This window comes from Alosa sapidissima, chromosome 11 (genome assembly GCF_018492685.1).
Source record: "Alosa sapidissima isolate fAloSap1 chromosome 11, fAloSap1.pri, whole genome shotgun sequence".
In the NCBI taxonomy this organism is placed as follows: Eukaryota; Metazoa; Chordata; class Actinopteri; order Clupeiformes; family Clupeidae; genus Alosa; species Alosa sapidissima.
The window spans coordinates 18,838,358-18,978,736 of NC_055967.1; the positions used below are offsets into that span (position 1 = coordinate 18,838,358).

The 140,379-nt window shown below is 44.1% G+C and overlaps 9 protein-coding genes and 1 long non-coding RNA gene across 22 annotated transcripts in view; 6 read left to right on the forward strand and 4 right to left on the reverse strand.

Annotated features, from left to right (window-relative positions):
* Positions 1 to 4,783: 4,783 nt before the first annotated feature.
* gtf2h1 (general transcription factor IIH, polypeptide 1) lies at positions 4,784 to 13,334 on the forward strand. The gene is made up of 15 exons (XM_042110909.1): positions 4,784 to 5,201; positions 6,002 to 6,157; positions 6,543 to 6,735; positions 6,861 to 7,023; positions 7,353 to 7,446; positions 7,795 to 7,944; positions 8,986 to 9,065; positions 9,161 to 9,291; positions 9,749 to 9,836; positions 10,158 to 10,246; positions 11,062 to 11,179; positions 11,835 to 11,925; positions 12,365 to 12,480; positions 12,627 to 12,719; positions 13,050 to 13,334. The coding sequence occupies exons 2-15, from the start codon at positions 6,004 to 6,006 to the stop codon at positions 13,134 to 13,136; spliced, it is 1,647 nt and encodes a 548-aa protein (XP_041966843.1). The 5' UTR covers positions 4,784 to 5,201; positions 6,002 to 6,003; the 3' UTR covers positions 13,137 to 13,334.
* A 1,335-nt stretch (positions 13,335 to 14,669) lies between these two features.
* Positions 14,670 to 35,793, forward strand: hps5 (HPS5 biogenesis of lysosomal organelles complex 2 subunit 2). 2 transcript variants are annotated; one of them, XM_042110720.1, is made up of 23 exons: positions 14,670 to 14,827; positions 16,064 to 16,174; positions 17,849 to 17,959; positions 18,565 to 18,629; positions 19,106 to 19,298; positions 19,682 to 19,812; positions 20,102 to 20,320; positions 20,942 to 21,013; positions 21,215 to 21,303; positions 22,882 to 23,060; positions 23,329 to 23,487; positions 24,282 to 24,441; positions 25,326 to 25,443; positions 27,421 to 27,567; positions 28,818 to 28,886; positions 29,970 to 30,589; positions 30,759 to 30,879; positions 31,471 to 31,620; positions 32,184 to 32,303; positions 32,513 to 32,626; positions 32,851 to 32,957; positions 33,954 to 34,476; positions 34,761 to 35,793. In XM_042110720.1, exons 2-23 carry the CDS (start codon positions 16,073 to 16,075, stop codon positions 34,819 to 34,821), a joined length of 3,630 nt encoding a protein of 1,209 aa, XP_041966654.1. In that variant the 5' UTR covers positions 14,670 to 14,827; positions 16,064 to 16,072; the 3' UTR covers positions 34,822 to 35,793. The 2 variants fall into 2 exon arrangements, with proteins under 2 accessions (XP_041966654.1, XP_041966655.1); XM_042110721.1 differs by lacking the exons at positions 14,670 to 14,827; positions 16,064 to 16,174; positions 17,849 to 17,959; positions 19,106 to 19,298 and having other exon boundaries at positions 19,712 to 19,812.
* Positions 35,794 to 37,361: 1,568 nt separating this feature from the next.
* On the forward strand, positions 37,362 to 47,677 carry epx (eosinophil peroxidase). Its single transcript, XM_042110458.1, has 17 exons — positions 37,362 to 37,536; positions 37,673 to 37,757; positions 38,613 to 38,703; positions 39,188 to 39,375; positions 39,493 to 39,625; positions 40,013 to 40,142; positions 40,474 to 40,680; positions 40,862 to 41,231; positions 41,514 to 41,674; positions 43,438 to 43,696; positions 44,123 to 44,293; positions 44,752 to 44,989; positions 45,455 to 45,666; positions 46,197 to 46,361; positions 46,666 to 46,749; positions 47,016 to 47,118; positions 47,390 to 47,677. Exons 1-17 carry the CDS (start codon positions 37,519 to 37,521, stop codon positions 47,445 to 47,447), a joined length of 2,673 nt encoding a protein of 890 aa, XP_041966392.1. The 5' UTR covers positions 37,362 to 37,518; the 3' UTR covers positions 47,448 to 47,677.
* Positions 47,678 to 48,476: 799 nt separating this feature from the next.
* rab3il1 (RAB3A interacting protein (rabin3)-like 1) lies at positions 48,477 to 58,910 on the reverse strand. Of its 3 annotated transcripts, none has more exons than XM_042110461.1 (11): positions 58,658 to 58,910; positions 55,739 to 55,925; positions 55,528 to 55,623; positions 55,123 to 55,200; positions 54,650 to 54,877; positions 53,062 to 53,190; positions 52,265 to 52,377; positions 51,286 to 51,309; positions 50,499 to 50,598; positions 50,099 to 50,165; positions 48,477 to 49,998 (listed from the first exon to the last, which is right to left on the reverse strand). In XM_042110461.1, the coding sequence occupies exons 1-11, from the start codon at positions 58,864 to 58,866 to the stop codon at positions 49,913 to 49,915; spliced, it is 1,317 nt and encodes a 438-aa protein (XP_041966395.1). In that variant the 5' UTR covers positions 58,867 to 58,910; the 3' UTR covers positions 48,477 to 49,912. The 3 variants fall into 3 exon arrangements, with proteins under 3 accessions (XP_041966395.1, XP_041966397.1, XP_041966396.1); XM_042110463.1 differs by lacking the exon at positions 58,658 to 58,910 and adding an exon at positions 56,521 to 56,649; XM_042110462.1 differs by lacking the exon at positions 51,286 to 51,309.
* Positions 58,911 to 59,037: 127 nt separating this feature from the next.
* best1 (bestrophin 1) lies at positions 59,038 to 67,587 on the forward strand. Its single transcript, XM_042110459.1, has 11 exons — positions 59,038 to 59,213; positions 59,859 to 59,978; positions 60,204 to 60,682; positions 60,860 to 60,954; positions 62,308 to 62,541; positions 63,605 to 63,759; positions 64,005 to 64,082; positions 64,312 to 64,464; positions 64,671 to 64,751; positions 65,086 to 65,237; positions 65,705 to 67,587. The coding sequence occupies exons 3-11, from the start codon at positions 60,531 to 60,533 to the stop codon at positions 66,786 to 66,788; spliced, it is 2,184 nt and encodes a 727-aa protein (XP_041966393.1). The 5' UTR covers positions 59,038 to 59,213; positions 59,859 to 59,978; positions 60,204 to 60,530; the 3' UTR covers positions 66,789 to 67,587.
* A 386-nt stretch (positions 67,588 to 67,973) lies between these two features.
* On the reverse strand, positions 67,974 to 71,402 carry fth1b (ferritin, heavy polypeptide 1b). Of its 2 annotated transcripts, none has more exons than XM_042110376.1 (5): positions 71,293 to 71,402; positions 70,243 to 70,348; positions 70,000 to 70,146; positions 68,891 to 69,016; positions 67,974 to 68,657 (listed from the first exon to the last, which is right to left on the reverse strand). In XM_042110376.1, exons 1-5 carry the CDS (start codon positions 71,385 to 71,387, stop codon positions 68,499 to 68,501), a joined length of 633 nt encoding a protein of 210 aa, XP_041966310.1. In that variant the 5' UTR covers positions 71,388 to 71,402; the 3' UTR covers positions 67,974 to 68,498. The 2 variants fall into 2 exon arrangements, with proteins under 2 accessions (XP_041966310.1, XP_041966311.1); XM_042110377.1 differs by having other exon boundaries at positions 71,228 to 71,310.
* A 227-nt stretch (positions 71,403 to 71,629) lies between these two features.
* On the reverse strand, positions 71,630 to 86,387 carry LOC121724051 (inner centromere protein). 7 transcript variants are annotated; one of them, XM_042110370.1, is made up of 22 exons: positions 86,214 to 86,387; positions 85,131 to 85,280; positions 84,935 to 85,042; positions 84,144 to 84,718; positions 83,419 to 83,485; positions 82,937 to 83,021; positions 81,954 to 82,098; positions 81,598 to 81,631; positions 81,395 to 81,485; positions 80,612 to 80,749; positions 80,442 to 80,459; positions 79,802 to 79,911; positions 78,911 to 79,028; positions 78,499 to 78,588; positions 78,119 to 78,267; positions 77,691 to 77,820; positions 76,053 to 76,136; positions 74,844 to 74,927; positions 74,210 to 74,299; positions 73,626 to 73,712; positions 72,322 to 72,469; positions 71,630 to 72,204 (listed from the first exon to the last, which is right to left on the reverse strand). In XM_042110370.1, exons 2-22 carry the CDS (start codon positions 85,268 to 85,270, stop codon positions 72,020 to 72,022), a joined length of 2,676 nt encoding a protein of 891 aa, XP_041966304.1. In that variant the 5' UTR covers positions 85,271 to 85,280; positions 86,214 to 86,387; the 3' UTR covers positions 71,630 to 72,019. The 7 variants fall into 7 exon arrangements, with proteins under 7 accessions (XP_041966304.1, XP_041966305.1, XP_041966302.1 ...); XM_042110371.1 differs by having other exon boundaries at positions 77,691 to 77,805; positions 81,954 to 82,101; XM_042110368.1 differs by having other exon boundaries at positions 81,954 to 82,101.
* Positions 86,388 to 92,573: 6,186 nt separating this feature from the next.
* LOC121724608 lies at positions 92,574 to 106,502 on the forward strand. Its single transcript, XR_006035243.1, has 3 exons — positions 92,574 to 92,985; positions 104,277 to 104,673; positions 105,196 to 106,502. It is a non-coding gene; the product is annotated as an uncharacterized LOC121724608 (long non-coding RNA).
* A 28-nt stretch (positions 106,503 to 106,530) lies between these two features.
* Positions 106,531 to 118,804, forward strand: st3gal2 (ST3 beta-galactoside alpha-2,3-sialyltransferase 2). The gene is made up of 6 exons (XM_042110508.1): positions 106,531 to 107,046; positions 109,630 to 109,823; positions 112,622 to 112,801; positions 114,376 to 114,421; positions 114,791 to 114,910; positions 115,019 to 118,804. Exons 1-6 carry the CDS (start codon positions 106,531 to 106,533, stop codon positions 115,190 to 115,192), a joined length of 1,230 nt encoding a protein of 409 aa, XP_041966442.1. The 3' UTR covers positions 115,193 to 118,804.
* Positions 118,805 to 120,159: 1,355 nt separating this feature from the next.
* LOC121724323 (alanine--tRNA ligase, cytoplasmic-like) overlaps positions 120,160 to 140,379 on the reverse strand; it is a 21,804-nt gene continuing 1,584 nt past the window's right edge. For all 3 annotated transcript variants that reach the window (XM_042110790.1, XM_042110789.1, XM_042110788.1), the window contains 20 exons: positions 139,049 to 139,270; positions 137,887 to 138,075; positions 137,384 to 137,529; positions 133,656 to 133,847; positions 133,007 to 133,151; positions 132,301 to 132,446; positions 130,642 to 130,750; positions 130,239 to 130,389; positions 129,656 to 129,780; positions 128,811 to 128,955; positions 126,681 to 126,859; positions 126,364 to 126,477; positions 125,981 to 126,187; positions 124,352 to 124,536; positions 123,741 to 123,849; positions 123,298 to 123,411; positions 122,825 to 122,944; positions 122,558 to 122,644; positions 122,073 to 122,186; positions 120,160 to 121,251 (listed from right to left, as the gene is read on the reverse strand). In XM_042110790.1, the coding sequence (XP_041966724.1) occupies positions 121,072 to 121,251; positions 122,073 to 122,186; positions 122,558 to 122,644; positions 122,825 to 122,944; positions 123,298 to 123,411; positions 123,741 to 123,849; positions 124,352 to 124,536; positions 125,981 to 126,187; positions 126,364 to 126,477; positions 126,681 to 126,859; positions 128,811 to 128,955; positions 129,656 to 129,780; positions 130,239 to 130,389; positions 130,642 to 130,750; positions 132,301 to 132,446; positions 133,007 to 133,151; positions 133,656 to 133,847; positions 137,384 to 137,529; positions 137,887 to 138,075; positions 139,049 to 139,192 (2,901 nt within the window). In that variant the 5' untranslated portion in view covers positions 139,193 to 139,270 and the 3' untranslated portion in view covers positions 120,160 to 121,071. The remainder of the gene's footprint in view (positions 121,252 to 122,072; positions 122,187 to 122,557; positions 122,645 to 122,824; positions 122,945 to 123,297; positions 123,412 to 123,740; positions 123,850 to 124,351; positions 124,537 to 125,980; positions 126,188 to 126,363; positions 126,478 to 126,680; positions 126,860 to 128,810; positions 128,956 to 129,655; positions 129,781 to 130,238; positions 130,390 to 130,641; positions 130,751 to 132,300; positions 132,447 to 133,006; positions 133,152 to 133,655; positions 133,848 to 137,383; positions 137,530 to 137,886; positions 138,076 to 139,048; positions 139,271 to 140,379) is intronic.

Consider the following 140,379-nt stretch of genomic DNA (forward strand, 5'->3'; position numbering starts at 1 on the left):
GCTCCACGGGTGGGTCGAGGTCTGGAGGGTGGTGCTGTGGCTGGTCGGCGGCCATGCTCCCTCGAGGGTGGGTCCATATGGCGGTCCTGGAGCTGGAGACTCCAGAAGTCGTCCAACAGAGTCTTACTTAAAGCTGACAATTGTTCTTTCAGCTCCTGTTGGAGTTCTACTTTCAGGGACTCCTTCCACTGCAGCCAGTTCGGGTCAACACTGGCCGCAGCTGCGGTTGCCTCTGGGGCCTGGGCTCGACAGACGTGCACCCCACCTTGAGCCGCCTCTTTCTCAAGGGCCTTTGCTTCAGCACAGGTAGCAGCGAAAGACATGTCGGGCCGACGCCGCAGCTGGCGCTGTAGTTCCTGCTGCACTGACCCGGGTCGAAGGCCCATAGCAAATTGGGCCCTCAGCATCTCGTCGTCCCCATCTGCTGGCCCCTGGTCCACGGCACGCCACCTGTGGTGTAAGTCACGGAGACGAAGAGTGAAAGCACCCACCCCTTCTTCGACCCCCTGTCGGCACTGAAAGAACTGGGCCCTTAGCTGAGCTACGGATGTGGTTCCCCCATATAATGTCTTTAACAGGGTGAATAGGTTAACATCTGTATCTCTACTGGTGGGCTCAGCGAGTAAGACCTCTTGTTTTGCCTCGCCCTCTAAGGCACTCAAGACAAAATCCACCCTTTGCTGCCCACTAAGGCCCTGTGCCCGTAGGAAAGCCTCCATCTGAGTTTTCCATTCTTCAAATGCTGTTGCCCCTCCCTTCCCACTAAACTTCGGGATCCATGGGCCCCCCATAAACCATGGCATCATTACGGCATTAACTGTACTTGCCTCTGGTCTAGACGGTGGCGTGGTCGCATCGCTTGTACTGGCCTCAGTCCGCTGGTGTGACATGTTGTGGGCGGTGCTGGGATCCTGCCGACTACGCCAAAAATGGGTGTCGCCTAGTGCTGACAACAACCCCTGAACAGGCTCAGAATCCCAGGACACACACCACAACACAGACAGATGTTTAAGAAAATGTACAAATCTTTATTACATGCAGGTCAAAAGCATTCCACCCACACCGGTTTCGAGCAAGGGTTAATAGGTCAGCATTGGTCACACAGCACAGCTAGGATCTTGGAAACAAGTGAGTAGAATCACACCATAAGCTACCATAGGTTTCAGAACCCTAGTCACGTCAAGACATCAAGCAGAGTACCACAGCAAATCTTGTTCACGGCACACAACCATTTGCACACGTGCACACTACGGATCCCCAGACCATTACCAGCAACTTAGCCTCCCAACCCCCCAAGCCAGAACCCATTCATGCAGGCAGAGACATCACACAAACAAACAAGTACAATCACAATAACTTCATTCACACGGTAGTCTTAACGATCATACGATCTCCAGTCCTCTCTCGTAGCCTCTTCCCTCTGCTAGACGCGGCCGGCAAGCTTCATCTGTGACATGGATTGCAGGGCCGCGCAGGAACAGCGGCACCGTCTTAACCCTCCTGTTGTGTTCGTTTTATGTTCACTAGTTTTGTGTTTCCGGTCAAAATTTACCACGGCAATATGACTTGTTATAAATCCATAGTAACATATATTATTGTCTAATGTTGTGATAGACCTTTGTATCATCTTATGTTCTATTGGATATTACCAGTTTTGAACTTCCATTTGCTATTTATGGCCTGCCGGCCTCATTGGCCTGAGCTCATGCAAGTCAGAAAGGAGAAGATTATATTAGGGAAAGGTTCCAGTGGGGGCTGGCATAGAAGCAAAGAGGGGGAGTCAGGGTGTGTTTGTGTGTGTGTGTGTGTGAATGTACAGAAGCACAGATACAGTCCATCTGATCAACAGGTTCCTGGACTCAATTTTATACACTGACCATTTTCTCACCTATTTATTTCTAATGGTCGGCCATTTTTGACCGGGAACACTATGGGTGTTCTAGCGTTAAATACAGTAAAACACCCAAATTGTTATGAAAATGATCAAAATTTGCTTTGTGTGTTCCGATGCCCTGTGTTAAGTCATGGAGCCTTGTGATAGTCAGAATAAATTAACAACTTTTTTGAGTGAAAAGAATTGCCGATCGGACAAAGTTTACCACGAACACAACAGGAGGGTTAATGGCTGGATCAGTGATCCGTCGTCCGTCGTCCGTCGTCCGTGCCCCGCTTGTCGCTCCCTCTCCCCCAGACTCCTGAATCACATACTGGTGAGCCCTTTTATTTCCCAGTCCATTACGAGCTCCACCAATCTGCATCGCAGCCATCCAATCTTCCGAGTGCCTACACCTGTATGTCCTCCACCCCGTGGGCGGCGATCGTCCATACTGGCCACCGATCACATAAACAAAACAGCGGCAGACACAGACCAAAGACTGGCCATTACAGTACATCCCCCCTCCCTCTACAACACAATATGTCCAGTGTTCTTGTTTGCAATCTGTATTGCCCCAATAAAACATTCATAATTATCACACGTGTCTGTCCCCCCTCTGTATAGTCCCCGATGGTCAGCAAACACACAGGTAAACAGATATGTAAACACATTCTATGCAACATTTGGGAGACACACAGGGCCCACACGACACATTTATTTAACATGACTAGGCTACTAAGATAACATTAGGCCTATGTGTATTTGTAGGTATGTGATATAATACTTTCCCATCGATAACATTTCCATGAAGCATCTAGTTTGCACTAGAAAGACTTATGTGATCGGTTGATTACAACTTGCCGAGAACCTAGCGAACTGTTTGACTCGTGTGGCAGCCACGATTACGAGGCCCGGAGAACCTAGCGAACTGTTTGACTCGTTTGACAGCCACGGTTATGAGGCCCAGAGCCATACAGGCTCATCATAGTTTGACTGATTATACTACCACTCCAGTAGAGGCGCTAATACGCGATACATGAAAGAGTAGCGACGAGAACACACGAGCACAGCCAATCAAGCCAGTGTTGCTCTAAGCGCTTTCAGATATAACCTCCGGAGTACATGCAGAGGTTTGTCAAACGGAGGTCCTACCCTTCGGATGATTCAGATATGATGCTAACCTGCGGACCTAATACTGACCTTACACAGACGTATGTGTGAACGACATACACGCACATTACAGAATCTCCGTATGGTTGTCGAGTGAGGGGTGGGGGCTTGTAGAGTTCACAAGATGCGAGATATGACGCAGAATATATGCGGCCGCTGCCTGTCACAGCTGCTTTTTGTTTACAACATGTAGCCTATGCATTATGTAGGCTAAAGAAGACAAATCTATTGTGCGTAGGCTAATACTTGAATTAGGCTAGTCAAGTAAGCAAACAGTATTTGTATGTGTGCTTCGAATAAACACATTTATCTGTTTTCAACGTTATGTAGAGAGCATGCACAAACTTTATGGTAGGCTACCAGCCAATTCAGTAGGCTAACTCAAGACTGCAAGGCTATCATACAACGTTTTTAAGCAATAAACAAAATACTAACATAACAGTGAAGTTGTTCGTTTTTTCATGGTTTATTTTTTCCCAAAGCATCCTCTCCCCATGTGTCTATTGCTTTTACGTAAGGAGCTTGTAACAAAGTTGGCTTTTCTTCATTTTCATTTTCTCTAGGCATATATGCTCAACAAATATCAGCGAGCTCAGCGAGGTATCAATGAACAGAAAACCGTGTTGGCTAACAATTTATTAAATACTCCTGTTATTGTCGTCAACGACGTCGCTGTAGGCTACTGCCTTTTCAGCGCCTTCTGCTCATGGTGATTCAGTCTTTTGAATTCGTTTGGCCTTGCCATGCAATTGTAGGCTACAACGTCTCTTGCCATTCCCTTAATGTGTTCTATCAAAATGTTGTATGCCCTCATGGACAGTAGCTCCGTGATGTCTGCATCTTTCCAGGTCGGAGATTTTCTGGACAGCATTATGCCACTCCATCATAACACTGGCATTTAAGTCAGATCTAACCACATGGACGCACGAAAGAAACGTCACCAACACGCCCTCTCACTAGGTGTGAATCTTAACCGCATGTTCTATGCTTCATTCAGACACAGCACATTTACATAATGTCCGGAGGAAACACTAGGGGGGGAGTAGTATAAACACCGGGTGAATTCGGACCTCCACATGACCGGTTATGTCGTTCAGATATACGGCCCCACCGTTTAACATCGGCAGAATGGAATGGCATGTTTGAACGGGCACTGCACTAGTTGTATAAACTTGCGATGTGTGCCGATCGAGTTGTTGGCGAAAACTTTAGCGTCAGCAAAACAACTGTGCACCGATGTGTGTATTCCATTTGTTTTATTCTACGGAAACAAGCAAGAGAACACATCAAGTTGCCTAATGTTATAGAGAAGCGCCAGAGATTGCTGAGATTCTCTGAAGGTTACGTCATATGATGCGAATAAACCGTTTCCATCAAATTTATTCGCATTATACCTTATGCGCATTGAGAGTTAATCCACCCCCTCTAGCGAATCAAATATAGATGCGCATTAGGATTTTTGATGCGCATTTCACGTGTTTCCAACCAGGATTTCTTATTCGAATAGATTTAATGCGCATTAGGAAGTTGGATGGAAACACGCTAATTGACACGCCTTACAAATCGTGTCTACGATATGAAAACTTCGGAACATACCAATGTATAAAATGTAGACATGCTACAGTTGTGTGCACGTTCTGGTAGCCCCATGGCCCCACGCCTCAAGTGGAACTAATGTAAAGCACTGGTTGCTCTCTACTTGTTCATCCCGAACTGTTTTTAACATAACAATCCGTTCACACTCAGGGGTGAAAGCGCGTAGTTATTAAACCTTCTGACAGCATTGTAAGGTTAGATGCAGGAATGTATATGTGTTTGATGGATACCTGCAAAGATCCTGAGTTGCTTAGAAGCCATAGTTTTGATATATGGCGCATATTACGAGAATCCGGCGTCCAGGAAGACTAAAATTAAGCGAAATATATGGCTTTTGTTATGTTCCCATCGGATACATTTATATGTGACACAGTTCTTCAGTTGTGCCGATCATAGAGTGCCGATGGAGGACTCGATGGAGGTGGCGTATGACACGTTTGTTGATACTTTTCACCGTTTGGGATATGTATTCAAATTACTGAAGGCACTCTAACCATTTTCTTCGTCGTGCCCTCCATCTAAACACCATTCTGACTGAGGGAGAGGTTCCTTGGGCCAGGTATTGTACGTTGTCTTTAACGAGTTGTGTAAATGTCAAGAGGAAAACGGTAACGTTATCATAGCTAGGAAAGGCTAGTAACTAGGCTAGCTAACTTGTTGGTAGACCATTTGACATGCTAAGAATATAACCATATAACGTTAAGGTAACCACTTAACTTAGTCAGCTAGCTAAGTAGTTGGCTACGAAAAGTGAGGGTCTGCGTGGCCTTATTTAGGTAACTTTGCTCAATTAACTGTACATTTTACAGATTAAACCTATCATGCGTGCCAGTAACGTTATTGTTCCCCAAAGAGGTAACGTTAACGTTACAGTACTTTAGCTAATATTATCATGCCAGGGCAACCTGTCTGGCAAGCGAAGTAAGTTACTCGTTAGCTTGGACAAGTTCGTTATCGATCATGTTTTAGCCTGTCAGTTCTTTTGGCTGTCAAAGTTTGTTATATATGTTGGAAAACTTAATAACCCTTTGTCGTCCTAAACACCCCGGTGTCACTGAATTATACGGGGTTGTAACGGTAAATGCTAACTGAACCATACAACTTTGGCCAACTAATAAGGTGGATAGCGCGGCTAACGTTAACGTTACTGTGCCGTGAAAAAGGCGTCAAGAAGTGCCATTCTGTACTGTGGTGGCTATATGTTGACATTCTTTGCATATTAGGAAATGTTATTAGTTGCACCTGTGATAAAGCCACTCTACGTTCACATAACTAAAAAAGTTTTCTGCACAGTTGATGCTGGTATTGTGTTTTGGATTTTATCCATTAATATCCATGTGTATTTATCTGTTGAAACAGCCATGGCAGCACTGTCGGAGGAAGTGTTGCTTGTGGTAAAGAGGGTTCGGCAAAGGAAGCAAGATGGAACCTTGTATTTGATGGCAGAGCGCATCGCTTGGGGTCCTGAGGGCAAGGATCGCTTCACCGTCAGCCACCTCTATGCTGATATCCGATGTAAGTTCTGTATTGGTGCTCACATCTACTGTGAACTAAAGTGTAATTGTCAACATTCTTAAATGTGAATAACATTAATTTTGACAGTTCACTCAGTATTGGCTGAAGGATGGGCTGGTGATCAGGTGAAAACTCTGGTGGATCACCCTTTTCTTTTATACTCCCATTTGTTAGTGGAAACTGGTCTGTTTAATCATAACCTGGCTATTTTCTCTTCTGTATAGTTGTTATCAAATATTGCATGGTGTATTTGATTGTGTAAAATGAAACGATAACCTGGCACCAGATTGTGGGAAAGTCGGAACAATGGCAGGTGCAATATACAATTAATAAATAATTCAAGTTAAAATTAAACCGTAATGACGGCAAATCTTTTGTGTTATAGGTCAGAAAATCAGCCCTGATGGGAAAGCCAAGATCCAGCTACAACTGGTTCTGCATACTGGAGAGAGCACCACTTTTCACTTTGCCAATGAGAGCAGCGCTCTTAAGGACCGTGAGGCCACAAAAGAACTGCTCCAGCAGTTGCTACCTAAGTTCAAAAAGAAAGCCAACAAGGAGCTCGAAGAGAAGAACAGGTGATTTTTGTGACATCATTGTTGTTTTTATGCCTTTACGGCACACACAGCATCCCCCCCCCCTTGTCCAATGCTCATAAGCTACATAACATTTGGTGTCTCTGTGATCGAACTCCAATTCCCAGGATGCTGCAGGAAGACCCTGTTCTGTTCCAACTCTACAAGGACTTGGTTGTGAGTCAGGTGATCAGTGCAGAGGAGTTCTGGGCGAATCGGCTGAGCATGCTTTCAGTGGAGGGTTCCGTTGCCAACAATAAGCAGGACGTGGGGATATCGGCTGCTTTCCTGGTGAGCAGATGTGGCCACTGAACGTGTCCTAGACTTAAAGCTTTTTTCAATGGAAGTTTTCTTTCGCTTCTCTCGTTCTCTTTTAGTCTATGACGTTTAATCCATTTTTGGGAAACTGACCTATACTGTTGTTGTAATTCTGTTCAAGAAATTACATTAAATTACTATTTGTGTCTTATTTACTTTCCTTTTCTGTGCTGCTTTGGCTCATCAATAAACTGCCTGCTTTGTATGGTGTGATGTCTCTGGTGTGGTGTGATGCCTGTTGAATCTAGACACTCATATGTGTACATTTCAGCGCTGGTGTCTCATGTTTCCCTGACTTGCAGGCAGACATTCGGCCACAGACCGATGGCTGCAACGGTTTAAGATACAACCTCACTGCCGACATCATTGAGTCTATCTTCAGAACCTACCCTGCAGGTGAGCTTTCATATTAAGCTGAAGAGAAGCCATCTCATCAGATTATGTGCACCTCACTGGTATGTTTCTACAAATTGGTGCATAAACTACACTCTGGATATATAAAAGCTTTGCTCTCTCTAGGTCTGTTTTGTACCTTTTCCTCAGTTTACTTATTTGAGTAGATATATCATCTGTAGCACAGCTTTTGCTTTTCCTTATTGTCAGTATATTTTTGCACACGTACAGTATCTCACTGCCATTGTCTGCGCTTCTCTGCCTGTATCTCCCATCATCCTTACTAACTCGTATGTACACTTCACCCCCCTCTCACTCACACACACACACACTCTCTCTCTTTGTCTGCAGTGAAACAGAAATATGCCGAGAATGTGCCTCATAACCTAACAGAGAAAGAATTCTGGACGCGCTTCTTCCAGTCCCATTACTTTCACAGAGATCGCATCAACACTGGCATGCAGGACATCTTCTCCGAGTGTGCCAAGCAGGACGAGAAGGGTGAGTGCCCTCACTCGACTGACCTAGACGTGTCATGCAGGCAACGTGACAAACAGGGTTGTGTGTGTGTGTGTTTGTCTGTGTGTGTGTGTGTGTGTGTGTGTGTGAAACATTAGTAAAAAGTTGGATGCAGTGTTTTCTCTTAGACCCTGACAAATTCAACCTCTTGCTGGCTAGTGCATCTGTGTTCTCTTGTATTAGTTGTTTAGTACTGCGGTTCCTAAGGAGCCCATTTGGGTCCTCTACAAATGAATGAGAATGAGCTATCTAACAGTCCTCTTTATGAAAGCAGGGGCCCATATTACAGTACTCAAAACATATCTGAGAAGTTTGATTGACCAGCAAAACACCAACATTTTTACTATGAACAAGTTTGTGTAATGTTTGTAGACAGGTTCGTTAACACTGTACCATGTAAAGCAGAAGCTTCTGAATCCCCCAGGCTTCAGAAGAGTTGGCTATCTAACTCTTCAATGCCACGCATAATAGGAGGGAAGAAATGGACTTTTCAGCATGAGCATCTTTCAGCCCCTTCTATTATATTACTTGGTCTGCTGTACGCTTGACACTTGACTGTCTACACTACACAATCTGGACTGTGGTCATAACATCTACATTTTATAACTTATTTCCTGTTATATATTATTGTTCTTAAAGTATATTATTTTGTTCTTGTTTGTCAAGCAGTTCTATGTTTACATTCTTGTCTTTTCATAGTCATAGTTAGTATTTAATAATAAGCAAAGCTATTGCACTGTTCAATCCTTGCACTGTTCACTTTTGTAAATTGTACTACCACCATTGCACACACTCTGACTCTACCATAGCACAGTATCATGGTCATTGCATCACATAGTCAGTCCATACCTTTGTAATCACTTCACAAATGTTTAACTCTTTAGATTTAAACATTTCTGTGAGTGATTTGAATGTATGTGAGATATACTGTATGTGTGTTTGTTGTGTTATGGTTGTATACGCTACTGGATGCCTAAAATTTCCCTCTGGATGAATAAAGTATCTATCTATCTATCTATCTAGGCTTAAAATCTATGGTGGTTCAAGGTGTCAAGAACCCAATGGTAGACCTTTTGTCCTTGGAGGATAAGAGCTTAGATGAAGTAAGACCTGACACAGATATTTTTGATATAGAAATATATTGTAATATGTATTCAAATCTTTACTGAGCCCGTCTCCTATGTGTTCCTCTTTACAGGGGTATGGTTCCAAAGTGGCTCCCTCCACCTCGAACAGTAAACCCACAGTGAAGGAGAACAGCAACTCAGCCATCATCAAGCGCTTCAATCACCACAGCTCCATGGTCCTCGCTGCTGGGCTGAAGAAAGGGTGTGTGTGTGTCTGTCTCTGTCTGTCTGTCTGTCTGTCTGCATTAGAGCACATGCATTTTGGGTAGATGTGTCTTGCCAGCTAATCACTCGTGGATCACAGTTGCTGTTAATATACTGTAGGTCTCTAAAGGATGTAAGTGTGTGTGTGTGCCTGTGAGTGATAGAGAGCACACATATTTCAATTCTGTTCTCGGTCTGATCTGGATGTACCTTCCCATATGGCACATTAATTATAAATGTAGTTTTCTAAGTTGTGCACACATGTATAAGTGTGACCATGTGTGTATGTGTTTGCATGCATCTGTCTGACAAAGTCCTGCTCTGTCTCATCCATGAGTGGAGGTCACCCCATTTGGAAGGGAAGCTATGTTTACCCTTAGGATATGTTGTTGAGCCATGCCCAGGCTATTTTGAATTGTGTGTACTGAATTGAGGAAGTAAAATGTGTGTTTTAGGGATGGTGCTAATGACCAGGCCAGTGAAACTAGCAGCACAGACGGGAACTCCAGAGACTCAGACTTCTTCCAGCCGCCCATTAAAAAGGTATGGACGCACTGAGTGGCTGGAAGACCACCTGAGTGAACAGGTGGAAGGTGAAGGTGCAGTCCGCAATTCTAACCCAGTATACTTTTGTTAGCTAGTTGCTCTTCATGGTTCTCTCAACTTTTGTTCAGTGTGTGCACTCAAAACAAAAATAAAAAATCTGGTGTGTTTTGCTTCAGGTTTGAGAAGTAGTTCAGATTGCTCTGGCCTTTTACACATAATGTTATTCTGACAGATTTTGCCTGGTTAGTCAAAGGCCACTATGGGAAAGAGGGACAGGCTCTGGCTTGTTGTAACTGAAATTATCTTTTGTATGTGTAGGTGAAACTGCAAGAGGCTATTGAGTATGAGGACCTGCAGAGTGGTTCAGGACCCAGAATGGTTGCCCTAAACCTGAAAAAGTCTGACAGGTAAAGGCTCATTTATGCACTACATTAATAATAGATACGAACGAAGCTTTCTGTTTGCACTTTGCGTTCATTATTTTCCTTTATTTGTCCATTTACCTCAAGTTCCTGAGTACATACGAAACTGTTCAACGTATAAAATGTGGGCATATTGCAAACACCAACCTGTTTATGGTCTAGTGCAGTGATTCTCAACCTTTTTTGAGTGACCACTCCTCAGAATAAAGTCAAACATACCTGGGTGAATCCTTTACATTTATGATTTTATTATTCTGTTTGGTTAAGTATTATAATCATATGATCTAGTTGTGAAGACCACCAAGAACGATAACTATAACCATAACGATAAAAGCGTTCACACTGAACAACGATAAACAAAGTCTCTCCTTGTGTTAATGAATGTGACGGTTAAAATTCTATGTGTTCTGATTGGCTATTAGCTTTTTATCGTTCTGAAAATCGCTCTGAAAGTGATTTCCAACGATATCGTTCTTCATGGCGTTATTGTTATAGTTTATGTGTGAACGTCGCCATTCATATTAACGAGAATGATATTCATTTATAATTATCGTTATTGTTATCTTTCTTGGTGTGAATGCTCCCTTAAATGTTTGAGTTTGATTCTTTATGGTCAGACACACACCCCAGTGAGCAATGAAATCCACCACCAAGCTTTTGATGCACCGTCTGCGTTTGATCTGTCATATACTTGGGAGCAGTTAGGAATAAGGCACATTGCTCACATTGGTGGAGAAAGTTTGTGTGATCAGGCTTTCATGAAGCTCACTGTCCATTTTGTGTGTGTGTTTGTGTGTCAGGTACGCTCACGGTCCAGTGCCACTCCAATCCCACCAGTACTCCACCACCCAGGATATAATCACGGCGGTCAACTGCATCCAGCATGAGATGGCCGGCTACAAACCTTGCCTTACACAGGTGCCCAGTTTATCTTAGACATTTCTATGACATTCTGTGAATTCTATATTTTCGGTGTACAAAGAAAATATACCATGTAAATAATGAAGTTAGTAAAGTATATTGAAAAGCTTTATAAAGGGAACAAGCTTTGCCACAGCATAGCTTTGTAATCAGCAATGTCTCCATATTTTCAAAAGGCTCTTAGATGGGGATCACACCAGAAGTAACAAAGCAGCAAAGCATAACGCAACTCTTACTCAGAACACAATAATTCTAGTAATTCAAACAAAACTCTTTCTCATTGTTAAGTGGTGTTGAGTACAATGGAAAAAAAACATCTCACCCCTATAAAGATAAATTGCCTTGATTGGTCTGAATGCTTGAAATGTTCCTTGAACAAACTGATATTTGATGAGCCTTTTATTACACTCTTATGATGTTGATGCAAGTTCAACACTCAGCTCCTTTGTCAGTAGCTCAAGACTGGTGCTGTCAGTGTGATCCCCACCTTAAAGTCCTAAATGCTCTCAAAGATGTTTGAAATAGGGATGCCATTCACATAACAATATGTACGCATTCCATGTTTAACATGTATATAGAATTAGTAGATTTTGTTGTTTTGTTTGTTTGTTTTTGTAGCACACCAAAACTCATTTAATGTGCGCCGTAACAGGTGATGTCCAGTAATGCTGTTAGCTCTGCCATTGCTGCCCTGTCACCAGGAGGAGTCCTTATGCAAACCTCTACTCAGCAGACCATGAATCGTGAGCAAACCTGCAAACCTACACACACACACACACACACACACACACACACACACACACACACACACACACACACACAAACACAAACGCTCAGCCTTTCTTCCTATCCTCCTTTCCCATATCTCTTCCTCATAAGCCAGCTCCCTAAAAAACATTTAACGGTCTAACTGGTTGAACAAGACAATATGATTTCTGGCTGGCTTTCTATTCTCCTAAAATCTTAAATTGTTGTTGGTTATGGTATTTGATAGATGTTTTTGTCCAAAGCCAATGAGTTACACGGTTCACATTGTAACACACATTGTAACACACATTAACACTCATACCTGATTACAGTGATATTTTCACAGTTGCCCACAGTGATTATCAGTGTGCCAGTACACAGTGTTTTATACTTAAATGCTGTGTTTGATATATAGTTGCTGCGTGTGTCTTTCAGAGCTGGTGCCCAGTGATGTGCAGGGTGAGTTGAAACAGTTGTACACAGCTGCAGGAGAGCTTCTGAGGCACTTCTGGACCTGTTTCCCTGTCAACACACCCTTCTTAGAAGAAAAAGTAAGACCAACCCACCAGCCAGTAGAGCTACATTCAGTGTGAATATAATATAGCATAATAATAGAATATAGAAAATTATCATAAGAAACATTCACTAATCTAAACAACCAGGAAATTAGTAAATTAGTTTTGTTTGTCCTTCACAGGTGGTGAAGATGAGATCAAACTTGGAAAGATTTCAGATGGCGAAGCTCCGTCCTTTTCAGGAAAAAATCCAACGGCAGTACTTGAGCACTAACGTAAGGCCCAACTCTGTTCATGCTGTATGATAAAAAGCCTTGTAAATGTTAAAACTAAAACTCTGCAGGTGGTCATCAATATGGTATTTTTCACTTGCATTCCTGAGACATTCTGTCTATATTCACCAATAGTGATGACCCAGAGATATAGCTTCAGACATCCCGAGAATAGTTTTTTCAAAAATATACATTCCCAGCTTCAAAAAAAAAGCTTCTCTGAAAATAAGTGAAAAAACGACAGGGAGTAAAACCTCATGCCAGTTCCTTTGCTTACCTGTGCCCTACCTGCTTACCTGTGCCCTACATGCTTACCTGTGTCTACCCCTCTAGATCACTGGGCACCTGGAGGACATGCTGCAGGCTGCCTACAACAAGTTCCATGCTTGGCAGACTCGGCGGATGATGCGAAAAACCTGAAGGACTCGTGGCACGTGGGCTGTGTTATGTAAACACCACGGGACGACTTAGAATGATGGAGACGGATGGTGGACAGAGAAGTAGTAGAGGAAGAAAAGAGAGGATGGGAGAGAATGGGAAGGAGGGGGGTGAAGACAGAACTCTCCTGAGGCTTTCTAGCCTGCTGGGATGAGGCTTCCGACGTTGACCTCTCCTGAAGGGAGGGTTGGGGGGTGGGGTGGGGTGGGCGGGCGGTTGTGGGTATGTGGACATGGATGGCGGTTTGTTACCTCCCTGTTGACCCAGAAGATGGCAACTGTGGTGACCATCCACAACTGTACTTCTGTTATGTTTGTTCCCTTTTTTTTCCCTCCACTTTTTTGTTGAGGAGGTTGTTTGGCACCTGGTCAAACCTGTGATGTGACGTGACGTCACCAGGCCTGCCGCAAGACAGTGTTGTATCACGACCAAACTGCTGGGTTTTCTGAAATAATTGGGTGGATTCTCAGGAAATACGGACATGCAATGCAAAAGGACAAATGACTGGGTTATAGAGCACAACATTGTGGTGCCCCATGATGGAGGACTAATTAAAAAAAAAATGTGACAAGTTAAATGCAAAACAGTGTAGTCCTCTCTAATAGTATTTCCTGGGTTGTTGAAACCCGCTCCCAAGGCCTTGGGCTACAGAGGGAGTTGATGAAAGCAATACCAAATGTACTACATGACAGTATGTGTGTGTATGTGTGGCGTGGCTGAAACACACTGCCCACTGCCAATGCACTGTTTTTTTTTTTCTAAACATCTGCACATTTTAGCTGCACTGAGGAAGTTCTGGATGTTGCTGAAAAATGCTAAATAAAATAATACAAATGATACATACGTGTGTGTATTTGAAGTAAGTGTTCTGTACTGAAACAAGACTGATGCCAGTATTTTCTTAACTTTGACGTAACAAGCTAACGATTACAGGATTGTGAGTACAGTTGTATTCCTTGTTGTACATGATGAGCTATTTTTCTCATCACTGTGTATAAATGAGCCAAAATCCTGCCTTTGTATAGTGAATCTATGCACTGGTTGGCGTAGACTAGAGCATACTATTATGATTTTAGGGGTGGTTTGTACAGCATTTCCCTCTAGATTAATCTGTACAGCCAAGGATTTTCATGATCATGATGAAAATGGTTGCACTGCAGTCCTTTGCACTGACATTGTCTGGTAGGTAATTTTGTTGACCACTGCAGACCATGCCTGGGTCCCTAGAGCTTCTCAAGTTTCAATCAATACAAGAGCCCTAATGGATGCTGTAAGTGCATGGATATAGCGCTCTGAAAATGCGCCTGAATCTTAGATGAACAACACCCATTAGTTTATTTTCTTTTCATGAAAGCTACTCTCACAAGCACTGTTAGGATCAGTCGAAATGTATGAGTCTTTGTATATGACTGGACCAGAACTACAAACTACTATCATGTACACTGGGCAAAACGTTCCTGCGCACTATAAATTAGTGCGCAGTTCCCTTCAAAAAGTAGTACCGGTTGAAGCGAAGCAATGCGCGAGGCGAAGTATCCCATTTCAACTTTCGCTATCGCTACTGTCAAATATTGACAGCCCGACCGACCTACCATGGACAGTATGTCTGTGCAGCCCCTGTAAACCTGGACCTTGAGATGACACAAATCCAACATCGTGGACAGTAACACCAGGTTTGTTTACAACAAACTGTGAATCGATTTAAAGCTTTAGTTACTAATTTCTTGCATGCTAGCCTCGAAGTGACTACGAACGTGAGGCTACTGTGAGGAACCAAGTTAAGTACCGAGCTGAGATGTGGAAATAAATTGGAGCACAGTAGAAGCTAGCTAATAAACCAACTAACTTTTATAAGCACATGTTAATGGACTACTTTAGTAGGTAACTTGTCAGAGTAACATTCAGTATTTTGAGTAAGTTATTGAAGTTACTGTAATCTCAGTACGGCACTAACGTTACTTCTAGCGAACGCACTCTGGCAGAAGTATGAGTCCCGTGACGCTGGGTCATGCTGTTTCATGCTAAGTAGTCAACACTCAGCAACCGGTAGAACCATACGAACTTGTACAAAACTTGTTACCGTTTATTTTGTTCATGTACGGATTTCTCATTGACATTGAGTCGACAACTTGATTTTACAATAAAAACAAGTTGCTTCATCTTGGTAGCTAACCAGCATGTCGATGATGGCTGAGCAGCAGCCGTGCCCTGGAATGTGTGGGTTTGCTGTCAGTTTTGCATATTGTTGTGAGTTGACATAATCTTTACATTGTCACTTTGTTACTTAATACGTAATGAAGTTAGTTAGTTTCTAACATTGTTACCTTTCCACTGTATTGTGTATGCACCATTCGAGACGAGTATGGCCCACTCGTCATAAACGACTGAATTAGTAGATGAGTTTACATTAATCTTGTCAGAAGGGGTGCTTTACATATGGCAATATAGCTTAACTTCTGTCACTGTTGTGTGTGTGTGTGTGTGTGTGTGTGTGTGTGTGTGTACCGGTATATACTAAGTTGGTGCCTTGTCCTTTAAAAAAGCTATTGTTCAGCAGCTGAGAGGAGAAATCAAGGGTGGTCATGCGTTTGCAATTGAATTGAGGATGCTTTGGATCATATGACGGTAGGCAGCTGGTGATGGTCTGAGGACAAAGGTAGTCTCATGTTCTGAATGAAAGACAGAGATATCAGATAGAGGGGCTGTGGGCTCCTGTGCTTTCTCTTTTCTTCTTTGCCGTGACTCAGACCGAGTCACTCAGTTTTCAAAACAAGATGCCCTAAGCTCTGCAAGACTCATTTATGCATTTGACATATCCTAACAAGGTAAAAGTGCAGGGAATTCAATGTAAATAGATTCAGAGGAGACTCTTTCTCCAACATTCACTTAAATATTTTTGTTTTTCTCAGCTCTGCAGGATGATTCCTGTTCTTCCAGAGTCCTGCACTCATGTCCTTGCCGAGTTTGACTGCCTGGACCCCTTACTCTCTGCCCTGCGCCTGGACTCAGGCAGACTTAAGGTACCATCTTCACCTTGTCCGTTTATCCATCGTACCGACTCTGTCAACCTCTACAGTCTGTAAACCATTTTTCTGTCGGCTGTATTTACTCTAATTGTTTATTTGGTGATGGGTATCCCTCTCTTTGACATTCAGAAACTATCATCCATGTTTTCCTATTCATTTAGTCTACCTGTACATTGCTCTGAGCTGTGTATATGATATTTAGAAGGGGCTTCAATCACCTCTGTTTGTTTACTCCACCGCAGCCTATTGAAAAAGGTCAATCATAAAGGTAATCATACAAACACAAGCATGATGTGATTGGTTTGTTTGTACTGTTAATGGATAGAGTAGCATGGTTGACAGGTCCCTTAACACCTTAGGCCTCTGATATTTTACTCCTTTCAAGTGAAAATGTGTTAATATGAGTCTCATCAATAGGGATGTAACGGTATGAAAATTTAGCCTCACGGTTATAGTGACCAAAATTATCACGGTTTTCGGTATTATCACAGTATTTCTAAAAGTGTGTTCAATATGTTCAGAAAACACTGATAGGCTTACACAAGCTGAAATAGTTTCAAAAAGTGTCCCATACACTTTTTTATTCATGTTTAATTGGCTATGTGCTTATAGCTTAACTTATCCTACCATAACATGAAGTTTGCTAATTCTGTTATTTGGATGCAATGAGTGAAACCAAAGTTAGCGTTCAAAATAAAACTTTAGGCTACTGTATTCTCCTGATAACGTGAGTGGAATGGATTTAATGTGGACGCGAACATAAAAACACGCAGAGTGGCTACATGATACAGTGCACATTTTGCGGTGGAAAAGTTCCGCCTTTTAAAATCAGGTGTAGCCTAATCCGAATCGCAGTTAAAACCATCAATTAAACAACAGAATCAGTAGGGTACCAGTTTTGTTTCATTGTACCAGGCCTACTGTATGTCAAAAACAGGCTCGGATGAAGCTGGGAAGGATTAAACACACGGTTTCCACACCGCAGTAATCAACCGTGATAATCATGATATTTGAAATGAAAACGGTAATTGTTATCGTCAACATTTTTATTGCGGTTTACCATTATACCGGTAATCGTTACATCCCTACTCATCAACCTTAATGAATAGCCTAGAATTTACTGATTGCTTATCCATGTCAAGGTGTTAGCATTGTCTTTGATGTGTATGTGTTCTTCAGTAGCAAAGCTCCACTCCAATTGTTGTGTCATGAAAATTCAATTTAATCCCTCTACGTTCATCATTTGTTGATGAAATTACACAAATAGGGACAACTACTTTAAGCTTTGATTGTGCCTTATGGGAAAATATACAGCAAACAAAGCTGAATGCATATCTGGCCCCTCAAGACTAGCAGCCCTTGTAGAAATTACTTCCAACGAGTGGTGTTGCTATATACTTTTATGCTGGATAGTTTGAGGTATATTTAGAGAAATTTTGCCTAGTGAATTCCTAGGCTGTGTTGGCTCTTGTTTACCTTCTGATGAATCTGGGTTACTTGGTTAATGTTTAGCCGAAGCCTGGGCCACATTGTGGATCTTGTGTGTGTGTGTGTGTGTGTGTGTGTGTGTGTGTGTCTCTCTGAGCATGTCCCTTTCCATTTTGTTTTTGGGTTTATGTGCATGTGTACACGTGTTTATATGTGTGTCTGTGCGTTTGTGTGTTGCAGTGCACATGTCTGGCAGTGTCCAGGAAGTGGCTTGCTCTGGGGACTTCTGCAGGGGGTCTGCATCTCATTCAGAGAGAAGGCTGGAAGCAGAGACTCATCCTCACACACAAGGTGATTCTAGTAGATATTAGTGTATTTGTATGTGTTGTTAGTATTTACAAAAACTTCCTCCTAACCAATTATATGCCATCTTATCACTGAATAATTTCACAGACTTGTGTACACAAGTATACTTGGCCTAGAAACCTGATTCAGTGGCAGCCGTAGCCTACTTGGTTAGGGCTTCGGGCTTGGAACCGAAGGGTTCCCGGTTTGATCCCCGACCAGTGGGAACGGCTGAAGTGCCCTTGAGCAAGGCACCTAACCCCTCACTGCTCCCCGAGCGCTGCTGTAGCAAGGCAGCTCACTGCTCCGGGTTAGTGTGTGCTTCACCTCACTGTGTGTTCACTGCACAGCACCATGTCAGATGTCAGCACTCTGTGTGTTCACTATTTCATGGATGAGATAAATGCAGAGACCAAATGCCTTGTATACGCAAGTATACTTGGCCTAGAAATCAGATTTACATTTACAGATAAATAAATCAGATTCTGCATCATGCATTCTGTCCATTTGGCAATCTGGAGTATATATTTAGGCCTATGTATTTTTAAAATTTGACTATGCATTTCTGTTAATGAGTCGTCATCTCATAAGCCTATTTGCTGCGTTATCAGGAAGGATCCATCACTCAGGTAGCATGCTGCCCTCACGATGAAGACTTTATCGCTGTTGCGACAAGGTAGTTATTTTCACACCACTGTGCCTCCTCCTTTCTCCTCCTCCCTGGGTGATGTTTGTCTATGATGTTTCTATATTGCATTGCAATGAGTACTGCGTACATCTGTGTGCATCACTGATAATGTAGTTCACGTCTTTTAGTGTTATTGTAGCGGTTCTGGCATGTGTTCATGTTGGTTGTGCATGTTGGTGTTTCCATGTGCGTATTTGGGCTGCTTCTTTTGATCTGGTGTGTGAGTGTGTGCGTGTGCGTGTGTGCGTGCGTGCGTGCGTGCGTGCGTGCGTGCGTGCGTGCATGCGTGCGTGCATGTGTGTGTGTGTGTGATAGTCAGGGGGTGGTTGGTGGTGAATTCACTAACTGGCCCTGCTGGATGCAACAGCATGATATATGTGCATTGACTGTGACAGTCAGGATGTGTTTGTGCATGTATTAATTGCTTGTGTGTGTGTGTGTGTGTGTGTGTGTGTGTGTGACAGTCAGGGGGTGGTGGTTGTGTGGGAGCTGCAGCTAGAGCGGCGGGGTCGGCCCGAGCGAGCGTGCGTGTCCTGGGAGCATCGTGGCCAGGCCGTCACTGCCCTGTGCTGGGATACCGCCGCCCTGCGCGTCTTTGCCGGGGACGCCGGGGGGAAGGTGTCTTTCATCCGCGCCGCCTCCTCCAAACTTGGAAAGGTAACGGGAGTGAGTGCTCATTGAAGGTCTTGAATGGTTGTGACTGAATAATTACTTTACTCCTACAGTGCTATGGGCAGTTGTTTGCTATGGTGTTTTATATTACAGTGTGTGCTTATAATTGTGCTATATTTGGGAGCATGTTTATACTTGTGTTTGTCCGAAATATTGAAATGATGCTGAAATTAGATTTTGCGGACTTGTGTAAGGAGTGTTTATTAATCTTCTCATACTAATACATTTGTGTGTGCTTTGATGTGTGTGTGTGTGCGTGTATGTGCGCGTGCGTGCGCGCCTGCGTGCGTGTGTGTGTGTGTGCGTGTATGTGCACGTGCGTGCGTGTGTGTGCGTGCATGTATGTGTGCGCACGCATGTGCCTACAGGGCTCTGCGTTTGTGATCTTCCCTGTGCAGACAGTCACCACAGTGGACTCCAAGGTGGTACAGATGGGCTACCAGGAGGGCCGGCTGCTCGTGTCCTCCCTGAGTCGCTGCTACCTGTGCGACACAGACAGGTGTGTGTGTGTGTGTGTGTCTGTTACTAGTATTACATTAGCCAATAATTATGTTGATATCTTTCTACCTCTGCCCCTCGAAACACTCTTTCTCTCTTTCTCTCTCTTTCCAACAACCTCACTCTGTTTGGCAGGAAGTGGTGTGTGTCAGAGGCAGCACACTTTATTTGACTCTGGAAGACATTTGACTTGGGTTGTGTAATCATTGTAACTACTTTAAATGTAACGTTTTAAAAGTACAAAGTCTCTCTATGTCTCTCTTTTTGGGTTCTGTCTTTCATTCGTCCAGAGAGAAGTTCTGGCGAGTAGGTAATAAGGAACGTGACGGGGAGTACGGCGCGTGTTTCCTGTCTCAGGCGCGGGGTGCTGGGGGAAGTCCTCCCCCCCTTCTGTACTGTGCCCGGCCTGGATCACGTGTGTGGGAGGCCAGCTTTGGTGGGGAAGTACAGAGCACACACCAGTTCAAACAGCTGCTCGCCTGCCCAGCCGTGCCCCTCATCACCTACAAGTACGCAGCTCTGTGTGTGTGTGTCTGTGTGTCTGTGTGTGAGTGTGCGTGTGTGCGCACGTGTGTGTGTGTGTGTGTGTGTGTGTGTGTGTGCGCGCGTGTGCGTGTGTGTGCACATGTGTGTGTGTGTGTGTGCGCGCGCGTGTGCGTGCGCGTGTGCGTGTGTGTGCACATGTGTGTGTGTGTGTGTGTGCACGTGTGTGTGTGTGCACATGTGTGTGTGTGCGCGCGTGTGTGTGTGTGTGGTGCCAGCTTGGGTGGGAAGATGAAAAGAACTCACCTACATCACAAGTGTGTGTGTGTGTGTGTGTGTGCGTGCGTGTGCATGCGTGTGTGCTTGCCTCAGCACCATGTCAGATGTACGTAGGTGTAGACTTGACTAGACGTAGACTTGTTTGCTGTGGTAGATCCATCCCAGTGCAGTGTAATAGTGTAGCAGTGCATCTGTGTTTCTGTGAACGCTTGTTGGAGTGAGCAGATGTGCATGTTTACCCTGCTTTGTCTCGAGGGCAAAACAGTGTCTGTTTGCATTCCTTTTCAAAAATATTCCTACCAGGAAATGGATGTCATCTCAACTGACCACACCTGAAATAATCAAGGTGTTTTTGTTGTTTTTCACAGGCATGAGTCACACTATAACCCCAACCAGAAAAGCCCTCAATCTCTGGCCTTCCCAAAGCTGATACAACTCGGGTAAAAACACCAAATCATTCATCTAAACTACTGGATGCAGTATAGTGTAAAAATGCATTGAATGGTTAGATCAGATCACAAAAAGTGGAGAATCATTAGACAGTCACAGGTCTAATCTTGTTTATGGAGGATTTTGAGAAAGTGTGGGACCTCTTCTGATTGTGATTGTGTGTGTGTGTGTGTGTGTGCGCGCATGCGCAGGGATCAACACCTTCTGACCTGGACTGAATCTGCCATCTATATCTTTACACCTCAGAGTGACCAAGTGCTCTTATGGACCGAAGTCAAAGGTCAGATTCTCCCTGATTCTGTGTTATATTTAACAACGCTTTAACAACACTAGGGATGTAACGATTACCGGTATATTGGTAAACCGCGATACAAATGTTGACGATAAAAATTATCGTTTTCTTTTGAAATATCATAATTAGATAGATAGATAATTTCTTGAATTTCCCCTGGGGATCAATAAAGTATCACGGTGGATTACCGCAGTGTTGAAACCGTGTGTTTAATCCTTCCCACCTTCATCCGAGCCTGCTTTTGACATACAGTAGGCCTAGTGCAATGTAACAAAACTGGTACCCAATGATTCTGTTGTCTAATTGAAGGTTTTAACTGCGATTCGGATTAGGCTACACCTGATTTTAAAAGGTGGAACATTTTCACCGCAAAACGTGCACTGTATCATTTAGCCACTCTGCGTCTTTTTATGTTCACGTCCACATTAAATCCATTCCACTCACGTTATCAGGAGAATGCCGTAGCCTAAAGTTTTATTTTGAACACTTACTTTGGTCTCACTCATTGGATCCAAATAACAGAAATAGTAAACTCCAAGTCATGGTAGGGTAAGTTAAGCTATAAACACATAGCCAATTTAATATGAAAAAGTGAACGGGACATATTTTGAAACTATTTCAGCTTTTGTAGGCTTATCAGTGCTTTCTGAACATATTGAACACACTTTTAAAAACACCGTGATGATACCGAAAACCGTGATCATTTTGGTCACTATAACCGTGAGGTTAAATTTTCATACCGTTACACCCCTCAACACTTTACTGCTCTGATTTTGTGTTATATTTAACAACGCTTTAGCAACGCTTTAACAATGCCTTAATGCTCTGATTCTGTGTTATATTTAACAACGCTTTAACAACGCTTTAATGCTCTGATTCTGTGTTTATATTTAACAATGCTTTAATTCTCTGTCAGGATCTCCCTGATTCTGTGTTATATTTAACAACGCTTTAACAACGCTTTAACAACGCTTTAATGCTCTGATTCTGTGTTATATTTAACTACGCTTTAACAATGCTTTAACAGCGCTTTAACAATGCTTTAATGCTCTGATTCTGTGTTATATTTAACAATGCTTTAACAACGCTTTAATGCTCAGTCAGGGTCTCCCTGATTCTGTGTTATATTTAACAACCCTTTAGCAACGCTTTAACAACGCTTTAATGCTCTGTCAAGCCGCTTGGTATAGAAGGCCTTGTACTACTAAATCTAAATTTAAAAAAATAATAATAACTTCACCCAATTGATCTGTCTGTGCCAGTTGGTTGAAGTATGTATGGTATATAGAAGAACATGCTGTATGGCAGTGTTATTATTGTCTCAAGAAATTAATGCACAAGATTATTTCCTCTTTGTTTTGTTTTCTTGGCATGGCCATTAAATGGTTAAAGGTACATTTTACCAGGATCTACACCTTTACTACACCTTAAAAACACATTTTCAACAGATTGGAGTGTCTGATATACATGGCCTTATTTTTTTAGTATTGACCATTGGTAGTGTATGTTGCTACTTCTTGTTCTTCCTGTGGTCATTGTGTAAGTGAGTTTGTTTTGTGTCTGTAGGCATCGTGGACGTGGCAGTGTTCCGCAGCGAGCTCTTCTGTCTTTATGGCGATGGACGCTTGTCCCACTTCTCGGTGCTGTCAGCCGAGCGTTGCGTGGAGCGGTTGCTACGGCGTGAGGCTTGGACCCTGGCAGCCACTGTCTGCTGCATGTTCCAGCACGCTGTTGCATCCGGAAGGGTTAGTTAGCAAACACACACACACACACTCACACACACACACACACACGCCGCCATGTCCAAACATGACATTACCTGTGGGCCTGCACATACACACAGAAACAGAGATGTTTCACTCAGGCACACACATGCATTAGCAATATAGCATATATCATTTGCATTGTACTGTAAGTATAATGTAAACTTACATTTGAATTCCTATACATTTTTGAATTTGATAGTAATTTGATAATAATAATCTCTCACTGCTGCACTGCCCCACTCAACAGGCCAGGAAGTCTGTTCCCATGGACCGTCTGGAGAACCTCAAGGCTCAGCTCAGCTCCGCCTCACACCTGGAGCTGATTGGTCAGCTGGAGGAAGTCATCTCCAAGCTGGAGCCTTTAGACTCCGCCTGCAGTAGTCGCCGGAGCAGTATCTCCTCCCATGTGAGTGGTGTTTGTTCATTGGTCAGATAAGCCACTCTGTTGTATCTTGAAAATCTGGACTGAGTTTTGCTTGTCAATTGGCCCAAAGCTTGTGAAGTCATGTGCGATGTGTACACTTCACTTCGTAGCACCTCAAGAGGAGAAGAGGTATTATAATGGCTATGCTTTCCCCTCTTGTGTTAGTGGAGCATCTTTCACCCTGTTTACACGACAACGCTTATGGGTGAAAACTACAAAATATTTGATCAGATGTGCCTTTCGTTAGACGGTGATGGCATTTTGGGGCTTAAAAACGTAAAAAAGTGAAACCACCCTCCAGAGTGGAAATCTTAAAAAACGCTCCACTGCCGTGTTCCCGTCTAAAGGGTAAAAACGCAAAAGTCTGCTCTGATCTGCTCACAGTGGCTCTCATCGCATACGCGTTTACACTGCCACCTAGCCACCTGGCGTGCATACTACATCAAATATCACACACTTTTGCGCCACCGTATGCACGCAGATTTCCCCCAAAAAACCCTTGTCTAAACGCGGAATAAAAAGTCAGAACACAACGCCACTTTTGCGTCTTCTCTTCAGATTGTTTCCGTCTAAACATAGCCTTTGATTGCGAATTTCAGCTTCAGATGGTGCGTAGTGCTTGTTACGTTAGATTTGGGTTGCAACGACAAACTGCACTGTGGTAAATGCACAGAAGAAAGGGAGGGAGGCCTATGTAAAATATGCCATACATTAAATCACTTTTTATATTATGGATGTACATTTGAGTTAAAATGTGTTGTTTATATGTCCTTCAGGAGAGCTTCAATGTTTTGGACTGTGGCATCTACCGGGTCATCAGCCGCAGAGGAAGCCAGTCAGACGAGGACACCAGCTCCCTGGTTAGCCAATCGATGCTTGAGGAGGAGCGGCTGAAGGAGTTTAGTTTTACTCAGGAGGAGGAGCCAGGGGAGCAGGGTAAGGGCGGGGCCTCTGACAGAGCCGCCTCTTAAAGGGACACACACCCTTTTAAACCCCTACCCCCACCATTGTCTCAGGAGCTAGAGTTCTGACCTGATAAATTTGAGAGATTGCAGTAAGGTCTTAATGCCTTAAAATATTTTTAAAAGGCTACAAAAAAGCTTTTTATATTTTTGTTACAAAATAGTTTAATATACTTTCTGACATTATATCAGTGAGCCATTTACATGAGCCAATGTCCTGGTGCATAACTGTTAAAAAGTAATTTGGGAAAATTGTTGCATATGAGATTAAATTTCGAAGGCAGCTGAAATAAAAAGACATAAACCAAAGGCCAGTGAGGTTTTCATTATACACGTATTCCACTGTTGTCACCTGTGCCTCCTCATTCTTTTGTTGGTTTGGATTGCTCCTTGTCTTGCATCCACAGCACATGCATGTTTGCAGTAGACCTGCTCAAATCCTCAAAACCAAAAGTGTGAGGTAAAGCTTCACTGGCATTGCTACAACTGCTTGTCTCATCTCATCTCACTCTTATTTTGCCTTCCATGTTTTCCCCTTTTCCCTTCCCCTCATCACCGCTCCTCCTGTCGGTCTTTTATTTCTCTTTTGCTTCCGCTCTTCTCTTCTTTCCTCTCTCCTCCCTTTTCTTCTTTTCTTTCTGCTCTCTGTCCTCTCTTCTCTTCCCCTCTCCTCTCTTATCTTCTCTCTTCCCATTTCTCCTGTCTTCTCCTATCTTTACTTCTCTCTTTCCCTCTCTTCCCATTTCTCCTCTCTTCTCCACTCTTTTCTTCTTCTTTTCCCCTCCTTTCTTCACTCTTTCGCTCCTCTCCCTTCTCCTCTCATACCCCATGATTTTCCCATCATGCCCTGGGGCTCAGAGGGCCATCAAGGAGAACGGGTGGAGGCGGAGCGCGTGGAGCCTGGGCTGCAGTTTCACCTCCCTCTGTCATTCCGCCCCAAACCACCACGCATTGCCCTGCAGGCCGTCCGAGACAGGTGATACACACACGCACATGCGCACACACACCACACACACTCTCACACGCTTTCACAAGCACACAAACATAAACCACCACAAACTCTGATACACACACGCACATGCGCACACACACTCTCACACACTTTCACAAGCACACAGACATAAACCACCACAAACTCTGATACACACACGCACATGCGCACACACACCACACACACTCTCATACACTTTCACAAGCACACAGACATAAACCACCACAAACTCTGATACACACACGCACGTGCGCACACACACCACACACACTCTTACACACTTTCACAAGCACACAGACATAAACCACCACAAACTGATACACACACGCACATGCGCACACACACCACACACACTCTTACACACTTTCACAAGCACACAGACATAAACCACCATAAACTCTGATACACATGCGCACACACACACTCTTACAAACACAAAGACGTCAACCACCAAAAACTCTGACAGGTAGCATATACAAATACTGTATATAGGCCCTAATTTAATTTATGGCATTCAAACATAAAAGATCTAAAGCTAATTTAATAACTTAAATCGTTTTGCTAATTTAATGCCATTAACAAGATTTTAAGTGCAGATATGGGGGAGTTGGTGTAAGCCTCCACACACCACATGACACACCACAGCTTTAGTTTACGCAATAGACATTTTGCTTATTGGCCGTCGCTCGTCATTGAAATCACGGCCCTTAATCACACACAAACAGAAAACACACAAAACTAAAAAATCTATTAACATATTCGCACCCACATTCTCAAAGGGAGGCAAGACTCAGAATGTCACACTCACACACACACATCCACAGCTTTCTATAGCCTCAAACATTACACTGCAGACCCCTGAAGAAAGGTAACTCACGCACACATTAATTTCACCACATATATAAAGCATAAAAACGCAAGTGCACTCGTGATATGCTTACTACATACACACACCCACATACATAAATAATGGATGATTGATTCTCAGCTTTGAAACAGACCCCTCTAGACCCATACACAACCCATACCCAAAATTCTGAATCTGTTTAGCCTTTTCAAATTTCTAAAGAGTCTGGTAAGGGAAATGTTTCAGCAGTATGTGCCCTCTTGGGATAAAGACTAATTTATAGTCTAACTTATATGTGGATTATTTTGCATATATTTACACACACACAGTGCCATATTGGTACACAGGGCAAAAACACAGCAAAACATCCAAGGAAAAATATAGACAAAAATAAAAATACGTAAAACAAGAGTCTTTATTTCCAGTACCTGCTCAGTACTAGGCAGAGGAAAGGGAAATTATATACGGCACTTCTCTACTTTTGTGTCTTTGTCAAACATCTGGCAGTGAGAGGCTTAGTGGTGAGGTCTAACAAAGAGAGATAGAGAGAGAAACAGAGAAGTGAAACTGATTCGCCTTGAGCCTACTGGTGACTGACCCTCAGAATAGCGCAGAATAGTGTTTGGGCTTCCTCTTTCACGCCATGCACATGGCACCTATATAAATGCATCATTTTCCATTCACCAAGGTCTACTCACTCACAGGGCTTTCACCCTCGCATGATATGGTATGTACACAAGATAGTTGGCTTGGTTGGTCATTTGTCATGTTCGATTGATCCTAGATGGATGACTGAGAAGTTTTTTTGACCTCATAACATTTTCTGGTTCTCTATACTTGATTTGTTGATATTTGAAACTTGAATTTCCAGTTCTGACTTTTCAATGATCTCAAGTTTCCTCATTTTATTATTTCGCATTTTAATGTGTCCTGTCATGAGGCAATAACTATAGGTCAAACATTTTTCTGGTCCATCGTGACTGTCATTAAAAGGTTTATTCTAGAAAAAGCAGAACTTTAGAAATTGCATGTGATTCGGCGGGTATCATTACTCAGACCAGGTTTTACTGAACAGTGTGTGTGTGTGTGTGTGTGTGTGTGTGCGTGTGCTGCAGTGTGTCTAGCTTTGTGAAAAAGACCACAGAGAAGATCAACACCCTTCAGATGAACACTGAACTTTGGCCTCGGCCTGACCTCAGAGAGGGGTCACAGGGTGAGGTCATCAGCTCTACTGCCCCATTTCCAGAGGTGGTGGACAACGAGTGAGTTCCCGGCTTATCTTACATGCTCATGTGTTATTACAAAAAGTGGTAAATGTACTGTAACACTAACAAAGTATAATGGATAATTTAGTATTTTTGAATGTATCAGTTTAAGTAAGCAAATATACCCACACATTGAAAACACTGAGGAAGGCTAATATAAATACTGTTTACAGACTATCTTGAACCTCTGTTTTTCTTGTGTACATTTTGATGAGATGTACTTAAAGGTATACTATGCAAGATTTTCACGTTAATATAACCTTTATGAAGCCAATTTGATGGTAAACGAACTTGTAATAGGGGAATTGTTCACCTAGCATAGCCATATATTCTGTATGGCTATGCTAGGTGAACAATTCCCCTATTACAAGTTCGTTTACCATCAAATTGGCTTCATAAAGGTTATATAGTATAGATCAGTGTTTCTCAAACTTTTTCAGACCAAGGACCACTTAACCAGTAAAAAAAACCTCATGGACCACCTAGCTAATAATAGACACAATAGGCCTACTCACTGAACCACCTTGCTAATTGTCTTTGCACCTTGCTTATTGTTTTAGAGGATTCATATGATTTAAATTGGCATAGCTTACATAGGCAGTGTTGCAGAACTGTTTGGAAGTTGGTTCAATATTGCAAACAACTCATCTATATTGTTTTTTACCACGTCTGCTCGCGGACCACTTGGGATAGCTTGCGGACCACCAGTGGTCCCCGGACCACACTTTGAGAAACACTGGTATAGATAGTAGCCGTAGCGAGTCGCTAACAAGAGAACCAGCCATGCAACTTCAAGAAAAGTCGACCCGAAGACATCTCGCAAGAATCGTGAAACATTACCTTGTCAGTAAATATAGCTCTTTGGAGATAGTTTTATTCTGTTGTTAGTCTTTCGCCTCCACAACAAAAGCATTTTTATTGTGTACAGGGGGTACAAGCCAGGAGAAGTAGGCTATTTACAATAGCAGACTAAAATATAAATATCTGTTGACTCTAGGGGGAGCTCTTCAGTCACCAAAAATACCTGAAACTGCATGGTATACCTTTAAATAACTCTCAAAAGTAGTTTACTTCATGGATGGACAATGGGTTATGAAAATTAAACTAAAAGCGATACTCTATTAGATATGTAAACTCTGCAATAATCACAGGGGGTGATGCACTATGCACTAAGATGATGCCCTATAGTAACAGTGGTACTTATTTTATGGTTATTGATATATTAAGTGACCATTTCTCTTCCCCAGGCCGTCTGGTGAGCAGTCCAGTGCTGAGAGTGGCCTGCAAGAGCTCAGAGCAGCCACCGAGAAAGCCATGTGAGTATCTTAACACACACGCACACATACACACATCTGACACATACACACACACACATACGTCTAAAACTCACACACACACACACACAAATACGCACACACACATGCACACACACATTTTTCTGTTCAGAAATATCATTATCATACACAGAGAGAGAGAGTCACACACACATATATACCCCATCCCAGCATTCCCCATCACAGCATGGTTGTGTGGTGTAGTCATTCAACAGATGCTCAGGAGCTGCCCCATATTCCCATGCGTGGGGGGACATACACACTGATGGTGTGTTTTCATACACTGCTACTGTGTCCCAGCGTACCGTTATTAGTTTGTGTTGATGAGGTGGATATGAGGAAATCACTGCGCTGTGGGACATGCCTAAGGACATGCATTAAGCATGTGATCATGTATGTCACTCATAGATCACATGTTGATAACAGGATAGACCCTCACAATCATGTTACTTTGGGCTGAAACCCGTGACCTTATCAGGCATGAGAAGGACAGCACTGCAACAGAGTTACAGCAACATGATTAGGGGCAGCCACCACATTTACTCATCGTAAGTAGTCTAATGGGTCCCGAGACACTAGCACTGTGACTGATTTGGAGCATTAACTCCACTGGTCAGTTCAGTGTGAAGTGTGCAAATGGCCACCCTTAGTTATGCACTGGATAGTGTCTGCTATCAGGGTTGGTTGCCATGCTACATGAGATGAAGGGGGATGAGTGTTTTATCATATGTGGGCAGTCGTGGCCTACTGGTTAGCGTTTCGGGCTTGGAACCGGAGGGTTGCCAAATTCCTTGTGTACGCAAGTATGCTTTGGCCAAGAAACCTGATTTACATTTACATTTACATTTACATGTGTTTAGTTATGCAAAGGAATCCAGGTGGTGTGTCACAATCACAAGTTCAAAATATTAAATTCTGATTTTATTTGTTCTCTATGATTAACTTTTTTCAATATTACCTGTGCGGTTTGTTTTAATGAAGGCATGTAAAAAGTGCTAGTAAATGAAAGTATGTATTTAGATAAGTTTTATATTCTGCAAGTGCCTTGTGTGTTGTCCTGAACAGAGCCCAGGTCCAGGATCTGCAGGTTCTGTTGGATCCAGCCAGCCTGGAGGAGGCTCTGCTGGAGTGGCTGCCGGTGCTGGAGCGGGTTTTGGGCCCAGAGGACCTCACAGAACCGGACCAGGAGCAGCAGGAGGAAGATGGCGAGGAGGAGGGGGAGGAGGAGGAAGTAATAGTGGAGAGAGAGCTGGAGGTTCTGTCCTGTTCTGCCGCTCAGCATTCCGAAGGGGTCACGGGGTCAATGAAGAGGGGATCTGAGGACCCTAAACTACTCGCGGCCGAGGAGGACCTACGGGAGACCGGTATCTCCAAGCAGCAGCACAGAGACGGCGAGCTGATCCGACTGCTCGCATCGCGACCCTTGCCCTCTGACCTGCATGCTGACATCACCCAGCTGACCTCTCTTTGCCTGGACGTGGGCTGCGTGAGCCGTCAAGCCAAAGCGACGGGAGAGAGAGAAGAGGGAGGAGGAGGAGGAGGCGAGAGTGTGTGTGTGGAGAGTGTGTGTGTTTTTCTGAGACGTTATTTTTTCCTGCTGGATCAGGAGCATACGCGCAGGGTGTGTTTGCAAAGATACAGACAGCATCCCGAGGTCCTAGAGGATTTCATCGCAGGGATGTTAGGTAAGGATTCAAAGTCTCTTTTTGTGTATTTTCAAATGTGCACACAGGTAGAACATTTTTGATTTTGTTTTTCTTTAGGTTATTCACAAGTTACAATACAAATGACCACTACAATAGCAAATTGGTAAAAGGTGTGTGTATGTGTGTGTGTCTGTGTGTGTTTTGACAGAATATACTCAGTCCAGTAAGGTGGTGGAGGTGATCCAGAAGGGGGATCTGCTAAAGTCCCTGAGGAGTCTGAGAGAACTCCAGCCCTGGAACACCCCCCTGCTCCTGTCCCACCTCTACAGGTGTGTGTGTGCGCTACCAATACACTCACCTGCTTCTGTTCCCTCATATTCTATATATAGATATAAGTATAAGTATAAGTATATATACTCTTATGATCCCGTGTTTCCCATCCCAAATTTGGTCTCTGCATTTATCCCAATCCGTGAATTAGTGAAACACACACAGCACACAGTGTACACACAGTGAGATGAAGCACACAATAATCCCGGCGCAGTGAGCTGCCTGCATCAACAGCGACGCTCGGGGAGCAGTGAGGGGTTAGGTGCCTTGCTCAAGGGCACTTCAGCCGTGCCTACTGGTCAGGGTTCGAACCGGCAACCCTCCGGTTACAGGGCCGAAGTGCTAACCAGTAGGCCACGGCTGCCCATTTATATATAATATATATAAAATACATCCATACATAAACATTACATGAAAGACATAGCTGTATGAAGGACGGTTGGGATGGTAGTTGAGAACTAAATGTGAGTGTGTGTTAATTAATGACTGCAATGGAGTAATTGTAGACATACAAAAGGGGCATAGTATGTGTTAGCTGGCTGTTTCTGTTTTGTCTGTTATTTCACACATCTCCTCCTCCTCTTCTCCAGACTGTATGAGAAGCATGGGGAGCTGGCCGTTCGCTCCTTCTCCCAGTTCTATCCCACAATCCTCCCTTCTGACGTGCTGGCCATGGCCCAGCGCAGCCACTTCCTGCCTTATCTGGACAACCTGGTGCAGTCCCGCACGGAGGAGCAAAGGTGAGAGTGCTCATAGCTCACCTGCAAGAGCTCAGAGTGGAGCTGTATTCAAAATAGCCAAAAAAAGGCAAACATTTGCAAATGGTTGCGTTTGCTTTGACTTCACATGGAAGTTCACACACAAGTGTAAGGAGGTAGTTATTGGCAAGCAATCATGGCTGCTACACTAAGGGTTATCTTTTTAATAGAGAAATTTGGAATCTAAAGCTGAAAGAAAATGCATTTGCTGTGAAAGTTTGCCTCTTTTTGCCATTTGTTTAGTGCATATCAGGGTGAAGGGTACAGACTTGGCTTTGGTGCAAAGTTACTGTAGATACATGAAACATGCTGTTTCCCATAGAGAGTGTCAGTGAGTCCCCAGCTCAAGTTACATATAGTTTTGTAAGACCAGGAATGTTATGGTGACTGCCTTTGGATGTGTGTTGGCTAATGTGGCTTAAATGTGGTTATGAATGATTAAAGGGGTAACTGAGTGAACATTTTCAGAGCAGACCAGTGCCGTGTGACATAACGGTACAACTGGCCATGGGTGACCACTGAATTGCTCCAATTCTATTCCACAGACTGGCTTTCCTTGGGTCCCTGCTACAGCCTGAAACCCTGCGACAGGATTGGCTGGAGCTGGCCCTTTCGCACGATGCACCTCAAAGGAGTGATACTTTAACAGCTGATGGACAACCACGGTACACTCTCCAAAAACTCCACATTCCATGATTCAGGATAAATTGACAGCACACTGCTGATTTTTCCTTATTTTTTATTTTATTATGATCACATGTTCATTAGTTCTTGCACTAGCATTTGCATTTTCCCCCCTAATTTAGTGTGTTATTCCAATGTTGCACTTACTCCCAGTTCATATTGTCAGGCACTGTGTCTTTCTGTCCTCTAGGTGGCACTCTCATTATTTCAGCTGGGGGTATGGGCGCCTCCTCTCCCTCCTGATCCGTCAGCCGAGTGACCTGGCTTCCAAACAGAAGATGCTGGAGACATGCAGAAACCATGGGTGAGAGAACATCTGATGTTGGTGTTAAGTGCAAGGGTTTGTATGCCTTTTAGGTGTTTCATTTGCTAGTTTTAGACCAAAGCTCTGGCAATCTGCATCATGACTATCAGGACAAAAGTGTGCAGTATGCAAATGTGTGAGTAACATTAAAAAGTAACCTGAAATACAGCTGTTTGAGTGTCAGCTCTGAAAGCCCAACTTGTGGATTCTCCTGCTTTTCTCAGCTACTGGACAGGCTACCTGCAGCTGTGCAGTGAGCTACAGCGCCGCCCAGAGGCCTTTGCTGCTATCTGCAGCTTGGACGACATGAGTCTGTTGGAGGAGCCCAATGGTAAAACCTGTACACAACTCTACCAGCACACTAGTAGTGTCGAAGGTTATACATAGGGAGAGCAAGATACTTCATCAGCCACTTCTGGGAACCCGGATCACACGGGGGGGGGCACTGTTATTTATTCTGCTGCTGTTGGCTGTTTGCTACAGTACGTACGCTCATCTTTATATTATGCAGACAGGAATCGATCCCCATTTCGCACCCATAGACTAGGACGAAGTATCTTGCTCCACCTATGTATAATCTTTGGTAGTGTTCACTGGCTTTTAGTCAGAAATTATGTAAATAGTCAAAATTGTGTATTACAATTTGGAGTTATGGTGAATTAATGTAATAGGTTGTATTGTATTGAATTTGAAAACAATGTCTTATATTATATTATAATTAGGGTTCTAAATTAACACCCGCCAACCCGCCAAATGCGGGTTAAAATTTATTTTGGCGGGTGTTAATAAAAACTTACTAGCCAGTTTGGCCGGTGATGCATGAGGTTTCAAGGCTCTGTTACTTCCTACATTTCCCATGACCACTGTGCCGTAATGCAACGTGATGACGTTTCATACGCCCATTGGCTGCGCGCAGTTTGCAGTGATACCAGCGCGAGACAAGTAATCTGCAAGCTGCAGCCAGGGGCTTCTCGCGCGAGAACCCTTGGAAACGAACCATAGACTGTAGGATAGATAGATAGATAGAGATCCCGAACATGAAATGAAGTGTTTGCACTTTCTGTGTATATTTTGTGGTATTTATTCATGCCAACAATGTTAATAAAATGATCAAATGCATTCAGTGACACTCATCTCATAAACTCATAATTCTCTTATTTTCACCGGAAAATAATGGCTAGTAGAAATTCTGATTGGCTGGTGATCAAAAAAGTTAATTTAGAACCCTGATTATATTGTGCATTATATATTATTTTTTTTCTCCATAGTCTATAACTGAACTTGTTTTCTCTGCACATCTCTCTCATCACTTTCTTGTTGTGTGCAGGTATTGTGCCTCAAACTCTAGAGGAGTGGAAGCTGCTTATCCAGCTCTCCCAGCAGAACTGCAGTGGGAGTTTGGAGGCAGCCAGCCTTCTCCAGGCTCGTAATGGCACAAGTGGAGCCACTAGCACCTGCACTAACAGTAGTAGCACCACTAATGGTAGCAACACAGCTAATGGTACCGCTAATGGTAATGTTAGTAACAGTGCTAATGGAACTGTCTGTGTTGTTGGTACTAGCGATACTAATGGTGCTAGTGCAACTGTTCCCAGCAGTGCAAATGGAACCAGCTGTGCTAGCAGTAGCAGCTCTAGCAGCTGCCCCAGCAGTGCTAATGGTAGTTTAGCTAATGGCTCTGCAGACTGGAGCAGCCAGATCACCCCGGAGACCCTGACTCTCCGTCTGGCTCGCGTGGTGGGGCCAGATCGGGCCCTGGCGGCTCTGCAGGAGTGTGGCGTCCAACTGGAGCTTGGGCTCCAGTCCACCCGCATGTGTGACCTGCTGAGGGTGGCAGAGAAGAGGCAGAGGTGAGCCAGAGGGCCCCCTACTGGTGGGCCAGTAGCACTGACAGATAGATTCAGATAAATATTTTACTGATCCAAAGGGAAATGTAGGCATCCTGTCAGTAGCTTACACACACAGAACTAGAGAGCACACAAAGAGAACAAGAGAACACTCCAAAAAAATGTTGTCATGCTTTTGAAGTAAGGACGTCATACATACTGTATGTTTTAAAACTGCATCTCCTCACTTAATCGTTTTAACATCCTTCTTTGTCCTTCTCCTTTTCTCCCCTCTGTCTTCTCTGTAGGGCTCTGATCCACACCATGCTGGAGCGATGCGATCGTTTCCTGTGGTCCCAGCATGCCTAGAGTAGAGGGCTGCCTGCCTGCTGCAATGCTGGTCAGGGTACCCCAGTCAGATAGCTCAACTGTGCCCTGATCCCCAGCCCCATACCCAGCCTCATACCCCAGCCCCATACCCAGCCTCATACCCCAGCCTCATGCCCCATACCCCAGCCTTATACCCCAGCCTCATACCCCAGCCTCATACCCCAGCCTCATACCCCAGCCCCATACCCAGCCTCATATCCCAGCCTCATACCCCAGCCCCATACCGCAGCCTCATACCCCATACCCCTGCCTCATACCCCATACCCCTGCCTCATACCCCAGCCAGCCCCATACCCCAGCCTCATACCCCAGCCTCAGCCTTATACCCCAGCCCCATACCCCAGCCTCATACCCCAGCCTCAGCCTTATACCCCAGCCCCATACCCAGCCTCATACCCCAGCCTCAGCCTTATACCCCAGCCCCATACCCAGCCTCATACCCCAGCCTCAGCCTTATACCCCAGCCCCATACCCCAGCCTCAGCCTTATACCCCAGCCCCATACCCCAGCCTCATACCCAAGCCTCCCACAGGACCCCCCGGCGCGTCTTCTCTGCCATACAGTATTTCTCTTCCAAGTACAAATATTGTATGGAAAGTAAAAAATCGACAGTATTAACATTTTTTAAAATGATAATATATATAAATGCTTATAATTATTTATCTATTTATCAACATCAGAGGATAATATTTGTATTTGAATCATGGGCCTTAAAACAAATCTTGTTCTTGTGTGAATGTACCTTTACTTTTGCTGGCCAACTGTATTAATCTAACTTGACTAGGAGAGTGGCATCTCACCGTAACACACTGACGTTTCTAATGCCTCACTCGGCCCCTACCCAAAGAGGCGCCTCTGGTTAACTAACGAGGTGTTGCAGGCGTGTAATGTTTTCTAAGATTGTCATTGAAAACATTTATTCTATCTATAAATATCAGGTCTGTGAAAGTTTTTATGTGTGTCTTGGTGTTTTTATTTGGTTGTTTGATACTGCCAGTATTAATTTTCAGGTATATAAAAAATGCTTAAAGGTGCAATGATCTTAATGAGTTTTATGTTCATGTTGACTATCAAGCCAACATAGGATAGATATAAAGGAGAGGTGATTTATAAAAACAATGTGAATCATAAATGGGATCTTGACCATGGCCCTTGACAAACATGAAAGCATAGTTTAAAAATATACTTTAGTCTTTCAAAAAGCTTGTACCAGAAAAAATAGGTTGTTTTTCTAAATTTCATCATTATGGTGTCACAGACTATTTAAGTCCAAAACTTGCCAGCTTTTTAGATCACAAAAGACTGCCAAATGATGAAGCACTTCTTGGAAATTATGTTTGTGTGGTTTTCACAATAAAAGTATAAGAAGTTTGAAGGTGCTGTAAGATGGCATCTCCCCCAGAACAGGTGCTTGAACGACCAGCTGCCGAATCAAAAGAGAACGAGAGTGGTGGGGGGAAAGGAGAAGAGTGCTCGCACAGAATGAGGTTAGTAAGACCAACAATCAAATTCACCAGTTCCCTCCGAACACAAACACACCCTAGCCCCTCTTCCCTGACCACGTGCTGAAGATTTTCCAGTAATCCGTGCCCCCACCCATACACAGACACACACACACACACACACGCACCCCTGTCTTCTTCCAATCTCCTCCAGTGGAACCACCTGTCCTATCGATGACACCAGAGGCCTTGGCACAGGGTCAGATCAGATAGAGCGCACACACCTGGGCAGCTGGGACCGAGGGGAAAAACAGAAGACAAAGTTCAAATTGGAAAGTGAGGAATAGAGAGATGATGTCAGTGGGAAGTCCCTCTTAATTAGCCACATAGCTCAGTGTTGAAGTGCGGGCTCTGAAATAGGTCAAGTGACGCTGATTAGAAGTCAAAACGTTTTTGTCTTAAGTAACGACCCACGCCAGTCCCTCATTTAAACATTGCAGGTGTTAACTGATTATGTGAGGTGTTACAAAGTTACAAAGTTATTGAGGTACACAAAGTCAGAATGCTGAAATTGTAATACATAATAATTTTATTATCATTATCAGTTGTACTGTATAGTGCAGCTCACCATCAGTTGATGGTGACATGATATTTAAACTAGTCCCAAGTTAACGGTTTAAGTAGATTTCAGAGTTGAATGTAAATAATAATTTTGCTGTGTTGTATTTGCTGAAGATTTAATACTCCCTGCTAGTTTTGCACACTACCTTGGATATGGGGCACTAGCGTCTCTTCAGAAGTTTGGCTGAATTGGAGTTTGAAGTGAAAGGTTATTTGGGCAAGAGAGAGAGAGAAAAGGAACATTCAGTCTTGTTTGATGTTGAACACTTGTCACCAGAGGCAAAGATAACAGGATTCTGCACATATTTCAGGACTCTGCCAGCTTATAAAAGACAACTGTCCAAACCTGGATAGGTATACCTACACACACCCCCTTTCACAAAAGAAAGCGACCTGCACTCTTAAAATGTCAAACATACCGTCATCAAACTTGCACAAGTACTGACCGTAGCCAGAGGAACACTTTTAATTGGCCTCCACAATTTCATTGCTACAGTAGGACAAACTTAGTCACAATTCCACTAAACTAATACTGGCGGCCAGCTAACTCTTTTGATGCATCAAACCAACATGTTAATGCAGTCCTGAAACTGGGAGATTGTGGAACAATTCGATGGATACTGCATCTATGGTAAGAAATGGGTAAATACTGGTTGTTACTGTCAGAATTACAGACTGCAATTTAATTGTGTAGTATTTCATGTAATGAATTAATTAATATCAGAAGTTTTTGTTGCTTTTAACAGTTTCATTGGGATCTATTTCAGGTGGCCCTTTTCCCACTAACTCTGGTTGTGTGTCTGAAGCTGTCATCACCCCTTCAGGTGCCCACGCAATTGCGCAACACCTCAGGTAAATACCTAATCATCTGTCATGGCAGTTTTAACGCAAACCCACAACAGTATTGTATTCTTAACTTCCATTAACATTCGTCAAAATAACCTAAATTGTTCTTATTTATTAGTCATAACTGAAAGTCTCTGAAGTCTATTGTGTGTTTAAATCAGTGGTTCTCAGCCAGTGTTCCATGGTCAAAGTGAGGTGTGCTGTGGATATACGCAACCCAACGTGTTTTTGTACAGTCTCATGAAATAGGCTAGAGGGGTATTTCTAAACACATCAATGACACAGATTCTTAATCTGAAAACAGTTTAGGTAGTCAGAGATTTACAACTTTTTAAAAATGTTTTTCAGTAGGCTACTATTCTCAGTTAGATTTCATGATGTAAAGAGGAGATCTGTCTCGTAACTCCTTCTAGGCAAATTCGTCACAATAATTTACCAGCTATAAGCCTAGTCGTTAGCAGATTTAGCATCTTTTTCACCTGCCTGCTCTCACAACAAAAACAAATCGCATCTAGCGATCAATCTGAGGACTCACAAACATTGACAGCACCCTTTTCCCTTGTCAAGCAACAGAATGAAATCACCTTTCCTAATCTATGAATCTATGACTTGTCTTGTCATAACTTGCCTTTTTGAGCTCATCTCATGAACACTCTATATAGAAAAAATATGGGCAAATGAGAATGATCACCCCTGGTAACAGTCTATAATAATGTGGCATTCATCATAAGCCGGTGTGTCTTGTCGTTTTCGTTTGACCTTGGGTTGAGAACCTTTTTAGATGACATCCCCCTTTGCTATATATTTTAGCAGCTTACCTCTTCCTCCACCATCTTTTTTATGTTTCATGTTTTTCTGCAGAGGTGGTCTACCTCGGTTCAGCATTCCTACAGGAGGCACTTAGGCAAGCCATTGAGCTGACTGATTCAGCTTATGCGCACACAAATGAGAGGTGAGTTTCTATTATGGGCCGAAACCTACATATGCCATATTCAGTTCCATTTTTGTGAACACTGGTTACACTGGCCACAGTTGTCGATGAGTAAGTTATTTTATTGTTTTTGTTTTAAGGAGGGATAACAGTTTATTCTTTGCATTTTGAGTGAAATTGTGTTATGCTTAATGACATTCATTTGTGTATGTTTCTCTTTGTGTTTATCTGTCCTTCATGTACTCTGTCTTTCACACACAAACACACACACTCTTTTTCTCTGTTACACACACATCTTTCTCCCTAATCCTACTCACTCGTAAGGGATTTAACTGCTGCCATGACAAATCGTGTAATTCTCCTCTCTCTCTCTCTCTCTCTCTCTCTCTCTCTGTCTCTGTCTCTGTCTCTGTCTCTCTCTCTCTCTCTCTCTCTCTCTCTCTCTCTCTCTCTCTCTCTCTCTCTGTCTCTGTCTCTGTCTCTCTCTCTCTCTCTGTGCCCTTAGAGTGAAGACGTCCTTGTCGGAGGGCTCGATGAGACCCAGTGACCTGCTGGCCCAGTTCAAGCAGACGGGTCCCCAGACCAGAGCCCACATCAGGGCAGCGGAGGTGCTGGACAACACTGTGGAGCTCATCAGGGAGATGGTCTACACTCACACCATGGCCACGCCCACGCCCACGCCCAACCTCACTGGTACTATGACTACTAACACACACACACACACACACACACACACACACACACACATAAAAATGATGAACTTTCGCACCATTGACTAACTTGACCCCACCGTGTGTGTGTGTATTTTAGAGCTGTTAAGTGCGCAGGACTTTGAGACACTCTTGCAAGCATCAGGCTGCTCCTCAGAGACACGGAGACCTGTGTGTCAGACAGGCTGTCTGTCTGACCGCTATCGCTCATTCACAGGACAGTGCAATAACAGGTAAAACACACACACACACACACACACACACACACACACACACACACACACACACACACACACACACACACACACACACACACAAATAAAGGCAACCACCTACACACACGATTATACCAACTCCATATTGATGTGAAGTTCAGAGGTTCACTTCAGCATGCAATAACATATTCCTTATCAAAATTAAGTACTGGCTTTCTTGAAGGAAACAGTACATGGTTGGTGTTAGTTCTTAAAGGAAACAGTGCATGGTTGGTGTTAGTTCTTGAAGGAAACAGTGCATGGTTGGTGTTAGTTCTTGAAGGAAACAGTGCATGGTTAGTGTTAGTTCTTGTTTCCTCTGGAACTGGTTTTGTTTCACCCTCTCTCTCTACGGTCCTCATCTAGACAGTACCCATTATGGGGGGCTGCCAACACCCCCTACAACCGCTGGCTGCCCCCTGAGTATGAAGACCTCCTGGGAGCCCCTAGAGGCTGGGACCCTGAGCACCGCTACCACAACTTCACCCTGCCCCCAGTAGGTCTCATCGGTCCCCCTCGAGATTGGCCAACATTTAGAACCAATATTGTACTTTGTTACTCACTTTAAACGTTTCATAGACTTTGCCCAGCAACAAAGTAATAATTTCTGTTCCATATTCCATGCTAGAAATTGTACAATGACAGTACGAATTCGAAAAGGTGATTCTGATCTATTTATAGTAGTAATACAAGAGGTGTATTACAGCATAATACAACCTAATGCAAGAAGGGTGACATGAGTTGCATTTGACTCAATATGCATTCACTGGATGTGCTAGTGTGCTGATGCTAACTGCTGGATGGTGTGTGTGGTTGTGTGTGTGGAGGTGCGGTGTGTGTCTCACAGTGTGCTGTACACCCACAACGAGAACATCTCTCTGGACTCGTCCCTGTCGCACCTCCTGGTGGAGTGGGGCCAGTGGATCGACCATGACTTGGTTCTGACCCCACAGACGCCCAGCACGGCTGCCTTCAAGACCGGCGCGGACTGCAGCCGAACTTGCAGCCGAGACACGCCTTGCTTCCCCATAGAGGTGGGGTGGGGGGGCACCTACACATGCATACAAAATATAGTTCATATCAGTACACACTCAGGTTTGCACATACAGACCTATAGTGCATACACTTCATGTTCTTGACATCTGTATGCATGAATCTAAACTCAAGTCTCTCTTCTCTCCCTGTCTCTCTCTATCTTCTCTCTCTCTCACTCAGATCCCTCTCTCCGACCCACGTACTGGTATCCAAAGCTGCATGCCTTTCTTCCGCTCGGCTCCAAGTTGTTTCGGGAGTGTGGCTACGCCACCACATCGCCACAGAGAGCAGCTGAACGCCATCACCTCATTCGTTGACGCCAGCATGGTGTATGGCAGCACCGACCAATCAGCCTCTGACCTCCGGAACCTGTCGTCCCCTCTCGGCCTGCTGGCTCTCAACCCTCAGCACTCAGACCAGGGGCTTGGCATGATGCCTTTCCTGCCCAGGAAGCAGTCTCATCTGGACCCCTGCGGCCCTCGCACTGGCCGAAACGCCTCAGGGGCAGAGACGCCTCCAGACCAGAACATGACCTCCTGTTTCCAGGCAGGTAGGTCAAGCTACACATTATTAATACATATTAATATAGTTGAATTATCTTTCAATTAGCAACTAAGATATTTTAGAGTTTAATTGGAAGAGAATTTAGCTTGGAATGTAAATGTTACAGATTAGAAAAACGTGCAAAAATTATACACCCTAATGTTCTAGATTATCATCCGCATGCATAGATTATACACCCTCACTTTATTATGTAAAAAGAAATAGAGTGTGTGTGTGTGTGTGTGTGTGTGTGTGTGTGTGTGTGTGTGTGTGTGTGTGTGTGTTTCAGGAGACTCGCGGGCGAATGAGCACCTGGGCATGATCGCCCTGCACACGTTGTTTCTGCGTGAGCACAACCGTCTGGCCCGGGAGCTGAAGCAGCTGAACCCTCACTGGTCCCCCGACACACTCTACCAGGAGGCCCGCAAGATCATGGGGGCCATCCACCAGGTGATGGAGGACATGGGATGTTTAGATTAGATTCTAGATTAGATTTAACTTTATTGTCATTGTGCAGAGTACAAATACAGAGACAATGAAATGCAGTTAGCTTCTAACCAGAAGTGCAAAAAAGTGCAACGTGAACAGTATAGACAGGTAGTGCAATGTAAACAGTATATGACATACAGTATAGTGTAGTGTGGACAGTATTATACAATTAAGAAAGTGGCATGGTTCACAGTAGGGATATGTGCAGTGTATTAACAACAACATTATAAGAGCAGAAAAATATGTAGTATGGACAATATAGACAGATATGTACAGTATGTATAAGTGTATGTGTTTGTTATATAAATGTAAATATAAATAGAATGCTATAGGGTAGTGCCACCTCCTTGTTGTCCCTGTCAAGTGGTCCATGGTCGTGGTGCAGCTCAACAGGCATGGTGGCGTAGGTTGGGGCTGGGGGGAGGGGGTAGTTGGATATGTAGTATGGACAATATAAACACATGTACAGTGTGCAGTGTATTAACAGTAACATTATAAGGGTAGTAAAAATAAGTGTATGTGCAGTATTAACAGTATAGACAGGTACAGTTGACTATGGAGTATAGTCTGTAGTATGATTGCATTAACATTATAAGAACAGTAGAATATTGGTATGTATAAGAGCAGTTACAATATGTACATTTTGTAATATAAATAGAATGCTATGAGTAGTGCCACCTCCTTGTGGTCCTTGTCAAGTGGTGACACAGTTGGTGAGGATGCTCTCGATGGTGCAGCGGTAGAAGTTCACCAGGATCTGAGGAGACAGGTGGACCTTTTTTAGTCTCCTCAGGAAGAAGAGACGCTGGTGAGCCTTCTTGATCAGGGTAGAGGTGTTGAGGGTCCAAGAGAGGTCCTCAGAGATGTATCGGTGCATCACGTTGTTAGGTGGACCTTCTCTCTGTGGGCTCTCATCATTGTTGCTGATGAGACCAATCACCATTGTGTCGTCTGCAAACTTGACAATGGTGTTAGAGCCATGTACAGGTGTGCAGTCGTAGGTGAAAAGGGAGTAGAGAAGAGAGAGCGCATACATTCCCTTGTCCACTAAAATATATATGAGTGACTGCAGGGCCCTGGCATCTGAGGGTTAAGATAGCATAGCAATAGCCCAGTAATCTATGGCTCAGTCTCCCTGACATGGATTAGTGTAAGTCTAGTCCAAAAGCTTTTTTTCCAATGGAGATCTTTGTTGAAGTTATCAATCCTTTAGTCTAGAACTAGGCTTAATTCATAGGCATGAGTCCTGCCCAAAATAATCATCTCTTCGCTGGTATGTGCAGAGCAGAGTTGGAGCTTGGGGTTTTCAGTTTTTCCTTTGATGTTTTATAGATACAGTATAATTGAAACCCAGTAAGGCCCCAGGAACAGTTGTGTGGTCTTTACATAATGGCATCTGAGAAGGAAAGGTCCAAAACATTAGCCCGACACTGACAGACTATGCCTCAATATATAGCCTGGGGATAGAACAACCCCAGAGATTTTGACTCATCGTTAAAACATTTCTTTACAGTGAAACAATGACTACATGAGTCAGTTCTCCAAAATAACACACTTCCTCTCTCCTTCTCTTTCTCCTATGCTCATACCACTTTCTTTCTCTCTCTCCTTCTCTCCCTCTCCTCTCTCTCTCTCTCTCTCTCTTTCTCTCTCTTTGTTTCTCTCTGTCTCTCTCCCATACTCCCATACGCTTACCCTCCTCACGCACCCCCTCTCTCCCACAGATTCTGACCTGGGAGCACTACTTGCCCCGCGTGCTGGGGGATGAGGTGTCCTCTGAGCTCATTCCTCCATACGAGGGCTACGTCCCCCAGGTCAACCCCAGCATCGCCAACGTCTTTGCAGCCGCTGCTTTTCGCTTCGCGCACGTTACGGTGCAGCCGGTGGTGACCCGGCTCGGCCCAGGGTACCAGCCCAGCCCCAGGCACCCGACACTGCCTCTCCACCACTCCCTCTTCGCCTCCTGGAGGGTCATTCGGGAGGGTGAGACAGGCTCCAATTACCAATAACTTCAACTTTACACAATATATTATTACTCAAGGACTGCGCTGACATTCAGTTGTTTATTTAGCTATACATTGGCATCACTTTGAGTTTAATTTGTATCCTTGCCTGTGTAGACAGTTTTACCGAATATTCATTATTTTGTCATCTGCGTTTGTTCACTACGTAGTGAAAAGATGTTGTTAAGATTCTTAGACTTTTTGACACAATGTGTTTAGGATTTCCTCTGTACTGACCCTCATCTCCTTTTTCCCTGCCTCTCTCTTCCTCTTCATCTTCCCTGTCTCTCTGTTCATCCCCCTCTTCCCTGCCTCTCTCTTCCTCTTCATCTTCCCTGTCTCTCTGTACCTCCCCCTCTTCCCTGTCTCTCTCTTCCTCTTCATCTTCCCTGTCTCCCTCTCTCAGGTGGGGTTGACCCTGTGTTGCGTGGTTTGCTGCTGTCCCCAGCGAAGTTGCAGGTGTCTGATCAGATGATGGTGGAGGAACTGACTGAGCGACTCTTCCAGGCTCAGGGGGGACTGCCCTTCGACCTTGGGGCCCTAAACCTCCAGAGAGGCAGGGACCATGGACTACCTGGTACATAGCTTTAAAACACACACACACACACACACACACACACAGGCATGCATCCACAGGCACATGCACTCACATATACGTCTGTACATATACACATAGTCACACATACACACATGCTCTTATGTATTAGTGCTGACTTTTGTTTCTCTTTGTTTCTTTTTATTACCTATTTACCATGCCACCATTCATTATGATGCCCCCTCCTCCTCTCCTCTCCTCTCTCCTGTCCTCCTCCTCCTCTCCTCCCCTCCTCTCCTCTCCTCTCTCCTGTCCTCCTCCTCTCCTCCCCTCCTCCTCTCTCCTCCTCTCCTCTCTCCTGTCCTCCTCCCCATCTCCCCTGCTCCTCTCCCCTCCTCCTCTCTCCTCCTCTCCTCTCCTCCTCTCCTCTCTCCTGTCCTCCTCCTCCTCTCCTCCCCATCTCCCCTGCTCCTCTCCCCTCCTCCTCTCTCCTGTCCCAGGCTACAGTGTATGGAGGAGGCTCTGTGGCCTGTCTGACCCCGTCTCTGAGTCTGACCTGGCAGGAATCATGGGTAATCCCACATTGGCTCAGAAGCTGCTGGCTCTGTACAGCACGCCCCAGAACATCGACGTGTGGGTGGGGGCCATCTCGGAGCCGCCCCTCCCAGGGGGCCGCGTGGGGCCCCTGTTGGCCTGCCTGCTGGCCAAGCAGTTCAGGGCCCTTAGAGATGGGGACAGGTAGAGTCTGATTCACCCATCACTGACACACTGGGCACTGTATAAGCAGCATTACTGAACATCAGATGTGGACATAGACGCACACACACACACGCACACACACGCACACACACACACACACACACACACACACACACACTTAAATAAATACTCACAAGCAAAAATGTATTTAGATGGCTATTTTGTTGTGAAACTCTTTAAAAATGGACCATGCGTGTTAAAAATGAGTAACACAACCCACATGGATCTTTTCTTTTTTTGAACCTACCAAAGAGCACATTTGTTTTAGTCTGAACTTCTGAGCAATCTGTGTATGTTCTGAAGAAACAGCTGTTGCTCAGCCTCTGTCTCTCTGTTCTCCCGGTTCTGGTGGCAGAGAAAGGGAATGTTCAGCCTGTCTCTCTGTTCTCCCAGTTCTGGTGGCAAAGAAAGGGAATGTTCAGCCTCTGTCTCTCGGTTCCCTAGGTTCTGGTGGCAGAGAAAGGGAATGTTCAGCCGTGCGCAGAGGTCATCGCTACAGAGGGTCTCTCTCTCCCGCGTCATCTGCGACAACACACACATCCAGCTGGTGCCGCCCGACCCCTTCACACGCACTCTCTGCACAGAGGACCTCCTGCCCTGCACCCACCCCCGCATACCCCCACTAGACCTCAGCGCCTGGAGGGAACCAGACTCAGGCAGGTCCAGAGCAACAGAACCACTGAGCTGCCATTCACTCGTTTAGCCGCGCCTGAGATTTCCTGTGTATTAGCCGCATTGTGCATAAACCGCAGGACAGTGTTTTATGCAAGTTAAAAAAACAAAACCATATTGATATTATATTAACTGCCCCCGTATAACCTCATAGCTGAAGAATTTTTTGCACAATCAGTGTATAAACCGTGACTAATAGTTGGGAAATTACGGTAATGGAAGTTCAGGAGATTGAGGAAAGAGATTGGTTTAATGACATTTGGTGAAAGAAATGGATGTGAGAAGATTATCCATTGGCATAATATTAATTTGAAAATTATGTCTCTTTTGGTCTTTTCCTTTGGCAAAGAAGGACATACCAATTATGAAAGATGGCTATTTTTGGTTTTATATATTACTGTGTAACCTAAGTGAACAAAAAAAGTCCAGTTGCGATTGTACCCAGAACACCTGTAGTGTTTCCTCCATTTCCTTGTCTAACACACCATCCTCCTTTCCTCTTCTTCTCTGTCAGACCCCACGTGTGGCTCCGTACCCCGTATCCAACCCGGCTACTCGCTGCTCTGTGACAGCGCCGTTCTGTACCAGTGCCCCGCTGGATTCAGCCTCGTCGGCCCCTCCCAAGTCAAGTGTGACCCACACACCCAGCAGTGGACATCAGCACCCCCTACCTGCCAAGGTAATGCACTACAGGATCATGGGGAGAGTGCTCTACTGTGCTGAAGGACAATGTTGAATTGCTAGTAGACAACCATGGTCTACATGGTCATGGTCACATATCACAGCATATCTCACTTTATGTCATGTTATATAATGTCCACCCTATTCTATTGCACATGAAAACATCCAGATATTGTCTTATCAGTTGGGTTGTGTCAAAAAGTAAAAATCCCTCTGCCTACCAGAGGTCATTTCGAGAAAAATTAAAGTAAATTAAAAAAAATGAGGCTGAATCCTCAAACTGGTATTTTTCTTTCCCTTAGATGTGGATGAGTGTGCGTCTAGTCCCTCAGTCTGTCCTCAGAACACAGAGTGCCACAACACACCTGGCTCCTTTACCTGTACAGGTAATCAGTCCCGTATCAGACTCCTTTGTCTATGTCCACTTAGCAGTCACCTGACACTGTCATAATGTCACATAATGTAAATGCACATAACTTGTGAATTAGTTGGTCCAGGCTACTGTATCGAAGTCAATTGCTTGCCTGCAGGTATGGAATGCATAGTGTAACTGAACCAATGCAGCAGGAACTTCCATTCTTTTGTGTGGCTGTGTGCATGACTGCTTATTGTTAAATATGTTCTGTTCCTGTTTTTTGCGCCCTTTTGTCAGAGCCTGACGTGGCATCTTTCTCGGCCTCTTCAGTAGCAGCTGCAGTGGTGGCCGTGCTGGGCGGGGTGGCTGTGATGTTGCTCATCATGGTGTGCTACAGGAGGTTAGTGTGTCTGTGACCCATCCCAGCTGTAGAATGTCCCTTACAAACACATGACAAAAACAAGGCAGGAGCTAATAAAGCATGGCATCAGCACTCACACCACTACGTGCTAAACAAAAGAAAGGTTGTATTGTCTGTGCTGTGATCATGGAAACCAGATGGAAACAAAGCATGGCACAGGTCGCGCATTAAGCTTGCTGATTAGTTTGCAGTCTGCGATCCCAGAAACCAGTTCATTGTATAATATGTTTAAACACATTTGTTGTTACAGGTTTTTCCCCATGAAAAGTGATCACTTGCAGAGTCGTTGCTGTCAGAGGCCAAGTTAATGCCTTGGAAGGGTGTGTTGGATGAAACTCGTGGAGACCACAAGCACTGATCAGTCTGTTTTCCTTTCTGCCTGACCTACTCCCCATTCATGGTTGTTGAACCATCTCACATCATTTAAGGCTGTGAATTGAATTTTGTTGATGTCATTACATTATTTCTGTAAACTGTACAAATTCAATCATCCTCTCAACAATCCTCAAATATGTATTGACACAAATGTAACTTTTTCATAAAGTAAAACAAAATCTGTTGAAAATAAATCTTTTTAATTTATTTTTACACATTGACTCAGAATATGATTTATGTTCGATATTGCCTAAAGTTGCACAGTGCCCAAAGTTAGGTAGTTGTTCAATGTATTTCCTTATATGGTGTATTTTCTACAAGGCTGTACTGTGAGATATAAAATGACTCTCCTAGCTGTGAGATGGATACTCTAGCTTTATGAATTACTTCTTAATGTGTATATCTCTCACAGCTAAGTCCCATTACATCTCCGCAATAATAGAATGTCTGTTTGTGCTCTCGTTTGAGTTCCCAAGGGTTTACCAACTCTTGTCAATATACATCCAAGTTTGTCACATTGTTAAGCATATACACATTCCTGCAGGTCAATAATTAATTGGTTCACTGTGCTTTAAGTACTGGAGCCATTCTATTCCTGGGCACAATGGCTCCACATTCCAAGAGTAGATTGTGGATTGTGTGTGTATGAGCTTGAAGCTCTGGTAGGTCTGCTCTGTCTCTGTGTGTATGTGTGTGTACATGTTTGTTTCCCTTCTACTCAAACCAGCTTTGCAGCTAAGGGTGTGGCAAAACTTCCTGGCTGTGCCATATTAGCCTTTAGCAAAGAGACAGCCCATTCTGCCTGTCAGTCTTGATTATATCAGGAGAAATTTCACTGTGCCTTTAGAACAATGTCAAAGAGCTTCAGGAAACGTATGAATGAAGAAAGAAATCAAACAGAATAACCACATCCAACAGAAAAGGCTTAATTAGTTTCAGTTAGCCCTCAAGACACACTCCTCTCTGCTGGTATTGTGTTGTTTTTATTGACTTAAACGTCCATGCTGGCATGTTAATAGTGCACTTAGTTTAGTTCATTCTCATATCATATAAGGCAGCTTAGAACCTATGTACCACACAGGCCCAGAACAGCAACACATTTTTACAATTTACAATGCAGGAGTCTTGCAACATATAGGGTGCATCAAAAGGACTTCTAATGCAAACATACACACGTTCAATCATGCAAGTGTACTCTTTATGTACACAGGGTTTAGACTTCGGAGTGTGGGGCTGAAACATCTGACCAAACACATCATTAGCGCGTCGACCCGTACACACAAATATGGCTGTATATCCATGCAAAAACAACAGTCACTAGGACTGATCATGGCTTGTGTATTTACACATTAACATTCTGGAGTGTCTACAGGCTGTGCTGAAGCTATGATATAGTACCTACAGCACAGTTTGTAATAAAGCTAATTCTCTAACCACTGCTAGAGACGGAAGGTATGCATTGGTGTGCTGAGGCTATGGCTATAGAAGACTAAGCAATGCAAAGGCTAAAGCTAGTTATTCATTCATCCTATAAACAAAGACATTTAGCTTAACAGACTTACAAAAAATCTAAACACATTTACACAAGGAGTTTGAACTGAGAGACATCTAAATGTCTATTTTTCTGGGCACCATTTTGAAGACATTTGTTCTAAATTGTGCATCTTATATGAACCTTAACAAAACTTGACTTATCTTGAATAAACACATGGTAGGGCATTATTCGTTGACCAATTAGTTCTCTACATGGAACTGGACTTGTTTCTAATTCCGTGGTTCTGTTTCTGTTTCAATTAACTTCTCATGTGCATCTCATCTCATCTATGTACAGCCTGAACCTCAGGGAGGGAACTTCATAGTATTACTAACTAACTAGCAAGACAATGCTCCCTGCTCATACCAAGCCTTTGGCAGCCTGGTGAGCTCTCAAGGCCAGAACACATGAGACATACAGGAATGTAAAGGCAACATTAGAGGAGTGTACGAAAAGAGCAGCAATGTCCTGATTTGAGTGCTTTAGAATAAGGAGTGTGGACTCTATGTCAGTAACGCCTAAAGATGATGCACTCTGGTCTGAGATGGTGCTATGGCTTTGACCTATCAAACTTAGCTGCAGTAACACTGGTCCGCTCCATAATCTTCAGTTTGGCAACTTGTGATTCTGTCATCTAACACATAACTTCCAATCCACACTGTCTGTGCATCGTAACGTCATGGCACTGACAGAGGACTCTGGAGATAAACTATATTGCTCGCAGCCCATTGCTCCTTCTGTGTGTGTGTGTGTGTGTGTGTGTGTGTGTGTGTGTGTGTGTGTGTGTGTGTGTGTGTGTGTGTGTGTGTGTGTGTGTGTGTGTATATACGCTGATTGTGCTCTGAGGCTGACTTCCGCCGTTTCCTAGCTCTCATCCGTGAGAAAGAAACCCAGTTTTGCCATGGTCATCTCACTCCGCAAGCGCATAACTTCCCAAAACATCTGTTCCACTACAAAGAGAAAAACATAAATAAGAAAATATACATGGCCTTCCAATATTTGTATTTCAAATATACTATCAAAAATGTTTATTTTACATTTGAAACTCACCATCCTGCCTCACTAAGCCTTGTTGGATGTATCTTATGTAGGTAAAAAAGTTACACACTGCAGTGATCTGAGGATAAAATCGATAAGACATTAATCTCATTAGAGTTAGAGACAGTCACAGACCACATAAATGTATATTAAAACAACATAAAACTAAACAGAGCTCATACATTATAAATAAGTACATTACATTAATGTTGACTGATAGTTCAGCAGTTATAAATAAGAACAAATACATATGAATAAATGCTCAAGTGAAGACTGATATTAAAATGGAGCAGGACGCATTCAGCTGGTATAAACAGAATTTGTAGCATAAGGCGTAAGTCATATCAAGTGATACACAAGCGATGGCTGGTAATAAGACCGAGAGAGTGTGTGTGTGGAGTAGAGGGATTACCCGAGCTCGGCTGGAGGGGGAGATGTAGTAGTAGCTCTCTTTGTCTCCCAGTTTGATGCGATGGCGACAGGGCCGGGACATGCCACTCAAGGCGCACTTCCTGTTAGAGGAAGGGAGGGACAAACAACAGCAACACGGGATCAGATCCTCTCTCCTCTCTGTCTAGGGTCAGCCCAGAGAGGGAAACACACACCCTCACAACACACACTCACACATACACACACACACATACAGCGGGAAACACACACCCTCACAAAACACACACACAGCTGCACTGCAACAGCATGCAGCAGATGTGACCGGACACACACCGCCAACATGTTTGGCTAACATTCAGTTAATTCAGCTCTGACAAAACATTTCCAAATAGAGGATGCGTACAGCACAAACCACAAAACAACAGATTTATCTTGTATGCTTGACATTCACAAGGGGAGAAAACATTTTAGAAGAGATGGGTGTTAATCCTTGCCTTCATGGCCTGAAGTTGAGTTAGAAACGGCATGATGAGAGACAGCCAATGCACACACACACATACCAGCATCCAGACCCCAACCCTGCCCATCAGAACACACAGACAGACTGAAGGCCTGGTGGGTGCTTGAGGGTCAGGTCATACAAATACACAAGCACAAGTAGGTGTCAATGGACAAACTACATGGCAGTGCTCTATCAAGCAGGAGAGTCTGTGTGTGTGTGTGTGTGTGTGTGTGTGTGTGTGTGTGTGAGTGAGTGAGAGAGAGAGAGAGAGTGAGTGTGTGTGTGTTAGTGAGTGTCAGTCACTTACGTCTCTACAGCACCTCTCCAGCCACTGAAAGAAACAATTTCAAATCGAACGGAGATTAAAAAGCGTGATGTGGAGCAGTGATTTCTAATGATTCAAATGAAAAATGCTTGGATCCTCTGCCATAACACAGGCTTCTTCTTCCGGGTCATTTTAACTAGTTACCAAGTTAAACTCCAAAAAAATCTCTCAAAGTAATATTTTGCAACTTTTCATTACAAGTGATAATTAAAATGTATCTATTTGAATCATTACTTTCCCTTAAAGGTAAACACTATGTATAGTACACAGTATGTACAGTTTCCATGACCACAGAGGAATCCTGGTTATACGGCCTATGAAACAGACTACTAGCAATGGGAAAGGAGCATAGCTAAAGAACATACGTTTGAAAGACTTCAGCCAAACACCAGCAAAGACCTTGGGATTTGTATTTCTACAGGGCAATACTTGATTTGATTTTCTTCAGAAACAAAAGAGAGAATTTTGTTTACTATCAATAAGCATTTGGCCTATGTCTAATGCAAGCATGCACTAAACTGGCAGTGGGATGCAACTCATTGTGTAGGAAGGACTACAGCAAGATACTACAAAAGGTTACTGTGACAGTACTGCTATGTTGTTGTACTAGCAAGACGACATTTTCCACAAATTGACAACATACAACCACAGCTGTTGAGTCTTTGGGAAGGAGAGGTGAGACCCTCAACAGCTACCTGTTTCGTAGCCCAAAAAATGGTGTCATTCTTTCACATAACCTTTTTACAGTGCTAAGGGTTTCTGCTATATTAAAGTCTTTAGTAATCACTACAGTGATTTGTCTGTGCATGTACAACTAAAAATGATTGTCTCAATGTCATTTTAATTTAATTATATTTCCTACAATTATACATTTATTTCTATACCAGATTTATTATGAAATTAATGTGTGTGTGTGTGTGTGTGTGTGTGTGTGTGTGTGTGTGTGTGGACTTTGACTCACTTGGGTCCCCCACACTCAATGGCCGAGGCCTTCACCAGAGGCAGTGCACTCATGGCCACAGGCTCAATGGTCAGAGAGTTGCTCTCCACCGCACTCTGCACTGACTGAGATAACTGGAAACAGAGAAATCCAATAAGTAGATAAGATAAGACAGACTTGTGGATGGATGGATGGCTGGATGGATAGATAGATAGATAGAAAATAATTTCAAGAGAGTTCCATTATCAGCATCATAGTTGGCCCCACAAGACTTCCTTTTTAACATTCCATATGTTATCTTAGGCTACGTTTATACGGTGACGATGAAAAGAGAAGACGCAGAAGTGGCGTCTCGTCTTCATTTGTTTATTCGCGTTTAGACGAGCATTCTCAGGGGGAAATCTTTGTTTATATGAAGACGCAAGAGTATGTGATATTCGATTGGATATGCATTCCAGGCCGCTGGGTGGTGGTGTGATAGAACCCCGGTACGTCACACGCAGACCTTCTAATTTGACAGTTTAGCCAGAGAGGTAATCAAGGATCTTTGGTTTAGCCATTTAGACGGAGACGCAACCCGGGTCGTCTTCAAAACTCTACTCTGGAAGGAGTCTTCAGATTTTTGCGTCTTCAGGCCCTGATGGCGGGGTTGCCGTGTAAACGAAAGGCACTTATGATAAAATATTTTGTCGTCTTCCTTCGCAATCGTTCTCGTATAAACGGCCCCTTAATGCGGGGGAAGTAGATTGGGAACCAAATAGAATGTTCAAGCATTGTTTTTGTTGTTTTGTTGAAAGGGTCTATACAAACGAGTTTACCTCCGAGCGATTGAAGGACAGGCAAGGCCCGATGTCCTCTCTATAAACCCGGCTCATGAACGCAGAGGAGCTGGCCAGACTGGGGGCCTCTCTCCAGGACAGGAACTCTGCATACAGAACTGAATCCACCTGAGAGAGAGAGAGAGAGAGAATGAGCGAGAGAGTGAGTGTGTGTGAGTGTGAGTGTGTGTGTTCGAGTGTGTGAGTGTTTGTGTGTATGTATGTGTGTTAGTGTGTGTGAGAGAGAGAGAGAGAGAGAGAGAATGAGAGAGAGAGTGTGTGTGTGTGAGTGTGTGTGTTCGAGTGTGTGAGTGTTTGTGTGTGTGTGTATGTATGTGTATGTATGTGTGTTAGTGTATGTGAGAGACTAGAACTAGGCTTAATCCACGACCAAGAAATCAGCCCGCAGTGAACCGCAAAGGAAGCACTATTGACAGAGAGAGCAGAGTGACTGACAGAAAGAGAAGCCGAGGGAGAGGTAGGATGAGTGATAGTGACAAAACAGGTCAGCAGTATATCACTGACAACTCAAAAATAAAGGAAGTTTTCTGTTTTTGTCAGCACTCTGGTTTAGACGTATGCTGAGACAAGGCCACAGTGACATGATTTCTCTTGCACAGACCAAATCCAGACTTTTAACCATTGAACATTAAGAGCATTCCTCTGATAGACCACCATAAAATGTTAATTATAGATCACTTTTTTTCTCCAAAAAAGTCCTCTGAATAATCTCAAATAACAGACCCCTGGCCCCCTATACACCAATAAGCTAAAAACAGTTCCTAACTGGTGGATTTAGGAGAAAATATTATTAACTTTAGGACTCCTAGGAGTAATTCACAAAGCATTTTAACACTAAAAGTAGCATCTAGTGCTTAGAAGTGGTCAAGAGGACTCCTAACCCACTAAGACCAATTCACAAACGATCGTTAAGCAGCTGCTGGTGGACGATTGGCTAGTGGACAGGAGTGGCAGGGGGTTACCTGGTGACAGAGGGCCCCTGGCACCTCACCCTGGCATGGCCAGTAGGGCTCGTAGATCACGCTGACTGACTGACCAGGGACCAGACACAGAATCAGAGAGAGGAGAGCAGGAACCGCAGACTGAGAGACAGAGGAGAGAAAACAGGAACAGAGAAGAGGTGCGGAGAGAGAGAGAGAGAGAGAGGTGAGAAAGATCAAGAGAGTGAGGAAGTGAGGAAGGGTTAGGTTAAATCACACGCAAAGAGATCAAGAAAAGGGTGAAAGGGAAGAGAATCAGAGCAGTAGAATCCAGCAGAGTCCACATTGATTAGAGAGAGAGGAAATGTGAGAGAAGAGACATGAATTGGGAAGAATTGTATTCCCACATTCACAGACACACATTGAATGAAGACTTATAAGATACTATTGTTAGGCTTTTCATGCATGTCTGTCAGCCCAGGAAAGGCCAAGGGGTCAGAAAGAGGATTAGCACGCACTCCAGATCATCTGAGCTTTCTGACAAAGTAAAGCCAGATGTGTACTTCTGCCACGGGGCACGGTTGCACCGCTTGCCATGTGTGTGTTGGCCTGCAGAGTGTGTGTGCACGGCGCCACATTTCTCCTACCTCCTTGTCTTCCTTGCTGGCTGCCTGTAGGTCCGCGGGGCTGGCCTCAGCCTGGCTGTGGAAGCCGGAGAGGATGCTGCTGGCACTCTTGTTTCGGGTGTGCCCCCTCAGCGCCCCTCTGGTGCCCGGGGACAGGAGCTGGGGGTGCAGCTGCCGGTTGGGGGAGGAGGGGGTGGAGGTCAGCACCAGGGTCTTCAGGGCAGTTACCTCAGCCTGCAGGACATCAATCTGGACAGAGACAAAGAGGGGTGTGTGTGTGTGGGGGGGGGGGGGGGGTCAGACTGGAGAAGATGTGTGTAAGGCTATGTAATGTCTTTAAGGTTTCCAATGTGTTAGTATTACTGCATAGTCAAATGACATGGCAACGAGGATGGATGTGGAAAGAGAGAGGAAAGTTATCACGGACAGAAGGAAGGAAAAGAAGAACGAAAAAGAGAAGAGAGAAAGTGGGAGACATGGAAAGAAAAACAAACCTTTCCCTGAGCCTCTTTCAGTTGTTTTTCAGCGGTAGCCTGTTTCACATTAGCTTCACGCACCATTTTATGGGCCTCCTGAAGAGTGGGCAGACATGAACACATGCAGAGTCCTGTGAGTGAGGTTCATCGGAGCGGTCTCATGTTTACGCGTCTGGCACTGCTGCTAGTGCTCCAAGCATCTTAACAACTACTACTACAACTACACAGCACAGCGGTCAACCAATTCCACTTTAAAACTAGCCTCTTTGTAAAATGGTGTGGGACCGTTTCACAATGATTACGTTACATCTTTGCTTTGATATCTGTGGTTATTTCTGTCTTTACGACGGTACCAGTAGTATAACCATCTGAAGGAGAAGGCAGTTAGCGGTGCGTAAAGCTGCAAGACCAAGTTCGTCTTACCTCAAAAAGGCTGGCAGTCAGTTCTTCCAGCTCCTGCTCAAGCTGGTTGCGAACATGAGAGAGGCGTTCACATTCCTCTCCCTTGAGTTTCAACTCCTATTCAAATGGGCAAGAGAAAGTATGTGTTTGTTTTGCGACTATTAGACAAGAGATAGTACATAGCGAGGAAGCTGACTGTGTACAGTGGTAATAATAGCAAACATTACAGCACCTTCTGAGCGGCATCCAACTGCTCCCGAAGAAACTCGGCCCCTTTCTCCCTTATCTCTATTGATGAGCTCCGCAGACGGGACACGTTGTAGTGTTCCCCTCCACGGGAGTCCTCCTCCCCCTGAGGCATCGCCGCAATCTGTCCCCCTCCTGCGCTGGGTCCCGGATCCGTATCCAGGTCGACTAGCCTAAAATACAATAGTATTGAGAAGATGCAGCCATGATGAGCGCTCGGAGGTGACGTAGGCTACAGGACAGTGCAGTTAGTTAGCACTAGCCACTGTCCCGTACCACTGTCCCGTCGTAGGCTATATTGTATCTAACGTTAGACAAGGCAAATGAGCAGAAATTGTACGAACAGCTGTCTATATCTAATGCGTGGGGTCTAAACGTAAACGCGTAAACGCAAACTACGCGCGTAGATCCATTACAATATCCAAGTGCTGGTGTCATCAAAGTTTGATGTAAAGAGGACACACTGTAGCTTTACATAACTTTCAAGATAGGACAAGCTCCCATGGAAAACTTGAACTCTGGTTGGCCGGATATCTCTTCGCAGACCCCAGCCCTTACCCTCAGACCCGTCGGCCACACTCACTTATCCCCGCGGTGTCCACGGAAACATCCGTTTACGCCCTGCTCTAGTAGGCAATATTCCTCAAATCTCAACTCAGTTTGGAATGTCACCCTCTGGTGAGACACTATGGATAAAGCTGTATGTGCACCGATGAACCCAATGACAGCATACTGCTTGCAATTTAAAGTAGACACACTGTAACCTACATTTACTTATTTGTCAACGGGTAAAGCGTTATTGTCCAGTCAGTCCGATCTTCATTGAAGCCATCCTCCTATTCAGGAAAAACAATCTGTGCCAACGACTGCGGTCGACTATCTGTCACAAGTCACATGACGCAGAGTTTGTAAAAAGTCAGCCTCTCCCGGAAACATGTGACCAATTTGGTCTTCAAACGCGCAGTAAAGCTGCCTTAAAGTAGCCTAATGTGTCCCATTTCTGAAAAGTTCACTTTGTTCTGTCTAAACAGCTCTTCCTTTGATAAATTCGTTTCCAGTGTCTTTCATCGTAGTCACATGAATGCAAACCACACAGTTCACAGTGATTATGTTATCTCTCACCTCTCTTTTGGGTCTAAATTTAAAGCTTATGGTATGGAACTACGTACTAAATATGAGATTACATCAGTTTTTTAGTTCAACAACCATACAAATAAGTATTCTTCCCCTTCAGCATGAAATTTGTCAGAAGTTTGGTGAAAAATTGTTTCTCGTCTGGGTATTATAGTTCAGCAGTGTACATTGAAAAAAGCTATATCATCAGTTGCCAGGAGTGGACTTGTGGACTTGGTCATGTGACATGCCTTTGTAATGCATTCTTGAATACATGTGGCTTAAAAGTGCTGTTTATAATGTTGTTAAACAAAAAAAGAGTGATGATAATTGTGTTATGAGGTCTTCATTACAAGATAGAGACCATCACTGCCCGTTTCTATGCCTGTGTATTTTTTTTCTTCAGTGTTTTATTGCAAGAATTGCATAGAATAAAAAATACTTAAACAGGACTCAGAATACACAAGACGACACTTGAGAGAAGTCAGCTTACAGGTGCTTTAAACTTCCTCCATTGGATGCTGATATTTTGTGCAACTTTAAAATGACAATGTCTGCCACTTGGCAAACAGTTTCTTCTCCCTTTTTCTAAAGCATACCTAGAGGGCTGATTAAGCTCACTATAAGACCAGGTAATGTGAGCCAGCCAGCCAGTGAGAGCTGAACAAAGCGGTAATACTGAAGTTACAGGCCTTGGGAAACTATCACTGCAGTGTGATAGCAGTATCGGTAAACTGGTGGTATTTCCACTTCACACACACACATACAGACACACAGACACAGACACAGACACACACACGCGCACGTACGTACACACACACACACTCACAAAGACCTAGTTGTACACAGTGAGTATACAGCTGTGCAGTGATAAACTTCTATATCTGCTGGGTACTGTTAAACAAACATACAGTACACACACACAAAGGCCTAGTTCAGTGGTCCCCAAACTACGATACGGCCCGCCACCTCATTTTGGGTGGCCCCCCAAAACATGTCCGTGGTATATAGCATCTGGCCCGCATGGGACTACGACATCGTCAAACTATAACCTCCGTAATTTCCCCCATTCATTCTCTATGGCGAGTTTTAACAGATTACACATGTAATACTCTTTTTGTCCACTGGTGGTTGTTTTGGCGCTGTTTCGCGTTTGCCATCGAAAACGGAATTAAATGTAGGCCTACCTGCAAACAAGGTAAGAGGTACTGACTGCATCAGTGCTCAAAGTATTCTAAAAGTTTATCAATTAACTCTCATAGTTTGAGAACTTCAAATTATTTGTAGGATATTGCTTGTTCACAACTTGAGCTGTGTATGCAAAGACACAGAGTTCAGAGTTCACACATTTTGAATAAAATACACTTTTGGGACTCCCTGCTAATACTTTTGGGAATGCTATTTTTTTACTAGTATTATTTCATTTGAGCTACATACTGATATGGAATGATTGCAATATAAACACAGCTAACAATAGTATTAAATTGCAGTAGCCTATGATTAAATGTAATGGAATATTCAACTAAGGTGAGTCTCTGGCCCTCTCTTAGAGCCAGGCATAGTGAGCTGGCCCTCGGAAGAAAAAGTTTGGGGACCACTGGCCTAGTTGTACGCAGTGAATAATGAGCTGTGCAGAGATAAACCTCTACATCTGCTGGGTACTGTTAAACAAAACATTCAGTACACACACATGCGCACACACACACACAGACACACGCACACACACACACTGTACAGTGAGTTAATCTGTTGACTATTGTTCAACTCAAGATAATCCAGGCTTCTTTTTTACCTTCCAACAGGACATCTTTCTTCTGCTGTCTTTGTGGTGGATTTGTACTTTGATGCTCGCTCGTCCACTTTGCCAAAAAACACAGGGGAAGAGTAGACAGCAATCCCTGAACGGTCAGCCACCACCACTTCATACCCAGGGCCAGACGGGGCAATCGCAGATGGAGAGGGGGAGAGCTGCACCCTGTGGATCCCTTCAAATACATCCATTTTCCAGACACTGAACCCAGGTCAGTCAAGGTCATGGATGTGGCCTCCTGTGTGCCATGACTTGTTGAGCTTGCTTTATTTTGTGACAGAATGTGTCTTTTCTCGGCGCAGTCCAGATACTTTTTTCTTCTTATGATGGACTCCGCCTTTGGTCCTATCCAGGAATGCAGGTTCAGCCCACTGACATGAAACAATATGACACAGCAGTTTATTTCATGACAATCAAGGACACAATTGTAGCTTACCGTTATCAGAGACTGGCGTATGATCTGAATTAGGCCAAACAGCCGTGTTTGATCAAAAAGGTTAAAAGCAACTAACTGCCCAAACGTGGCCCACCGAAACAGGTGCGTAATTTGAACCAAACTCGATGTCAATTTAAGATGTTTCGTTGCGCCAACATTTAAGAAGTAGCCTAACTACACCTCACTCTTCTTACCTTTCCACAAACTTTCCAGAATCTCAAAGGACGTGTTTGATTGTGCCCATCAGATCTGCGAGTGCAAGTCTCACGCGTGCACAAAATTATCTGCAGGCTAACGTTACTTTCTCTAGTAGGCTACAGCTTGCTTTAAATGGGCATCTGCTGTTCAGTTAACGTTTCTCGAACATAAGTCTGTCGGACTTCGCTCAGTCGTGGTTAAAGGGTTAATCACAAACTTCAGTTCGGTCGACCGATGTTTCGCATTCTGTCCACCAGAGGGCGCAAGAGTGTCCTAGTTTCCCTGCTGCTTCTTAATTTGGTCGGCCCCTCTCAAAGAATTCCCTTTCATTCCCTTTGGATTAAAGGTGATGAGATTTGACACACTTCCTTCATCAGTGGTACAAACAGAAGGAGCAGTAACATTATATAACTTATGATATACATGCCATTGTTTGCTTCCGTTATTAAGATATTATTCTCCTGAGTTGGTGTATGAACACAGGGTGATTTGCTCAGATTAACTAGTAGGCTACCTAGGTTTCACAATGCACCTTTGTTGCTGAAACAGATTAACACGTCAAGTGACTGGAGATGTGGGCGTCTATTTCTCTCATTCTCCTCGCCTCTCCTCCATCCCTTGCCATTACACTCAGCGTCAGGGTTGTCAACACATTTCCCATCCAACACAGTGAGTACAACCAAACTTTCTTACTCCTCATCTGCTCTGCATTTATTCAGCACAGTATGGTTTTGCCATGTCTGACAGATACATGTAAAATAACTGGTGGATAATGTGGTGAAGTCACAACTGTACTAACTATAGCTTACGTTCTCTTTCTCTCCCCCTCTCTCTCTCTCTTTTCCTCACACTTTCTCTGACTTTATCTCCCCCCACCAACATAAATACTAACAGCACTTTCTATTCTGCCAATAACTTTGATATTTTGGTCAGCTGAGCCATATGGTCACAGCCTGAAGGTGTGTTGTGTGGGCATACATTTCTATGTCTGTATCTCTCCCAGTTTGCCCCCCCCCCCAACATGTGAACTCAGCAGCTGTAAGTGAGGGTGTCATTGTAGATGCTCTGCTAGCCTGTTAGCATTGTGTTGTTTGGCCAGTACAAGTGAGAGACCCTCAGGCTAGTCCCCCACACACCCACCCACCCAACCTTCCTCCAACACTAACGCCAGCTCTCGTGGCGCCCTGTGAGGTTGGTCATCCTTGCCACTAGGGGGCAGCAATGACAGTGACCTACTCACGCAGGGTGGCGGATGCTGGTCTGGGGACCTTCTCCCACCTGCTCCTGCGCTGGAGGGGCAGCATCTACAAGCTGCTCTACAGAGAGCTCATCATCTTCACCATCCTCTACTTTGGCTTCAGTGTCCTGTACAGGTGTGTAAAAAAAACCAAGAGCACATCACACTCACACACACATACATACACACACACACACACACACACACACACACACGCACACGCACACGCACACAAATGAATGGAGAAGGCCGCCCTGGAGGATGTCACTGCATACACTGACTGACCCCAATTGTGACCTTTACTTCTCCCCAGGTTCCTCTTGGATGAAGGGCAGAGAAGGCTCTTTGAGAAACTGGCCATCTACTGTGACAAGTATGCCAATCTGATCCCTTTGTCCTTCGTACTAGGTATGTACAAGTGGATTCATGCCCCATTATGATATGAAGCTTTCATGCACTAGAGATAATGACAATGGCTTATGGTCCTTAACGTGCATTAAGTTATGTAAGAAGGTTTGATAGTGAGAAGTTATATGTATGGTAAGTAACTAGATGTACCGCAGAGCGGTACAAAATATGACCGCCGCCCAGTTCAGCATATTTTTTCCACAAAAATAAATCACGCTGAAAGGCCTATATGATTCTAACTGCCTCACTAAATTGCATTATCCACACTCAATTCTCACTGGTATCTGCTAGACAACAAGTACCAAAACATGATTAGTTCATAGAGTTCACATGTAAAATTGATTTTATACAACCCCACCCCCATCTTGCCTGTTCATAATTCTGAGAAATTCTTGAACTGTGTGCATGTGTGCGTGCACACGTTTATGTTTATGTGTGTGGGTGTGTGTGTGTGTGTGTGTGTGTGTATGTGTGTGTGCGTGCTTGTGTGTTTGTCTGCGTATGTGTGTTTGTGCATGTGCATGCATGCGTACATATGTCTACTGTGTGAGTATGTGTCATACGTATGATTACTGTGAATGTATGTGTGTGCGTGTGTATCTGTTTATGCACATGTGTGCACATGGAATGGGTTAACATGACACCTGGAGGCAAACATACGAAAGAAAATGGTCCTTCTAAACCCTACGGTTCTCGAGATATTCACAGAAAACTGTGTCTGCCCTACCCTCCTTTCGGGGGGTCCAGTCCAGCGGGGGGGCTACAGATCAAAACGAAAAACGATGGTTCCATGCTATCCATGTGGGGTTACATGCCCACCAAGTTTCGTGTACCCCGGTCTTTCAGTGTCCCGGGAATCCTTGACGGAAATTTGGGCATGCGAAAAAGAAAAGAAAAAAGAAGAAAAAAAAAATCTGACTAAACCTATATGACCGCCGCTTCGCTGCGTGGCGGTCATAATAATCATGATTACTTAACATGCATATAGCATTTCACTCTCCTTACATAATGATTTTCCATTATCATACAGCTAAATTAATCAGATAATTCACCACAGCCATTTGCACTGAAACACCACATACAGTCAGCTGTGAGGCACAGTACACAACACAGTCATTGCTCCTGTACAGGCGCCCAGGTCTTAATGTGTCATTGGTACTAGAACAAAGTTAATGATGTTTAAACCTTTGTATGTATTTTCTCTGTGTTTGACAGTCTTATGTGTGGGCATACGTTTGTATATGGCATCAAACCATATACAAACCATGTAAAAAACATATAGCAATATGTGCATCTGTGTGTGTGTCTATGGTCATATGTGTGTGTGTGTGTGTGTGTGTGTGTGTGTATCAGGTTTCTATGTGACACTGGTGGTGTCTCGCTGGTGGGGGCAGTTTGAGAGTGTTCCCTGGCCGGACCGTCTGGGAGCGTTGGTGGGTGGTCATGTGAGGGGCGCTGACGAATCAGCTCGCCTCGTACGCCGCACCCTGATGCGCTACGCCAACCTATCAGGAGTGCTCATCTACCGATCAGTCAGCACCGCCGTCTACAAAAGATTCCCCACTATGGACCACCTGGTCCAGGCAGGTATGTCTTCACCAGCTGAGTGGGATGCTTGTAACATGCACACACACACACACACACATACACACACACACACACTGACTTGCAGCTTCACTTAGTTATGTTTTAGAATGATGCTTTTAGAAACAAAGTTCTATAATATATACTAAACATTAACTGCTGAATGCAGAATGGATTAATTCACATAATTCTTTTGTCACAGCATTTCAAAGATCAAGAACCAAAATACATTTTCCCAAAACATTTTTTTATCACATGCTGACTCTGAACAGATCTATGTTGCATTTAGAGAAATTGTCTAAATGCAACGTGAATAATGAATAATTACCTAGTTAAATGAGAGATTATTGTTTTGAACACTTTCTTTATGTGTTTACCTTAGTCGTTGCTCAACAACGCTTTTGGGAAACAAACCCTTAGGCAGGGTCTAAATCAGCTTTAGTTACTGGCAAGGTTTCTACTGCAAAAAATAGTGTTGTTACACCAATGTAAACAAACATGACTGATTATGACAATGTGTTTCAACTTAATTTCCGTCTCATTCCCAAACCATTTGTATTCTCCTCCGAGTCTGTGGGTGAATCTCGATGTCCACCCTCACAGACTCACAGACTTGCTCTAACTTTGTGAGGGCTTAGGGCTGTCTGTGAAACTGTGAAGTGCACGAGGGCTCACTCGCACCCTTTCTGTACCCTTTCCGGTCCCCTTAAGTCGGCATGAATGCAGACTTTACTCAAGGGCATTCCCAATAATTCATGGTGTTGTCATGACGTGGAACTCAGGGTTACCCAAAGGGAGGCTCGAATAGCTTGCAAAAAACATCAGTAAACAACTGCCATAAAATGGAAACGGAAACGTGCTTGCAACACGTTTCTGGTGTTCTGGTGTCAGTTTAACGATAGGTCACAGGTGCTGTCCCATTCCTATCATTAGTATTTTGAACCTTTACAGCCTCTCAAATTCAATCACTTATCAACGGATGTCAGTTAAGTCTTAGGGGGGACTTGGAGATTCAGCCTATGAGGTGTTGTTTGACACCTATGTGTCCCCTCATCCTCCCCTTCAGGTCTGATGACTGCAGAGGAGCTGAGGCAGTTGGAGGACCTGCCGTCTCCACACAACAAATTCTGGGTTCCCTGTATGTGGTTTGTCAACCTGACCATGAGGGCCAGGGCAGAGGGGCGCATCAACAACGATGTGGCCCTCACTGCCCTCCTCAATGTGAGTCTGATGGGTATCGACATTTAGAGCATTTAAGTCTCCAAACCTTCCTTTATCGGCACCTTGTACACGGAAAAGAACTCATTGTTGTTCCCTCTCATAACTGTTGTAGTAAAATATGAGATATGAAACAAAACATCCTTCATTTGAAATGTTTGTGAGGCCCCTTCAACAATGACCCCTGTGTTTACACTAATCAAACACTTGCATGTGAAGTAATCAAACACTCTCTGTTCTCTCTCCAGGAACTGAACACACTGCGTTCCCAGTGCATGAAGCTGTACAGCTACGACTGGATCAGCCTGCCTCTAGTTTACACGCAGGTTGGGCTTATCAGTACAGCTTATCTACAGTACCATTCCACAATCAGATCTCTTATACTTTTACTCGCACAAGCATTAGTCTAACAATAGAACGATTAGCACACACAACTCAGTGATATCAATACACAAACGCAAATAGTAGGGACCCAGTAGTGAATTAGAATGGCTACTGTTTTTTTCAGGTTATTTTGCTTAATGTCTAAACTCATTTTATCACCTTTTATTGAAGGTGGTCACCGTGGCTGTGTATAGCTTCTTCCTGGCTTGTCTGATTGGCCGGCAATTTTTAGACCCTAGTCAGGACTACCCAGGCCATGACCTGGACTTCTACCTGCCTGTGTTCACCTTGCTACAGTTCTTTTTCTATGTTGGATGGCTAAAGGTGAGGAAAGGTGTGTGTGTGTGCGTGTGTGTGTGTGTGTGTGTGTGTGTGTGTGTGCACTGTTGTGTTTAAATATAGACTTATCAGACAGGGATACCATTTCACTGCCCTTTCAAGTCTACTGTGAGTTATTTCAGTTCTAGTATAAAGATTTTTTGAAAGACTCAAAGAAAGACCTTGATATTTATTTTTATATACATTTTCAGGTGGCAGAACAGCTGATAAATCCCTTTGGAGAGGATGATGATGATTTTGAGACCAACTGGCTGATAGACCGTAATTTACAGGTAATATGTTGTAAAGGTTTCACATACATATTGCCTACTGACTTTTCTCAAGAATGTTTAGGATTTGTGGTCAATGTCCCTGATGTTTATACCATTTTAATCTTCCTATTAGGCTAAGTCTGCTTTGCTAAATGGGTTTGATTTTAATGTCAAAAAGAAAAAAACAATTAATCCATAAAAGAACAAACATAATCAACATCAGGTGAAGTCTGCTGCTAGAGCTTCTGGAGCAGTGTGTGTGTGTGTGTGTGTGTGTGTGTGTGTGTGTGTGTGTGTGTGTGTGTGTGTGTGCGTGTGTGTGTGTTTGTTTACCTGTGTAATATGCTCTCCTCAGGTGTCCCTGCTGTCAGTGGACGAGATGTACGACAGCGTGCCTCTGATGGAGAGGGATAAGTACTGGAACGAGTCGGAGCCACAGCCTCCCTACACAGCGGCCAGCGCTGAACACAAGAAGCCCTCATTCATGGGCTCAGCGCTGGACATCAGGTGGGTGTCCCGCTGTGCTGTTGCCTTGGTCCTTGAGAGATTGACTGAATCCTAAATGATAATTGAAGAATCCAGGGTGTGTGAACATGACAGATTTGAGAAAATAGCCCGGAGACAATGGAAATTCACCTTGTGTTCCTCTATTCAGCAACAAAACACACCAACAGCAAATACTATGTAGCATTTATCATTTTATTAATTATTTTGTCATTATTCGTATGACAAAATAATCTTTCGTTCTCACTCAGATACTTTGAAGACTGTATACAGCTTGCCTTATTGTTACACTAGTGCACCTTAGTAGTCAGTGTTAAAACTGATACTCTTCTTATATTGATCATTTTAACATAATTTTCTCACAATGAATCTTCTGTTGAAATAGCTTCTGAGACATTCTAAATGTCCTTAGACTTAACTTTACACAGTTGATGTCATTGGAGCCTCTTTATCTCTGCTGCCCTCCCCAGTGTGCCGAAGGAGGAGATGGAGTTCCAGTCTAACCTGGAACAGATAAAGGAGCACGAGGAGGCCAACCACTCCACCCCTCTGCTGGGGAACCTGTCCCGCCTGTTGGGGGTCCAGTCCCCCAGCTTCCCCCGACCCACGCCCACCTCCCGGGTGTCCCTGCTACGGCGGCGCCCTCGCGCCCCCCTCAGCCGCTTCCCCCTCCACCTGCACGGCGAGGCGCCTGCTCTCGCGGGGGGGCACGGCCGCACTCACGAGCGTGACATGGACTACGCCTTCTCCTCCATCCCCATGTGCGAGCGGCCGGGGTTCTACAGCTGCCCGCAGACGCCCATCCACTCCATGCCCCCGCCCGTGCCGCGGCCGAGGCCCACGCGCCGGGCGCAGGGCGACTGGACCCACAGCTCGTCCTCCTCCCTCGCCCACCCCACGGTGGGCTCCCAGCTCTTGCCGCCTGACACACCAGGTCACCTGCCGCCACCCCCGTCCTCCGCGTTCCCATGGCTGGGGGACGATGGGTCCGACACCCCCTCTGGTCCGGCTTTCTCTTTCCCAGATCCTGCCCCCGAGTTCTGCCCCCTCCCGAAGCCCAGGCTCGGGCAGGGCCTTCCCTCCAGACACCCTCAGCCCCCTCGCCTCTCCCTGGACACCCCCTCTTCTGCAGACAGTCAGCCAGGACCCCTAAGTGCTAGAGTTATGGGAGGTGGAGGAGGAGAGCGAATTTTCTCCTTCACTCCTCCCTCCAGGCCTCTCATTCAGACCACCAACAGCTCAAACAGCATCAACGGTGGCGGTGGTGGCAGCATCTCCGGCGCTACCGGTTCCCCTGCAAACCTGTGCAACGGCGCTGTGCCTCACCCGAACTTCCCCAGCGGTGGCGGCAGCGCCCAACGATTGGTCAGTAGCAGCAACGGAGCGCTCAGCAGCAGCAGCAACCTCAACCCCATCAGTGCCACTCCCACCAGCAGCCAGCCTGCGTCCAATCAGCAGAACTTCCCTAATGATTCCGGGATCTCATTGACTGAGGATCTTCTGAGGGGTCTGGTCTCCAAGGCGGGGCAGGGACAGGGAGAGCCAATGGGGTGAGGGAACAAGAGTGAAACAGGAAGTGTGGCAGAGACTAAGGGACCTCTGACTTCCTGAAAACTGACCATTGTCCCACTCTCTGATGCTCACCTGGCCAGATTAACATGGGAGACTGCGTTTGAGCCAAGATACACTGAACAACACCACTGATCAATGTTTCACAATCACCATAAATGCATCAGAGTATTCAAATCTACAAGTCCGACTTTAGTTTAGGTAGCCTTTGGTAAAAATGACATCAGTAATGTGTAAGGTTCTAAAAATATACAATGTATATATTACATATGTACATACTTTTTACTTTTTACAAACTTTAACTGTAAATATGTCTGTCGTGTGTCATTATGCAGGAACATAACATTCTAGAAACAGTAACAGAAAGTAGTTTACTCTTAAGTACTCTACAGTAAGCATAGTTATACTGTGACGATAGTACCTAAGGCGGCATTAAATAAAAGTTGACCGATCAATCCACTCCAGTCTCATGGAAACAGCAGAGTATATTCTGCAGACAGAGTAGCTGGGCTCCAGTCAATGGACTTGACCACAGACTAACAAGACCTCTGACAAGATCTACAACATATGGATGTTTCCTCTGGCCTATTTGTGTGTGTGTGTGTGTGTGTGTATACAGTATGTTATGCAGGGCTACTGAGGTAACAGTTCATCTAATACAGTGTTTTGCTCTAGTTGCCACTCTGTGAACCACAAAGGGTGTTATTCAAGCTGGGCTGATCCCGTACTTTAGATCCCCAAAACATCCTGTAGAGGCTCTGGTCCATGCCAATACCACTGTAATAAGATGCAAAATGGGATTTTCTGAGGAATTAAAATATTTTGTACCAGGGACTTCAGGTGTGCTATTTTTCTCTCGAACACAACACCGGAAAAAACATGCCACTGTAATTCAACTGAAGGGTGGAACAGCCAAAAACTAAAACATCATGTGACCCAGAAGTCAGAGCATGAATCTAGGTCCGTGTCAGACCTTCATATTCTAGCAGTATTAAGTCCACTTAATAAACCAACAATCTCTTCTTATTTACTATTTAAAAACATATTGACCTTCATCACATCCTGCACATACAATTAAATTGACATTAAAAATATACACTTTTTCCAGCTTTTTTACCCAAGCTGAGTTTTGACATTTGTTGACAAATATAATACAAAACACTGAGACAATTCAATTTTGGCTGTTGTTCCAACAGTCTTTTATTGTATGCAGACAGAGTATATAGGAGAGTGATCCTATATTTTATTCACAACATACCACATTTATGTGATATACACACATCATAATATAAATTGCACATGAGCAAGCAAAGGACAAATAAAAGCAGGAGTACCTGCTTTACAGTAGTAGGCATGTCTCACAGTGGTGGGAATGTGGGACGGAAAATAGGCTGAGCCTTCCAAAGGGAACATCACGCCTAAAGTGCTTATGGCTATCATGAGGACCGCATTAGTCCTGGGACAGTATATCCTCCTTAAAATATAAATATACGTAATCACTTTGTTTTTATTCAAAGCAGCCTACAGTATAGGGAGGATGTACATGTTGTCGGTAAAACTATGCACAAGCTGTGCTGGATTATCATATGCCTGGGTTGGACAGACCCACATGCAAAAGTCATGACGACGGGAGTCCTGATAGCAGCTAGTACTGGCCCTGATCTGGCCCAGATGAGAGGACGGCAGTGGCGGTTCTTAGTCGCTCTCCTTGCCCAGAGTGTGCTTGTCAAATAGGTACTCAGCCATGCCGTTCTGAGGAGCACCCATCCGGCGCAGGTTGGACACCCAGTCGGCCAGCTCCTTGATGGACTTCACCTGTTCAACCAGGTAGTGTGTTTCTATGAAGTCACACAACTGGAAGATGGAAAAAGAGGGAGGACACAGAGATAGAAACGAGGATGTAGATAGAAAGAGAGGAATACAGAATGGCAGAGGGGAAAAAGAAAGTGAGAGAAGAGAGACACCAATGAATGTAATTCTTTTTTGCCATGCTTCTCAACAGCAACCACTTCCACTGAAACAAAAACAAAATATCTAGCTCTGAGACTTCACTATGACAGGCTTTTTGGTGCATGTAACTGACTCACGTGTGGGTCGGTGTGGTCTGACGCGACCTTGTGCAGGTCCAATAGTGACTGGTTCACACTCTTCTCCAACTGCAGAGCACATTCAAGAGCCTCTAAACCACTGCCCCACTCATCCCGGTCAGGTTTCTACATTACACACACACACACAATCAGAGAGGGAGTGAGTAGAGAACCACAGAGAAGAGAAGTTTGTAAAACTGTGGAAGTTAAGAGACGCATTGTGCTTTTCAGACATATTCATGCTACACCAAATGTCCTTAAACGTATAATTGGCACCATAATCGTAAATTATTCATTACATCATGTCTGACCAAAAGCTTGGACACACATCATACCTGTCAACACTCCCGTTTTTCCCGGGTTCTCCCGTATTTCAAGGTCATCTCCCAGCACCCTCCCGTTTTGTTATTTCTCCCGGAAAACTCCCGTAATTTGCATGGCCATCAAATCAGTGATCCATTCATTTTTTTCTATTAGTCTGACATCTCTCAAGTTACCAGATTGTGTATGAAATACACCCTACACATACACGATCACTTAGTTTCAATTTCAACCGTTTTGTCATAGACTAAAACCTGGCAACCCAAAACCCAAATAAGGAACCGACTGCGCAGCCTGAGTCTCGTCGTAAGCAAGTGGGCTAGTTGAATGGCCTACTCCAGAACTAGCTGTTGTGAAATTGTTGGGAATTTAATTGATTAACACATCAAATAAACTGTTATTGAGTTGATACACTGAACTTGTTCCCTCGGAACCAAATCTGACCACAAGCAGCTTTGGAGTTTTGGAAGTAGGCTGCAGGCCAGACAGGCAGCTGGTGGATACATAACTGGCATGCGTAAGGTAATGGTAAGGTAAAAGCAACGACCGAAATGCAGTTTTGAAACCATAGGTTGAAACACGTGTATGAAACGTATTAAATATGCAAACACAGATCTGGTATAAACACTGACGCCCCCCCCCCCGTTTTTGTAAAGCTAAATGTTGACAGGTATGACACACATAGGAAATGTTGTTGGAGACCGCAAAAGGGCTGGTCTGAGCAATGGTAAATAAAACTGCCTGAATAAATTCAGCATTTCAAACGGTATTTCACTGATCGTGGTTACCCGGATATCTTGTAAGAAAATCCTCCCTCCCCTCTTGTTCTGTAGACTCATCAGTTTCTCGGCGTGCTCCTTCTCTTCCAGGGACTGCGCCCTAAAGAATTTGGCAAAGTTTGGCAAGGATTTGTCGTCCCGGTCAAAGTAATAAGCCTGTAGTTGTGCAAACACACACACACCTTTTTGATCACTAACACCCTAATAGCAATAGCATTAATACAATTTGTATTCTCAGTTTAGCCATCTCACCATTGAGAGATAAACATAGGAGGCATAAAGCTCTAGGTTAATCTGTCTGTTTATGGCAGCCTCACAGTCCTGGTGATAATTCTGCCTTACTTGGGATGTCATGATTCTGGAGAAACGAAACAGGACAAAAACGTGTTAGTATAAAACACATCAATGGGAAACGATCCACATACTATGATATGAAATAACTCAATTGGAGTCGACGACATCCTGGCTGACCCAGTATGGCGACCTATGTTTAGGATTTATAACCAACAACTCAAGTGATTCCGTGTGCTAATAGGAGAATTCAAAGCACTCCCTATGTTGAATGTATTTAGGGAAGATGGCTAGGCTACATTTTGGACTATGCAAAACCTAAAAATCTGACGACTAAGAGTGTAAAATCATGTTACATAAAATGATGACTATATCTATATATGCTATGTCTCCTTTAATGGATGGATTTAACAATGTCGAAGACGCATGCTGACGTCGATGGAATGAGGGTAGGGATCCCGTTGATTCAAAACAATATGAGCATTGGGCAATGTCATCACAGACGCACCCATATACAACCTTGTGCAATAGACAATATGTCAACACACACACACGCATCCCAAACAAAGCTGATTGTGCAATGAACAAGTACAATAGGCCAACAGCACTCGTCAGTGATCCAATGATTTACTTATCTGGTAATCACTAACTAGTCCATAGAAGAGTGAGAAACCAGGCGACTCCCCGATGCAAGCATTTGCCAAATTTAAGATTTTAACCCAATACAAACCACATCTGCCTCAACCCCACACCAACGGCGCGCACTTGGAGGCTCCTGGCTAACGTTAGCTAGCCAGGGAGAATTCGGTAAGATTAGCCAAATACTGAACTTGGGGGTTAACGTTAGCTAAGATATTCGAATTTTCAAATTAGGAAATTCCGCGTAATTTAGTCGTGTGCCTCTAATTTTTAATAGAATTAGACATTGTTCTAGCCACATACTCACTGTAAATAAAACGTTCGTCCTCTGAAGAAATTCTGTTTTTCAAACCAACTTGCTGGTGTACCTACCTGCCTTGTCCCGTTTTCCGATTGGTCCAATGCAGTACTATTGCGTGTGCGCGTAAGAACAAGTCCGTCTCGTCAAAACGGCGATTGGCTAGCATGACAGAAGACACACCTAAAAATAAAAACAATCCATAAAGCTATATAACGGTTCGACCACTGCTACAATGTAGAGGGCATCCTTCTTCATAGACAGAGGTCAGACTATTATGTCTATGTCCTTCTTTACTACATTATCACATCCTTGAAGAAATTATTACTCAGACGAGAATCCAAAACTGAAAATGTATGGAGTTCAAAGAGACAATGTAATTATTGCACTCAAAAAGTTTACAAAACCATATCAATCGGTCACGTCGGGATTTATTCATCTTAGCAACTAAATCAAAATGTGTATGCTACTTTTGGATCAGACATACAACCAGCCATGACAGAACACATTTACAGCAAGGTGAAGAATACAAATACACAGAAACTGTGTAGGAAAACACATAAAGGCATCTTTTTTGAAATGCACAACAAAACCAGACAGAAAAACTGTTTGACATCAGGAAAGAAAAAGTATACAATACAGTTCACCAATCATGTCCAGACTACACTATTCCACACACTCTCCCATTCACATAATTTCCTTCTACTAGGACAAACTTTATTTGAAAAGTCAAAAAAATGACTAGGCAAAAATTGTAAAAATATAAAATAAAAATAAAACTTTTATCCCAAAACAGTCTCTTCAATGGGACAGACTGCCCATTCGAGGAGGAGAGTGCCATACAGCAGAGCTGGTTCTTTTGAAAAAGCGTGGTTTGCTTTTGTGGAATATCCGTTCCAGCTTGGGCATCTCCACGACCCCAAAGTACGCGTGAAGATCAACGGGGTCATAGTACTGCTTCATGATGGCCTGCTGAAGCTGAAGACCTGGAAATGAAACCAAACAGAGAAATGTATCAGATTAAGATTTTCTGCAGTCTTCGGAGTTTTGTTTTAGTGACCAATCAAGATTTTTTTTTTTTTTAAAAAAGGAAAAAAGCCTACCCTCTGCCCAGGACGGAATGGGTTTCTTTGGCGCCGATTCGTCATCAGTGGAGTCGTCACTGTTCTGGTCCATCCCATAATCTTCAGGGTTAAGCAGTGTAGTGATTTTCTTGCCTTTTGGAGTGATTTCATAAGATTGTGGTGAATTCTGCAAAAAGATAAAAGGAGAGAGGATGAAGCCCTTTGTTGGATGCTCTGAATGCGTGGAATGGGTTTATTGTCAGATTTATTGTGCGGAATTGTGAGGCATTTCCATAGCACTATTATTTTATGTATCAAATATATGTTTAAGATGGTCTGGAACTGTCTAGCGATTTATTCATATTCAGAAGTTAGGTTACACCAAAAGACATTCAATAAAATGATTTAAATGCAGTGGGTTAATAAAAGATGATCAAAAGAATACCACACAGTGAAGAAAACACACACAAACACATACACACAAAAACAAAAAAACATCGCTCCTCCAAATCAAACTCCAAACCTCTCCAAGCACACCACAGGGTTCCCACTAAGTCATTCATTTTTACTAAAATGTAAAATTCCATGACTTTTCCCTGACAAAAAATATGAATTTCCATGACTTACTATATAATGAATGGCACAATATACCGGCCAATGATTTCAGAGCAGCCGCGCAGCGTTCAAGAATCTTTTACTTTTTTATAGCGGGAGATGAATAAATGGGCATTGAATAAACAAAGCTGGGCAAGCAGTAAAGCTAATATCTAGATATACACCAATTATGCGTGGAAATATTTGTATTAATGTATTTTGGCAAGTAAATTTTAAACTGCTACAACAACATTCCCCGATATGCCATGACTTTGCCCCAAGAATTATAAAATTCCCTGACTTTCCATGTCTGGAATAGAGTTTCCAAAATTCCATGATATTCCAGAAATTCCATGACTCCAATTATGTCATCACTGATTTTCATATATGATTTGGTTTCATCAACAACTAAACCACTGAATGGCTCTCTTGATTCTCAATGAACATTTCCAGATCACTGTTGCAGGTTGTTTTTACTAAGCAGGGGCGTGTTTCCCAAAACCATAGTTGCTAACTAATTTAGGAACTATGTTTTTTTGGAAACGCACCCCAGGTTTAGCAGCAGGTTAGTAAACAACCCTTGGCACACGACAGGTCACCCAAACATAAGTGAGAGTAAAATGAGGACCACTGCTGGACCCATAGTGCACGTCAACTTGTGTTCATGCAACACCAACAAACCACTGTGAAGTTGTGAGGACCAAGCCTATACATCAACAATTGTTCCATAAAACCCATCACCAATGTACCTCAACGTCCAGTGTGACGTTAGAATCTAGCACTACAGTGGAATTAAGCCCTGATGTCGTCCCCACTGGAGTCTTCATCACAGAGTTCTGGGGGACAGAGCGGCCATGTCACTGAAGGACACCCACTAGCTAGGCACTGACTAGTGAGGCAAGCCTCAATCCCCTAGAGAGAGATTAACCCTTATTCAAAATGACTTCAAGGCCTAAAATGTGGTTTTGTCCACTGACAATCATTTACATAAAGTAAGGTAGGCATTTTGAAGCATGAAAAAAAAAAAAAAAAAAAAAAGGTCAGTCAATGGGCCTCAAACAGCAATATTCACTTACATTTCTTTCACATTTTCTTTTAAGAGAAAAAATAAGAGAACTTAAGTCAGGGTGCAACAAGCACTCTAAACCATCCAAATTTGCTGGATGATAAATCCCACACTTAAACTGGATCATAAACTAGATGTGCTCTGCCAATTGTTCGTAATTAGCACAAGTAATGCCCCATAACAGTTAACACAATATACAATAGGTTGGCTGCAACAAACACAATTATGGTGATTAAATGAGGAATGAAACCTATGATGGCACCATACCTCAACATCAACAGTAACATTCAACGCCCCTTTGTGAGACATGCTGAGAAGAGCCGCTCCTTTGCTCAATGGAGTCTTCAGAAGAGTACCCTAAAGCAGAGAAAGGGGACGCATTAAACAGTTATGGCAAAACAGTAGGACTACAGAAGTTTTAAGGGGGTTAGATTGGGTGCTTTGTCTACACCAGGGGTTCCCAAACTTTTCCACAACAAGGCCCCAACAAATACCACTAGGTTCTGGCCAAGGACCCCTTGATGTGTTATTAAACCCATCAACAATTCTATGGCAAATGTAAAAATACATTCTGCTAATCCTAATAATTATTTTAGCCACAAGCACTTCGCGATGGCGCATACAGTGTGTAAAAATTGCATTTGAGGCTTTCTGCTATGAGAGCTATAACTCTACTATTATTCACAGTCTTTATCATGGAAAATATAATGTTCAGATATGCGAAAAAATTATTATAATGGCATTGAATAACAACCCTCATAGTAATATGTATACTTTACATTTTTCAAATGTATTTGTTGCTTTTATTTTTCCTTCCAACTTGCTGAGGCCCCCCCACTTTGAAAACCGCTGGTCTACACAATGAACAAATCTATGCATTTCTAGAATGCAGAATGTGTACCTCGAGATCAACTGTAACGTTGAGTGCAGGCCCTTTGTTGATGGTTGTATTGAGCAGAGTTGTCTTGCTCGCTGTGGCCTTCAGCTGTGGGTTTCAAAGGAAGGATTGGAGAAATAAGATTCACTTTGCATAGCAGTAAAACGGTTGAAAACGGTGAAGCTTCCTAGCTAACAAATGTGTAAGGTATTCAATTGACACAGCAGAGCATGAACTCCACTCCAGTTTCCACTGAAAATATTTCTCTGGTCTCACTTGAGTCATTAGTGGTGGTAGAAATCCACAAGTCAAGGAACGAAGGACAACCACTTAAAATGAAAAGAACAAAATTCACAATCAGCTAAAAAATACTCTAACCTTGAATGTTTGAACTCACTTTATATGGGGCTTCAGTGAGCACTAAGCAGGGTTCCCACTCTAGGTGAAATGTAAAATTCCACGACTTTTCCCCGACAAAAAACTGAATTTCCATGACCTACTATATAATAAAGGGTACAATATACCGACCAACTATTTGAGAACAGTCTATGCGTGCAAGAATATTTAACTTTAGAGTGGCAGATGAATAAATGAGCATTGAATAAACAAAATTGGATTAACCACAACTCAAGCAAGTAGTAAAGCTAAATAACCAACAATTCTGAGTGGAAATAGATTTGCATTAATGTAATTTTGCATTAAGTTCATTTTAAACTGCTACAACAAAATTGCCTAATATTCCATGACTTTGCCCCCAAAGTGATAAAATTCCCTGACTTTCCACGTCTGGAATACTTTCCAAAATTCCATGATATTCCAGAAATTCCATGACCCGTGGGAACCCTGACTAACGGCTCCCGCACACAATTGCGTGCGTTGCAGTGCTGGAGACGCATCCCGTCCACTTTACATGGGCTTACGTCATCTGTTGCCGAACTGAATTGTGGGTCCGTTGCGTCGCGTTGCTCCCATCACTCGCGTTGAGAAGTTCAGCTGTTGCTGCACCGACGGACGGCACCAGCCATTCAAATTACGAACAAGCGAAAAACAGACGGCACCAGCCAATCAAATTACGGTTATACCTTAAGTCATTTGCATAGCTACCGTCGGGAACACCCACTGGCATGCGTTGACGGAACGCAGCTGTGTGCGGGAGCCGTTAGGCAGCGGGGGTAGACGAGGCACTGCTAGTGTTTCTGTAAGCAATCATTCAGATCACGATTCACTACTGACCTGAGCTTCTTGTGCAGCAGCTGCAGCCGCCGTAGCGGCCGCGACACGTCTCCGTTCTTCCTCAGCCCTCCTCTGTTCGTCCTCCTGGAAACAGATAGTCATGCACGTGCCAATCAACAAACGCACATTTTAGCTGTCATTTTGGACACAAGCTTCAAAGCTTGTGGGACACAACAGTAACTATGGGGGGGTGAGACCAACGCTCCGAGTCAGAATGGTCGCCATTGGGTGACATCCCCAAAAGAAATATGAAATAGAATATGAAATATGAAAAGGAGAAAGTGCCGATCAAGCCCACGTAAGTGTTGCAAAATGACCAATCATTCTCAGCTCTTGGCCTGAATAAGCACAGAAGTTTAAATCAGACTGCAGGGTGTCTACAAGTTAAATGTAAGACTTTAAAGACCTTTTAATACCACTTCTACATTAAATGTAAGACCAAAATGGAAATATACAGTACTCTTTCCAAGTAAACTCACTGAACAGTGCGGTAAAATGACAATAATCGGTTTAAACTTCTTTCACTAAGACAAACCCAACCTCCTACCACAAGCCCACCACATAACTGTATGACTGTTTGACGACACCAAATTAGCAAGTATTTCTTCCTGATTGCCGAAACTTTTGTTTTCTTTTTTCTGTCGGTCTGCGGTTCTTTGCGGTCTGACTTGACTTTGATCAATTACTCAGCAAATTACCAGACGAGTGACAGAAGCACCGGCCATAATTAGACTCCGTGGCTCCACGGACAAGCAGTCTCCTTGTAGTTTGAGAAACGCTGAAGTAGCCCAATTGGCCATCAACCATTGGAGGTATATTGCCGTTACTTCACGTCATCAAAAGCTGCACAGTAGACAAATGGGCTCTGACCTAATCATAGACAACGCAGAGCATAACGAGAATATTCGACCTGGCAGAACAGATTACCTCCGTTTTCGGTCACATGACTAAAAAAACATTTAAGACCCATCTAATCTGAATTTAAGACAATGTAATACTTTAAGGCCATATTTTAGGAAAAGTGATTTTAAAGACGTTAAGACTTTTTAAAGGGAAACTTGGCAGGATTTCCCCCTCTGCTGGAGAAATAGTGCATTATGCCATTTTAAACTGTGGGAAAAGGTAAACGATAAAGCACATGGATTTGTTTACAAGCTAGCTAATGGTTAGCAAGTTTGGCAGAACTATGTGGATGTTACAAGGTAAGAAACACGATTTAAAACGAGTTTCTTGTTTCTCACTTCTCTTTCCAGGACGGTAGTCTCAATGTTGCAAGGTTGGTTTTCCGCCTGGGGACGCTAGGCGCAGAGGGTAAAGTCACCATTTTCATCGGAACAGGTCATTTAACCATCCAAATGATTTCTAAACGGGTTTATTACGTTGAAATAGTTGCCAAGTTCCCCTTTAAGGACCTGCGGTCACCCTGACTGTCAAGGTCACTGAGTGCAATTTCTCACATCATATTGCAGATATCAGTTCAGCTCTGGTCTTAAGGTCTCTTTATTAGCCATACAACATGATATAAAACACAACACGTTGCCATATTTCCCAAATACATCCCCTTCTCGACTGAACAATATAAAAATGGCTTGAATGTGACATTTTAAACGGCGCTTGGTCATTCTCAGCGCTACTCACCCTCTGTCTCTTCTCCTCCAGCAGCCTCCTCTTCTCCTCCAGCTCCCTCCGCTCTTTCTCCCGGGCGGCCCGCTCCAGCTCCAACTGAAGCGCCAGGGCCTTCTCCCTCTCCTGCCTCTCCTTCTCCTGTCTGGAAAACAGGACACGCAGCAGAGAACGTTTACTACGGCGATCAGATCAAGATGGAATCAGCAAGGGGTAGGTGAGCGCGCTTTGGTGTTGGACATGGATAAGGGATTGCAGGGACTGATATCTACTAGGTAAGCATCTACTGGCACAAAGTGGGCAAAAATTAGCTTGGTAGTAGACGTGAACAGGGAATTGTGAGCATGCACCCTATCCGCATGGCGCCAAGGTAGAGATAGAACATAGTGCGCCAGGTAGAGAACATAGTGCGCCAAAGTGAGTGAGCACCACATAGAACAAACCTCTCAGCAGCTGCGCGTCTCTCCTGCTCTCGCTCCTGCTCCCTCTTCAGCTCGAGCTGCCGGCGGGCATCAGCCAGCTTGCGTGCCCGCTCCTCTTCCTCGGCCTTCCTCTTGGCCCGGAGCTCCTGCTGACGCTTCTCCTCCTCCTCCTGAAGACACACAGAAAAAAGGTTCCCGGTGTTTATTTAAAAGTGAATTGACTAAATGACCTTTCCTTTCCATTTCCATGACCTTATATTCCATAAAACATCAACTAGCCTACGAAATAGAATTCCATTCTTTCGAAACAGTCCTTGGGAAATTTGAATTAAAATTAAGGTTTGAGACATATGTTGTCTTAATCCTTTTGGCCACCAGTGTACAGTCATGCCCTACTGTACCTGCTGCAGCTTCCTCTTCCTGGCATCCTCCTCCTGCTTCCTGCGCAGCTCCAGCTCCTGCTGCCGCTTGGAGGCCACTGTCTTCTTGGCCTAACCGCCACACATTAATGGAACAATGGACCGTTTTATGTTAAATAAACATAAAAATGAGCATAAATTACTCCCCTTTTCCAGTCAAGTGCATAAATAAACTCTAAACCTTAGAACATCGTTTACATGACTCATGCATGGACAATGTATTTAACCTTTAGCGACTCATTTAGCTAACCGACAGACAGACCTCGGGGCAAACAGATTCAATTTTAAAGTCTTTGTTTTGAGTTTTGAAAATTGTCACAATACAGCATTCCATAGCAGGTAATATCATGACCAGCACAACGTGCATAAGTAACATTTGAGCTGCGTGGCGCACCTTCTCCTTTTCGTTAATCTGGGCCATCTTCTGCTCCACTTTCTTCCTCTTCTCCAGCTCCGCCTTCTCGCCTCGCTCACGGGCCTCCAACACACGCCTCAACCGCTCCTCCCTCTGCCTACACACACACACACACACACACAAACATAAGCCAAAGTACCTTCTAAACCAATAAGACCAACTACAAAGTCCTAACCAATAAAACTAACACTGCATTGAATAACATAATTATGGAAGAAAACATAGAGTAGAGTAAAAACATATATGCATTCATTTAAATGGAGGCATGTTCTATGAAATCTCATTTTAGTATGATGTAAAGGATACATTAACACTCATAATGGATGTTATGCTAATGAATTGGATAGGGTATAATTCCTAGGTAATCACATGGGCAAAATATGTTCCCTTTACAAACATACTAAGCACATGTGCATGTATTCTGTACACAGTACATACATGTAAATGTGTTCCCTTTACAAACATACTAAGCACATGTGCATGTATTCTGTACACAGTACATACATGTAAATGTGTTCCCTTTACAAACATACTAAGCACATGTGCATGTATTCTGCACATATATGTAATATGTTCCCTTTACAAACATACTAAGCACATGTGCATGTATTCTGCACATATATGTAATATGTTCCCTTTACAAACATACTAAGCACATGTGCATGTATTCTGTACACAGTACATACATGTAAATGTGTTCCCTTTACAAACATACTAAGCACATGTGCATGTATTCTGCACATATATGTAATATGTTCCCTTTACAAAACATACTAAGCACATGTGCATGTATTCTGTACACAGTACATATATGTTGGCAGTACAGCTGCAAGTGATCGGACTGCACTGTTGGTACTCAGTGCAACTTACCTTTTGAGCTCTTCGTTTTTCTTCCTCCTGTCCTCTTCCATCTTTTTCTTTCTTTCATTTTCTTGTTCAGTTTTTTTGTTGTAAGCCTCAAGCTTTTGCCGTTCCCTCTCCTGTGAAGAGTTTTAGAAATTACATTATTAAGTCAGGCCTACAATGATACGGAAATGTGCATTTCTGCATTAGCTACAGTGAAACTTGGGAGGCATCAGTGAATTATTACTCAACCCAAAGGTGAAGTCTTAATGCAGCATGTGACTGTTATTGCAGTTAGTTACAGGAGACATGGATTGGAACACTTATCTCTTGTTGTAGCATTCTAAATCCTGCATGAGATTCATCTAAAGAAAAATGCATTCCCGTTGCAGAATTTATCGAGTAACTATTTCAAAACATATTAGCTATGAGGGGACAGCTTTGTGAACAAGGAGGGGGGGTGACCCAACATCCCTTAACTGGCTCATTTTGTTAAAAGCATACACCCATAAACACAGACCATGGATATCCTTCACCCAAGACATGAAGGCTGAATGAAGAATGAAGACAGACAACATCCCAAAGACACAGGTGAGCCAACAGTGTTGGGTTTAATCAGTGCTAAAAGCAAGAGCACACACACAAACCCCCATGAGCTCACACTTACCACTAAACCAATAGAAAGCTGCGGAGACAAAGGCACCCCAGTTAGCAGCTCACTCCATAGTATGCCTTCATCTTTGCACACATTTAGAATGTACACCATACAAACATGTAGAAACTCTACATACGCACAGCATATGCGCATTCAGACAGTAAACCGGTGCTTGCGCATACCTTGGGGTCAACCCTGCCAGGAGTGCCATGCTTGATGAAGGACATGACCGAGCTGCGGCCTAGGGACCCAGGGGTCATCATCAACAGCTGGTTCTTCTGTACAGTGTGGATGAAGGACTTCATGTTGGGTTTCACTGCCTGTTGTGCGAGAGGGTGGAAGGACATGAAGAAACTGCAGGCCAGCATAGACTTAAAACTATGTAGCCAGCTGGTTACATTTTTGAAAGCTTGGGTCTTCTTTTGTACCGGTCACCTTTTACTTAGCTCCATTTTACTGTTAGAAATGTGAGCGATGATTTCTTATAGTACCTACAGACAGGGTTCCTACACATTTTCCATTTCAAAATTCCATACTCAAATTTCCAAACTTCTCGGTAGATTTTTCTGACCATATTCGACATTGCGGCCACTTCTGGTTTGGGATAACTCGGTGAAAACAAAGGTATGGACAACTGAAGTGAATTTTAAAAAAATGACACTTAATATTCATCCATTTAGGTGGGTCATTTTTAGTTGCATCTTGACGATGGGGACTGACAGTTAAGCTACACAACAGTAGGGATGGTTCATTATGACCTGCGTGAAGTGATTAGTACTGCAAATGCAATAGTCTGGAAACACATAGTTCTTCATACCTTTGTTTCTTTTTTCCATACTTATCCAGACCTGGAAATTACTCAAATCAAATTCCATACTTTTCCAGGTTTTCCATACTGCGTAGAAACCCTGTACAGATAACTAGTGTCTGAAACATCAAACCTTTGTAAATAAAAAAGGCCTTACCGACTGAGAGACATTTTTAGGAGATATCTTCTTCTTGGGCACGTCCTCTGATGTACTGTCCACCCTGCGCTTAAAGCCAAAGCGAGACATCCTGAGAGAGAAGAGTCAAAAAGGTTTGTCATCATGTATACGCTCTCTCACACAAAAATAGCCAAATAAACAACCAAATAAATAAACAAATATGTAAAGAAATGATTACTCACGACTGAGTTCCTGCCGGTGTCTTACCACCCTCACCTGCAGAGACAAGATTCTCTTTAAATAAACACTTAATCACACACAAACACACTGCAATGTCAAATCCCACATCTTTTATGATCTTCCTGGGTGCTGACAGTTGCAAAATGTTGTTTAAAGGGAAGAACAGAAATGGTCTTTTTCTGCTCTCAAATTTGCATGTGACTGGAGTCCAATTACAGTGATCTTTCAAAATTCCAGTAACACAGCTTTGAGAACTGAGAAACTCCAGGAAGAAGTCGTGCCATTTACACATCTCCTGATTACAGTCCAGGTAACCAGCTGTTAGTGAATGTCAGCCCTTAAGGTGGCAGTCAGTTACCGGACACTGATGGAGGGGTCTGGGGCTTCTCGATGCGGGAGACTGAGACGGCGGCCGTGGGGGTGGGGGTGTTTTTAGCCATGGAGCGTGTGTAGCGGGTGACTGGCTCACCGGGCTTTACTGCCTCCGGTCCGCCTTCCTTCTCCCGCTAAGAGAAACAGAGAGAAGGTTGTGATGACAAAACCCAACAGGAAGCAAGCTACAGACTGATTACACATGCAACACATATCTGCACTGTATGTCTGAGTGAGGGTCATTACCGAAGAGCAAAGCTTTCATTATTTTGACATTAAATCTGTATTGTCAATATAGGCCTTGCTGAATAGTATAGACAAATTACGTGCCATTTGCCAATGGCAGTGGAGAATGTTTATCTTCATATCAGTTCCATGATCGCTATATGTTGTGTCATGTGCAGACTTGCACACTGAGAGATAATGCTATGAAAGGAGGCTTGAGGGTTGTTTTTTTCCCCTTCCATATTGCATATTCTTGTTACTCTGCCACTAAAGGGTATAATTAACAATTACGTAAACAAAGAAGAACAAAGTAGTAAAACATATAGACCTCTCCAGAAAAAGTCCCGCCTCCGTAACTTCCGTATCCATCCAACTTCCTGGCGTCGATTGTCTATGGGAAATAACATGGCGTTTCGAAATATCATACCGGTAAAACATCTGTAGGTAGCGAGACTAGATGGCAGAAGTGTGTAGACCAATCTGCCCAGCAGCTTTTTCTACTTTGTCACCTACAGAGTTTGACAGGTACGATCTTTCAAAACGCCATGTTATTTCCCATAGACATTTGACGACCGAAGGTTGGATGGATACGGAAGTTAGGGGGCGGGACTTATTCTGGAGAGGTCTATTGGTAAGCCAAACTGTTATTTCAAACAATGGTATTGGCCCAAAATTTCACAATTGGTGCATCCCTGGTTTTGAACAGGGAGAGATTTGGGGGATGGGGGGTTATGAAATGTGTACCTCAGAGTCCTCTACATCCGGTTCCACCACGTTGATCTCTGGCACAGGACTGGACTCAATCACAATGACACCTGGTTCTTCAACGCTAGAGCAGCACATTGAAAGTGTTAAAACAAGTGACATTTTCTCTCATCTGACTTTTTTGCAGAGAAATGCTCATTGTGAACAAAATACATAACATCAAATCTTTCTGAAAAATATTTCTGCAGTGTGCAGTCATCTGAAATATAATGCTTATTGTAAAGGAATTATTATTATCACTGTATAACCATTTGCGTACGCAGAAATGTTGTTGTGCACTTATAATGCCAGTTCAGTGAAAGTTGATGAGGATGGAAGTTAGAGCTGTTTACAGTATTCTTCTCTGGTCTGTCTAAAACCAAACCCATGGCAACCTTTCACAGACAACATAAAACTACAATGAAAGTCTAGACATTACAGCACTTGATGTTCACCTAAAGATTCAGAAATCAGATACTCACTCTCCAACCTTCTCCTCCCTCTCCATCTCCTCAACTTCCTCTCCATCTGTGTCAAGGCAGATGTCCTCTAAACATACAGGAATCAGAGGAGAGAAAAAAACAGCATCAGTGAAGAAGTTGGCACTTTTTAATGTTACTCGCCCTATTATGGACCTGCATGGTTATTACCTGCAAAGATATTACTGAATGGATGTCAACAAAAAAAATGGTGGGGAGATGGTACACTAGGTGGGGATGAACCCCGTTACATTTTTGCTCAATATGGCTGAACATAAATCCTAAAATACAGATCACAATAGACCGAATTCCCAACTCGTAACAAAATAATTTCTTTTGCCTTGCTTGGCTTCACCACATCACTTTCATAAATGCCTCTAGCGAATATCATCTCCTTAATGGGCATCATCAGTACCAAAAATTACAGTGAAATTACTTCACATTTTCCATTCTACGTTCTCACGACCCATCACAACATGACCAACCAAATTTACACAGCATACAAAACACACAATATATTCCACTTACACGTAGCCTAGTCAGAATAAGTTCTGTTATATAGAAGATCTATTCTATTGACCGTATACATGATGACATTTTAATGGATACGATGGTTATGCTTGCTTAACGGGGGCCTTTATCCAAATCATGCAAATGATTTTTCATGGCATCATTATATCGCCATTTGAGTCTTTTGCCATATCGCCTACTGGGTTGTTAGGACTCACCACCAACAGAGCTGCTGCAGGCCGATCTGCTCATCCTGGCCTTCTTCTTCAGGAAGGAGCGTCTGGAGGCCCTCCTCACTGCCTCCTGTGTTAGGCTTCTCCTCAGGCCAGCCAGGGAGTGCCGTGCGGTCATCGACCGTCGCACAGAAGTGCGGGACGGCGGACCCTGAGGAGTGTCCGGCACCACTGTGGCTTTCGATACCTGAGCATCCTCCACTTCCTCAGACTCCACAGCCGCCGGGGTTGGGGAAGAGACCTGGGGAGGCTGGGCAGAGTTGGCTGACTCTGTTTCCATGGCTTTAACCGGAGCCTCCTCCTCTTCCTGGATGGGTTCCTCCTCCTCAAAGGTGTCATCATCCACTTCCTGTAGAGATGCGGAGGCAGTGGTGGGCTTGTTGCGCGTGCTGCGTTTCACTGGCCCTTGCTCCGCAGCTGATTTGGCATTGTTACGACGGGTTCTACGCTGGGGCTCCTCGACATCTGGCTCTGCGCTTGCGGATGGGCTCTCAGGGATAGCGTTCAGGGAAAGCTGCACTGAGGAACGCCGCAGGTTGCTGCGCTTGCCCTTGGAGAGGCTGAAAGTCAAAGCAGCGGGAGTCTTAAAATCATATTAAGACATCTTTACAGGAGAAAAATAATAATAAAAGGACTCTTGATTTATAGTAAATATAAGTCTAGACATTTCAGACATACCATATCATATCAACCTGATACCATCCTATTCATTCACAATCTTAAGACAAATAAAATTCACTAAAAGCATGACACATCACAGATAAACAAAGTCTCACCGTCTTTTGGCTTTATTCTCATTCTGTCCGACAGACACCCGTCTCCTGCGATTGGTCTTCTTTTGGGATGGAGTCTTGGGCATTAACTCTGGTTCTGTGTTGAAGTCACTGCAACAAAATATTACACAGGGGTAAACAAAACAAACTTGGCTAGTGACTTCTGGTCAAATTTCACAAAAATAAGCTTTTGCCCAACCTGGAGAACATTCTCTGTGCCTCCTGCTCAATCTCCTCCAGCCACACCATGTGGACATCATCGATCTCTTTCAGGAAATCCTCCAGTTTTCCGCTGAAAACCTGCATGAGGTTATGCGTCGACTCCAGTAGGGAACTCATGGCGACGGCCCTGTGAACAGAAGCCACTAAATTTAAGGACCGAAGCGATGACATGCTAGTGCGCTTGCCATCTTAAAACCGTCGATGCGGAGAAACACTTGGGCTATTATTTTAGAATTTTTGGACTATCGTGTCTGTCTGTGCTGTAAAATAGCTATGCAAAGTTGCAATCAACAAAACAAATAAACAAGCACTGTTACTCAAGATATTAGCATTGACTGTTACTTTGGTGACTTCATCTACGGTAACAGAACAAAGACTTCCTTAACGTTAACGTTACAGGTGACTTGAAATATGCAGCAACATGGCAGTGCCAGGACAAGTAATATTTGAACAACAACTTCGTTTGAACCTGACAGACACAAACTCACAAACATCCATACGAATGCAATTTAATAGAACATAACCTTATAACCTTAGTTGAGTGCCATAACTCATCACCAGAAGTTAAAGTTAGCCAATTCTGGAACTGGGCAGTTAGCAAAGTTCGCCCTTTTCTAATTATGTTACATGCACATTTCTGACTTGTATACAAATGAAATACAATATTTTCTAGATATCACGAATATATACGGTTGTACAAATGTCCTTAGGAAACGACACAACAATGTTTCGTTGATAACAGTTATGCGTGGAAGCATAGCAACTTGGCTAATAACGTTGAATTGCAATGACGTTAACGTTACATTTGAAAACATCACAGCTGCAAGTGGTGTGTTAAGTTGGAACTTTAAATGTTTACCCCAATAAACTTAATGTCAAAATGCAACCCCGACTTACTGTTAATGTTTCCAACAAAAGGCCAGCGTTAATTTGGCTATCTAAGTTGAGTGAGTTGTTGATTTCCAAAAGGACATGCTACTAGCATCTAGCTAACGGTAGCCAACCAGCTGAATAAATATCTAAAAATGTAACGTTAGCGGTTATAAGGAACACGTCCTACCTTATTCCCTTCAAACACAAATCAGACGGTGGGATCTTCTAAGAAAAACTACTGTAATCCAAATTATGCGATCTGATATTGTCAAAAAATACTAGCTCGCTAAATTCATTCCGAATCAAAAGTCATATTTCCTCTCTTTCTGTAAGCATAACTCCACTGCAGCCTGCCACCCGCTCAAACGGTTTAAATAGTTTTAAAATCCAAAGAACCAATGGTAGGATGTTCCTCAGGTCTGTTTGAAAAACCATGCATACCATTCGGCGGTACATTTGTCTATCGTCATACAACTGTCCAATTAAACCTCTCTGGGGGCGGGGTCTAAGATTTAAGGCGGTGTTATCACAGGATTCTCAATTCTCATTGGGAAACACAACTGGAAGACGGGACTAGATTCAGAGCTGTTGTTGTCTTTGGTCAGTTTTAGGTCTGTAATTCAAATCATCCAATCGCAAGTCTAGTGTTGGCTATACAGGAAAGGAAAATGTTTCCAAAACTACAATGCATGGATTTGAGCTCATAACAAAGTTAATCTGAAAAAGAGATCACAATATTTCGCTAAAAAGCAGTAACGTTAAGGGCAGTTGGGTCCGGGAAGTTAGCATCGGAAGCTAGTTTGTTTGTTTATTTATTTATCCAACAGACCATGCTTTCTATGGTCACCTGTACCTTTCTGTCGTCTGTCTCATTTGAAGGCTGTACCAGAGCCCGTCTACTTCTGTCCGTCTGTCTCATTTGAAGGCTGTAGGCCTACCAGAGCCCGTCTAGACATTCTCTGGCTGTACCCTTGACAGTCTGTCTGATCCATAGACTCTAGGCCAGGGGTCTCAAACTCAAATGAGCTGGGGGCCAATTCTGCAACGTCATCTGATTGGAGGGCCGGCTATTTCTGAAAATGTAATGTTCTTTTTTTCAAATACCACACACAACTGCAAACAGAAAGTGCAAGTGTTTTTATCTAGTTTTAGACACCTGTGCTAGCAACCTTATCTTATAAATAAAATAATGATAAAATAAATATTAATACAAATTATAAAACAAATGAAAAGCATAAAAACAGGTATGTGTGTGTTTCACACCAAATAAAAATATTTTCCTCTCATAACTTTTTTAAACCTGGCAAACTATAGGCGTCAGGGTTAAGAAAGCAACACCATTGGATTTTTATGTCAAAATTTCAAAAGGCCATGGCTTGAAAGTGGTCAGAGATAAAGTCCTACTGTAAATGTAAAAATCTTTGAGTAAAACAAAAGTTTATGAAGGGGGTAAATTTACCCATCTAATTTGCCACTGGATGGCAAGCACCTCAAATGATGCACCTTTCTAAATACTGGATGAACATATTTGAGCAGGTTTACTTTCCTTTTTTCATATTACCCACATAACAAATTAACAGGAAAACGCCTAAGATGTATACCAACACCTAAGATGTATATGGTTTCTAAACCACAAGGCCTACAATAAAGTATTCTGGTCAAATCAGTTCCCATCGCGGGTAATCTGAAGTTCGCATCATATTGCGGGTGACTTTGTAGTTTAGAGCCCTATATTTCTACTAGCCCTGCTGTCTGTACCACGTCCATTACGGACACTATCATCACGATTACCACTGCAACCTCCAAGCTATGTTGGGCAGAGGGTCGAAATGAGCATGGTATGCTTAGTGGACACCGTCGTATACACACAGACAGCACCCGCATCGCTTCCGCGTCATTACAAATGCACGTCTTTGTGTTTCTCGCGTGTAATACAAGTATTTCCTGAAAACTTTGCGCAGCGATTTTTGGTTTCAATGAAGCTCTGGATGTCTAGCACATAGTGGAGCAGAGTAGGCTACAAATGAGATGTGTCACCGTACTTGGAACTATCGTCTATTTTAATCAGTATCGTTGTTTGTCGCAATTAAAAATAGTCTCAAGGGCCGGATTACATTATTATTTTGACATACGTCGCGGGCCGGGTGTACTTGGGTGTTTGAGACCCCTGCTCTAGGCCTACGTCTGATCGCACATCCAAACATTTCAGGTTATGGCCACACGGTGGCAATGTTGTACATGGTACCAAGAAATTAACTCTGTCTGGGCAGTGTTGCCAACTTAGCGACTTTGTCGCCATATTAGCGAGATTTCAGACCCCCGAAGCGACTTTTTTTTGTAAAATGCTACTAGCGACAAATCTAGCTACTTTTTCTGGCGTTCTTGGAGACTTTTTGAGACTCTGATGTGATGGCATGTACGTCCCTTTTTACTCTTCTGAGTGAGCAGTGAGTTCGGCTGTGCTGTGTAAGAGTCTCAGCGCTGTTTCGTTTGTGAATTAACCTACATCGAGTTCGCCCAAAGCGTTGCCCCATGATTATAAATTTAATGACTGGCCTATGTAGAATCAGCCCATGTTATCCACGGAAGTAGATGTTCTATAGACATAGCTGTCAACCCTCCCGTTTTTTCCGGGCTTCTCACGTATTTTAACTTTTTTCCCGCTGTCTTCCCGTTTTAATATTTTCCAGTAAAATATCCCGTATTTTAACAATCTCATAACTCTACCATAGCAATGTCAGTCCGAGGTGCTAACCAGTAGGCCACGGCTGCCTCCAAATTCTACCATCTCTGGAGTGATGCTATGGATATAGTAAAACTGTTTTTCGAGCTGATTGTATGGTGGCATTCCCCTGTTTTATGTAGATAGAACCCAGGTCATGCACCACAAGTAGCCTACAGGCTACGTTGTCAAATTATGAAGACACGTTTTCCCCTCAGGGGTATTACAGTTTTTCTCGATTGCTTTTACCTGCTTAAGTAAACTGGAATCCACTTGGTCTTCATGACTACTTTCTTTGCACAACAGAAGTCATCTCTTGCGAATGTGTTCACACATTTACATTGGGTTCACACATTTCTCACACCCTTTTGCAAAACAGTTAACACAGGTGTCATTCAAAAGCCCCAAACTCTATTGGTTTTCCCATGCTAAACAAAAGGAAAACATATTTTCACAGGTGGTATAGATTTCTTGCATAAGTCTGAATCTCTGATACACCTGTGTGAAACTCCTTTGCAATCAGCAATCATTCATTATATACAACCCCAAAACAGAAAAAGTTGGGACATTGTGTAAAATGCAAATAAAAACAGAATGTGATAATACAAGTCTCGTAAACCAATATTTATCAGCAAAAAGGACATAGACAATATATCAAATGTTGAAAATGAAAAATTGCACTATTTCATGGAAAATATATGTTAATTTTGAATTTGATGCCAGCAACATGTTTCAAAAAAAGTTGGGACAGGAGCATGTTTATCACTGTGCTGCTTCAACTCTTCAATTACAGTAACAAAATATTGTAAATGTTAAGGAACTGATAGATAGATAGATACTTTATTGATCCCCAAGGGGAAATTCAGGGGAGGAGACCAGTTACTAGAGTTTTGAGAGTGAAATGTTGTCCCATTACTCCCCGTCGTTCCGATAGGATTTCAGTTGCTCAACAGCATGGGGTATTCTTAGTCATTCCATTATGCACCTAATTAGACAAATCTGGACTGCAGACGGGCCATTTTAGCACCTGGACTCTTCCTCTGTGGAGAAATACTATTTAAATATGTGCAGAATTAATTTTGGCATTGTTTTCCTGAAATATTCAAGGTCTTCCCTGGAAAATACATTGCCTGGATGGGAGTATATGTTGCTCAAAACCTGTATACATCATTCAGAATTGAGTGTGCATGCTTTGCCAAATGTTGCTGCTGTAGGCACTATGCTCCTCCACACCATTATAGATGTTGGGTTTTGAACTGAACACTAAAACAAGTTCGATAGGTTGGATACTTGAATAGGCACTCTCCTCTTTAGCCCAGATGAGTCCATGATTTTCAAAAAAAATGGCAAATTTGGTATAAACACAGGGCCTTTTTCCATGTTACCTCAGTCCATTTTAGGCCCAGATAAGATGGTGGTATTTTCTGTATCATGTCTCAACGTTGGCTGTTTTGACTGTTACAATCTTGGCTGCAGTTTTTGAATTGAGTATCAAATTGTGCACATATAGACAATAGTTATCAGAGGTTTTCCTGAGCACCACCAATGACAGGTCTGGAAACAGGTCTGGTGTTGATGCAGTGCCATCTGAGGTCCAAAAGACCATGACCATCCAATTTGTTTTTCAGCTCTTTCCCTTGTTTGCTAAGATTTCTCTGGATTCTCTGAATGTTTTAATAATATTATGTCCTGTAGATGATGAACTCCCCAAATACTTCACAATTGCATCTTAAGAAACATTAAAAATACATTGTTTCATCATTTGTGCACACAGGTTTACACAGAAAAGTTGTGTAATGATAAAGAAAACAAAAGGAGGAATATTTCACAACTAAAGGTACTGGCAACACGATTGGATATGAAAAAGAGCATCCCAGAGAGGCAGGGTCCCTTAGAAGTAAAGTTGTAGGGGTATTCTATGTGCACAATTTGATACTCAATTCAAAAACTGCAGCCAAGATTGTAACAGTCAAAACAGCCAACGTTGAGACATTAGTGCCTACAGGGAATACCCCTACAACTTTACTTCTAAGGGACCCTGCCTCTCTGGGATGCTCTTTTTCATATCCAATCGTGTTGCCAGTACCTTTAGTTGTGAAATATTCCTCCTTTTGTTTTCTTTATCATTACACAACTTTTCTACCATTTTGTTAGCCCCGTCCCAACTTTTTTTGAAACATGTTGCTGGTATCAAATTCGAAATGAACATAAATTTTCCATGAAATGGTCAAATTTGTCATTTTCAACATTTGATATGTTGTCTGTGTCCTTTTTGCAACGAAATATGAGTTTAAGAAAGTTGCAGATTATTACATTCTGTTTTTATTCACATTTTACACAACGTCCCAACTTTTTCTGTTTTGGGGTTGTATAAGAGATGTCTGTTCTGTGTTGCTATTTGCAAGGCCTATGGATCTACAGTAATGCACATTTAGACAAAGTACTGTATTGCCTATTTGGTGGAGAAAACAGTACAAAAGGTGTTTACTGTAGGTTTACTGTAAGTTGTAGTTCAATGAAATTTACTGTATCTTGCTAGGTAACTGTATGTCTTACATGTCAATGGCAGTTACATCTTGGGAGGAATTAATAAATGATTTTTTTATTCAGTACATTTTGTCTTTTCACAGTTTTTGTTCATTTTGAGAACTAGATTTTGCATTTTGTTGTCTAGTGTGTAATGATTGATTAAAGAGTGTTTTTGAATTGGCAACAAGTTGTAGTGTTTGAAGGCAAGATTTGCTTTTGCTGCATGTTTTAAGTGTTTTGAGAGAGTAACAGCCTTTTGCAAGCAAAATGTGTCAGAGAGTGCTTTTGTCCAGAGTGCTTTTGTTCAGACACGGGTGTTATCTGTTTTGAGAACGTGATTTCAGAGTTGACACAGGTATTAAAACGATCGAGAAAAACTGTAAATTCCTTGTAGGCTACAGTATAAGGCAGGGGATTTTCTAGAGACCAAACAATCAAACTTAACAACAGCATTTCACTGGGGTTATCAAGCTGGTGTTCCTGCACCTTTCATTTATTGGTGGTTCGTTGAATTAAGACCTGAACATGCTCAAGACAGCTTGTACAGCCATTTGAAAACCACAGTAAAGTTACATATTGCTGTAGGGGAGTAAGTGAGTACAAGACACTGAATATGTACGTTTCTCAGTTTTACTGTATATGCTCTTTGCAGTTTCTACAGCATTGTGACAGAATTTGATAAGTTCAACAATTGTGTATGTAATGACTCAAGCAATGAAATGAAGACTAGTTTCATTGGGAATGACTATTCAGCATCCATAAGTATAGTTAATTTTGACTGACATGACATAAGCAAATGATAATGTTATAAAACAGCAGAGAATTGTACGAAAGCAACTGATACATGTCCAAAAGCATTTGCAATTTGTTCAGAGGAAGGAGAAATTGCTACTATGATGTACACAAATGACTAAATGTTATGGAGGTTGAACTAATAGTAATTCTCATTCTGATCTGAAAAAAGCACCAAAGTGACTGAGAAAAACTGTAATTGACATAAAATATTGACATAATTCAGATTTAATCTCTTCTTGGCAATTTTTGGAATGTTGACAGGCGCATCTTCTCTTCACATTAGGCTATAATAGGCGAAAATGTGGTCCATTATTTTCAGAAACAAGATAGATGACTGCAACTGCGAATATGTTTATTCTTTGATCAGGTCTAGTGCATGCCCCCCCCCCCCCCCCCCCCCCCCCCGTCACGTCTACAGGGCTTGAGCAGTCTGGAGATCGGTTCTTACATGACGACTACACTTCCCAGCATCCTTCGTATGAGTCAGTGGAATGCGGGGTCGGGGGTCTCCAAGCAGTCTTGTATGAACTGGTAGAGCCCAGACTCGGTTTCTCGGAGAGTGACTCGGAGTGCGACCGGTGGTGCGAAAGGCTGTGGAGCTCTGGATTTCACGGAGCAGCAAGGCAGGGACGATGCAGAGCCCACGAGAATTCATGGCACATCTGGACTGATCCACTGTTCGACTGCAAGGACCAGAACAGCCCTTAGAATTTTAGCAACTGCTGTAGAATTTCTGAAAATCTACCACTCTTCTCGACCAGGCAGGGGATAGGATACCGTATTTATCTGAAACCGAGGTTAAAAAGTGTCCGGCGACATATTATTGACTTCGATGGTCAATGGTAAATTTACAAAAAGAGGCGCTGACGATAACGTTCCCTACACTTTGGAGAGGTGGATCAAGATTTGCGAGGTAGGCAATGGCAAATATTATCGAACCAGCACAGGCTACTTAGCTGTGTGTTGTATTTTGTCAAACGCATGGATTGTTTGAACAGAGTGTGCTTAGATCATAGCCTAGCCCAGGCTACGGTAAGTTTTTGCAATGGCCATGTCAATTGTAGCATAGGATATATTGTAAATCGCGGTGGTCAGAATTCGTTGCCCATTCACATCGTCGTCTCTAGTGGTTAGGTGGTTGCTGACCCCCCTTTCCGCTGTAATCATGGTCCCTTCTGTGAAAGCCGTCGCCTTTATCTCGTGCATCGCATTTTAGGCAGCAGGGTCTCCTCTGTGGACCCCGATCCCTACCCATCAGGCAGCGTTGCTAAGATACAGGAGGACCAGTGTATGGTGGATGTGAGGGTCTTCCGGTCAGAAGAGGCTCACTGAAGTGCTCACGAACATAGACATAATGTCTATGCTCACGACACAAACATAACGGCATTCATTTCAGATAGAGACGTCTGAACACCTATACACACATCCTTGAAGTAGGCTACTGTGTTTCGGGAGAATGGTTTAAACAATGTTGCTCACTGTGTTGTAGCCTAGGCTAGGTTTAGAATATCAACCAAGCCGAGTAAACCATAGGCCTAGTCTGTTTTTTCCCAGTCACTACTTACTCTGTGAACGTGGTAACGATCTGAAGCGCATCAAAGCTAAATACATGGTCTATCTCACTGGTCCTGCCTGCCCATTTGAAACACTGAAACAAATTACAGCAATCTATTTTATGGCTAATGTAGGCCCATCCTGGAAAATAATATTTATATCGAAAGCCATGCAAAAGGAGAAGTAGACTAGCCTACAAGTCAAACCTGTAAGTGCAGGTTGTAGGCTAGTGTAAAGGAATTCTGGTATGAAATCCAGTTATCTGATTTCATTAGTTTTGTTGATTGCAGACTGGTGAATAAATAATTCCAAGAAGCTGCTTATGTAGGCTATTGTTATTTGACATCCAGACTTTAAAAAAACAATTGTGTGACCATCAGACTTGCCAAATGGCCTTTGACTTTATGACATAGTCATATGACCTTAGTAGCCTAGCCTACAACTTAATGGTTATGGTTATATCATTAGCAGACACTTTTGTCCAAAACAACTTACAAATAAAAACAATATAGTTAAAAATGAATAGTGAGCAGTTGTAAAATGTTGGTAGAACTACATTAAGGAAAATAACAATAATAAACAATAATGTCAATGCAATATCAATGATCATAGCATTATGAAAATCAACAAATACCATAATATACAAACTATAACTCATAAGAACCACTTAATTCATTAAATGTATGCTGAACAGATATGTCAGACCCCTCTTGAAAGACCAAAAATTAGTAGCTTAAAATTGTATTGTCATTGTTCTGCATATGAAAGTAGCCTATGGATAAGACACTAACAAGTTATAACACGTTACTATTGTAAGTCAAATACATTCAGCCATTTTTAGTAAGCTAAGAAATCACTAGTTGCAAACTCATTTTAACAACCGACACAGTGATGAGTAATGACTGAACAACATCCTGTCCTTGTGTCTGTGGAAAAGCTTAGGTCTCAACTTTGTTAATAAGTCAAGGTACACACTTGATTAGAAGATTTGATCTGTGTTTGATCTGAATAGAAAGCAGAGATAAAAAGCAAGGGTAATACAATGCACTGCAAGCCAAATAAAAACCATATAACATGGTAATATGCTTAAATGCCTAAATGCATGACCATTTATTGCTGGTCTGACCTGCATAATTGTATTTGTGTGTGCCTGAGTAATGGTAACACAACGGCCTCAGGTTTCAGGGCATTTAACAGATAAATGCATGTAAGTAAAGCTGAAAGGGCAGATAGCGTTGCTTACCCTGGTGCCTCTACTCATGGCACTTTGGGGAGTATGTTTGGGGATGTCTGCCCTAGCTTAGTTAATTTATGTGAATGTGTAGTGTCAGTTTGTGTATGACACTGCACGTTACACACATAACACAATGCAAGTCAGTCAATGCCACTAGCGGACTTGACTAGATTATGTTGGGTGCACTCATCTTTTTTTTTACAGCACAGAATGTGGCAGTAGAAGCATAGAATCTTATTCACACAGGACTGGGTCTCAACAAGGTCTGTAGATGTTAAATTAAGAAATGGTATTTCTTTCCTACAAATCCATGTGATTTTCAGACATGTTACTGAAGCCTAGAGCCTCTTCATTTCTATTTACAGATCAATGTTCCAAACTGCACAAGACAGTTGAAAAAAACAAACATCTCAGGGTAATCATTTTAATATAAACCACACTAATGTGAATCAGCTATTGTGACACTTGCAAATAGTTGACCAAGGCTCATTTTTTGTTTGTTGGACAGTTTTCAAAAAAGAATGATCACATCTCATCAGAGAGAAGAGCATATTTTGAACATGAGAAATTGAGTCGTATGTAATTTCAACCATGACAGCTGGTCACAAAGAAACTGTTTCCAGTTCTCAGTAAATTCACAGTTTAGTCATCAAGTATGTTTCTGCATCCACAGGGTACACTGAGCACAGCCATTTGGTGTTCAGAAACGAGACTCGAAATGTTATTTGAATTCATAGCATCTGATTATCTGGTAGTTCATGTAGGCCAAATAGTCTATTTTGGAGTTGTTTGCTCCTTAGGGAGATTGAGAGACGTAGCCAGTTTTGCCTCATCGAACCATGCGTGTCGATTTCTAACTAGGCTAACGTGTCTCTTTTCTAACTAGGTTAACTTGCTATCAAGGGAATGCCAAGTGCCAGGGAAAGTGTAGATTTTGTTATAACTAGGTTAACTTGCTTTCCTGGCCTTAAAGAGGTTGGTGCTTAAACACCGATGGAAAGCTGTTAAATTATTCTCTTCGATTAAACAAATGAAATTGCTAAGCCCACAGCTGTTTGTGGAGGGCATACATATGTCAATGCTGGCTTTACATGACTGACATATTCAGATTGTTTCATGTAGTTACCACCACATTTGCTATTTTCGGCCACTTGGATAATCAAGGCTTCAGTGAAATTGAGATTAATCTATGGATTTAGGTCTGTCATTGGTTCATGTCAGCAAGTGTTTGACACATTTTGCAACCTGTTCCATCCATAACCTGGCTCCTAATCTTTGACAGATGGGAGAGTCTCTCCTGCCAGACACAGTCATTGCATCAGCTAACAGAAATTTGATGGCTTTCTACAATCAGCTTTTTGATCTCATAGGAACATCCCAGTCGAGGGACTTGGATATTACATGGGACAGGTGGTGATCTCATGCTGTCTATTGTTAGACTCTATTGTTTGATTTTTCCACTTTATTAGTCACTTTATAAACATTCCACAAAGTGTCAAGATGGTTTAAGCTACATTTGATAAACAATGAATAAGAATGTTATTATCATTATAGGTTTAGTCAGTCTTTTTCTTCCGGATTTTTTTTCTTCTTCAGTAATTTTGTGTCAACGATTCCCGGAACACTGAAAGACTGCACGAAAAAAGTTTTGATCCGTCGCCCCCCTGCCAGACTGGACCCCCCAAAAGGAGGGCAGGGTGGACACAGTTTTTTGTGAATATCTCGAGAACTAAAGGGCCTAGGAGGAGGACCACATTTTTTTGTACGTTGGGCTCAAGGAGCCATTTCAACCCATCCCATAACCACTCATTTACGGTATAGCGCCACATGGTTAAAAATGAAAAAGCAAAACTGAGGCTCTGTAATCGCAGGTATCTTTGGCTGACATGTTCAGAACTGCATTAAATTGAATGCATGCGTGGAGTTTCGTGGAATTCCGTTCATGGGGGGCCATACAATAAATGAATCTATGTGTACATTAAGTGACTGCGCAAATCGGCCTGTGGATGATTGTGTTAAGCGAAGGGTTGTCGGATGAAGTTGAAATGTACACAAACACACACACGCAGACACACCAACACACCCACATGCACACACACACACACACACATAAAGACACACACACATGCCACACACAGGCACACACACATACACACACACAGGCATGCACACACACACACAAACACCCACAAGCATGTGCAGGACTGGGTGGTCACATTTTGTACCGCTCTGCGGTACATCTAGTTGCAATACAAATACAATACCACACTAGTTTGTGTGGCATAACTACAGTATATAAAACTTATATACTATAACAAAATGATCCATCAGTGTTGTTGAGCACAGCGTGTTACGTGGAGGGCAAGGGTTAACAGGGCCATCCCACTGAGCTTGCTGTGACGGCGGTCCAGTGGCCTGTTGCCCCTGGTTTCCTCTGGATCGATGGGCCCTGCAGCAGGCCTTGGCTCTCAGTCAAGGAAGCCTGTGTGTGAGCCCAGAGCGCAGGGAGCAGCAGAGGGAGAGAGAGAGAAGGGAGGACAGAGAGATAGTGGGAGAGAGAGAAAGGGAGGGAGAGTGAGGATGAGAGAGAAACAGAAAGTAAGGGCAAAATATTTTAGAGAGGGAACGGTAGAACGGAGAAAACAACTTGAGAAAGAAAAAAGTTTCTGGAGAGAAGGGTGGGGAGAAAGATAGCAAGAAAGATAGCAGGATAAATTGAGAGAGAGAGAGTGTGACCAGAACAAAAAAATGGAATCGGAGAGAGAGAACAGCCCCAGGGGAGACTGGGAAAGAGGTGCTATTTTGTCTAAATGATAAATTAAGCAGACATGGCATTTCAAAAAGATTGAATTTAGTGGGTCGGGATGGTCCGAAATGCTCAAATTGAAAATGATAGAAAATCGACCAGCCTATTAGTCCGACTGAAAAGCAAAACCATGGAAAGTGCTCTTCAGAACTCCGTAAAAACAGCTTTAGGGTCCATTAGGGCATTGTGGCTTTGTAGCTTTAAATATCCTGCATGGAAGATCAGAGAGACTTTGGGGTAATATGTGTTGGGCTCTAATTGTTTATGGTGAGTCTAGTTGCCAGTCTGCTGTAGTATTATCAGATGTGGGATCATTTTTATATGTCTGTCATTGAATGTTTAGTATACCTTACATACATGTAGTGAAATCTAATTACCATCCTCTTACTCTGAGCCTTGTGCCATCTGAAACCCCTATGTTGGAATGTTTTGACTTAGGAAAGCTAAGATAACCCCTGTGTCACCGAACTGTGGGTAACCCTAAGATTGAGGGGTGGTAAACATTTCTTATCTCCAGATGGTTAGGTGATCACCGGAGGGTGACAACTTGTGATTTTCCGTGGGTGTGGGGTAACGTTAAGGGTATAAGAGTTGGCTTCACCCACAGATGTGTGGGCTTGTTACCAAGTGTATATTAAACACTTGAAGTCGCTCACTTGAAGTCATCTCAATATGAATGTAGATGAATATAGAGCAGGATATGAGTTTTTGTTCTTCTTCCATCATTCCTGTTAAATTGGGTTTGCAGTTAGTTGTGCACTGCAGTTGACACTGCAGTATCAGCAGGTTTGTCTGTAAGGGGAACCCCAAAGTGTGTGAGAGAGAGAGAGAGAGAGAGTGAGAGGGTGAAAGAGAGAGTGGATGTGATGAAGACCAGTAGAGAGAGATGGGTCATGTCCGAGGGGTTCCTCCTAGTATTCCAGGCCCGCAGCTCTCAGTGGCTCTCGCTGATTCACTGTCCTCACCACCCTGGGCTCCCAGCTTCGAAGCGTTTACTCAGAACACAGAACACCAGTGAGACCCCCTCACTGGAGAGACAGAGGGGGTGAGAGAGAGAGAAAGAGATAGCCTGGTATTGTTTTCCCTGTCATTACTGAGAGAGATGAAAACCTCTCTGTTGTTCTCGGCACTTGGTCTCTGTGCTGCACTCTAAACACCAGCTAAACATAGATATTCCTCTGTCTACTGGCAGAGGAATGCACACGCGCATGCACGCTTGCACACACGCGCGCACACACACACACACACACACACACACACACACACACACACACACACACACACGCACACACACACACACAGAGCCACGCTGTCTGTCCGTGTCTCACAGCTCAGACCGACAGCCATGTCCGCATTGGCACTGCGGGGCTGGCGGCCAACCTGGCCTCCCCCCTTCCCCTGCAGCCCTCTGTGGAGCGCCACAGCAGAGGGCAACTGAGTGGTGCCCGGAGAGGACATGATTCAGCACGACACAGCAGAAAAAAAACACACACACACATGCCAGGGCCGCTCCGCTCTCTGAGTGCACCAACCCCCGCACATCAGTCCTCATACGCTCTCCTCAACAATGTGAAGTCTGTCTGAGACATAATTAGTGTGAAATGCAGAGGAGCACATGGTTTGTAAGTAAAAGAGTTGCTTTTTAACAGCGTAATTTGCCCATTAGCCAGAGTGTGGAGCAAAATGAGCGGACACCGTTTAAAACGAGGACAGCTTCTGGCTGAGATGAAGCAATCTGGATGAGGATGTGGGCTGTGGACCCCTGCAGCAATAAGAGGAACCTGAGATGTGTAATTGTTGCTCTCCCCATCCTGAGCGGAGACAGAGAGTTCACACAGTTCAACACGCACACACACACACACACACTAAAACATGACTTCTCATTTCATCTCTCTCTTGTGATTGCCGAGGGTTGAAACTAAGGATGGCAGATTTCTTATGCTCGTCAGGCGGTCTGAACATCCATATTTACTACTAGTTACTAGTGATTGAAGTACGTGTTATACATTTTTTTGTAGTGTACAATCCTGGAAGATTGCGCCTCTGCGAAGCGTTCTCAAGGGAATTACTTGTGATCTGTTGCCCACGCATATCCTTTAAAAGGCATCAATGCGTGCAGATTTAGAGGGTTTTAATCCATTAAACATGAAATTAGATTAGGCCTTTGGTCTAAGCCATTGAAAATGACTATTTTATGATGAGATTAATCCCCAGAGGCTAGAAAACACTGTTTCCCAGTATCTGCAGCGTTAACTCACTAACGTCACTTTGTCATCAGAGCGACATGGACAGCACTGCCACTGTTCCGTTTGTGTGATGGCGGACTAACTCTGCGGCGTTAACGCTTGAATCCACCGGTGGGGCCGACACTACTGTAACCATCCACCACTAGAAAGGACTGTGTCAATTTGATTAGAGCGACGTGGACAGCACCACCAGGCTTCCGGTTGTGCAGTGGCAGACGAACTGTGTGGTGTCTGGATAGGAGTGTTGGCGGCCGGCCACTAGCCTGTCAGGACATTCTGTTTGACGGCTGTAAATGCAGTGCCGTTAGTGTGTCCAGTGCAGTGTTGTTCAGCATTGGCACAGGATGCCCTCTCTTCAAGGTGACTGCAGGTGTCACTCTATGTGTGTGTGTGTGTGTGTGTGTGTGTGTAGGTGACACAGTGTGTGACTTTGTGTCTGTGTGAGATAAAGAGAGATTGAAAGAAGAGACAGAGAGAGATGTGTGTGTGTGTGTCAGAGAGAGACCGAGTGTGTGTGTGTAGATAGATAGATAAATAGATAGATAGATACTTTATTGATCCCCAAGGGGAATGTGTTATACAGACATCACACACAACATGCACTTACAGCAGAAATGGTAAACATAAGTATAAGTATAAACATATAACTAAAGAGTGTTCAAGAGAAACAGAGATTGTGTGTGTGTGTGTGTGTATGAAAGTGAGAGGTATAGAGAGAGCGTATGTGTGTCTGGAGGTTGTCTGAGAACGATGAAAAGTGGTGGTGGGAGGTCAAAGTCAGACAGATGTCTCAACAGCTGCAGGGGCACTGCCACCACTGGCACTGCCACAGAAGCCAGCCTCACGCACTCTTGTTTCTGTGGAACCACAGCTGTTTGTGTGCTTCTGTTTGTGCGCCCGTTGTTAAGTTTGTTGATGGAGGCCAAATCAATCTCATCTACCAGTGTTTGCGCCCACACAAATCCCCACCCCCCACCCCCCGTCTTTTTTATTTGAAGTGCTCCTGCATTATGTCTCAAGCCAAATCAATTTTGTTAGCTGGAGACTGCCTGCCTGTTGGTACGTGTGTGTGTGTGTGTGCGTGTGCGTCCGCGTGTGTGAGTGTGTGTGTTTGTGCGTGTGTGCGCGTGTGTGAGTGTGAGTGTGTGTGTGTGTGTTAATGTCTTTGTAAGCCCTTTGATACCAGCCTGGGTGTCTGTCCATGCCTGAATGGAGCAGGGGCATGAAATAAATGATTCAGTGGATGAGGGCCCCAGAAAAATCACCTCCCAGTGGGCAAATAAAGAGAGAGACGGCACAGTGGCCATGAATCACAGTGCGCTGGTGCTTTGGCTGGGGGAAAGGCACTGTGTGTGTGTGTGTGTGTGTGTGTGTGTGTATGTGTGTGTGTGTTTGAGCAGTCAGAAGAGAGATGAGCCGAACCGTCAGTGTGAGTGTCTGTGTCCGTGTGTGTGTGTGTATGTGAATGTTGTGCATGATGCATGGCGTGTGTGGTGTGTGTGTGTAGGTGTGTTAGTGTTGTGTGTGTTTGATGGGGGAGTGTGCATGGTGTGTGTGTGTGTGTGTGAGTGAGTGTGGTTGGCTGGGTATGCATGATGCATGGCGTGTGTGTGGTGTAGGTGTGTTAGTGTTGTGTGTGTTTGATGGGGGAGTGTACATGGTGGGTGGGTGTGTGTGTGTGTGTGTGTGTGTGTTTGTGTCAGTGTGTGATGGGGGAGTGTGCATGTGTGTGTGTGTGTGTTAAAACGTTGGTGGTCGGTGTGTTTGTCACCTGTCTGAGTGATGCTGAGTGGAAAAATCACACCTAGGCTTGGCAGACGCTCTCTGACGCTGCCTGCGGTGAGATTCCAGCGCAGTGTTTTTCAGTGTGAGGTCCAACACTGTGACTGCTGATAACAGAGAAAAAAACATCCATCACGTCTGGCGTGCTCCCCATGCATCCAACCCACATCCTTATGTCCCCCAACACATCTATCTCTGTTTCATTCGTATTCTCATCTGCACTCTTTCTTCCTTATCATCTAATTCTCCCCTTCTTCTCTTTCCCCCTCTCTTATCCCCCCTTCTCTCTCTCTCTCACTCTCTTTCCCTCCTTCTCTATCTCCATCTCTCTCTCTTTCTCTCTCCCTCTCTCTAAGCTCACTGCTCAAGGACATAGTGAGGCAGGAGCTTTAAGGAACTAATGCAGTGCTTGCTGGAGAAAATGTAATCTAGAATTCATTTTTCTAATTGGGAACAAAGGAGGGCATTATGGGAGCTTTAGCTGGTCGCCCACGCATGCGATCAGAGCCCGAGCGCCTCCCACCAATCAGAGCGACGAGGCGCTGCAAAGCACAGCGCTACGCTGCACACCGCTGCCACCTAGAGCCAAGCCTCCCTCCCGCCTGCCCATCATCTAATGGTGCGCTGGAGTGCCACACCACAGCCTGCACAGGCCACCTGTTTGGCTCCGAGGAACCCACCAGCGGCATTCGCTGCTTTGTCTCAGTGCCATGGAGTTCCTCTGGACTGCCAGAGTTTAATCCTGGCTACTGTGAACGGTTCTGTGTGTTTTTTTTAATGCCATGGGTTGTTTTCCTTCGACAATAACACGACTTGCCAATGTTAGGGCTGCTTCTCACAGAAGTGCTCCCTATCCATGCCTGTGGTGTGTCCTTGAGTGTTTTTTTATTTGACCACTGGTCTGGTGGAATGTACTGTATGGTGCAGAGACATCTTTCACGTAGCCATGGTAACTTATGATCATTTCTCTACTGAGATGAAAGATTTCATTATGTAATGTACTGCGTGTTATGAAAGAGGGTGCCAGTATGGCTAGTTATTTCAACAATCCTGGGCAGGAATTTGCTGATAAAATGTTTGTTTATGTGTGTACACATTCTGTACTTGTGTGTATGTCTGTCAGCAGTTGTTTCTGCTGGTAGCATTTTATCAGCTCTCACAACTACCCTGTAGTCACATTTGGAAATGAGGCGTAGCACTTTTTGACTGGTCTGTCCCACTTATCTTGAATGTCAATGGCCGTCACTCATTTTATAGTGACAGACAGTATTGAGAAGAGCAGGTATGTAAAGGTGGTGTCTTTGTGTTTCTTAGAGAAAGTATCTGTCACAAGAGAGGGCCTAAGGATAGAAGCGCATCCTACACAGAGGTACTCTGGATGCATCCGAGAAAGAGACACTAGGAAAGAAACGTGGGAAGAGGATCAAAAAGAAAGGAGAAATGATGTGCCTTCCGTGACTAAATGTGGAAATGTAAGATCTGTGAGTGTTTGTCCAGACTTGGTATTCAGATTCACACTGACAAGTTGATTGACCACCATGCAGATTTTTTTGTAGTATTTTACATTTTATTTGGTATAGACTGAATACCAAAGTGTTTGTTTTACAGTATTTGGTGAGATGACAATGCCCAGCTTAGCCCAGTTCAGCACGACACTCTGTGTGTGTGTGTGTGTGTGTGTGTGTGTGTTCTTGCGTTGTGTTTGTGTGTGTTTGCTTACATTGTGTGTGTGTATGTGTGTGTGTGTGTGTGTGTGTGTGTGTGTGTGTGTGTGTGTGTGGTGCAGCAAACCATTACCCAGGGGGATAAAGAGCATCCTGTCTGAAAGCTTGAGGTGTGTAATGAGGTCACCCTGCTGGCCGCCCAGTCAGGGCCAGATTGCGGCTCCTGTCATCATTTGCCTGTTACTGCCCTGCGCTGGTGTAGCTTAACCTAGCCTCCCTTAGCCTGCCCCAGCCTAGCGGCTGCAGGGGGCCCCTTGGTTGGCAGGGAGCCAGGAGGGCCATACGGAGCACGGCCTGCTGGGCACGTGGCAACACCTCTGCAGGTGTTAAATGGGCATCGGCCCGACAGCCAGAGAGATGGGGAGCTTTAACCAACTGAAAAGACACAGAGAAGGAGGCAGAGGAGGTTGTGAAAGAGAGAGAGAGAGAGAGAGAGAGAGAGAGAGGGGGAGGGAGAGAGAGTAGGGAAGAGAGAGGGTGATAGAAGAGTGAGGGAGCGTTAGGAAGAAAGGGAGAGAGAGGAAAGGGAGGGGGTGAAAGAAAAGAGAGATGGAGAGAGAGAGCAGGTGATTTATTCATGTGGAGGTTCCCTCCATCACCTGGTCTGCATGTTACATCAAGCAGAGGTAATGATCCTGGGGGCTAATGTAAATTCAGCCATTGTCTAGCGGCCAAAAGGGAAACCACCATCAAAGAGCTGCCTGGCACGACCGTTTGATTTGGAATTTCAAGCCCTGAATCTAAACCCGTCTCATCCTTATCTCCTCCCTCCCCCCCCTCTCCCTTTGTTGTCTTATCCCTTCGTTTCCGTGCATTGGCCTAGCCTTTCATCTGAGCTTTGCTATTGTGTCTTCACAGGTGCATGAGGAGGACCAGTGCCTTTCTGGACACCACTGGAGAATGATGCTTCTGCAACACGCAGCAGGAGAGATATCTAGAGCCACGCATTTCACCGGGATATCTTCCCCCTCCGTCTAACCCAAACACACACACACACACACACACACACACACACACACACACAGACACACACACACACACAGACACTGCTAGTGGTCACCCATGCAAGTCAGGACAGATTGATGGGCGCGTCGTCTGGATGGCAGGTACCATGAGAGGATTTTGATCGGGCAGGGTACCAGCTGGCCGTCCCGGGGGGACCAATCCAGTGGAGTGAGAGCCTGTGTTGGCCACTGGGCAGCGGGCCGACAGCGGGCAGCGGCCTGGCAGAGAAAGACCACGAGTAGGCACACTGGTGGGCACATAGATTAGGGATTAGGAGATTAGAGATGTCAACGGGTCACATCTGAACACCCCTACACCCCCCCCCCCCACACACACACACACATACACACACATACAGACACCCATCAGGATCTGCACACACACACACACACACCTGTCAGAATCTGTGCACACACGCATGCACACAGACACAAACACACACACTCCTGTCACAATCTGTGCACACACACATATGCACACACACACACAGACACAGACACAGACACACACACACACAGACCCAGGCATCCAGCTCATTTGTTACCCAGTTGTTGCCTATTTTTCTCAGTGTCATCCCTCCTTAAACTTGTCAAATCTTCTTTTCCAAGACCCTCCGCTTTAATCCCTCTCCCTCACTAGTCTTTAAATTTTTGATTGTTTGGATTTGTGGATTTTTTTTGGACTGCTTATCTGCCATCTTTCATCATCTTTGTTTCATAAGGTTATTTTGTCTGTATATTTGTTTATTTTTAATTTCGCATGGCTTCAAAAGGGCGCGAGCAGAGGGCACGCGTCTGTCTCCCCATTGGCTGATCCCTGCTGCCCATCTGGCCCGGGATGTCTGCAGAGCCACGCCCCCTAAGACACAAGCTGACCCGGGGGGCAGGGCATCTGGAGGGCACTTTAATGCCCCCTGCAGCAGCAGCACGGAGTGCAGCATAGCGCGCCAGGTCGTTGCCCACTGAGCGGACGAGCGCTTGGCATCCGGTCAGGTGCATCTGATTGAGCAGAGAGCAGAGGAGAGGAGACAACCAGTGGTGACAGCAAAGACGATGCCAGCAAGCCTCCGTAGCCAATGTCCACAACAGAACTGAAAACAAGGGCCCAACAATCTGCGGAGAGTGAGTGTGTGTGAGAGAGAGAGAGTATCTACAGAAGTAAAGAAAGAGAGTGAAGGAAAAAAGAAAGAGAGAGTGTGGGTGTGTGTGTGTGTGGGGATTGTTGAAAAGCATTTCTTTCGAGTTGCAGGGAGCTGCCTCTCTGCGATGTGTCTCTGGTCCAAGCCCACGTGGAAACTCCTCCCTCGGCCCGGTCTAATTACGAGCGTGTGAAGTGTTCCAGCGCTGCTGGACTGGGCCGCGCTGGACGTGAACCTCAGCCAGGCAGACGTGGACAATCAGGACCTGCTGAGTGCCTCTCAGCCACAAGAGAAGAGAACCAGGCGAGGAACAAAAGAGGTGGTGGTGGTTGGTGTCCGGGTGGAGGAGGGGGGGGGGTGGAGAGAAACAATGCGCCGTGGTGAGAGAGGAAGTGAGAGGGACTGTTGTTGAGACAGCGCAGGACAACACAGAGCCGCTGGCTGGGCACAGAGAGGGACGGAGAGACCGAGAGCTGGACGTCCAGTGCTGAGGCTCCTGGCTCGGCGAGCGCTGCGCTGCGTTGGTGTGAGACTCACCAGCTCTGGACTTGGCAGGCGACGGAGCTCTCTGTGGCTTGGCAGCAGGAGGAGGAGAAACCAGATTTTCACGTTTCACATTTCCGAGCCGTTTTGCGACGGTGGCCTGGTGTGACTCGCTGAGGACGTAGAGGGAGACTGGTGGTGGACCTGCGGCAGTCTTCTTCCTCTTGTCTCTGGCTAGGGACACTCCTCATTTCTCCGTGGACGGGTGTGTGTGTTGTTTCTGGCCTCGGACACTCCATTCTCCTGTCTCTGTGGACCGGTGTGTGTGTGTGTGTGTGTGTGTGTGTGTGTGTGTGTGTGTGTGTGTGTGTGTGTGTGTGTGTGTGTGTGTGTGTGTGTGTGTGTGAGTCCGCCTGCAGGCTGAGTGTGCCCGGGGACAGGGTGGGGACAGTGGCAGGGGCCGGCGCATGGCAGTGGGGGGGGCGCATGTCGCCAGGGGGGGAGGGCAGGGGCTCTGGCTGGGGGTCCAGCTGGGGCTGGGGAGCATGGGTGCGGGCGGCACAGAGACCCGGGGACCTGCGCCCGCTCCTCGGGAGCGTGGGCGCTAGCGGTGGCGGCGGCGCTGGGGAGAGGAGCGGCCGCATGGCGGGCAGTGGCCTCCGCTGCTCGCTGCGCGTCTGGGTGCTGCTGGCCACCCTGGGCCTCCTCTTCCTCACCTCGCTGCTATTCTCACTGTCGCTGCGCGGGGGTGCCGCTGCACTGCCCTACCTGGACGCTCAGGGCTGGGAGGAGGCCCGCCGGGTCAAGCTCGTGCCAAACTACGCGGGCGCGCACCGACCCGGCCCGTTGGACAGCGCCCAGCAGAAGACCTGCGCCTGCCCGCGCTGCGTGGCCGACCCGGGCGTCTCCGACTGGTTCGATGAGAACTACGACCCCGACATCTCGCCCGTGTGGACGCGGGACAACATCCAGCTGCCCTCAGACGTCTACTACTGGTGGGTGGTAAGTCACCCAGCCACGGGGCTGTTTTGTCTTCTAAGTGCTTTGTTTTAGAGTAGTAGGCATAGAGTAGTACAGAGCTCTATGGTATGTCTCATTGCATTTTAAAGGTTTTAAAGGAGTAGTCTTTAAATTGTATAGGATTTTATGGAGTAGTATGTTATGCGTGGAGTAGTTTACAGCTGTACGCATCCGTGCTTTGTACAGATAATGTGATCAGTGTCCTGTCTTGAAACTGCTGTGTTGGGGGGTAGTAGCCCAGGCTTTCTATTCAGATGCATTGTAAAGGTTTAATGTCGTCTATCTTAGCTCCCCTCCCCTCCCGCCCCGTTCTCTCGCAGGGTTAGTGGGTTTTTCAGGAAGTGCTGAGTCCGCTGGTTCCCAGTGAGGTTGGGGAGGGGGGAGGGGGGTAGACCAGAGGCTGGGTCATTTCTGAAGAGGACATGAGTAATGTCTGAACATGAAAAAGCATCAGCCCACAGCTCACATAGCTCCTCGTTATAGGCAAGAAAACACAGCTGCCTCTGGTCAGCAGTCACTCTGGAAAACATGAGCAACACAGATTACATCATTAGAGGTAGTCAAGTTTGAGTGCGGACTTCCGCTTCGTCGCCAGAAGTGAACTTTGTTCGGCTGTGTTGTGTTCTTTTTTACGTAACACTCGTGGCTGTTCCGTCCGTCCTTGGGTTAACCCTCCTCACTGAAAGAGAGACGATCGGCTGATGCACAAAACTGCAAACTCAGACGGTCCTCACGGGCAGACCGTTGCCAAGCAAGTAAATAATGCATAGTAAATGTGTGAGGGGGGGAGGATGAAAGATGCAATGCAAGGCGCGTGGGGGAGAGAGAAGGAGAAGGAGAACCCTAGAGATGTCAAAACAGAGGTCAGGTCTTAGTCCTGACAAACTCTTGAAAGCGTGTTGTGATCTCGGCAGTGTCCTCCTCACTGGCCGGCGGGCCCCGGCGCGCACCGAGGGGACCTCTTGCATCAGCTTTCCCCGTGTGCTCCCCCCGCTGCTTAGAGACGTGTGTGTGTGTAAGTGTGTGTGTGTGTGTGTGTGTGTGTGTGTGTGTGTGTGTGTGTGTGTGTGTGTAAGTGTGTGTGTGTGTGTGTGTGTGTGTGTGTGTAAGTGTGTGTGTGTGTGTGTGTGTGTGTGTGTGTGTGTGTGTGTGTGTGTGTGTGTGCCACTGGTTCTGGCGTCATTGTCAGGGAGGAGCACACAAGGCAGCAGGAGCAGAGCGAGAGTGGGGCCCCGGTGCCAGACGCAACATCTGCCAAGAATTAGTGGCCCCTGCAGAGAGCTAGTGGGCAGAGCCAGAAGCTGGCATCTGAGAAAGAGCGAGGGAGAGAGAGGGAGAGAGAGCGGGAGGGAGGGAGAGAGGAAGGGAAGAGGTAGGAGAGAGGGGAATGAGAGCAGGGGGGAGAGTGAAAAAGGAGTGGGAGTGGGATAGAGAGATGGAGCAGGAGAGTGGGAGAGGGAGGAGGGACAGAGGAAAAGAGAAATAGTGAAGGAAGAGAAATGAGAGATGGAGAGGGGGAGACAGAGGGGAAAAGAGAGGAAGGGAGAGAGAGATATAGAAGGGGAGAAAGATAAAGTAATAGAGAGAGAAATAGAGGGGCGTCACAGAGAAGGAGAAAGAGAAGAAGAGAGAGGGGGTGACACAGAAAAGGAAAGAGAGGAAGGGAGAGGTGGGGGCAGGGAGGGGTGGGGTGGGAAGGGAGATGAAAGGAAGGGATTGCCAGTGGGAGCTGGAGTGGAATTGTAATGCAGACTCTGGCTTGTTTTATTGTGTGTGTGTGTGTGTGTGTGTGTGGTGTGTGTGTGCGTGTGCGTGTGTGTGTGTGTGTGTGCGTGGGTACGTGTGTGTGTGTGTGTGTGTGGTGTGTGTGTGCGTGTGTGCGTGCGTGGGTACGTGTGTGTGTGTGAGAGAGTGTGTGTGTGTGTTGGGGGGGGGGGGGGTTATGACACTTGTGTCATGTGTGAGTTTGTTTGTTTCTTTGTTTATATGTTGAGGGCAGGTGTTTTGTTACTGTGAAATATGACAGAGGTGTACTCTGCCACCATCTCTTAGTACTCTCTCTCTCTCTTTCTCTCTCGCCCACTCTCTCACCCGCACTCTGCCACCTCTTAATCTTTCGTTCTCCTCCCTCCTTCCCTTTCTGCCATCTCTCAATGTCTTTATCTCTTCCTCCACATTTTTTCTCTCCCTCTTTTTTCTGCCATAGTCTCTTTCCCCTCTTTCTATCTCTCTGTTCCTCTATCTCTCTTCCTCTATTGAGTGAGGGTGGGGAGGATGGACAAGTAGTTTATATGAAGTAGTCTTTATTATTATTAGTTTATATGAAGTGAGATCTAATATAATGCCCAGGATGTTATCATTTCTAATTTGTTACAATGGGACGGTAATATCCTGGGTTGAAGATTGATTCAATAAATGGGTGTTAAACCTCTTTTTCTTCCTCTCTCTCTCTCTCTCTCTCTCTCTCCATGATTTCTTATCCTTTCTTTCTCTCCCTATCTCTCTATCTCTCTCTCTCTTTCTTTCTTCCTCCCTCTCTTATTATCTCTCTCTCTCTCCCCTCAGATGCTGCAGCCTCAGTTTAAGCCCCACAGCATTCAGCAGGTGTTGCTGCGACTCTTCCAGGTGATCCCTGGCCGCTCCCCCTACGGTTCCTGGGACCCAGGCCGCTGCCTGCGCTGCGCCGTGGTGGGGAATTCTGGGAACCTGCGCGGAGCCGGCTATGGGCCGCTCATCGACAAACACAACTACATCATGAGGTACCAGACGAGACGAAGCAGGGCAGGGGCAGTAAGGGAACGTAGAGGGAAGGGGAAAGTAAACAAGCTCTGATTAAAGGGGCAGTCTGCGTATTCAGCCAGTGTACTGGGTTTAAATTGTGCACCGCACCTTTAGAGAAGAACAGAGGGGAAAGGAGAGATAGAAAGAAAGGGAGACGTGTACTGAACCGGAGAAAAGCAAATGGCTCCGTCACGGTCCTGTGATGTGGACGGATATGTTTGGGTTTTTTCCTTCAATCTGATTGATTGCTCTCTGTGGAACTTGTTCCCCACGCTTTTGATGTGCAAAGACGCGAGTGAAAAGCAGAGAGAGAGAGAGAGAGAGAGAGAGAGAGAGAGAGAGAGAGAGAGAGAGAGAGAGAGAGAGGTGTGAATGTGATGAGAAAGCTAAGAAGGCTCAGTCAGGCTCTGTTGAGTCAGACGAGAGAGAGAGAGAGAGAGAGAGAGAGAAGCAGCTCTAATGTCCTCCCCAAGAGACATGCTGGGGTGTTAAAGACTTCCTGCTCTGGTGGAGAAATCGAAAGCAGGGCACAGGGGCATGAAAGATGACAAAAGAACGAGGGAGAGAAAGGGCGGAGTGGAGGTGTGTCTGCAGCAGTGCTGCCATTGATCTGTCTCCCTCTCTCTCTCTCACCACCCCCCTCTCTTTCTCTCTCCATCTCCCCCTCTCCCCTTCTCTCCCCATCTTCCTCTCTCTCTCTTTCTTTCCATCTCCCTCTCTATCTCCATCTATCTTTCTCTCTTTGACAGTTACCTTTTGAAACTTAAAAGTCAAAAAGTCACTACTTTCCATCTCTCACTCTCTTTCTCTCTCTACCTCATTTCATTCTTGTCTTTTAAAAAATATGATAATATTACTTTTTTAAAATTCAAACTATTTTCTAGTTTAGCCATGCCAAGTGCCCTCTTGGCACTATTGTAAATGAGGGTGAGTTTTACTGGGGCTTCTAATAAAGGCTCTAATGAGATGGCCCCCTGTACAACCAACCAGTAGGCCAGCTCTCTCTCTCCCTGTGCCCCCTCAGCAGCGCTACGGTGTCTGCTGGCCCGTTGATGGCCGCTGGTCTCATTGACCCAGGTGGGAGCCACACATGGGTTAGCTGCACAGATGAGGGTGATGAAGGTAAATGGCTCTGGCTACCTAGGAGGGCAATCAGACTCAATTTGTATGCAAATTGTAGCTTAGCTGCCCGATCTGTTTGTCTTTTTTTCAACCTCCGTCATAGCCATTAGTTCCTTGATTAATCCATTCTTCTGAGCCAACTTATTATTACCAAGTCTTATTGGTAATTAATCTCTCTCTCTCTCTCATCCTTTAAGGGTGTATTGTTACAAATGTATTTCAATTATGTTTTTTGATGAATAGTAGCTCTTTGTTGTTCTATTGATATTTTATAATGAATAGTTACATAACCGTTCTGCTGTGTTGACACTGAGCCATACTGAGTGAAACCCCAGGGCGTTTCATAAAGCAGACGGAGTGAACACAAGGATGTTTAATCTGTGACTGAGTTGCCTCAATCTCCGTAGTAAAGGTTAACATTTCTATATGTCTGATCGGGAGACACTGAGTGATTAAATGTCCCCTTGGCTCCTCCTCATTAAGAGGCTTTGTATCTTAAGAAGATCAAAACATATAGATTAGGAGCGTAATGCACTAAAACCTGAGATCAGTGAAATCCGGCAGCCCAAATTCTACTTAGTAGCACCATAAACCCCCTCGAAACAAAAACACAAACATGTCCAACAACGCACACAAACACATACTCACACTTATCTCCCATCCCCTAATATTCATTTATTCATGATAAATGCCACGGAACCACCATGGGAACAGCAACCATGCATAAGCGATGCTAACCAATGCTTTCTGCATGCCTACTTGCCTAACGAACACAGAGGCATGCACAAACTGAGATGCTGTTTTGGAGGAGAGAAGGAGGGAGGGAGGGTAGGAGTGAGGGAGGGAAGGGAAGAAGGGTATGGAGAATTGAGAAGAGGTACAGAGAAAAAGACAGGATGAGATGGAGGAGGGAAAGGAAGAATTGAACAGAGGAGAGGGAGGAGAGAGAAGGGGAAGAGGGAGAGTGTGTTTTGGGTTTAATGAGAAAGAGACAGTGAGGGGGCGAGTAAATAGCTGCAATGAAACTCATCACACTCACAAACATGGCCACTCTTTTCTGTCCTCGCTTTCTCATCTCACCTCTCCTCCCCTCTCTTTCTTTTCATGTCCTCCTCTCTTTTCTTTTCCTCTCCTCCCCTCTCCTTTCTTTTCCTATCCTCTTTTCTCTTCTTCTCCCCTCTCCTCTTTCTTTTCATATCCTACTCTCTTTTCTTCTCCTCTCCTCTCCTTTCTTTTCCTATCCACTCTTCTCTCCTCTCCTCCCCTCTCCTCTTTCTTTTCCTATTGTCCTCTCTTCTCTTCCCTCTCCTCTTTCTTTTCCTATCCTCCTCTCTTCTATTCTCTTCCCCTCTCCACTTTCTTTTCCTATCCTCCCTTTCTTCTCAGACCTGTGTGTCCATATCCTTGTTATTGCTCGTCTATTGTGTTTGTCCTCAGTCACTCGGGCAGACCTGTCAGGTGGCCTGTGGCTCTCTATAGGGGTTTTGTTCAATGTCTTTAGAGCCTGACCTTCAATAATGTGTGTGTGTGTGTTTGTGTGTCGGTGTGTGTGTCGGTGTGTGCATTGTGCGGTGTGTGTGTGTGTGTGTGTGTATATGTGTGTGTTTGTTTGTGCCTGACTGTATGTATCTGTTTTTAATAAACTCTTGTCCAGGATAAACCTGGCTCCCACCGTGGGCTTTGAGGAGGACGTGGGCAGCCGCACCACCCACCATTTCATGTACCCGGAGAGTGCCAAGAACCTGGCGGCCAACGTGAGCTTCGTCCTAGTGCCCTTCAAGACGCTGGACCTGCTTTGGATCACCAGCGCTCTCTCCACTGGGCAGATCCGCTTGTGAGTCCCTATCGATCGTACCATCCAGTATCAGACACACACACACACACACACTGAGACACACACACACACGCACGTACACCCACATACACACAGCTGCCAAGGGCCACTTTTCACGCTGCCACTCAGTGCTGCTTGCTGGCGGTTGAACGGAGCAACAGATCTTGCTCGCAGCGTGACATCGGAAGAAACATCAATACACAAAACACAGCCTTTCTTGTCATGTCTAGCTAATCTCCTTCCTCCCTGCCTCTTACAGTCTCCCTCTCTCTCTTTCTCTCTCTCTTGCCATCCCTCTCTCTCTCTTTCTCTCTCTCTTGCCATCCCTCTCTCTTTCTCTCTCTCTCTTCCTGTCTCGCAGTCTGAGTAGGCAGCTCTGAGAGAGGTGCTTCACAGAGCTCAAATGCAGACATGTCAGAAAGCTGCCATTTTAAAATGCGTGGCACCCACACGCTCAATTCACAGGTTCAAAGTGACCTGCTGTTCTCATCTCTTCTCTCACACACTCTCTTTATATCAGTCTGCCTCTCTCTCTTTCTTTCTTTCTTTCTTTCTTTCTTTCTTTCTTTCTTTCTCTCTCTCTCTCTCTCTCTCTGTCTATGGTCCAGGTCTGAACACTTGATCAAAATGTTTATTCTGTTGGAAAGCAGGATTGAGACGGAGTGGAATAGAGCCAGTATCATCTCCAGCTCCCCTTTTATGGATTTACATGAACCTTTCTCTTTTCTGCTTTCCCTCTCTCTCTGTCTCTTTCTTTCACACACATACACACACACACACGTGATGTGTGTGTGGTTAAATGTTCTCCCACACACACACTGAATTGATTGATGCTGAATTACAGTTTAACTGTGTTTGTTTTGTTTTTGTGGGTGTTCTGATGTTCTTATACAAACACTTTCACCAAACTATTAACACCATATATCAATGTGTTGACAGTATTTAAGAGTTTGTTTTTGTTTAACAAACTCATGTATTGACTGTGCCCATCTATTGCCCATATATTGGCCAACTGCACGCACATCTTGCTGGATTTGGCAAGAAGAAGGTGAAAGGCGATGGCATGAAGAACACAATCAGCATTCTTTATAGACAGACACGCTGATGTGGTGTTTTTCTGACATATGACTAGGATGATATGCACGTGAAATCTGTCTATAAAAACATATAAAACCCTCTTAAATGTTTTTTCCATCATCAGCTTCAGTTTATGGGGTAGTGTCCATGCCAGTGTGACCAAGCATTAAACTGCTTTCATGTGGATAAGCACTGTGGATAATGATGGATGAGGAAAGGTTACTATGGTCAACTGCTGGAAAGTTGCAGCAGTTGATATTTCTGTCACTATTACTTAGTGATTTCCTTTTTCACTGGTTATCGAATAAAGCTTAAACTCCCTCTCTCTCTCGAAAAATTCAGTACGCTTTATTGGCATGACTAAAGTTAGTATAGACATCATATTGCCAAAGCAATATGATGTCTATATAACACAATAAAATAAAATCAAGAAAAGGAAAATAACTCTCTCTCTCTCTCTCTCTCTCTCTCTATTTCTCTCTGTGTCTCCCTTGCAGTACCTATGCTCCTGTGAAACAGTTTCTGCGAGTGGACAAAGACAAGGTATATTACTCTCTTTTTGATCTCTGTCATGCTGCTGCCTCCAGGTTGTTCTGTGTTCATATTTTTCTGTTTATCACATTATCAGTGGCAGCATCCAGGCTTTTACTGATAACTGAAGAACAGGTCAACAAATAGCAGCTGTTATATGTGTCTATAGGGATCAACTATTTCTTTCTCTCTCTTTCTCTCTAGGCATAAGGCCTTTCCTTCTTTTTTCTTTAGTCCATCTAAGGAGTTGGCAGGTTGCATGTTTGATGTTGACATGCATTATTTATATTACTGCACATGCTGGAGTACTCGTCCCTCTCTCATCCCTCCCTCTCTCATCCCTCTCCTTCACCCCCCCCGCCCACCGGCCACCAACTCCAGGTTCAAATCTTCAACCCGGCGTTCTTCAAGTACATCCATGACCGCTGGACGCGCCACCACGGCCGCTACCCTTCCACGGGCATGCTGGTCCTGTTCTTCGCTCTGCACGTGTGTGATGAGGTGGGTGAGGGGCCATCTGACAGGACAGTTCAGTACAGTCGGGGAAAGTCCGAGGGAAGCGAGTGGGAATGGCTAACAGCAATGTTTACCGTTGTCTGACCTGTGCAGGTGAATGTATTTGGCTTCGGCGCCGACAGCCGAGGAAACTGGCACCACTACTGGGAGCAGAACCGCTATTCCGGAGAGTTCCGCAAGACGGGGGTCCACGACGCCGACTACGAGGCCCAGATCATTGATTCTCTGGCCAAGGCCGGCAAGATCACCGTCTTTCCTGGGAAATGAGGACCAAAGGGGTCGGAGACGAAGAGAGGGGATGAACTGAGGGAAGTCTACCCACCTACTCGCACACTTATCTGCTACCACTCACCAGACTGTTGCTTCATCCACCAGACTGTGTCTTGATGAGTTGATGTTATGTGCTTTGGGACAGAGAGCTCCTCGTAACCGTTGAATCAGGAATAAGTGACTCATCTGTCCTGCCCTCTGCATACAGACAGTAGACTACTCTCTCTTGATTACTGGTGGTTTTTTCGGCTTACTTAGACTCTCAAGAAGACATGGACCAGACTGTGGAGATCCCACTCCTTTTTTGACCACTTCCAGTTCTGTGGACGTTAATCACAATAGGGACAAAGAAGGAGGAACGCCACCGCCACCACCAACTCCACGCCTCTCCCGTTGAGCCCTGATCAGTTGGCGGGGCGATGAGGGGAGCATGACCGATCGTGCGCCTTAGAATCTCAAACCACCACTGAGTTGCTAGGATGGCAGTTAGCGATTAGCACTATGCTGCCACTGCTACCTCTGGCTCCAGCAGCTGCAGTTAGGACTCTTGCTCCTCTGATTACTGATGGTCAGCCAAGAGGAGCCAGTGAAATCAAGTTTACATGCCCTTATACTGAGACAGTTTTTCCCCACAAACTAGTTTATTTTTATTTTCTTTTTTTGTCTTTTTTGTGTTCTGTCATAGACGATCATAAATGACACTACTCTGCTTACAGGGATATTATTAGCTTGACCAGTGATTTTTAGTGGTTCGGCATTTTTCTTCTACTTCTACTTCTACGGGACTGACTAATTATCCAGCTGAAATCAGTGAAGGGGAGAAGATGGCAGAGCTCTTATGAGACTTCACCTTCACGCACCTGCGAAAACAATTCTAACACACAAACCACTCGCTCGCATACGCTCACTAAATGTCGTCGCACAGCACATAAGGGTGCTCTTATGAGTATCAGCTGCAGTGTCTACTATCATAGAAACAAAACTGCGTTGGTGAGCGCCTATGCTTGAGTGCACAGAACAAGCCGCAGCGTACAGACACTCAAAATAACAAAATAAGTATCAACCTGTGTGCTGCCACCTGCTGCCTATAGTACGAAACGACACCTCTGGCTTTGTCTGAGCCGTGTTGTCTGTAGCTGACAAATCTGATGTTGGATACTGTTAAAGTGAGATGACGTCCATAAATCCTAAATAAATGCCGTTACAAAAGCCACAAAACCATATATCAGCTTAGGTAATGGGGAAGCCATGTGGTTTGATCATAGCAGCTCCAGGTGCCATGATTCTCAACCTGTGATTATTATTTGTCTGTATTTTTTGTTGTTTGCTGTTATTATTAAGATTACTGAAATGTTTTTTGCACATTAGTCCTACTAGGATAGATGACAAGACAATGGTCCGGCAATGTTATTCTCGGATCAGACGGAATCCAAACACACAATATTTGAGTACTTATAGGAGTTATTAAAACAGTGTACCAGCCATGTGTTAAGATACTAACCTATTGAAAATGTCAAGTGCATGTATGGCCTCGAGGTTTTAATGGTAAAAGATCTGCTCACGGCCAAAGCATAAGTGGTATTTTAGTTGTTTATGGTGTTATCATTATGTGTACAATGATTTATTTTTGGGTTGAATCTAAGAACAAAGAATGTGAAAGAGGGAGAGATAACTGATCATCTTTTATTTTTCTAGGCCCTATCAAACTCTTCAAACTATTCAGGTTCAGCATTAATCCCTTTTGTCATATTGAAATGAACACATATCAGTTAACTATAGCTATGTGAGCACCTGTGTGCACACATATCCATACGCTTGCGTGCCTTGTTCTAGCCCTTTGTTAACAGCAGCCCCTTCCTCAACGAGTCTTGAACTCACCCCCCATTCAAGTTGGAGTTCAACTGAGCCATACAAAAACACAAGCATGCTCTCTCTGTGCGGTCCCATTAGTAGAATCTCTACTCCACTGTTTATTGGTTCATGTAAGGGTCCATTATCAGCAAGGGGAAAAACATCCATATGAGGCCATTTGAGGTGCAGTCTGGCCTCAAACGGCGATAGTCATCCACTCTCATACGCACTGACCTTTAGAGGGCTTCACAGACCACTATGAAGGACAAAACCACAGCCTTTCCCTCGCTCTTTAGTCCATCCCCACCTTTTGGATATAGCATCCCCTCTCATCTTGGCCTAGCCGAGTGCCTTGTCTCCACTTGTCGGCCTGGGTGACACTTGTCTAGTCTGTTACAGATCAGCACTAGAACCAGCTCTGATATCTGTGTATCTATTACACACACACACACACACACTCCAGACATGTTCCCTCACATACTGGGAGAGACTGAAGAAAAAGTGACCCACAAGCAAAGGAATGTCAACACTTTGGCTTCATATACCGGTAATATAAAAAACAGTTATATTGACACCATAGTTAGTAACTATCTGTGGACTCGTCTCAAGTGTAAAACATTGTGTTGCCATGGTGAGGCTTACCTGTTGCTTGCGAGCAGAAATGCTGTTGGTGTTGGTGACCGAGGGGCTCAGGTACTCTTTGACTGAAGATCATTTCCCCTTCTATACATTTACAAACCAGACAGGTTAATAGTCCTGTTGAAGACTGTGAAATGCATGATCCTGCTTCCCCAAAATTAGATCATGACTGGACATGCACATCAGATATGAAAAGGCAGTAATTTTACTAATGGCTTTTGCGGTTAATCCTATAACAGAACAAAACGTTTTCATGGACTGATCCTATTTTGGTACCAGCACATATTTTGATTTGGGGAATATTCTATCATTCACTAAAAAGTAAATCAGCACATCCACAAAAATAAGATTCTTAACCTTTTTCTTGTTATTCATATTCTTATGCTCTGATCCTTTATCTAATAGTTTTATGGTCACACACACACATATCTTTAATTGGCCAGTTACGTTTGGGAATCACTTACTTGTGCCTGTCTTCTTCAGACGAAGGAGCCCTTCAGTCAGAATAGGAACAAACACGTAGTGAAATGATGAGAAGCCTCTAACAGGGTCTTTTGATTATCCTTTCATCTCCATCTGTCCACGCCATTGGGGTCCAAATGGACATCCTCTAAACAAGAGGACTATTCCACATGATGGCATCCACCGACAACACAGACTGTACATATCCTCCCACTCATCGTTAATGATGATGTTATTACTGCTCTTAACCATAGTCCTCATTAGTGCTCTAGTGACTTATGTCAGTGCTCTCACCATCCCTCTCTTCAAAACCTCAGATCTCCATCGCGGTGTGATTAAGGACTGTTTTTATCTTATGCTATTGTACAAAAATAAAAGCAAAATGGAAACATTCATGATTCTTTTTTTATGTTGGTTGCAGGTTAATAGAGATGTAAACACAATGATGCATTTAAATGCATACATTTAAATTTAACTGCTTTGATTAATTATGTTGTATATATTTTGTTGCTTTATCATTAGTTTCTCAGTTTTATTAATAGTCTTTTTAATCAATGGACAAAAGCATCTACCAAATAATTTATCTACAACCCCATTTGAAAAAAAGTTGGGACACTGTTTAAATGTGAATAAAGCCCGAATGGAATGATTTGCAAATCTTGTAAACTCATATTTATTTGAGAATAATGCAAAGACATGCATAGCAATTGTTGAAATTGAGAAATGTTATTGCTTTTTGGGAAAATATATGTTCATTTTGAATTGGACGCCAGCATATACTGTAGGGCATGTTTACCACTATGATGCTTCAACTCAAGTTTTGAGAATTAAATGTTACGCCATTGTTGCCCAATATATGATTTCAGCTGCTCAACAGTCTGGGGTCTTCTTACGTAATTGTGTTTTTCGCTCTGGTGCACCCACTGTGACCGGTCTACAGGAAGGCCTTTAGTACCTAGCCTGTGGCAACATGTGAATGTAGTTGGCCTTGTTCTTCTGAAATATTCAAGGTCTTTCCTGAAAAAGACTACATTATACATAATACTGTATATAAAGCTGTATATATCATACATCATTACTTGTGCCTTTCCAGTTAGGTAAACTGCCCATGCCAGGCACTAATGCACCCCCCATATAGTCATAGATACTTGCTTTTGAATTGTACATTATTAAGTTGAATAGTCCCTTTCCTCCATGATCACCATAAGTTTATACAATGATTTTTACAGGAACAGCTGTTTTCAATGCATTCCCATCTGAGGACCCGAACATCACAGACATCCAATTCTGTTTTTCAACCCTGTCCCTTGTGTACAAAGATTTCTCTGGGTTCTCATTGTTATATGATTATTTTATTTGTCTACACGTCTGAGTGATGAATGCCTCACATCTTTACTTCTGAGGGACTCGGACTCTGCTTTTATACCCAATCCTGGTGCCAGTTCACTTGATTAGTTGTGAAATGTTTCCTATTCTGTTTTCTTTAGCATCATAATTTTCTAACCTTTTTTTGACAGTCCCAATTTTTTTGACGTGTTGGCATCAAATTCAAAATGAGTATATATTTTTCAATATATTTCAAGTCACATTTGTCTGTTTCAACATTTGATAATGTTGCCCGTGTGCAACTAAATTTGGGTTTACGAGATTTGCAGGTGATCTTTCTGTTTTTATTTAAAAAAAATTGGAAATGGGGTTGTAAACTATTCAAAGATTGTACGTACTTGGAATGGATCTGCTCTTGTCTGTATAAAATAATGTAAGCCCTAAATATGGAAACCTAGATTTAATATATAATTAATGGTGACTTCTGAGAAAATGGTATTAGGGTTTTTTTTCGGATTAAATGTTCAGATGCCATCACCAACCTCTTCCATAACCCCCACAGTTGAGAAGCCAGGTTCAGTGAGGCGACCACACAGAAACGCTTTTCCCTCAGGCCTACACTGGTCTGCGTCAGCACATGGCCAACAACACTCAACTGCAACACACATGCAACAACACACACACACGGCTTGACCTGTAGCTTTATTCCAGAATGTCAAATTCCTGCCAACACTTTTACTGACCTGCATTCAGAGTCGTCAGTAAATGGTGTTGTCCACAGGACAACAACGAACATTATTAATTCATTAAGCTAGAATAATCCCTTATTTATTAATTTCAGTTTTCCTTACATGAATCGACATGAAAAAGAGAGTATGGCTCATGTTGGTGGGAGGACTATGTTACCACTAGTGGCAAGCTAATGCTTTGCTTTTGTGTTCTGCTTGATGAGTGACTCAGGATTACAATGTCCACCGACGTCTACGTCCTCAAAAGTCCACAGAAAGACACAGAAAGAGAGAAAATGTATAGAAGTCTAAAGGATTGGAGAGAGCAGCCTTCTACCGCTAAAAAGCAGTTAACGTGTCCCATCGTTAGCATGGTGCTTACGTTTTGGCCTCCGTCAATTAAGACAAAAGGTGGGCGGAGCGAGATAAGAGATCGGTTACTTAGCAGGGTGACCCTGCACCTGTCAATCAAAGTTTTAGAAATGTGCCAATCAGGGGCCAGTGTGAGAGCTGCTTAAACACAGTGATCATGATGATGATGGGGATGGATGAAGTCATCCAAACATGCACAAACATCTGTTCAACTAACGGCAGGGACTGTGGCAGCAGCAGCCTCGGGAAAGAGAGAAGGCAGGGAGATTGGGGTGATGGACTGCTGGCCTGTCTACCTGCGCTCGTCAGGAAGTGGTTCTGTACAGTGTCCTGCCTGAAGCACCCAGCACAAAGGCGGAGCACTCCAGTTCAATAAGGTGGGTTGTGGGGTTGGGTTAAGTTGGAATTCATTCCACCATCTCCCTCTCTTATTCTCTCTTTCTCTTTACCTTGTCCACTAAAACCCAACCCCTGTGCTGCTTGTTCACGGCATTTGCTTTAATTTTCGCCCAGTTTGAGTCGGGCGAATTCGTTAGCCAGCTGCAAGGCCTCCTGCATGCAGTGGATGTTGCGACCGGTGGCCTGGGCAGACATGTCCTTCCCGCCTCCCTTACCGTCCATGAGGGGGCAGACTTCCTGCACCCACTCCATTGCTTTCAGGCCTCGACCGGCCACTTCCTGCAGGGACACATGAAAATATTGCATTCAAATAAGAAATGGGCGTGGTGGAGCAGCACTGACATCACCGACTGACAATCAGTTGGCCCCGGTTACATTTCCACCACTGAGAGGTCATGTCACTTTGGATAAAAGCATCTGCTAAATATCAGTCAACTTAAATATTTATAAAGATGGGGAAAAGAGAGAGAGACAAAGAAAGAAAGAAAGAAAGAAAGTAGGGGAGAAAAATAGGGCAGAATAGATAAGTGAGACTGAGCGCAAAATGATGGGTAAAGAATGACAGAAAAGATAGAGGGATAAAGAGAGAAAAAGATAGAAATGGAGGACCGTAAAGAGAACAGGAGGTGTGCAAGACAGGAATACAGATGGAAAGCCAAAGACAGCTGCTGTCACCATGTTCCTGTGTTCCAGAGCTGTAAGGGATCTGTTCTAGAACTAGCTTTGTCAAGATAAAGAGTTCTTTGTAGTCTCCTCGCTTGATAGCAGGATTCTGAGACAGCACCGCAACTGACACCACGGTCTGATCAAAGCAGAGATGGGCACCAAGAGATCTCTATTACAGTATATTAAACACCTGCAGTACACTACATAGTGGAAATGGAGCAGAAGGCCTATAAAAACTCAAAGATCCCTTGAAGTCTATCCAGCAGTGCAGTGGCACATATGAAGTATTTAGCCTCGGAGGGTGGCATATATGGAGTATTTGGCCTCGGAGGGTGGCATATATGGAGTATTTGGCCTCGGAGGGTGGCATATATGGAGTATTTGGCCTCGGAGGGTGGCATATATGGAGTATTTGGCCTAGGAGGGTGGCATACCTTGGGTACTTGGCAGAGGCAGATGATCTTGCCGGCATCGGCGTCCACAGTGAAGAGCATTGCAGCAGTCTGAGGGGAGTTACTCTTCAGTAGTTTTAGAGACTCGTTCAGAGCCTGGGGAGGAGAGATGACTGGCAAGGTGAGTAAAGAAATGAATGTTCATTTTTAAAAGAGTGGCACGTCAGGGAGATTGGTAATGATATTTGGCCCATTATTTGTCATTTTCACAATACAAGGTCATTAGCCATTGAGTCATAACTAACCATTTAATTAAACCGGCTAATTAAAATGAAGAAACAGAATTCCATCACACACAAACAAAACACAATTTTTTTCAAACATCAGGGAAATTTTAGCAAATTGTTAAAGGTCTGGAGAGGAATTTTTCCACCAAAACCGCATTAATTCAGACTCCTCAAGCAGCACACAGCTTTTCAAAACTCCTGAAAAAGAGGATGGTGCGCATTATGCCATGAGGCCCTCACCTTGGCGGAGGCTCCACTCTCCATCTCCATGACGAGCAGGGGCTGATTGGGGCTGCTCTCAATCAACTCCTTCGTCTTCTCCAGCACCTACAGGAAAAACACAACACGGGTATTGTGTGTAGACCAATAAAATCTATTTTACGATGAGATCAGAAACCTCACAAAATGTGGAAGATGTGAACGGGTCTGAAACCGTTCCAAAATGTGTTGTAAACGTAAACACAAACACATGGTAGATCACGTGGTAGCCAGTACTGCTGCACTCACTCTCTTCTGCACGTCGGCTTTGCTGGCGCGGTCCAGGTCATCCATGGTCTTCTTCAGGCCCTTCAGAGTCTCCCTCATCTCGTCCTTCTGCCACTGCGAGATGACCGCAGTGCCCAGAGACTACAGCATGCACGACAGACAGACAAATGGAGGGGGGAGACAGAGAGAATGAGCAAAAAAGAACAACTTGATGTGCAACCACTCTATGCAAAAACTACAGGGAATGTTACGTGCGATTTAATTCAAACTTTTAATTCAAATCAATGTTGTTTATACTGCGTATAAGGCCATTCACAGAACCTGGCCAGAACATGAGCCTTGATGAGCATACTATGTTCATCTTCTTTCAAACCTGAAGTATCCCTAAGGGTACCTGAAATGGGCACCTCAGACACTTCAGTACTCGTGGGATATTGCCTGACGAGATACTTGTGGACGTGTGACGTCTGAGGCGTGTTCTGAGTCACACTCACCTCAGTCAGGTCAGCGATCTCCTTCTGCACGTCCTTATTAGGAGCAGTCTGGGCCTTGACTTTGTCTGACAGGGCAGACAGGCTCTGTCTGAGCGCGTCTGCTTTCCTCTGGGCCTGTCACCCACACACACACACACACACACACACACACACACACACACAGTGGAAGAAAGACAGAGACACAATGAAGAGATGATACAGACCTGACCTTAAACTGATATAGCAACAAGCTTTTATCCAAGCAAACTTTCTAAAAGCCGGCTGAATTTCCATTTTTGGCACTCTGCTAGTTTGCATTCTAACTGATGTTATTTGGCAGGATATGTCCATCACCAAAGTATAAGACTACATAGTGAGCAGCCTGGACAGTCAGCTAGTGAGAATGACCAGTGTGTCTCCTTGTAGACAACGTTAAATAAAATATATGTTTTCCTCTCTCTAACCTTCTGGGCCTCAGCTCCCGTCACGGCAACGATGCGGCGGATTCCCTTGGCGATGGCCTCTTCGGACACGATGATGAAGGGGCCTGCGTGGCCAGAGTTCTGCAGATGCCTGGGATCAGATGGGAAAGGTCAGATACTGAGGTCATGAAAACCAGGTGCAGATGGACTCTGGTAAAGATTGCCACACCACTTGACACACCGTCACATGCAGTCACATGCGGACACTAAACTATAAACTATAGGACTATAAAACTCCTTGTTTGGATGAAAATAAAAGCATGTTTATAGATAGACAAGTCAATCAGAAACTACAGTTAACTTTAACACACAAACCATCAAAACAGCTCATTAAAACTAGGCACTGCTAGGCAGAAACAGGGACAAAAGACAGGAGAAGCAAAGATCACTAGGAAACACTAACTTCTCAGAGATTTATATCAAAGTCTGTTCAGCATTTTTATTTTTGAGTGGACAAGAACAGCTGCCTAATACATATCAATAACCCTAAGGCTAATAACCTTTCATTATTTCCTAGAACCATTGGAATTAATTAAATATCATGTAAAGGTCTATGTGCACTAGTGAGAATAGTCGTGCAGTGTTCTACTCACGTTCCACCGCAGAACTCAATGGAAGTGAGAGAACCGGCAGGGCTGTTGGGGTCAGAGAGCAGGTCAGTGACGGGGATGCCAATGGACACGACTCGCACTGGGTCGGGATAGGTCTCATCAAACACGGCACGCAGGCCTTGGATGGCCTTAGCTGCAGCCAGGGGAGCCTCCATAGCATACACAGGCTAGAGAGAGAGAGCGTGAGAGAGAGAACGAGAGAGAGAGACAGAGCGCGAGAGAGATGAAAGAGAAAAGAGATCAAAAAAGGGAAAACATGTCTTTAAATGTTGCAACTGGAAAGAAGTTGGGCAAACATATCCAAACTTCCATAACATAAAAGCAAAGCAAGATTAGTTACAGAGCTTAAAGTTCTGTGTCTGAAGTTATCAGAGATGTTCAAAGCCGCTGTATACAATTATCTATTTGCAAATCTTAAATGCTGAAATTGCACGCCATGGTACAACCCACACCTGAATTCTGGCACTGTCTGAGAACTTTAAACCCTGTAGTTTGCAAATATAATACATGATAAAACATACTGAACATCAGTGGCGTCGTTAGACCTGGGCATTCGGGGCTATAGCCCCGGATCCTCTGGGGATAGCCCCGGATCTATGGGCCGTCAACAACAACAACAACAACAAAAACTCTAATCGGGAATGAAATAAATAGCCCCGTAGAAGAGACTTTTGTGTTTGTGTCCATTGTGTGCATTAACAGCAGCGCAAGAAAATCTGACATGATCTGGGCAGGTTTAGAATAATTTGTTGCAAAATGTTGCAATTTCAATTCCCCTCTACGCCATTACAGTACGCATTGCTGTTTCGTGCTTCTACTAACTAGCCTTAGCGAAATAAGTGTACAGAAGGACAAATGGATATTAGAAGTTTCTTTAGAGAAAAAAAAGGGCAGAGCAGGGACAAGAAGTGGAAACTCACAGTGTGTCATCATCTCCCGCAACCCAGGAGGACATTTCGATCAGCTCAGTTTCAATCGTGATTTACTATTGAATCATATGCGCAGTAAATATGGTAAACCTGACCTCGTTTGAGGGGGCTTCCAAGCAATGCATGTTGGGCTTGATTTTGACAGAATGGAACTTTTTCTTTGGGCAAAAGTTCGTGATAGCCTACACAACCCAAATGCATTGCTTTCAAGGCACCCATAGCCCATTAATTGAAGGGGATGACGTCCAAATGTTTATCCCGAGACGAACGCTCACACCTGTGCACTTGACAGAGGTGCATGACAATGTTTATTCTACAGGCTATTTTAATGTCATATTTTGGGTGTTGTATGTGGTGCACTTTGGCAGAAGAGACGTTCTCCTTACACGGTCTTTAAACATCAAAATATTCAGAATGCTGTGACTTGAGTCATTACAATTGGCCTTCCTTTTCATTCTCAAAGTAGGTTAAAATTGCATGTTCATCAGCCCGATTTTTAAAATCTCTCGGGGGAGAAACCCCCGAACAAAAACTTCTGGGCTCTACCCCCGAATGTTTTAAATAGCTAGCGACGCCCCTGCTGAACATATTTACACATACATATCTACAAAACCCACATAACCAGTCAGATCCACTCCCAACACATAGGCACACACACAGCATGTATGTGGTGACTGCTCACCTTGTTGTCTCGGATCATGGTGCAGGCGATCTCCTCGGTGCGGCGCACCTCGGCGGTGGTGAGGGCTCCTTTGGCGGTGAAGTCGAAGCGCAGGCGATCGGCGGCCACCAGGGACCCGCGCTGGTCCGCCTCACCCAGGACCCCCCGCAGGGCGAAGTTCAGGATGTGTGTGGCGGTGTGGTTACTCATGATGGGCCTACGACGAGCCTGAGGGAGGGAATGGGGGGACAGAGAGAGAGAAAGAAAGAAAGTAAGTGAGGGAAAAGAAAAGAGAATAGTGAAATTGGATGATCAATCATCCTACCGATGTCTATTCAGTGCAAAGTAATTAATCAGGAAGGCACATATACACACACCAACTGAAAACCAAAAGCATGACCCACCTCATCTACGTGTAGCGTGAGCCGGTCTCCGACCTTCAGTGTGCCATATACTGTGCCCACGTGCAGCACGTAGCCTCCCCGCACCTGTGTGTTCTTCACTGTGAACTCCATCCTCTACACACACATAAACACACGCACAGAGAATTAAGGCTGCTTTTCCCCACTCACATAAACACAAACATTATATAGGAACAACATGGAAATCCACAAAAATCTATCCTCATGAATATGACACATGGGCAAACACATATGCTCTCACACACACTAACAAAAATGTACACACTCTCACACACACACACACACACACTACTCCTTACATCCTCTGCAGAGTCATTTTCGCGCAACATGTATCCCTCGTCGAAGGTCTGACCACCCTGCTCGGCGTAGAAGGACGTCTGGTCGAGCACCACACCACACTCCTGACCCGTGGTCACCTCGTCCACGAACGTCCGCTCACGCCGCAGGGCCAGTACTGTGGCCACAGTCTGCTCAAAGTCTGACCCCGAGAAAAAGAACACCACAAAAGATTACTCACACTAGAGGTGTGCACGGATTGTGGAATAAGTGAAGAACCATCAGAAGCTATTTTACATGAACGTTAAAGCAGCACTAAAGAGGATTTGCTCTTGGTGTCCCCCTAGAGTTGAGAAGCGCAATAAAAAATTAAGTCATTAATATAATAAATGTGCACCTTTGTAACAAACTATAAACATAACTTGGATGCGATATAAAGAGAATGGACGGATAGCAGTCTGTAGAAAGAGCTCTGAATTCCTGTAAGAAGCCTATGTATTTGTGCTCTACAGTACAGTCTATAGCATAGAAGCTCTTTTCCATTTAGATTTTTGCTGGATATTAAATTGGAATGCTGCCACTCAAATAGATTTAAATCGAAAAACAGGTTTTTATGAAAATGGATTTGTTTTTATGAAAATGGATTTTGTCTTTAAATTCCTTAAAAATCACTGAACTTTATCCAGCTGCTGATGGGCAGCAAACATAAGCAGGATATGATGTCAAAAGTAATGGAGCTCATTAGTGAGGTCATCCATAAGAAGCCTACTGCACAATGTCTAAACTAATAATACTGTTAATGCCATAGTAGGTACTATACCCCCCCCCCCCCCCCCAAACTTGTCTGTTACTACCAAAGGATTATTAGGCCTACTACCAAATTAGATAAAATTCCAGAGGGAAAATTAAAACAAAACAAATTCATAATTTGTTTTTAACATTTTTTTGCCATTTGTAGTTTGTATGGGGGAAATCGATTAAAATGTGAAAAAAAAAATCAAAGATTTCTTTTTTTAGGCCATATCACCCAGCCCTATTGCCAATCAGTGATAGTAGCCTAACCAAGATAACTTTGCTGTGACGTGTGCATAGCAAACATTATATCTTCAGAACTTGTTGCCATGGAAGTAAATTACACATTTTCGATCTCTCTCCCTCACACACACACGCGAACAATCTCAAGGTTTAATCAAAGTGTGGCCAAATTTTGAGGCTACATCTGTGCAAAGAATAAGTGCATACAACGTGAGGCCTTTTCTTGTTTTTTAATTGTTAACTTACTAAACATTACGAGAAAAGATTAATTGAAGTCTGCTTCCATCTTTGTGCTTCCAAATTTGGAGGACACACTCTAGTCCTTCCTAGGAGCTAGTCATTATGAAACGGATGTTTACTGTCCTTCTCTGAACTCATTACACAAACAACTACAGCGAGCACTGGGGCCGGGGTTATTTTAGAACCGCAGCGTCTGGGTTGGATCTGTCATAAACAAATGACTAAAAGTGTAAATAATGAGCCTTTCCTCTTCATCCACACTCCCAGTTATAAAACCCAGTTAGAGCTGTCCTAACCCTCCAGAGTCCAAAAAAGGATGACAAAGTTTCAAAGAAACTGCATTCAGAAAAGAGGAAGCTAGCATGGAGGGACATAGCGATGGAGTCCATAGAATGAAATTCTGCGACTTGCAATTACAGGGGAAATAACCTAAAGCAAAACATCATGCAAAACATCATGCAGCAAAGTTCAACATACTTAAACTTTTGAGGCGACCAGCGGAATACCAATTGTGTGAATAAGGCTCAATTCATTCATGTTCCAAGACCCAATTATTGGATATATACTACATCCCAGGGTCCAACATAAGATTTTCCTCCCACTGGCATGTACATCTGATTTGTACTGCTCCCATGCATTTCCATTGGCCCTGAAAAGTCACTTTTACATAAAGCCTATTTTAATTGTAATAGGTCCCCCATTGCAGTTAGTAGTCTTAGCTTCAAGTTAGCTTCAAAGGTGAATTACCTCGTGGCAATGATTGATGGTAGAAAAACTGACACTGGCCTAAAAAGCCAGTAACTGGCCAACTAACTTGCTCTTTTACTTGCCCCGGGCCAGTGCTTTTGTTGAACCCTGCTACACCCCTCTCCACTCACCGTAGCTGCCGCCATCGTCGGAGGTGTACTTGTACTTGGGGCTGTCGTCTGTGGCGGGGGTGTCCTTGTTGCGGAGCTCCTCGATGGCGTAGATGTCCAGCATGAGGTGATCCGCATCTCCAGCCCCTTTGCCCTGGGACTTCAGCTGGACAGAGAACATTGTGTGGCCTACTGGTTAGCGCTTCGGACTTGTAACTGGAGGGTTGCCAGTTCAAACCCCGACCAGTAGGAATGGCTGAAGTGCCCTTGAGCAGGGCACCTAACCCCTCACTGATCCCCGAGCGCCGCTGTAGCAGGCAGCTCACTGCGTCGGGATTAGTGTGTGCTTCACCCCACTGTGTTTTCACTGTGTGCTGAGTGTGTTTCACTAATTAAATTTCACTAACCAAATTTCCCTCACAGGATCAAAAGAGTATATATACTATACTACTATACTTAAACACGGCATGTCCAAGTTTCAACAAGTAAAATGTAAGACCTTTTGAAGACCATATAGAATGAAATTTAAGAGCAGCTTCATGCTCTTACCGGCAAAAAACATTAAGGAAAATCGTAGACCCAGAATAAATAGCAAAGTAAATAATTATGGGCTGCAAAGTTCATATCGGTTCCAGTCATCATCCAACACCCCCCCCAACGTTGTGATACATCTGTACAGTCTACATAGTCTATGCTGCTGACTTTTTTAGACTTTAAGACTCTCAGACTGGAGGTCTGTGCTCTCCCAGTGCTCTTATAGTTTGTGCATTTAATCTGAGCATTTTGGGCTCCATACATTCCCTCATACATTCCCTTTCTCCCTGCTCCGTCCCCAGTTCTATCTGTCCGTACACTCTCCTCGTTACCTGAGCAGCCTTCTTCTCCTCTTCAAAGCCGTCAATGTCCACGCCCATCCCTCTCTCCTCGGCGATCAGGGCTGTGAGGTCCAGGGGGAAACCGTAGGTGTCGTACAGCAGCCAGGCTGTGTCTCCTGGACAGACAGAGACAGAGAGAGAGAGAGGCACAGGTGAGACAGGTTCACACTCCACCAGCCAGGGAGCAGGTGGCACTCACAACAAACAATTTACAGACTGCTCAACATCCACTCATGGAAAATGGGGCTCCCGGTAATTCATAACATACTTTATTATTTATGTTATGTTGTCAAATTACATTTCTGCAGAAAAAAAAAAAAATTCATTAAGAATTATTGGTATTACAGCTTATCACTCACTTTCACAATCTCACAGCCTGAATGGTCTCTGGCACAGGTTCTAACAATGTCTATTTCATCACTTTCATCTCACAGTTGGCAAGCAATTGATCAGCATTTGTTTTTGTGACTTGGCTATTGGGTTTCGGATAAACACATTAGCATTCATGGCGAGCATCAGTGTTCCACAGGCTGAGCTCCAAAGCTGAGCTAGTCTGAGTGCCGTCACATCTCACCTGGGATGGTGGTGCTTTCTCCCAGGCTCTGGATCTTACGGTCCAGGATGCGGCGCCCTCTGCTGAGCGTCTTGAGGAACTGCGTCTCCTCCTCGTTAATGATGTCCTTCACCATGTCTGGATCCTTTTTCAGCTCTGGGAAGGCATCTCCCTAAATAAATAATAACCACACAAACCAATATAGTATTAGCAACACCACGGCTCACGCATGATGAAGTTGGGGATGAAGTAGGGCCCAGAAAGATGTGCAAAAAGAGACCATTTTAGATTAGATAAGTCCCTTTAACACTAAAGTTCTCCTCACATTGGCACCGACATGAGTGCAGCGCACTCTGCTTCCAAAATTCGACTACATTAGATTAAAGTGTTTTCAAACTTTAAAAAAAAAAGAGGCTTCGCTCACCAGTGACTCGACCACCACGTCCACTAGGGAGGCAAAGAAGCCCTTCTGGGCTCCAAGCTTCTCATGAGAGTATCTCACCGCACGCCTCAGGATCCTCCTCAGCACGTAGCTGCAAACAGACACACACAGCAGGGGTTAATGCATGCACACACATGCACACACACACACACACACACACACACACACACACACACACACACACACACACAGACGAGTGGTGGATCTTATGCACACAGGTCAGTGGGTAAATGCAGGTGCGTTAAAGGACACAAAGTGGAAAAGTCCTACACAGTGCTGTACGAATCCATTTGGTAATGGCGATATTAGCTCCGTTCTGACCAGGGCTCCGAACCGGTTCAAGGAACGAAAACGAAAAACGAAAACGAACGGAATTTTACGGAATTTTACGAGGAGCAGAAACGGAAACGAAAACAAAATGGTCTTCAACTGTTCCGGAACAGAAACGTTATTCTGAAATCCACAAAACCGGTTAATAACGTTTTTTTTTTCGTTCTCTATATATTTTATAAAATTTCACAAAAGCATATCCTATGTCAGGGAGACTATTTCCGGTTGTGCGAAAAACAAGCCCGCATCTACACTGTTAATGTGAGCTAACAAGCCGCTATGTAGCCAACTAGGCCTACCTATCCGTCTGCCACTTCGGATCTTAGGCCAGCTCGTAGCGTAGGCTACTGAAACTTATTTGGAAATTGTTTGTAGCCTATGCGTAATAGCCTATTTTGCCTGTCCACGCCTTGTCGTTTTAAAGTCGGGATTTGAAATGTTTGCGCAATTATAGCCTATTCTATGTAGAAGAGTTCAATTTGGGAAATTTGAGATAGGCCTTGTCAGCAACAGACAGGTTGGAAATTATAGCGCAAGCCTTTGAAGAAATCCATATGGATAAAACCAGGTAAGGAGTTTAGCACGTATCCAGAAATATTTTTGATAAGAAATTATTTATAGGCATAGGTTAGGCTTACAGTAAGTCTGTAGGCTATGGGATGGATAGCCCATCTGAATGTTTTTGGATGCCGCCTGTGATTTATTATTTTTGGGCATAGCTACGGTATAGGCTAAATCAAGGGGAAATAATGAGTACGTCTATTCTAAGGTAAAGTTCACAAAAATAGACTTGATAGGCCCGCCAAACACTGCCGGAACTTTAAGAACGAACGATATTTTGCGTTCCGAACCGGTTCAGGACCGATATGTTGGTGGCGGAACGCATGCAAGAACGAAAACGTTAAACATAGGCCTACCTGAACCGTTCGGAACGGAACGTTTGAAAAATAATTTCGTTTTCAAGCCCTGGTTCTGACCTTATGATCATCACGGTCACTACTGTATAAACTTAAACAGACACACACACACGGACACACATAGAGACATGCACACACACACGGACACACACACAGACACACATAGAGACATGCACACACACACGGACACACATAGAGACATGCACACACACACGGACACACACACAGACACACATAGAGACATGCACACACACACGGACACACACACATAGAGACATGCACGCAAACGGAGACACACACACTGAGGTGCAAAATAGCCACTCTGAGGAAGTGGGTGGAGTATTTGCACTTGTCCCTCCAAACAGAAAAGGAAAGGGAGCCAACCACTCCTCACCCTCTGCCAGTGTTGTCGGGTCTTCCTCCGTCGGACAGGGCGATGGTGATAGTGCGGGCGTGGTCAGCCAGCACACGGTAGGCCATGTCAATGCCATCTGTGTCCTCAGCGCCAACCTTGCCCGTGTATGGCCTGGCACCAGTGCCCTAGGGACAGAAAACAAACAAAAACCGAGAGGGAAAAAAAACACACCACTATTAATATATGTATTCAAAGTTGCCATCGGACACTAATGTCAGGTGAACCCAACTCTCAACTAGCGGTCTTCTAATAGCAAACTAATGCTTAAACTTATTCATTCCACTCTGACTTTAATTATGTATTGAAAATGTTGTATATTATCACTGTGAATGTTTTTAGACTGCCTGTTGATATAGTATTTTTCCTTACTCTGTTAACATACTATATGTGCGGTGTATGTGATGTGTTTGCTGTTGTATGTTTCTCCCTGAGGTGCTGCCTCTCTTGGCCAGGCCTCCCTTGGAACCTCACCTCTGTCTTAATGTGACTGCACTGGTTAAAGAAAGAATAAATAAATAAATAAAATAAAAATGGCTACATTAAACTATTATTCTCACAAGATGTGTCTACAGAATGCTGGGTTGGTTGGTCTAACTGTGATGGACTAACTTCCTGATCCAAGCAGCATTTTGAGTGGCTAGTATTTTAGTGGTCGTGCAAGTGAAGGTGAAGGTAGCCCTCTGACCTTCTGGATGGCCTCGAAGTAGGGCACAAAGAGGTCCGTGTCGTAGTTGGACATCTTATTCTGCAGCACGGACACCAGGCGCTCCAGGCCCATGCCTGTGTCAATGCTCTTCTTAGGCAGAGGCTTCAGCTCCGTCTCAGACTCCCTGAACAAGAACCGTGAGACACATGAGCGTGAAGGCATTTTGGAGCTCTGTGTGTGTGTATATATATAAGTGAGAATGTGGATGTGTGTGTGTGACCCATGGAGCTCTTTGTGTGTGTGTGTGTGTGTGTATATAAGTGAGAATGTGAATGTGACCCATGGAGCTCTTTGTGTGTGTGTGTGTGTGTATAAGTGAGAATGTGAGTGTGACCCATGGAGCTCTTTGTGTGTGTGTGTGTGTGTGTGTGTGTATATAAGTGAGAATGTGAATGTGTGTGTGACCCATGGAGCTCTTTGTGTGTGTGTGTGTGTATATAAGTGAGAATGTGAGTGTGACCCATGGAGCTCTTTGTGTGTGTGTGTGTATATAAGTGAGAATGTGGATGTGTGTGTGAATTATGGAGCTTTGTGTGTGTGTGTGTGTGTGTAAGTGAGAATGTGTGTGAGTATGAGTGTATGAGAAGGGGTATGTGTATGTATACTTGCAGCTCATCGTGTCTCCCACCTATTGAACTGGATGAACACCAGGTTCCAGATCTCCAGCACGTTTGGGTCGTCCATGTTGACCAGGTGGGCGGCGTCTCTGCCCCCAATGCGGTCGTAGTGGATCTCACTGCAGGGGCCGCAGGGGCCAGTGTCGCCCATCTCCCAGAAGTTGTCCTTCATGCTGCCGGGCAGGATACGGCACTCCTCCATCCTGAGAGAGAGAGAGAGAGAGAGAGAGAGAGAGAGAGAGAGAGAGAGAGAGAGAGAGAGAGAGAGAGAGAGAGAGAGACAAGACTTTGATTTTTAAAACCCCTTTATTGAAAAATTGAATTGAATTCTAGGTCTAAGCGTTGCGTTACGCTTGACGCTGCTGCTTGCCGCTGGCCAATATGATCCCCACCTAACACTGATTAAACGTCAGGATGCCATCAATAGCCATAGAGATCAGACCTTTCTTTATACACCATTTCCATAAGAAAAGGCTGATGTTATCCAAAACAAAAGAAAGTATATTCAACCCTTACCCTCGATTTCACTAAAGCGTTAAAAGTGTGTCCACTAGATTAATAATTCACCCCTCCTCTTCCAGAGAGAAAGAAAGAAACAAAGAAAGATAGAACGCACGCACACACACACACACACACACACACACTTCCACTCTGCACTTCTTTATCCTGCCCATGTTTATCAGCACTCACTGCGTTCATACCATGCGCCCTGTTCAAAGTGTACCGCCACACAATATCTTCAGAAGTGCAGTTTAACATGCTCACAGACCAATCCAAGTACAAACATCAGAATGTTGGCCTACAACTATTTTGTCCACCCTAAATAAAATCCTACATAGCCAGAGCTACCCTGAACCACTTGCAATATGACCAAGCTGAAGAACGTACAAGACCCAAGACCCAGCAAACAGATAGGAATGTTATTTTAGAGAGAGACCATTAAGACACAGATGAGAGGTTAACAAGACAAGTAGGAGGTTGATGAGCCGTCTCTGTGGACCTGAACGAAGAGCCGATATATCGGGCCGACCGATATATCGGGCCGATATTTGCGTTTTTTACGTGTATCGGCATCGGCTGATAAGCTGCTGCATTCGCCGATATTTTTTCCCCCCGCATTATTTACATACAGGCGTCCACAGGCAGCTCTGTGTTGCTGGAGATGCTGCAATTCACATGCAGACTACCCCTCCCCCACGAGCAGAGTGCTGAAAACCTGCTCTTCAAGACAACAGTAAACTTTAAACTTCCAAAGCATCTTTTAACTGTTTGACTTAGCTGAAATATTGCCATACACTTTGAAGGTGGAAGCAAGTTTGTGGGTCCAAATGGAAAACACGAATGATAGATAGGTAGGCTACTTTTTTAATGCTTAATGATCGTTTATAAAACTGCTTGCCATTGTATTTAGGGAGCTGCAAATAGCTAAGTTGTAGGATATCCATATTCATGCGGTAGCTGTTACAAACACTGGTCATATGATTAAGTAGCCTAATGCCAACTTGTTCCGTGGTATTTGTGGGAGTTTTATTCAGCGACCACCTGGCTGAGTGTTGGACACGTGTGGTGTGTGTGTGTGTCTCCCTCCCTGAATGCCTGTTCTATAAAACATGCTTGCCATTGTATTTAGGGAGCTGCAAATAGCTAAGTTGTAGGCTATCCGTATGCATGCGTTAGCGGTAGCTGTTACGAACATTGGTCAATCATATGATTAAGTAATGCCGACGTTGTTCCGAGATATTTGTGGGAGTTTTATTCAGCGACCACCTGGCTGAGTTCTGGACGCGTGTGGTGTGTGCGTCTCCCTCCCCCTCTCCCTTCGTGCGGGGCGGAGTTGCCATCGCAGTGATATCAGAGCTTTAATAATGAGACGTGTAGTTTTTATTAATTAAATATTAATTCGTGTTAACGTTTATCATGTACCAGAGATACCGTGTATGCCTTACTTGTTTAGAGCCGTTTGCTAACGTTATCATTATCAATCCAGTTCAATGGTGGTTCGTCAGCTACCAAACAGTTTGTGTGTGCGTCTGGTCTGTCTCACTCAGTGGGACACGCGCATCACAGCGATACGAGAGTGCTGCGCTACCTGAAGGAGATTTTAAAACTTTGAGAGATACGTTTTTATACCTTTTGACGTTGATGCCGTTTAGAACAGAAACATCTGACACCACGTTATTTCCGCGTTATTTTCCTCTGCTGATTTATGTTCTGTGGTTGACAAATCTGGCAGCTTTTTTTAGAAAAATATAGACATAAAATTCTAAGAAAAATATAGACAAAAATTGAAACCATGCAGTCTAAAATGACAAATCAAGCACTTTATTTCAATAGCTACTTTTCAGGCTTATTGTTTTCTTAAATGATTTAAATGTGTTGACAAAGGACATTTTGTGATGACTTGAATTATGTCTTATAATATGTCAGCAAGCAATGCATCATCAAGGCTGTGTTGTGTAAGATGTTGATGAAAGCATTTTGCACAGTTAACCATATCCAGTGCACCCATCCATAAGTTCAATAAATGTTCCTTTTTTAAATTGAGATTTATAACATTTGTTATCATCATTTGTAATTATGTGTCATTTGTATGATGTAAATTGAGGGAGCAAAATAAAAGCAGTATCGGCTCCAAATATCGGCTCAAGAAAATCGGCAGCCTGTTTCAGTCATCGGCTAAGGCTGATGGAAAAAAATCAGTATCGGTACTAAAAAATCCATATCGGTCGATCCCTAAACAACATCACCTGCTCTGAGGGACAAAGCCATGCAGGATGCAGGGAGAAACAGCAAATGAGGGAGTTAAAGATGGGGGGGGGGGGGGAGAGAGAAAAGAAGGAGAGAAAAACTTCTAGACATCGACACAGAAAGAGAAAGGGAAGAAAAGAGAGGGGGGCATAGGACTGGCTACACACACACACACACACACACACACACACACACACACACACACACACACACACACACAGCCCCTGAGGCAGAGTTCACCAGGAGAGAATAAGGCTTCAGGGGGATTGGAGGACAGGGAGTAATGAAACAGGAACACCCCAGAGAGACAATCACTTAGGTGTGACAGTCTCAGGTGTTAAATCATGATGATACCTGGACCACTCTAGTTAACTACTCCTGTCCTTATTGTTGTAGAGAGGGCTTGATTTGAGACCATGAAAATGGTTGAGCTCTTGATTATAGGACATTTCTTGCCACTATTAGAATGAGAAATGTACATGGGACTTCAGGTGAAAAAATAGAGAATTTGACTTCATGGTTTAACAGCTAAAAGGCCTCACTCAACGGACTATCCTACAACCAAAGAAAGTAAAGGAGATTATTTGTACCTGCATTAGCCAAATAAAGGATGGGACTGCACCCTTCACAAACCGTAAAAATTAAGTTTATTAGTTTTACAGTTGACTACAGTTCACACAAACAATTCTGGTTTCCTTGTACTAGCCATTTTCGTCGTAGCCTATTCCACAGCGCGCAAGCTTTGGTCAATTTCTGTAAAGAAACAGTGCCTATAGGCCTGGGATATGAAGTAACGTGTTGAGTCGTGTTGAGATGGATCCGTTTGGATGCAAATATTCTTGATACGGTTTCAAAGAAGACGGAAGAAAAAAAGATCGGTTAAGACAAGGCCTCAGGCAGCCGCACAAACCGCTCACTGCCAACACAAAACAGCAAATACAGAAACCAGCATTCTGTCTGACTGCGGCCTTACACTGCAGTGCTGACTCACCCCAGGTCCAGCCAGATCTGCTTGCACTCCAGGTCCGCCTCCAGGCCGGCCTCAGCGTGGCCCCCAAAGTAGGTGACATAGAGGCGCTCGATGGGGATGCCGAGCTCCTGAGTCAGCAGCTCCAGGGCCATCTTACAGGCCAGTTGCTGCAGAGCAGAGCAGACACCCAGCCATCAGCACAGGAGGAAACGAGGAAGGGAGAAGAGAGAAGGAAGGACACGGTTCATTTGGTTAATTTTAGAATGACAGACTGACAGACAGACAAACACGGTCAGGTTCAGATAGCCCCGAACACAAGACTAAATAAATGCAAAAAAAAAAAAAAAGAGTATGCAATAGACATGACTGGTCTAGACTGGTCTGGAAATGTCGAACTCACTGCATAACTGTTCAAGAAAAAGTATCCCCCGACAAATATGTAGCTTAAATGCAATGGGGTTATAATAGTCTAAGCTCTGCTAGACAGGTGTCAACCTTTTTCCTCCGTTCTCTGAAAGGCTTACCTTAAAGTAGTCTCCAAAGGACCAAGAGCCCAACATCTCAAAGAAGGTATGGTGGTACACATCCTTCCCCACATCGTCCAGGTCATTGTGCTTGCCTCCAGCACGGATGCACTTCTGGGTGTTGGCAGCACGCTTCAGTCTGGCCATTGGGTGCGATGGGTCAATAGTGTTCAGAAAGATGGGCTTGAACTACAGGTGGAACAAAAAAAAAAACAACAAAAAAAAAAAACAGGCTTAGTCTATGGTATATTACTAGACTCAGTATATTTACTGTGTCTAGTGCCATCTTGGAAAGTTCTGTAAAGACCACATTTTTCTTGTAAGCTGCTCTAGATTCAATTCCCCATAGTTACATACACAAACATTCAACCAGAGACAATCATTCAAGTTTTCATACAGTTAAACGGTGAACTTGATAATGCAAAATACTTTAAATGTAAGTTTCCATCTTCTAGCTCGCACTATGGTTAATCAAACATAAAGGCACAGCAACGAGAAATTTAGCGATTTATTCATACATCATTCCTCAGACAAGAAATATATTTCCTCTATCAGAATGGCTGCTAAGCAACGTTGAGAGGCTGCAACTCTAACTTTAGTATAAATTCGTGGTGGCACAGTAATGCAGTCAATGTGAAGGGTTGCACTGGGTTTTCGCCAGCACCGAACGTTATTCGGTTAATATATATGGGGCAGTCGTGGCCTACTGGTTAGTGCTTCGGACTCGTAACCGGAGGGTTGCCGGTTCAAACCCCGACTAGTAGGCACGGCTGAAGTGCCCTAGAGCAAGGCACCTAACCCCTCACTGCTCCCCGAGCGCCGGTGTTGTTGCAGCTCACTACGCCGGGATTAGTGTGTGCTTCACCTCACTGTGTGATCACTGTGTGCTGTGTGTGTGTTTCACTAATTCACGGATTGGGATAAATGCAGAGACCAAATTTCCCTCACAGGATCAAAAGAGTATATATACTATACTATCCTATACTTATATATTCAGCCAATCATAATCAAGGACCGGAACTAGTTTTAGAAACCATGGTTTACGGACCTCTCTAAACCAACCCATCGATAATTTGTCTGCATCTAGCAAGTTTTTTCTAGAGGGCTAGTTACCGGTCTATCTGGTGGCTACACCTGGCTGTGGCATTATTGCAGAGCTCACCTGGTTCATGCCGGCGTTGGCAAACAGCAGCGTGGGGTCGTCCAGCGGGATGGTGGCGGACGAGTGGACATACTGGTGTTCATGGCGTCGAAAGAAGTCAATGAACTTCTCTCGGATCTGGGCTGCAGTCAATGAAGAGTCCATGATGCGAGGGCTGCTAGCACGAGACTGTGACTCTGACTCTGACAGCGACTGTGACTCAGACGGTGACTCCGACAGTGACTGTAGGGAAAATGGACAAATACACACACACACACACACACACACACGGTTGAACAAATCGTGCTACACTGAACTGTCAACTGACAGTGGAACACAGGTGCGGTCTGTGCAATTAATAACATCAACCCAGCCTCTAGTTGGCTCTGCCAACTGCCAACCGTCAACAAGTTAGGAAGGAATGCAGACTGATTTGGTGAGATCCACGGTAAAAATCCATATAGATCCATGATCCTTTGAAGACCAATAATAATCAATTATGGTGTTGAGTGGCTCTTTATTTTGTGGTAATCAAACACTTTTGGCACGCGTTTGGCACACAGCAAACAAAGGCACACAAGCTTGCTGATTACATAAGCACACAAGCTTGCTGATTTATCACAGACAAAATTGAAGCCACAGGCATTTATTTGGTTGGAAAGACAGGTCAAACCTCATTTTTAAAGGCATTATGTTTAGGCTACAGCTTAGTGGACAGTAATTTGCCTGAGGTTGAACGTGTGAAGGCCTATACTGCTGTTCAAGTTTAGTAATAGTGAATAAATGTTGCTTTTCATATGTGCTTTTCATAAACACAGACACTAATGTTTTGGAGAATGAACGCTTCTGCATTAGTACTGACTGCAGGTAGGGATGTAACGATTACCGGTATAATGGTAAACCGCGATAAAAATGTTGACTATAACAATTATCGTTTTCATTTCAAATATCATGATTATCACGGATGATTACCACGGTGTGGAAACCGTGTGTTTAATCCTTCCCAGCTTCATCCAAGCCTGCTTTTGACATACAGTAGGCCTGGTACAATGAAACAAAACTGGTACCCTACTGGTTCTGTTATCTACTTGATGGATTTAATTGTGGCACAAAGCCAATTATAAATGACCAAGGAAAAAGTGAATGGGACAACACACAATGTCACTGTAACGTTATGCTATGAATTAAGAATGCTCAGCTCAGCCAGGTTTGTTTGTGCAGTCAGGATGTAGGCCTATGAATGTGAATGAAAATATGCCCTTCTCCAGTAGCTATAGGCCACCTTAAAATGCACCAGAATAAAAGAATCACATCTACTCAGTAACAACTTTTTACCCACCCACAGCACCACC

Coding starts and splice junctions, on each gene's coding strand:
- hps5 (XM_042110720.1), top strand. CDS start 16,073: ATGATTCCTGTTCTTCCAGAGTCCTGCACTCATGTCCTTGCCGAGTTT. Junction 19,813..20,101: donor TACCTGTGCGACACAGACAG/GTGTGTGTGTGT, acceptor TCATTCGTCCAG/AGAGAAGTTCTGGCGAGTAG. Junction 24,442..25,325: donor GGAGGAGCCAGGGGAGCAGG/GTAAGGGCGGGG, acceptor CCTGGGGCTCAG/AGGGCCATCAAGGAGAACGG.
- st3gal2 (XM_042110508.1), top strand. CDS start 106,531: ATGTCGCCAGGGGGGGAGGGCAGGGGCTCTGGCTGGGGGTCCAGCTGG. Junction 107,047..109,629: donor ACGTCTACTACTGGTGGGTG/GTAAGTCACCCA, acceptor CTCTCCCCTCAG/ATGCTGCAGCCTCAGTTTAA. Junction 112,802..114,375: donor TCCACTGGGCAGATCCGCTT/GTGAGTCCCTAT, acceptor TCTCCCTTGCAG/TACCTATGCTCCTGTGAAAC.
- epx (XM_042110458.1), top strand. Junction 44,990..45,454: donor GCCCTTAGAGATGGGGACAG/GTAGAGTCTGAT, acceptor TCGGTTCCCTAG/GTTCTGGTGGCAGAGAAAGG. Junction 46,362..46,665: donor AGCACCCCCTACCTGCCAAG/GTAATGCACTAC, acceptor TCTTTCCCTTAG/ATGTGGATGAGTGTGCGTCT.
- LOC121724051 (XM_042110368.1), bottom strand. CDS start 85,270: ATGAGTTCCCTACTGGAGTCGACGCATAACCTCATGCAGGTTTTCAGC. Junction 83,022..83,418: donor AGGGAGGAGAAGGTTGGAGA/GTGAGTATCTGA, acceptor GTGCTGCTCTAG/CGTTGAAGAACCAGGTGTCA. Junction 81,486..81,597: donor ACACCGGCAGGAACTCAGTC/GTGAGTAATCAT, acceptor CTTCTCTCTCAG/GATGTCTCGCTTTGGCTTTA.
- gtf2h1 (XM_042110909.1), top strand. CDS start 6,004: ATGGCAGCACTGTCGGAGGAAGTGTTGCTTGTGGTAAAGAGGGTTCGG. Junction 6,736..6,860: donor GAGCTCGAAGAGAAGAACAG/GTGATTTTTGTG, acceptor TCCAATTCCCAG/GATGCTGCAGGAAGACCCTG. Junction 11,926..12,364: donor TACTCAGCAGACCATGAATC/GTGAGCAAACCT, acceptor TGTGTCTTTCAG/AGCTGGTGCCCAGTGATGTG.
- rab3il1 (XM_042110461.1), bottom strand. CDS start 58,866: ATGGATGTATTTGAAGGGATCCACAGGGTGCAGCTCTCCCCCTCTCCA. Junction 55,201..55,527: donor TGACTGCCAGCCTTTTTGAG/GTAAGACGAACT, acceptor CCCACTCTTCAG/GAGGCCCATAAAATGGTGCG. Junction 50,166..50,498: donor CCCCCTCCAGCCGAGCTCGG/GTAATCCCTCTA, acceptor TTTTATCCTCAG/ATCACTGCAGTGTGTAACTT.
- best1 (XM_042110459.1), top strand. CDS start 60,531: ATGACAGTGACCTACTCACGCAGGGTGGCGGATGCTGGTCTGGGGACC. Junction 62,542..63,604: donor GGACCACCTGGTCCAGGCAG/GTATGTCTTCAC, acceptor CCTCCCCTTCAG/GTCTGATGACTGCAGAGGAG. Junction 64,752..65,085: donor TGATAGACCGTAATTTACAG/GTAATATGTTGT, acceptor TGCTCTCCTCAG/GTGTCCCTGCTGTCAGTGGA.
- fth1b (XM_042110376.1), bottom strand. CDS start 71,387: ATGCTAGCCAATCGCCGTTTTGACGAGACGGACTTGTTCTTACGCGCA. Junction 70,349..71,292: donor CGGAAAACGGGACAAGGCAG/GTAGGTACACCA, acceptor TCGTTTCTCCAG/AATCATGACATCCCAAGTAA. Junction 70,147..70,242: donor CCTATGTTTATCTCTCAATG/GTGAGATGGCTA, acceptor GCACAACTACAG/GCTTATTACTTTGACCGGGA.